A 144179-nucleotide genomic window follows, 5' to 3' on the forward strand; every position below is an offset into this window, starting at 1 on the left:
TGCAACCATATTCATAAAGATCACAATTAAATATCTTCTACATGCTATAACTTCACACAAGGGTCCTCTCAGGGGACCTGTAAATAATCAACTTTGTGTCGAAATGTGACATCCGATCCAAATATGTGTTGGAATATGACACCCAATACAAATATGTGTTAGAACGTTACACCCAATTCAGTTTATGTATCGGAATGTGACACCCGGTCCAAACATACCATAATCATAATTACATTCAATATTTACAACATTATATTCACCAAGAACATGTTCATCACAAAACATGCCAGCAAGTGATCATTTCACACATAATCTAGAATGTTTCCCTATTCATATACACATAGGCATGTCGTGAAGCAATTTAACAAATATATGAAACACATATGGCAAACAAGACCATCATCTACCTGAAATTCAAGCTTCAACCGCCTTACAGGGTAAGAGCTTTCCCTTTCTGGGTTCATTCCTCTCGTTCTTGGTCTAAGTGTGGAAATCTATAGGAAATCGATGGAAATTTCCCTAGGTCACTTCCTGAAGTCTTAGGAACTATTTTTGCAGAAATAGACCATTCTGGGGGGTTTTCTGACTGAAGCCTCGTGACTATTCCGCTCTGACGGGATAGATACCGCTCTAATGGGTTAAAAAAATAGATAACTCGGAGTTTGAGCTCCAAGCCCCCATTTCACATCACACCCCCTTCTCAAGACGCATTAAAATATATGATTCACGCTAAATTCGATTTATAGAGTTTTACTCGCCCGAATGTGATTCTGCGAAGTGGTAAATGCTCTGTATCTCTTTGGCTATCATATTATCCAAATAAATTAGAGATTCAGTATTCCACCATTCACTTGATCACCTTAGACCTCACCTGACTCAGAATTTGTCTAAGTCTAGCCTAGGGTAAATTTTTCTGAAGTTACTACCCGAAGTTTTTTGGCCCAAAATCCTTCCCCATAGGCCTATACCAAACGAAAAGTATAGGTCGTTAAAAAATATACCAATTTACCAATCACTCGTCCACGAGTGGCTAACTAGGAAAAACAGGGCTAAAGTGGAGATAGAGCAGTACCTGTTTTATCAAACAATTGAGGATACTTGTCTCGCATGTCCTTTTTAGTCTCCCAAGTAGATTTCTCCACCGAGTAATGTTTCCATTGCACCTTGATCATATTGATCTCTTTAATCCTCAACTTTCGGACATCATGATCGTTTTTCCTCATACTAAAGTTCTTAGTTTTATAGCACTGAGTCTCATTTAATGATGTAGTCCCCATCTCTATAGTACTTCTTCAGTATTGATACATAAAACACCGAGTGTACCCAAAAAAGCTAGGTGGTAAGGCCAATCTATATGCCACTGGCCCTACACATTCAAGAATCTCTAGAAAGCCAAATAGCGAGGACTTAGTTTGCCCTTCTTGCCGAATCTCATCACCCCTTTAATGGGTGACACTTTTAGAAGTACTTACTCACCAGCCTCGAATGTCATATCCCTTACCTTATAGTCAGCGTACTCTTTTTAATGACTTTGAGTTGCTAGAAGCTTAGTTTGGATGCTCCTTACCTTATCCTGAGCGTCCCTCACTAATCTATACCAATGGCTCTACTTCTTTAACTTCAAACCACCCTACGTGCGACCTATATCCCCTGCCATAAAGGGCTTCAAATGGTGTCAACTCAATGCTGGAGTGGTAGTTATTGTTGTATGAGAACCCACACAAGGGAAAAATTTATCCTAATGCCCTCAAAGTCAATCACGCATGCCCTCAACATATCTTCCAACACTTGTATAGTCCTTTCTGATTGCCCATCTGTCTGTGGATGGAAACAAATGCTGAAAGTAAGTTGAGTGCCTAACTCTTCATGCAACTTTCCCTAAAATTTGGAAGTGAACTGCATACCACGGTCTGAAATGATAGAAAAGGGAACCCTAGCAGCCTTACTATCTCTTTCACATAAATCCCAGCCAAGTGTTATGCATTGTAGTCTACTCTAACCGAGATAAAGTGTGCTGACTTTGTTAATCTGTCAACCACCACTCAAATGGATTTATACTTCCCCAAAGTCTTGGGAAGTCCCACCACGAAGTCCATGGTTATTCTCTCCCATATCTATTCAGGAATGGGCATTCTTTGAAGCAGCCCTTCAAGTCTTTGGTTTTCATACTTCATTTATGAGAAATCTGACACTTGGATACATATTCAACTATGTCTTTTTTCATATCCATCCACCAATATAACCGTTTCAAGTCTTCATACATCTTAGTCACCCTAGGGTGAATAGTGTATTGTGAACTATGAGATTCAGACAAGATTTTCTTAATTTGTCCATCTATCCGAGGAACAAAAATCGTTCCCCTAAAATGAAGCACCCCACTCGCATCAAGTGTTAAGTCTTGAGCCTTGCCCATCAATATTTTTCCTCTAATTTTATTTAAATTTACATCCTCAAACTGCTTGTTCTTGATCTCTTCTATAAATGTGGGTCTTAAATCAACTCCGGCCATTATCCCACCATGCTTTGAGATGCCTAGCTTCATGAACCTGGCTTCCAAGGCCTAAATTTCTCTAGATAGGGGTTTCTTAAGGGTCGCTAAATAGGCTAGACTGCCCATGCTCATCGGTTTCCATCTCAATGTGTTTGCTACCACATTAGCCTTACCTAGATGGTACTAGATGGTGACTTCATAGTCTTTAAGCAACTCCATCTATCTTCTCTGTCTCAAATTCAAGTCCTTCTAGGTGAACACATGTTGTATGCTATGTTGATCAGTAAACACCTCACACTTGATGCCATACAGATAATGTCTCTAGATTTTCATTGCAAACACTACCACCGCCAACTCCAAGTTATGAATTAGGTAGTTCCTCTCATGCACCTTTAAATTATCGCAAAGCATATGCTACCATATTCTTATCTTGCATCAACATAGTACCCAAACTAGAATACAAAGCATCACAATAAATAATGAAGTCTTTACCTTCGACCGACAAGGTCAAAATTGGTGATGTGGTCAGAAGAGTCTTGAGTGTTTGGAAGCTCTTTTCACACTTGTTAGTCTACTCGAATGGTATCACCTTTTTAGTCAGCCTGGTCAAGTGAGTATTAATAGAAGCAAAGTTCTTCCTAAACTGGCGCTAATAACTGCCCTGTCCTACAAAACTTCTAACCTTGATCACAAAAATAGGACAAGCCCAGTTCTTAACTGCTTCAATCTTCTGCGGATCTACCATTACCCCTTCCTTTGAAACAACAAAACCTAAAAAGGCCACTGAAGGAAACTGGAATTCACACTTAGACAATTTTGCATACAACTTTTTTCTTCCTAAAACACCTAACACAATTCGGAGATGGTCTGTATATTCCTGTTCACTCTTTGAATAGACTAATATATCATTTATAAACACTATCACAAATGAATCTGGGAATGGATTGAACACCTTATTCATCAAACTCATAAAAGTTGCAGGTGCATTGGTCATCCCAAAAGATATAACCAAAAATTCATAGTGCCCATAAAAGGTTTTAAAAGTTGTCTTAGGCATATCCTCAGGCCTAATTCTCAACTGATGATACCCAAACCTGAGATCAATCTTTGAAAAGGTTGATGTACCTTGCAACTGATCAAAAAGGTCATCAATACGAGGCAAATGGTATTTATTTTTTATGGTAACCTTATTCAGGTTTCGGTAGTCAATGCACATTCTCATACTACCATCTTTTTTCTTGAAAAACAACACTAGAGTACCCCAAGGGAAAGCACTGGGATGAATGAACCCCTTATCAAGAAGCTCTTGGATCTGAGCCTTAGGCTATCTCAAATCTGACATAGCCATAAGGTAGGGAGGAATGGAAATTAGATAAGTACCCAGTTCTAAGTCAAAACAGAAATCTATATCTCGATCAAGAGGCATGCTAGGAAAGTCTGAAGGGAAAACTTCTGAAAATTCACACACTACTAGAATAGACTCAATAGAAGGAGACTCTACACCCACATTTTGTATATGGGACAAATAGGCCAAAAACCCTTCCATACCATTTTTCTAGACTGGAGAAAAGATATGACCTTAGCTGGCTTAGGCTTGTACACCATTTTCCACTCTAACCTTTCCCTCTCTGGGATCTCTAGAGCCACAATTTTTGCATTGCAATTAAGTACACCAAAATAGAGGGAAATCAAGGCATGCCTAAGATCACATCAAAATTTGTCATGTCTAAAATCACTAACCCAAGTCTGGTATCTCATAAATACAACAGAACAAGCATGATACACATGGGTGACTATGACTGGCTCTCCAACAGGGATTAAAAACATGAACAGGGGCATCTAGTATATCACACAGTGCATCAAAATCCAAGGCATATTTTACAGACACATAATAATAAGTGGAACTCGGATCAAGAAAAACAATAGCCATTCAGTCACAGAAGAGAATAGTATTTGTGATCATTGTGCCAGATGCCTCTACCTTGATCTTGTCGAGAAAAGCATAAAATTGAGCCCGATCATCCTGACGGGATACCTCAATGCCTGGATGGGATGCTCTTCGACCTTCATTACCATTACCTCGGCCCCCACGGCCTCTCGAATTTCCTCTTTGCCTACTCTATAGACGTCTGCTGCCATTGCTCCCCCTAACTGCTAGTTCTACAGCTCTAGCCTATTGGGGTACTGAAACTGTCCCGCAAGGGTGAGGGCTAGGAAATGATTTGGGAAATCATGGGGACACTCCTTACGTATATGTCATTGCTCTTCACAATTAAAATAACCACGATCAAAATATGGTCGGCTACTTGGGAATGATGCTCGCTAACCCTCATGGGCCAGATACTGCTGTGAAGTACCTAAACAACTGGCAGTAGAAGCAAACAGCATTGACTGAATTGGCCGAGCTGCAATCACCGGCCTGCCTGACCCTATGGAATAAGATCCCTAAAAGTTACATGTACTCTTGGGCTTCTTAGCTAAAGCTTTGGCTTTCTCATCTCTTCTCATACCTTCAACCTTCTTAATAAAGTCCGTGACTTCATTAAAACTCCTTCCAGACGAAGTCATATGGACAGACATCACCTGCAACTTGGGGTTCAACCTCTTTATAAAAAACCTGATCCTCTACTCCTCTATGGTGACCATCTAAGTAGCATACCTAGACAATGCATGAAACTTGGCCTCATAAGCAGCCACTAATAACCCTCCCTGCTCCAGGGCCATAAACTCATCTTTCTTTTTGTCCATTAATGTACGGGACACATACTTTTCCAGGAACAGGGCATGAAACTGAACCCAAGTGAGTCAGGGCAACACTGATAAATGATATTCAACATAAGCCCTCTACCACTGCTTTAAATGTCACAAACTTCACTCCATGCTGATACATTATACATAGCTTGTGCAACCTCTAGTAGCAATCAAGAATAAACTCATGAGCATCTTTATTTTCAGTCTTATAAAAACCTGGATTGAGTTTTAGGAACTTGATGAATATGTCATTCTCTGTACCGATCATTACTGGACCATGAGTGGTATGAAAAAGGCATCGGTGCCTACCATATCATTTATTAGCTGAGCTACAGTAGAAATAGGACGAGAATTAAGAGTTGGTGCTACGAGCATGATATAAATGGCTCTAGTTCGGGCAACCCACTCAGGAAGGCCATGATCTGCTGAGCTAGTAAGGGGTCCATAGGGGGAATACCAGCAGCTCCAATCTAGGTGTCCTTCTCCTATTCAGCATGCTCTTTTTCCTCTAACTCATTTTGGGGAGCAGGTGGTGCCTCACCTACTCGCACCTCCTCAATAGAAACTTCCACCCTGGAAGGTGTTTCTCTCCTTCTGGCCCTACCTCATCTCCCTTGACTACCTCTTCCTCTACCACACCTTGAATGTCTTGCTCTTCCTCTAGCTCCACTAGATCTGCAAGGCCTTACACCATTATAAAAAGTATCAAACATATAAGGACAAGAGAGTGAAAGAGGTTAGATACCAATTTGGATCGCTAAATACCAATTGGAATAAGTTATAGCATGAAGGAAAAAGGACAATGAAACTTTCCCTAAAATTCTATAGCCTCTCAAAGAAAAGTACAGATGTCTCTGTACCATGCTGCAAGACTCTACGGACTCGTTTTGGTATGATAAGATCAACGAACCTAGGCTCTGATACCAACTTTATTATGACCCCGACCTACCGTGACTGACACCCATACTAACCCTCTGGTGGGAGAACCATCCTTACATCCCAAGCCATCACTCTTATGAGATTTAACAGTTAAAGATTTTGCAGAAGTAGGAATAAATCAAGAAATAATACTATGTCTCCATAAACCCAAAAATCAATCAAAACAACCAACTAAATATGTGAAAACATCCTAGGAACTGAAAGTCGTTAGAACCAAAATTCTAACCAAATATCAGTATAAGAAAGGGGAACACCCCCAAAATGAAGTCATAATACTAAAATAGTGTTTGAAATCTTAGTCCTGGAAAAAGGACTAGAACAAAGAAGAGTCACCGCATCTTGAAATAAACAGCTCACCTTTTAACTAGAACGAGTCTCACTCTTCTAAACGAGGTCTCTCTGGAGCCGGCTAAATTTGTCCTATTCTCAATAAAGGTAGAGCAAGTGTAGTATCAGTACACAAAAATAACAGTATACTGGTAGGATCACGCGGTTAGCCAGTAAGCGGATCATAGATAAGTAAATTCAACCTAACAAGCATACATATATACAGAATAAGTTAGCCAATCTCATCTTCAACCATATTCAGCAAGATCATAATTCAATAACTTCAACATGCTATAACTTTAAAACAAGGGTCCTGTAAGGGACCTGTAAATAATAAAATTTCTGTCGGAATATGACACTCAATCCAAATATGTGTTGAAATGTCACACCTGATCTAAATATATGTCAAAACATGACACCTAATCCATTTTAAGTGTCAGTATGTGACACTCGATCCAAACATACCACAATCATAATTACATTTAATATTTACAATATTATATTCACCAAGAACATGTTCACAAAAAACAGGCGAGCAAGTGATCATTTCACACATACTTTAGCATTTTTTCCTACTCAAATACACATAGTCATGTGATGAAGCAATTTAACAAGTATATGAAATACATACGGGAAACAAGACCATCACCTACCTCAAATTCAAGCTTCTACTACCTTACAGGGCAGGAGCTTTCCCTTTTCGGGTTTGTTCCTCTCGTTCTTGGTCTTAAGCATGGAAATCCATACGAAATTGATAGAAATCTCCCTAGGTCGCCTCATGAAGTCTTACAAACTATTTTTGCAAAAATAGACCATTTTGGGATTTTTCCAAACTTAAGTCTCGCGGTTGTCTCGCTTTGGCGAGACCATCTAGCTCTGACGGCCCCACTCTGGTGGGAAAGATCCCGCTATAACAAGTTGAACATAAATAGAGAGCTCAGAGTTTGAGCTCCAATCCTCCATTTCACAACACACACCCTTCCCAAGATGTATTAAAATATACCCTTCACATCAAATTCGATTCCAGGAGTTTTACTCGCTCGAATGTGATTCTGCGAAGCCGTAAATGTTTAATATCACCTTGGCTATCAGCTTATCAAAATAAATCAGAGATTCAATCTTCCTCTATTCACGTTATCACCCTAGACCTCACCTGATTCAGAATTTGTCGAAGTCTGGTATAGGCTAAATTTTTCCGAAGTTACTACCCGAAGTTTTCTGACTCAAAATCCTTCCCCATTGGCCCATACCTAACAATGGGGATAGGTCGTTACAAATAACAAACTTTCAAATTTCAAATATAATTAATGTTCAAGTATCTAAAGTTTAGAATTTCTACAAACCAAAAGAATTCCTAAGTACTTCAAAAATCCTAAAATTCAAGTTCTAAAATCTAAGTTCAAGTTAAAAAATCCTAAATTCCAAGTTCAAAATTTAAGTTGAAAGTTCACAACTTAAAGTTCATATATCCTCCAATAATTCAACTTTTCTAAAGTGTAAGCTTAAGTAATTCTTAAAGACTACATTTCATGAAACCAGAGTTAATACCTTCATGAACAATACAAATAATTCACAATTTCTAAAGTTCACAACCTAAGTTCAAATAAGTAAATATTACAGCAAAACAAATTCTAAGTTCAGCTTAAAAAATTCGGCCTAAAGTTAAAGTTCTAAATTCAACTTTAAAGTTCTAAGTTCAATACAAGTTATGATTAAGTTCTAAGTTGTAATTAGAAGCTCTAATTAGGTTCTAAATTCGTGATATTCAAGTTCAATTTTTCTAAGTTCAACATTTCTAACTTCTAAATTATATAATTACTTTTTAAATCTAACTTTTAACTTCAACAACACTTCAATTCAAACTAAAAATTACCCAAATTTACAATCTAATTCAAAAAATCCAATTCAAACTAAAACCCAAAAACCTCTGTTCACTAATTCACAATTAAATATACAAACTAACAATGTTAATAACATTATAACTTCAAAAATACTTCAATTCCAACTAAAAAAAACCATATCACAAACTAATTCAAAATACCCCAATTCAAAGTAAAACTCTAAAATCAAAACTATAACTTTTTATTCACTAATTCACAATCAATATTACAAATTAACTATGTTAACAACATATATTCAACAACATAAATAAAATAAACTAACAAATAATTCAAATTTTTCTCAATTTACAAAAGATAAAACCCTAACTAAGTTTAACAAGGAGAGAAAAAGAGAACAAAGAGAGGGTCAGACTACCTAATAGAGAGGGAGGGACGACGTTGGCAAGGAGATCTGTGCGGCGTGGGTGGGGTGGGCATCGTGGCCGGGGTTTGAGGGAGGGGATCGAAGAGGGAGAGAGAGGGAGAGAGAGAGAGTTAAGAGAGAGTACAAAAAAGGCAGAAGGTGGCTGATATTTAGAGAGGTGCGACGGACTGCGTCGCAAAGTCCATCCCTAACTTTAAAAATTTTGACCAAAAAAGCGACGAAATAAGCAACGCAGTCCGTCGCTATTTCAAAAAAAATAAAAATTTATAAGTAATCAAACAAAACTTTATAAAAAATAATATAAATTAAAATTAAAAAAAAAGCGACGAACTCCATCTATTAATTAAAACTTAAACTAATTATTTTTTATCGAAAGCGATGGACAGCATCGCAATGTATATTAAATAAATAATTACAAAATAAAAATATTTTTGGCGCAAAAATCCGCCCAAAATAATGATGAACATAGATTTTGCCTTTTAAAATTAAAAAAAAAAGCGACGGATGGTGTTCCTTTATCTGTCATTTTTAGCCAGTGCCACAATCCGTCGCTTTTATTTCTGTCATTTTTTCTTAATTTTTTAGTAGTGAAACTAATTGAAATAAAATCACAACCAAAATTGGCTTGCCACGAGGCAACCCGTGTCATTACTACGTCCCACGTGGTAAGGCAATTTTCTAGTGAATTGATTTCTTTGATGCTCCATCATGAAATGTAGCCAGGTTAGTGTAATGACGCTAGAGGTCATTTTTTGGAAATTTTTTATGAAATGACCATTTTACACCTCCTGATAGTTGCCCCGAATCACATTTGACCTGTTGGTGATATTGGTTTTGGAGTTTTGAGGAAACGTTGAGTAATATGTGAGTTTTTGAGTTTTAAAGGATTAAGTTATTCAATAAGTGATTTTTGTATCAATCAGAGTTACAAAATGAAATTTCGTCAGTTCCATCACCTCCGGAATGTGAAAATTGGTCTACGAGCATTGTCGTTTTCAGATTTGAGGCTATTTTGTAGAATTGAGGTCATTAGTTGGAAGTTTGAGTTAAAATGGGACAAGGTTTGACTTTGGTCAACATTTTGAGTTTAGATACTCGAAGTAGATTTCTAATGATTCTGTTCGATTCAGGATAAGATTTTAGGCATAGAAGAGGCTTCGTCATATTTTTGGGAGTTTCAAGAGCATTTTGGTCTTTTGAGCCTTAAGTTGGTTTAATTGTGACTAAACGAATTTCGAGTCAAGGAGACCTCAGATTTATCTTCTGACAATTTTATTGAGTCTGAAATGTTATCTCCAAGCTATAGCATATTTGGTTTGTGTTCGGCAAGTGCCGCATGAGATTTGAGTGAGTTTTTAATCTTTTTGGATGCTTTGACACTATTTGAGTAAATTACGGCAACTAAAGGGTTTATTATTAGTTTTAAAGATCAAAAATATATTTCAAATATTTTGAAATTTTGAGTATGCATTATCAGACTTATCTGCAAAGTTTAATGCATTTTCACAAAGTAGAGATTGAACTTTTATAGCAAAATATGAAATAATTATTTATCGAGCAGAAATGATATTTGACTGGGCAAATGAATACGAAATTGAGTTTCGATTAAAGGAGCGTGTTGTATTATTATTCAAGACATTTAGGAAAAAGAATCGGGTCATTTCACTATCATATGAGAAAGTTACGGCCATTTTACCAAAAAATTTCACTGTTGGTTTCTAGTGCAAAACAGCCTTGTACTGATATTTAAAATTTCAGACTGTGTTTATTTGGTATTTTGAGCATATTGGGAGTTGTAGAGGTCGAAATGGAGTGATTCTTGCAGGATTCTTCTTGAATTAGTATGGGGGTTAGTATCTGATCCTCCATTCGATATTTTCTCATGATTTCTTCATTTGGTTTTCTTTCTCTATCCGTAAACTTCTTAGGAATAATTGGAATTTTATCGATTTGGACTTAATTTTTGATGAAAAGGGTATATTTGGATCCTTTTGTTATGGATGAAATTATTTTGGCATAAATTTATTTATTTATCGATTATTTTTATCATATTAGTTGCGTATAATTTGGACTTTTCCGGTAAAGTTAAAATTGCTAAATTGAGGGTTTCAAGGTTGATTTTAACTCCATTTTTTATGAAATTTCATATTTGAACTTTCCTAAACAAAGATAAGATATTTTTCAAGAAATATTTCAAACTTGAGTCGGGATTTCGGATCCGGATATTGAGGGTTTCCTCAAGAACATGGATTTTAGTAAAATTGGTGTTTGAGGGCTGATTTCAATCCAAATTCAAATTTGTTTTCAACATTAGTTTCTAAATACATCAAGGATCATTTTCATGTAAAAATTTCTAGATTTTCTATTTGTTTACGAAATTGAGTTTTTCAGGTGTTTCGAGTCAGATTTGGATTGGTTTTCAAAAATATTAATTTGGGTATCGTTAGACTTTTTTCTTATTGGTATTGCATATTTGAATAGATTATCTTGATTCTAACCACCAACGTAATGGAAAGGCACAAGTTTTGGATTAATGGGATCGGATTCGAGGCAAGTGAATTTTTAAACATATTCTAAACCTTGTAGGACCATGTATTCGTGTCTTATGTGTTGAGGATTGATAGAAGGTGGTTTTAAGAACTATTGATATTTAAATGAACTTGATGATAAAGAGTGGGGTAATTATTGGAAAATTAATATGAGATAACATGTTGTGTTCGATATGATAAAACATTGGGCTTGTTGTGGATATTTAGATATATTTATATGTTATTATTATCATATTGACTAATTTAGTGATTGTGGACTATATGGTATTGTATATGAATATTCACTCATGACTTGTGCATATACTTATCTGTGATGGTTGAGAAAACTAATTTAATCGAGATGCTGGGTATTGGGGCTGAGGTTTCTATCGATCGAGGTGATTTACCGATGTCTTTTCCGATGATCGAGGTCTCTTCCGCAGATACATGGTCCATGTGAGGCCTCTATGGGTTCTGGTCTGAGGTGATCAGCGTATGTATATCATTTAGGGAAGACAAGCATCACGATATGTGATATTGCATTTCATTGCATCATACATCTCTTGCCAATGTGGATTGTTTTAGCCTTGATATTCCCCTGATCTTTATTACTGATTATACTGATTTGTTTGCGAATTGAATTATATTATCATTGAGGTATATGAATATTGTGTTGTTAGAACTGTTAGACTGGACTGATTTCTATGCAGGTTGTAGTCTGGAGATTGGATGGTGCAACAGGAATACATGTATTTTACTAGCTTTGCTTAGTCTTAGTTGTTTACTTGCTGGGTACTGCATTGTTGGTACTCACTCCTTGCTAACTACACTTCTGTAGGTTCTAAGCCTGGATAGTGACCCAACTTTTCTTATTTTTATCCTAGGCTTTCTGAGGCGATTCGAGAGGTAGCTATTAATGTCGTACATCTATCCTATTCCTCTTTATTTATTACTTTGTTCTATTCAAGAGACAAAGATTGACACTTGTATTTACTTTGTATCATGTAATTAGAAGACTTGTACATGTGACAACAAGTCAGCAGGGGATTTTTGTAGTTGACTAAGTTTTCATTTTATCAATATTTATCAATCTAAACTGCTTTTTGCTTTTATCTTTAGCATTTTATGAGTTTAGGCTGACTTGTCCGATGGAAAAGGATAAGTGACATCGCACTCGGTTTTGGATCGTGACAGTAAATGTTCTTTATTTGCAAGAATAAACCGATGGACAAGATCAATTTCTAATTTTTTCTTATATTATTTATTTAATGAAAAATGATTGCAAAAAATAAAATTGAAATTGTTTGTTGAATTTTTTTTATTGTTTATGTTAGGTGTAAAATAAAAATGTCAACCACGTAAAATTAAATAAACTGATAGGCGTCCCTCAATTAAAACCAATTTTGTTTGTCGGTTCTTTGAAATTGAGGGGGGGAAATAGGACGTTATTGAGTGTGTCAGTTTGTCAAAAATACTAGAAGGATTTTTTTCTAAATTTCCTTCGTCAAAGAATTACACTTATCATTCACTTTTTTATATTTTTCGCTCATCGAAAACAAGTGCACTGAAGCACTTTCAAGTAAATATTTTTCTGGTTTATAAAGGCATGATGTAGTCGAATAAAAGGTAGCAATTATTGTAGTCTCAAAATGTAATGACCTGAATGTCATTTTTGACATTTTTTGATAAAATTATCATGTCACCCCTCTCGTTAATTTCTCCGAGTCATTTTCGGTTGAGTCTAAAAGTTAGTTTCTGAAAATTTGTAAAAAGTTAAGGTTTTGCTTGAGAAATAGAATTTAAAGGCTTAATTTGTCAAATTTTAAGTTTCGGGGTCATTTGGAATTTCGAGTCTCAGAATGGAATTTCGTTGATTCCATCAGTTCCAAAATTGGAAATTGGTCTATGAGAGTTGTCAAAATCAGATTTAGAGTTAAAACGTGGAATTTAGATCCGAATTTGGAAATTAAGTTAAAGTTTAATCTAAGTTTGACTTTGGTCAACATCTAGGGTTCGGGTGCTCGAATTGGATTTTTGATGGTTCTAATGGTTTCGAGACGTGATTCTAACACTAGAAATGACTTTGTTATAATTTTTATAGGTCCCAAGGGTATTTTGGGTAATTCAAATGCCGAAGCTAGCTTAGTTGCGACTTATCGGATTTCGGGTCAAGGAGGCTTCAAATTTGAATTTCGATGATTCAATTGAGTCTAAAACATCAAATTTAGTAGGGTTGCATATATGGGATTCGAAATGAATTCTGAGGGTTGTTTCGGAGGTTTTGAGACTTAGAGAATTTGAATTGTTGATCTCTAGTGCAATCGCTTTAACGAGGGAGGGTCGCTTAAGTGATATCCTATCATCTTAGAGACACCCGCTTAAGCGAGATCCCATCACTTTAGTGATGCCCTCTTAAGCGACACCCTCATCGCTTTAGCGAGGCAGACCATTTAAGCAGGGTTCGCTTAAGCGACCCCCGAATTGCAAAAGTGATGGTCCGCTTTAGCGATGCCATGTCGCTTTAGAGACATCACAAAGGGGTTTAGACGAAGTTTAAGGTATTTTCACCATTTTTAAGATTTCCAAGCTCGATATAGGCGATTTATTTGAGGTTTATCACGACAAAACTATTGGGTAATGTATTTCTAACACTGTTCCTTAATTTCCAATGAATAATTTAGTATTTTAACTTCAAATTAGAGATTTTGGATTTTTTTGAACATGAACTTTTGAAAGAGAAATGGGGATTATGAACTCGTTTTAACATCATTTTTTTGAAATGGTTTTCACCTTTCAATTCCTAATTACTTGAGGAATATTTTTATCTAAAAATAATCAGATTCCGAGTTTAATTTCCGATATGAGATTTTTGAATACTTTACCCTATTTACCCGAATTGCTTGATTTTAGTGTCAATAGCTTCAAAATGTGATCATGATTTTATATTTGATTAGATTATGGTGATTTGGAGTATCTTCGGAGGGGAAAAGCTTTGCATTTGGATTGTTCATGACTTTTGGCTAAGGCAAGCTGAATTCTAACCTTTGTTAAATATGTTGAACCTTATATTTTTCTATGTGATGGAATTAGGGTGTGTTGGGTCATTAAATTGAATTGAATTATATGAGTTGAAGTGTGATAGTAGGAATTTGGATAGGGTTAATTGTCTAAGTGTTATGAACTACGGGACATTGATCTATTGTGATTGTGAATTATATGGCATCTTATGTAAATATTTATCCAGTTTCACTCATTATTTGTACATGTATTATATCTGTGATGGCGGAGAAATGAAATGAGTGAGGTGCTAGATATTGGGACCGAGTTTTCTACCTGGTTGAGGTAATTTGCCAAGGTTTCTTTCGGCAGTCGAGGTCTTTTCCAGCGGATATTATAGTTGAGGTCTCTTCCGGCATATATTGGTCAATGTCTTTTCTAGTGGATACATGGTCTATGTGAGACCCCTATGGGTTCCGGTCTGAGGTGATCAGCAGATGTGTATTGTAGGACAGACATGCATCATGATATTTGATATTGCATTTGCATTTATTTCATCTTGTGATTGATTATGATTTGAGATTTCTTGTATTTTCCTGAGTATGGTGGGGATGATGTATGTGTACTTTCTACTTGTGGACTATCTAATATTCTGGTATAATTGTGATATAAACTGTATAGATGGGGTTGTCTGAGTGCAGGTGTGTAGTTGTGTAGGATTGTGGTTGGGATATCAGGAGTACCTGTGTTCTGCATAGCTTTACTTAGGATTTAGTTTCTATTTTGCTGAGTACCGTATTGTTGGTGCTCACCCCTTGCTTCTAAATTTATGTAGGATCTGAGTCCGACACCTCCTGCTCTTAGTACCTCTTTGATCAAGAAGATCTTCTGAACGCGTGAGAGGTAGCAGCTTGTCTTCTTTGGCAGACTCTCTCGCCGCCCACTTACTTTATGTTTTGTTTTACTTGAGGACTGAGACATATAGGCGTGTACCTTTTTCATTTCTGTCAAAATAGTGGCTTGTACATGTGACACCAAGTCTTGTGTAGTTTAGAATCTATTATCCATATATTTTTATCTATATCATATTAGACTTTATATTTCCACATTCATTTTTATTTATTTTGAATTATTCAGACTTTTAGGCTACCTCGTCTTGATAGGTTAGGCGAGTGACATCACACCCTATTCCGAGTCATGACAAATTGGTATCAGAGCCTAGGTTCATAGGTCCCATATATGTACAAGCTCAGTTTAATAAAGCTTTGAGGATTGATGTAGAGATGTCCATTACTTATCTTCGAGGGCTATAGAGACTGTTAGGAAATCAACTTTTTACTTCTTTCAACTCTGTCATGAGTGGGTTCTCGTATAAGTGATGAGTTATCACGTGTTCTTTCGGCAGATGGCTAGGACTCGAGCATCTCTTCTATTGGACGAGGGGATCCAGCCCCTGAGACTACTACTGAGACCTCTGCTCGGGGTAGAGGTATAGGTAGAGCTAGAAATCGAGGTAGGGGTTGGGTCCGAGTAGCGGCACCATCCAGGGATCATGAGAGGGGCATTTCCCCTAATCCGACAATAGAGGCCAGAGGAGAGAAGGTTCCTCCTGAGTAATCAGCAACACCATTTCTACAAGACACCTTATTGAGGGTATTGGGCATGCTCGAGACTATGGCACAGACTGGAAGTGCCGCAGATACACCCGATACATAACAAACTCGAGTAAGCGTCTAGTTTCCTCTAGCACTAGTAGTTGAGGTTCAGGATGCACCAGTAGTTGCATTGAATATGGATGAGTAGCGTCGTTATAAGAAGTTTAGGAAGATGGACCCACCTTATTTATACGGTGCGAAAACCGAGGATGCATATGAGTTCTTGACCACTTGTAGAGAGTTACTTGAGATAGTTGGGTTGGCTGATACCCATGGTATTTGATATGTTACTCTTCAGCTTTGTGGGCCAGCTAGAGAGTGGTAGAGGACATATTCTGTATCTTTACCTGTTGGGTCTCCTCCAGCGACTTGGGAGGCGTTCACTAGTGTTTTTATGACCGTTTCATCCCTTCGAGTGTGAGGGAGGAGAGTCCCCTCAGATTTGAGAGCCTAAAGCAGGATGGGATGTCTGTTTCTGAGTATGAGGTTTGCTTTTGTCAACTAGTCAGATATGCCATCATTATCATCCCTGATGAGACCGAGAGGGTTCACCATTTTGTGAGGGGTTTGACTTATTTTATTAGGCAGCCAGTATTCTGGGTATCTAGAGATGGAGCCTTTTTTCAGTCGGTGGTTAGTGTCGCCAAGGAGGCGGGGTTGATAGAGATGGAGGAGTTCGGGGACCCCAAGAGGGTCTGTACTTCTGGCCAGTTTTTGAGTACCTTATCCGGAGTTTGAGGTTCTTACAGAGTTGGTGGTTCCTTTCAATGTAGAGGGCTGGTTCATGCCTTTATGTCAGCATTAAAAGGGGGATAGGGTTATCGTGGTTCATACAATTCGGGTCAAAGATCAGTCGGGTCACAGTAGAGGCCTATGGGCTGGGGTGGTTACAGTATCCCTCTTTTTTCTTTGCATCAGCAGTCTGTTCTGAGATTGTATTTTGAGTGTCGATCCTTGACTATATGATTCGACAGTACCCCATGCAGACTCATTTTAGTCCATACCATATGTCACACCCTAAGAGGGTACCCTAGACGTAACCGGCACTCAAAAAACCATTTCTGACTCCCAAGCAAACCACATAGCCTGATCAGACATCCGTTCATCCATTCAATCAGCGGAAGACTTAAAATAAAGAGGATAGTCAGTGCGCAACTCAAGACATCAATCTAACTCAAAGAATAAAGGCTATTGGCCAATAATCAACTCTAATATTTGTCATTTAAAAATAGTTTGACAAAAATAATTCAAGAAACGAAATACTCAATCGACCCATCACTATCTAGTCTATGAAGCCTCTATCACTACTATCTAAATAGTTCTAATGACATTTTCATGGCTACCTCAAATCAAAATGAAAGGGCTAACTTGATGCAAGAATAACATAAGCGGTGTCCTCCGAATGTAGGGGAGGACTCACCAAAACGCTGAGTGTGAATAGATCCTCAATGGTGCTCATATTGACGATCTCTTAAACCTGTCTCTAGATCATGAAATGATGCAGGTCCAAATGGATGTCAGTACGTGGAATGTACGAGTATGTAATATGGCAGAACAAAACATACCTCAAGGAAGAATAACATCGGTTCAAATATCTCAAAATCAGAAAGATAAAAGAGACAAAATCAAAGTTTCATAAGTCTAAAGTAAGAACATAGTTCAGATAGAGACCAATCATAAACCATCCAATCCAGTCTAATCATGCATGATACAATTCAATTAAATCATTCAATCCAATTCAATCATATATCATCCGATCCACTCCAATCATATACCGTTAACGCGAAGTTAATCACATATCATCTAGTCCAATCCTATCACATATCCAACTAAATCATGTACAATCCAATCACAATTCGTCTAACCCAATCCAATCATATACCATCAACTCAACAATCAACTCAAAGGACTCAACTCAATGAATATGCAAATTAAACTATGCAATGTTTTACGATTCAACTCAATTATCTACAATCACAATCAAGCCAATCATATCAAGCACAATCTATTCAATTGGGAGTTTCTCTAACCGACAACTATCGCCATATGAGCGAGCGATAGTACAACAATCTGATGTTGTTGCCACGTCCATCCATACTTTGTCAGGTTAGGAATGATCAACCAATCATGGATCCAATCCAACCAAGTCCTATAATGTCAGGACAGTAAAATGGGAAACATCCGACTTTAACGGTTCGATCCCATGGGAAGCATCCGACTTTAACGGTTCAATCCTCTCCTACGTTTTGGTGACGTAGTTTATTGGTTCGAGTATGGACTATACTCTTACCCAATTCGGTGTTCGATACTCCTCTCAAGACTCAATATGCTCATATCTATCAAGTGAGTAAAATACTCAAAATACTCATGTAGTCTCATCGTACTCTTTCAAATCAACTCATTTAGTCTCATTGGACTCTTTTCAAAACTCAATCAAATCTGGACTCATTGGACCTTCTTTCAAATTGACTCATCTCAAATCATCAAACTCTTCTCTTTAAAATGTATACAATATCAACTCAATCTCAAAATCGACATTTTTAGAGTAAAAATGCTCAACTCTTTTATACTCAAAATACTCATGTTCCAAAAATACTTAAAAGACTTCTCAAACTCAACTCATGCTTAAACTCTTTTAAAAATCATAGATGAAAATAATCATTCTTTAAACTCAAAATAGTGTACAAATAGTTTATGCAAGGATGCTCACAATCATTTATTTAAAGCTCCTTCTCAAAAGATCATTTATTTTCAAAATGCTCATAAGATTCCAATCAATCAAATTATGCAAATAACATATCACATAATCACATTAGACTCCAATCTACTTCATCACACAACATCCTTATCAACATAACTTCTTCATTCATATTATCATCAAATATCATCATTCACATCATCATCATACATCATCATTCACATCATTATCAAACATCGTCATTCACATCATTATCAACATCATCATCCATATCATCATCAAACATCTACTCTACAATCCTTATTTTAAATCCCATGTTCAATTTATAGAACCAAAAGGACATTTTTAACTATCCAATTCATTTTTTTCATTCCAATCAATACATATATACACAAAACCATCTACCTCAACCTCGAGATAATTATGACAAAAGAAATCTCATCTTGGGTTCATGTGAATGATACATGAATCCATACTCTCAACAAAACTCAACTCAAGAATATCGTCAATACCTATAAATCTATATACAAAGATACATTTATAGTCAATAATATCAAAGTTGACTATTTAATAATTCTAGTCATGAAATCATCCATCAATTTTTAGTATATAAAGATATTCTAGGGTTTAGGAAAAATTTCAAGAAAACCTTCCTAGAAGGTTCAAATCTTTCACAACTCCTATCCAACACATACATGGGCATATGGAAGAACTCAATCCATATTTTAGGTTAGCCTTACATACCTTAGTGAAGACTTGAAGAAAAACCTTGATGTTGGGTCTTCAATGGAAAGCTTGAATCTTGAAGCTCTTGGAGGCACTTCTTGTTGGAGAAGGATTTGGAGAAGAAGAGAGAGAAAATATTAGGGTTTTTAGAGAGAGAGAGAGAGGGACTGAAAAATGGTCCCAAAAACGTCCAAGGATAGGGTATATATAATTTAGGGAAATACCCAAATTACCCTTTCTCAAAAATCTGGAAAACAGGCTAAAAATGCTCCTGGCGTGATAGTGGCGCATCGCGTCACTGCGGCGCCAAGCCGAATTTAGGCTTAAAACCTGCACATCTAATAGTGGCGCATCACGCCAAGGACCAAACCACTGAGGCTGTTTTATGGCGCGATAGTGGCGCATCGCGCCCTTACAGTGCCAAGCCTAAGTTTTCTGGGTTCTGGAAAATAGGCTTGAAAACTCTACACATCTCCTAGTGGTGCGTCGTGCCAGGGACCAAACAACTAAGGCTTGTTCCTGGCGTGATAGTGGCGCGTTGCGCCACTGCTGCGCCAAGCCCAGTTTCTTGCAGTTACAACCCAGGCCTGAAATTCCTGTAGTACCCGTTCGTCTTAGGATCGTCATATATTTTGACTCCGAACTCCAAAAATTACACTCTTGGTGGCGTTGGAAAGAAGACTCGATGACCTTTAATTTAATAGGTTGTGGGCCACCCAAATCATCATATTTCAAATGATATGGTCGTTAAAAGTCGACCCCTTATACGAACTTCTTCGACAACTTACCTAAGATGAATTCTTTCGGACTTAGCTTGGTTCTAGGATCCCTTATGACCCCACACCACCTCTAACACTCTTTAATTACCTAGGAACTCATCCTAACTCATGCACATGCTTCATAATAATTGAGTTTGACCTTATACGAATACAAGAAAGGTCCGAATCTTAGGGAAAAGTTTTGGGGGTGTTACACCGTACTTATACAGCAACGCCAGTCAAGGGTCCAATGCCACCAGCCAAAGGTTTAGCCCTATCGATCTGGGGTCGTGGTTGAGGTCAGATCGATAGATGTAGTCATATTAGAGGTAGGGGAGTGGGTGATGCCCTAGCACAACAGGTGGTAGAGATGTTTCCCAGAAAGGTGCAAATGGGGAGCTCATTGCTATGCTTTTCTAGGTATACTCAAGGCTGAGGCCTCCAATGTAGTCATCACAGGTATTGTTTCGGTTTGTCATTGCCCTGCATCTATGTTGTTTGATCCTGGCTCCACTTATTCCTATGTGTCGGCATATTTCTCTTCTGAGTTTGATTTGCTATGTGATCATATGCCCATGCACGTGCATGTTTCTACCCTAGTAGGAGAGCCTTTAGTAGTGAATCGGGTGTACCAATACTATCTTGTGTCTTTGATGAGTTATGAGACGTGGGTGGATATGATTATCCTTGATATGGTAGATTTTAATATCATTTTGGGTATGGATTAGTTATCTCTGTATAGTTCCATTCTTGATTATTATGCCAAGATGGTGACATAAGCTATGCTTGGTAGGCCTCGGATAGAGTGGAAGGGTTCGAGTGGTTCCTCTCCTAGTAGGGTTATTTCTTGTATTTGGGCCCAATAATTGATCGATAGGGTTGTTTGGTGTATTTGGAATTTATTTGTGATTCTGATGTTGACCCGCCTTCTATGGAGTCTATTCCTATGGTTTGAGAGTTTGTGGATGTATTTCCTACCGATCTTCCAGGGGTTCCACCTGACAGGGATATTGACTTTGCTATTGACCTCAAGCTAGGCACTAAGCCTATTTCTATTTCTCCATATCTTATGGCTCTAGCTTAGTTGAAGGAGCTAAAGAAGAAGCTTCAGGATCTGTAGAGCAAGGGGTGTATTCGCCCTAGTATTTCTCCTTGGGGTGCCCCAGTGTTATTTGTGAAGAAGAAGACGAGTCTATGAGGATGTATATCGACTATAGACAGTTGAATAAGGTGACTGTCAAGAATAAGTACCCGCTTCCCCATATCGATAATTTGTTTGATCATCTCCAAGGAGTGGCCTTATTCTCTAAGATCGATTTAAGATTCGGGTATCATTAGTTGAGGATTTGACCTTCAGATATTCCTAAGACAGCCTTACGTACCAGATATAGCCACTATGAGTTTCTTCTATTGTCTTTTAGTCTAACTAATGCTCCAGCAATATTTATGGAGTTGATGAATGGGGTGTTTCATCTGTATCTGAATTTATTTATGATTGTTTTCATTGATGATATCTTCATTTACTCCAAGACTGAAGCAGATCATGTGCAACACTTGAGGTTTGTGTTCCAGAGGCTTAGCGAGGAGAAACTTTATGTCAAGTTCTCCAAGTGTGAGTTTTGGTTGAGTCCGGTGGCGTTCTTAGGGAATGTGGTATCCAAGGAGGGCATTAGAGTCAATACAGCTAAGATCGAGGCAGTCTGAGGATGGACTAGGCCCACCTCAGCTATAGGGATTCGTAGTTTTGTGGGTTTTGCAATGTATTATCGCCATTTTGTTTAGGGCTTCTCTACGATAGAAGCTCTATTGACCAGGCTTACTTACAAGAATGTAGTATTTCATTGGTCGGATAAGTGTGAGGAGAGATTCTAAAAGCTTAAGGTATTATTGACTACTACGCCTGTGTTGACCTTGCCTAAAGAGGGTGTTGACTTTACTTTGTATTGTGGTGCATTGGGAGTGGGCTTAAGTGGAGTGTTGATGCAAAAGGGGAAGGTGATTGCCTATGCTTTGAGGTAATTGAAGGCTCATGAAAAGAACTATCCCACCCATGATTTAGAGTTGGCGGTGGTTATCTTTGTTTTGAAGTTATGGCAACATTATATGTATGGAGTTCATTGTGAGATATTCAACGATCAACGGAGTCTGCAACACATCTTCGGTCAGAGGGACTTGAATTTGAGGCAAAGGAGGTGGGTTGAGATTTTAAAAGATTATGATTTGACTATTCTATATCACCCCGGAAGGCCAATGTGGTGGTTGATGCATGGAGTAAGAAGACTTCTAGTAAAACGATAATTCTAAATTTTATTAAAAATAATAAATACATAAATTAATAAATATATAGAGATGTATTTTATTGGAAAAATGACAAAATTGTCTTGAAAACGATCTCAAAAGTATTTTTAATTTTTAAAAATAATTATTTCAAATTGTTGGAAATTAAAAATGCTTAAAAATTAATTAAATTGTGGAGGACCAAAATTGGGTGTCAACAATCACTCCTGATTTGGACGATTGGGATGCCAAAAACTCAACTAGTACTCTCTTCGTTTCATTTTACTTGTCTTTTATAATTAAAAAAATACTTTCATTTTACTTGTTAAATTTAGTAAATCAAGAGAGTTTCATTATTTTTTTTCACTATACACTTAATATTAAATAACTATATAAAATAATATTAAATAAATTTAAAATTCAAAAACGTTACTAATAAGGTTAATTTAATATGACATTTTTCTAATTAATTTTTTTTCTTAAAAAATGTATCAGATCAACCGGAATCAAATACTATGAAACAACGGTAGTGTATGCAAAGCTTTTGCCTTGAGATGAGAAGATCTTGACCAGATTAGCATTGATACTAAATTGGAGTTAATATGACCAGAATGTCATTGATTACATGCCTAGTAAAGCATTTATTCCTAATTTTCTATTCTTTTTTTTTTGGTCATAAAAGGTATTTTATTTATAACTAAAAACTATTACATACGAGGGTGCTCATCAAGAGTAGCATTTAGAGGGAATATGTTTTGATTCCCGTTAGAGGCCATACTATGGACTAATACATTAGAGTTCAAAACACTTAGGTTACCCAGATTTGCTAGATTACTATATACTATAGTACTAGATTTCCTAGTTATATATCCTCCAAGAAATTCATTCTGCAAATTTTCTTTAGCCCACAGTGGAGGTTCCATCAAAAACTTAACTTCATTTGTTGTGGCTCTTCTAGATCCTTCTGTTGCAAGTATATGAGCCACCTTGTTGCCATCCCTGTAATTATGTCGGATCTGGTGATTCCCCAGCGTCCTAATTTTTTATTTAATTTCAAAATAAGTGATTTTTTAATTTTATTTCAAAATAAATAGTGTTTCATAATCAAGATAATGCTAATGATTATTTTCAACTTGCATAGTACTCGCTCCATTTCAAAATAAGTGATTTTTTAATTTTATTTCAAAATAAATAGTGTTTCATAATCAAGGTAATGCTAATGATTACTTTCAACTTGCGTAGTACTCTCTCCATTTTAAAATAAATGATGCTTTTACTTTTTCATTTTGTTTCAAAAAAACGTATGTTTCACATAATAAAAAAATATTAGTAATGTTCTTTCAATTTTATCCTTATTTTTATTAAGAGAGTTTTACGTAAGAATTAAATAAATTATTTTTCTGTAGTCCATATTAAGTGAATTGTTGAAATTTATTATTTATGTGAACTAGAGGGAGTACATCTTTTCCAATATATTTACTAAGGCCAGTTAGTAAAAATATATTAATGTCTTATTGATATAAGAAATATATAAATTTTAATTAAATCAATGTAGTTTTATTCAATTGAGCTAAAAGGTTGATTAAATTATTAATATCAAGGACAACTGTAGCAACACTCAAAATTTGTAGCCCCTATGTTGTACTCTACTCTTCCTTGGGATTTTGAACAACTTCGTTCTAAGCCCTCCGTTGCCTTCACGTTTCATAGCACCGCTCCATTTTTCATTAATCATTACGGAGGTTTTCAAATTTTTTTATATTTAATTAATTAAAATATATTTTTTATTGAAAATAGAAAAAATAAATTTTACAGTGACATTTGATATTGTTTGTGTCTTTCCCACCCTTCAATATACCTCATCTTTATCCCAATCTCCACCACTACACACCTATACCCTCTATCCATACCTCTCACAGTATTTGCCTAGATTATATAGAAATACTTTTAGAAAAATATTTTTCACTTAAGTACCAAACACATAAACTAAATTCATTAAAAATATTTTCCTTCCTACCAAACACACCCAAATTCCTCTTGTTTTAAACTACATTTGAGGGACTCCTACCAAAATAATTCATTATCCACCTTAATATATTATATAGTTAAATCAAATATTTATACTAAAACTAGTAGCATTGCATGATAAAAGAAATTAATTTAAAATATGTTGAGCTTACGATAAGAACTTAAAGATTGAACCTATCAAATATAAATTTTAGATTTATCTCTTCGTAATTAAAGCAATTGCAATGAAAGCTAATGCTTGTTCATTGCATTGATAAAAGTTATACATACATATATACATGATAGTATTGATAAAAGTTATATATCTTAATCAATTAAAATCAATATAATTATCTACCCCTACCATCTTTAAAACTAACATACAATCAATTTACTATATTTGGTAGAGAAAAATCAAGGCATGATATTCTTCTAAGATTAATATTATGTCCATCTTTTGGAAATTTTGAATTAATGTAAAGATTTTTCTACACTATCAGTGACTTCTTACATGTGATAGTAGGTTATTTATCATTTTTTTCAAATTTTCAATTAATACTTATCAAGAGATCTTTATGTAATTTCTTAATTAATAAGCAAGCTGATTGTAAAAATTAAAAAATTAAAAAAAAAAATACTATGAGGGCATACAACTTAAACCCCCTTTTTAGCTTTTGCTCTAGACAGATTACAGAGGTTGAAAGATTACCACAAGCTCTCCATGATGGCAATGCTGGAACCTTTCTCCAACAAAGCTCAGCTTCACTTCCACCGAATTCAGTTAGGTATGGATAATGCTATGAACAACTCCAACAACAAAATATGGTTATTCTGGAATCAAGACATTGTGTGCAACCTGGTGGATCAGGATGAACAGCAGATCACTTGCAAGTTCAAGCATTCAGCTTGGCCTAATCAATATCTTATTACCTTTGTATATGCCAAATGCAAAGACTATATGAGAAGAGAGTTATGGGAAAAGATGCTTCAATTCTCTAGTATGGAGGAACCTTGGTGTACCATTGGAGACTTCAATGTAATCACAGATGTTGAAGAAAAGATAGGGGGCAGATTTATAACATGAACAAGAGCTTTGAGTTCATTAGTGTCATTGAAGCTTGTGGACTCACTGATCTTGGTTTTCATGGACAGCAATTCACATGGTGCAACAAAAGAGATGCAGAGGCTAGAATATGGAAGAGACTTGCCCTGGCCATGGTCAATGATGCTTGGTTGGAGGTCATGCCTGTGACCACTCTTAATCACCTGGCATCTACAGGTTCTGATCACTGTCCTCTTCTGCTGGAATGCACTGAAAGACAAAGTAATATTATCAAATATTTCAAGTTCTTACACTGTTGGGTTGAAAATGAAAACTTTCTTGCTACTGTGAGATCTTATTGGGAAAGACCTGTGGATGGAAATCCAATGAGGATCTTTCATCAAAAACTGAAAAGAGTTTCTAATACTCTTAGCCATTGATCCAGAAATCAGTATGGGGATATATTTGCCTCAGTCAAACAATTTGAGGAACAAGTGAGACAAGCTGAAGAAGATATCATCAGTGACAAAATGAAGATAATAGGGCCAAGCTAAATCAGATCAATGCCCAGTATATTAGGTACTTGAAGATGGAGCAGTCTATTTTGAAACAAAAAACTCAGTTGCATTGGTTCAAAGATGGAGATGCCAATACCAATTATTTCCATGCCATCATCAGAGGGAGAAGAAGAAGGTTGTTCATCCATCAGATCAGTGATGAACATGGTAATTCCATCCAGGGTGATGACAATATTACAAGTGCAGCATATGCACACTTTGAGAAAATATTTACTGCTGAGGAGAAAAAAATCAATGAAAATGTGCTTAAATGCATCCCAAGGCTAGTTAATGATCAACAGAATGAATTACTACATTCCCTACCTACCAAGGATGAGTTAAAGGAAGTAGTATTTTCTATGAGTCCTACTTCAGCTGCAGGGCCAGATGGCATGAGTGGCAAGTTCTTTCACTCATGCTGGGATATCATTTGTGATGACCTACGTAAGTTAGTGCAATACTTCTTCAATGGTCACTATATTCCCAGGTATATATCACATGCTTGTTTGGTTCTACTTCCTAAGGTTGGACAGCTCAACAAACTTTCAGATTACAGGCCCATCTCCCTCAGTAACTTCACTAACAAGGTTATATCCAAACTCCTTTGCCTCAGACTTACTCTTATTCTACCTCAACTCATCTGTGATAATCAATCAGGATTTGTTAAAGGCAGGAGTATATCTGAAAACATAATGTTGGCCCAGGAAATTATTCACAATATTAAGAGGCCCAAGGTTGGGGACAATGTAGTGATCAAGCTGGATATGGCCAAGGCCTATGATAGGGTCTCTTGGTCATTCGTTTGTATGGTCATGAGGAGTATGGGATTTGGGGAAGTCTTTATTGATATGATTTGGAGGATCATGTCAAACAACTGGTATTCAGTGATCATTAATGGTGCAAGACATGGTTTTTTCCATTCTACAAGAGGTCTCAAGCAAGGAGACCCCCTATCACCTGCCTTATTCATTATAGGAGCTGAAGTTCTTTTCAGGATGCTGAATAATCTTCACCAACACTACCTATATACTGGTTTCCAAATGGAAAGAAAGGGTCCTCAAGTGAATCACTTGAGCTTTGCAGATGATGTGATTATATTCACATCTACCAACAACTTCTCTCTAACACTTATCACCAAGACTCTACAAGTGTATGAAAATAATTCAGGCCAGCTTATTAACAAGGATAAAAGTCAGTTCCTGATTCCTATGAACACTCCTGCAGAAGTTATTGATAGAATCAGCAGTATCACGGGTTTTAAGTGTACACATGGTCCCATTACTTACCTGGGATATCCTCTTTACATTGGAAGACAGAGAATCATATACTATACAAGTATGGTGTCCAAAGTTCTAAGCAAAATCAGAAGATGGCAGACTAAAGTGTTAAGCTATGGAGGTAGAGCAACATTGGTAAAGTCAGTGTTGCAATCACTACCAATCCATTTGTTGTCTGCAATCAAACCTACTACTACCTCTATGAAGCAGATCAAGGCCCTTATTGCAGACTTCTTCTGGGGATGGGACAAAGAGAAGAGAAAATACCATTGGGCATCCTGGGAGACTCTCAGCTATCCTGTTGAGGAAGGGGGAATTGGCATGAAAAATATACAAGAGGTGTGCTTAGCTTTGCAATACAAACAGTGGTGGACCTTCAGGTCCAAGAAGACTTTATGGGGAGAATTTCTGAAGGCTAAGTACTGCCAAAGGGCACACCCAGTGATCAAAAAATGGGACACAAGTCAGTCTATTATGTGAAAACATATGATGGCAAATAAAATTTATATTGAGCCACATATACATTGGCACATCAACTCAGGTACCTGCAGTTTTTAGTGGGATGATTGGCTGGGTATTGGCCCACTAGCTAATCACAATAACTATCTTCCAAGACTCAATAATAGTACAGTCTTTGAATTCCTTGAGAATGGGGAGTGGAATGTGCAGAAAATCAGACAACAAGCCCCTCCCCAGCTGGTGCAGCAGATCCTTAACACAGACATTATGTACAAACCTCACATACCTGATCAAGCTTGCTGGAAATTGAATTCTCATGGTGGTTTTACTTGTAAATCTGCATGGGAACTAATTAGAAAAAAGAAGCCTAAGACCTTAACTGGTGGCAACACTTAGCACATCAATATTCCCTTCAAAGTTTCTTTTCTACTATGGAGAGCCCTCAGATACAAGCTTCCAACCAATGATAAAATTATCCAATTTGGAGCAGCACCAACAGCATGTTCTTGTTGTTACAGGCCTGGATTGGACAATGTAGATCATATATTTGCTTCTGGAAATTTTGCCAAGCATATTTGGCAACAATTCTCCAGTTCCTGGGGGATCTTGCAAGGGACCTGCCCATTGAGATGCATCCTAATGAAGTGGTGGACTGCCAAGTCCAATAATGATGCTCATAAACTCATGTTGCAGGCCACTCCTATCTTTGTTTGTTGGCATATATGGAAGAATAGATGTGCAAGTAAATATGGAGGAAAGAAATCTAGTGTTACCAGAGTTAAGTTCTCCATAGTCAAAGATCTTTACATGCTGATAAGTAATGCTTACCCTTACATTAAATGGCCACAGAGCTGGAAAGAGCTGATTACTATGGTAGAGAACTGCCAACATGACATGAGAGTGACCAAAGTTATGTGGATCAGACCTCCACCTTCCACAGTGAAGTTGAATACTGATGGGAGTGCATTAGATAACCCTGGGAAAATTGGAGCAGGAGGAATATTAAGAGACCACAATGGTAACTTAATATATGCCTTTGCAACTCTATTGGGACTGGGTACTAACAACCAAGCAGAAGTGCAGGCATCAACTATTGGCATCACTTGGTGTCTCCAACATGGCTATAGTAGAGTGATTTTGGAGGTTGATTCAGAATTATTGACTAAGTGGTTGAAACAAGACCTCAAACCACCTTGGAGCATTCACAAATATGTTGCAAAATTGCAGTCTTTGGTCCAGCATTTGGAACTATTTCATTGCAAACATATATTCAGAGAAGCAAACCATTCTGCAGATACCTTATCTAAATACAACCACATGTTCAATTATACACAACACTTCCACAACTTCCAGCAGCTACCACAGAAAACAAAGGGCTACATCAAGATGGACAAGCTAGGAATAGCAAGTTTTAGAAGAAAAAGCCTAAAAAGAATTAAACAACCTCCGTGACTGATCTCCCTTGCATTGTGTAATAGACTATCTATGTATAATTTAGTTTATTCTTTCGTATTCAACCTAGTTATTTCTTATTGTAAGGGGAGAGTCTCCCTTGTTTATTGCTTTCATAGAACAACCAACTTACATTTAGATGTAAGAGCTAGAGTAGTGGTGTCTGCTTTGCTTTTTCTCTGTAGGTACAAGGTTGCATTGCTGTTAGCTGAGATCAGCAATTCATTGTGCCCTTGGAGCAGCAGTAGCGTGGTGCATCAGTTGACAACTTGGAGCAGGCCTTGGAGATGCAAGATTGATGCAGAGCTACAACACTTGAACCAGCAATTGGAATTATCCTCTTGTTTGTTTAATTGTGCAGGTACTCTACACAGCAGCAGCTTCCAAGAATAGGATCTTCAATATCAATACCCTACAACAACCTGCAGAATGCAACAACAAGCCAAACATGCACCACACCATCCATAATTGCTTCTTCGTATAGCAGTGGCATGGTGCAACTTTTGACAGCTTGGAGTTTGCCTTGGAGGTGCAAGAATGAGTACAACACTCATTATACAACATCCAAGAACCAACAACAACAAGAAGAGTGGTTGCAACAAGTTCAAAACTACAACAATTTCATATACACTGCAGAAATGCAACACCAAACAACAACTCAACCCACAGCTGAACCTGAAGTTACAGACTTTGAAGATGAAGCTGCAGGTAGATGGGCTACAACACAAGAAGATACAGGCAACACCAACAGGCTGCAACACCAACAACATCCATAGCTGCTTAGCTACATTGGGACAGGAACTGAAGCTGCAGGTAGGCCATCTTTTGGTCATCAACTTCTTCAGCATTCACTCTTCAACAAGAGGAGCACTCACAGACCCTTGACATAGCAGCTGCAAGTCTGCAGGGACAATGTTCTTCCACAACTTGACAACCTCGGTATTACAAGATTAAGAAAGACAAAGATGAAAATAACTTTCCCGACCCATGCGAAATAGAAGTTTCGTATACTTGCCCTTCTTCATTTTAGCTATGTATGATATGTAGCTTACTTGAATAGGACTAGTGTAGGTTACTTTATTGTATTCACATGGAAGGGGAGAGTCTCCCTCATTTACGTTTTTCTTAGTGGAAGTGTATCGAGAGGAGTCCTCTCATAGGTTTATTGCTTTTCTAGTTATTAGATAGCACCTTTTGTATTGGGGATGAGTTAGCCGACCTTAGTAGGTTAGCTGACTTATGAACCAACATAGGATCGGAGGTAAGGTTTATGTCCCCCTCCTTGTATTTTCTGTTTTGTTATATATGTTAAGGTTTGGGGGTGATGCTCAACCCCTGACTATGCACGAGAGGTGGGAGCCTCGTGTAGGGTCTGTTCCCAAAAAAAAATTAAAAAAAAAAACATGTTTGCCTAATGATAACTTTAAGCCATAAAGTTTTTAAAGTCAGTCAAAAATGAAAAGTTAGGATTCCTAACTTTTTTTTTCTAAGTGCTTAAAATCATTTTCTTTGACCATGAAAATTACTTTTATATCCCTTATATTTTAACTAAATTCTCAAATTACCCTTTTTATTCTTTTAACCCTAAAATTCACATAATTTTCCTCATTTAAGCACTTTTATCCAAACACTCAACTGCTTATTTATAAAAATAACTTTCAGCACTTTAAAGTTCTAAAAGCATTTCATACATAAAAGTCACTTTTTTTAAGCTCATCCAAACGGCTCTTAATTATAAACATATAAGTTAAACCCAATTAGTGCTAGCTAGCCCCTAGCTGTTATATGAGTAGAACCATCTTATACAAAATACTAAAACTTGTCCTATTGGATTTCTTATTCTTATAATAATACATTTTATATATAGTGTCACTTTAGGACAAAAATGCAGAAGCAGATCTGCCAAAAACTTACATAAAATTTAAAAAGAATATCTCACTTTACCTAATCTATGATCAATGGGGCCGGATGAGTCAAACACTTCTAAACCTCCCTAAAGGCATTGCCAATGTTTTAATAGAAAAACAACATTTTTAATCCTTTTGTTATTTCATTATTTCTATTTTAATTCTTGTAATATTCAACTAAGTACATTTGATCTTAGCAGTTTTATCGAAAATTTCTCATCTTAATAATAAGTGTTCTTCAAAGAAAATATGTTACTACGTTTAAGATGGAAAAGCTCTTTCTTTTCATTTCATTATTTAACCAAGCAATGTGTGTTTTTCACTAACGGACGCTAAACATAATAACAAATTGTTTACTCTGCAAAGGGTAATTTGATATTTTCAATAACACTTTCAATGCAAAAAAAAAATTAAGACAAAAGAGAAAGAAAACTCCATTTCTGTCATTTAGACTATCCGCCAGATCAAGGAAATCACTAAACTCCCTTTGTTGTAGAAATCTCCAATCTTCCATTAATCTCCAATTTTTAGATTGTCGGCCTTTTCTAAATCATCACAAATTACTAGATCAACATAATTGCATTACAACTTGCTGTGATTATTCTGGGATCTAACACAATTTATATTTGAGGATGAATGAAGAATAACGTTTTTCTTAAAACAATACTAATAAAAAATAACATTTTTTAAAAATAAATAAAAAATAAAATGACAGAATATAAAAGAAAGTATTGTTGTTTTGCTACTTTTTCCGGATATTATCAAATAACAAATAATTTAAGAATACCTTTAAAATCTTATCATATATTTTAGGATTTCTTAATTTTTAAAATATATTTTTTTTTACCACATATTTTAGAACTCCTTAATTTTAAATATCATAAATAATTGACTAATAATTTTTAAAAAATAATAAATGACATTTTCTTAATCTATTATACGATCTTTTAATGTAAGACAAGAAGTTCATTCAATATTTTTAAGAATTTTCTTTCTTTCAAAGTAATACATATTTTTAGGTTATATCAGCATAGCCAACATTATTTTATCGCAACCTTATTTATACACATGATATACAACATTATATAGTATTAAATATTTTCTCGTATAATAATATACATCCTTCGTTCCTTTTTAGTTGTTATGTTGTGTTTTTTGAGAGTTAATTTGACCAATTTTTTTAAAGCTAAATTAGATTACATCAACTCGATATTTTAGAGTAAAAAAATTAGATATTCAAAAATGATATGAAAAGTACTATAAGTTATAATTTTTTTCATATCAATATGATAAAAAATATATATTTTAAATTATTAGCCAAAGTTCATATAATTTGACTCTCAAAAAGAAAATCAAAACAACTAAAAAAAGAACGGAGAAAGTATTAATCTTGTATATAAATATATAAAAATTGTATACACGTTTTTACATGATTATACAGAATTATATAAACTTTTATATAAATATTAGATTTCGTTTACGATAAACTTCTATCACAAAATTTCATTGGGAATTAGTCAAATCTTCATAGTTTATATTCAACTTTTAACCACAACTACTTCATAAAGATATTCCCAAGAAATCCCAATCATCAAGTATAAAACTCTCTTACATATAATTGTGTAAATATTCGAAAATACATTTGTAACTCTTCCTTTTCCTTTCGTCTTCCTTTTCTCGTTCTTATTTCCCACTTAGAAATAAACGAAAACAAAATGATTTCTATACATATTACTTGCCAAATTAACAAATATAATACGGTAATAATAGTAATATTCTTCTAAATTTGCACATTGTAAAATCTAGCACGGTAGCACCTTCTCACATGTCCAACTAATAGTTAATTACTACCCCATTAATTTAAACTAATAGTAATCTACTAACCACGCACATCGTAAACTAACTAATAGTAATCTACTAACCACGCACATCGTAAACTACTCCTATCACATCCCCCAAAACACAACTTGTTAGCTCACCTATTTTTCATCCAACCCATCTCAAATCTCTAATCCTCCCCCAAATTAGGTATCTTAATAGTTTATTGACGGTATAAACTTTCATTTTATTGGCAAGAAAAAAAAATATTTCCCACCCCCCTCACTAAAGGCGGAGCCAGTTTTTGGTCAATGGTTAATATTCTACCATTTATACTTTTCCCGTTTTAATTTATGTGTCATCTTTAAGATTTTAAGATTGAAATAAGTCTATTTTTTATCATAAATTTTTCGTATATCTTTTAAATATTTTAAATTATCAATTATTATGATTTATAGTACTTTTTACGAAGTTTATAAATATATAAATTTCATTTTTAAAAAATTAAAAATTTCATGCGTAAATTCCCGATTTAAGTCTAGTTGTTTAACTCTCGAAAAATAAAAAATTCCACATAAATTGAAACAAAGGAAGTATATAGTTAAAAATTATTTTTTATGTGCATACGTAGATGTCGAACATCTTTGGACTAGTTTATATTTTAACGTTTTGAGAGTTTAAAAATTGTTTTTGTGAAAATTCTAATTTCTCACCTTCCTACCACCACCCCTGTTCTGGCTTTCTTCTATAAACACCTCCACAAAGCAATAACTCACCCTTGAAAGAGAAGGAAACATAACTCCTTCTCTATTCATGGCGGGTTCTAACCCAACCCCTTACTATACTCCAACCTCCAAATCCATCCCAACTTCCAACCACTCTTCTTTACCTTTGAAAAAACCCAATCTTTTCTCATTAATTGCCATCACTTTTCTCTGCTCTGCTTTTTACTTCACTGGTTTATGGCAAAGCAGCAGCACCGGCGCCGGCGCCGGAAGCAGTGTCGTCATCACCACCAATTCCCTCCCCTGTTTCCCTTCTAAAAACACCTCCACAACTGCTTCACCTTCAAGAACCACCACCAAGAAACTAGACTTCACCACCCATCACTCGGCCGCCACCGACGGCGGAGCAGCTGTTACTGCACCTGATGACGCAATCAAGATTTACCCACTTTGCGACACCAAGTACAGTGAGTACACCCCATGTGAAGACCCTGAAAGATCATTGAAATTCAATAGAAAAAGATTAATATACAGAGAAAGGCATTGCCCTGCAAAGAGTGAACTTTTGAAATGCCGTATACCTGCACCGTACGGTTACAAGAATCCATTTAAATGGCCTGCTAGTAGAGATATTGCATGGTATGATAATGTTCCACATAAAGAATTGACAGTAGAAAAAGCTGTTCAAAATTGGATTAGATATGAAGGTGATAAATTCAGATTTCCTGGTGGTGGGACTATGTTCCCTAATGGTGCTGATGCTTACATTGATGACATTGCAAAATTGATCAATCTTAAAGATGGTTCCATTAGAACCGCCATTGATACTGGTTGTGGGGTAAATATTCTCTCTTTTACTTATTCGTTCCATTTTCTTCTTGAATCTTGATAGTCCCTTTCACAAATCACAATGTTGCATTTCTTGATTTTTCTTAACCCCACTCCCCCTTCCCCTCCCCCCCCCCCCCAAAAAAAAGAAAAAATAATAATTTTGGTTTGGGGTTTCCATGTGTACTAACTGGGTTGGACAAATTTGCACCTACGACGTGGTGTAGTGGTCAAAGGTGCGAGGTTCAAATCTTAAAGTTATTTGGACTCTCTTCTTTTGTTTTTAATTGTTACGTCTAATTTAATTAATTTTTAAAGTTAAATTACATTATGTTAATTTGATATTTTAAAATAAATTTTAGATATTATAAAATTATATGAAAAGTATTGCATTTTTTTTCATATTAACTAGTATAAGTAGATAATATTAAACTAATATTTTTAATTATTTTATATTAAAATATTTTGTTTGAGCATGTTAAAATCATATAATCTTAAAATAAAAGTTCAAACATTATTGTATTTCTCAATAAACCCTCAATTTTTTTTAAAAAAATATTCTACTCTCCCCACACCTCCACCCCATGACCCCTCCACCATCCACGACTCTAATACCCCGACCTCTAATCCAATTTATACGAAAAAAATATTCATGTAATCATAAAAAAAAGACTTTTATTCTTCGTATTTTTTAATTATTTTATTCAAAATCTAAAGATATAAGATTGTTAATATCTCCCCCATCACCCCACACCTCCACCCCCCACGACCCCTCCACCCCGAGCTCTAATTTAATTTATATGAAAAAACATATTCATGTAATCGTAAAAAGAAAAGACTTTTATTCTTCATATTTTTTAATTATATTATTCAAAATCTAAAGATATTAGATGGTTAAGATCCCTCCTCTACCTCTAATCAAAATCTATATGAGTGAAAATAATTATGTAATTAACAATAAAGCTTTTACGTTTAATATTTTTTCTTATTATATTATTTACAATATAAAGACTTTATGTAATCAAGTGTATTTATTGTTATAAAAAACTAAACGAACAAAAATTAGAATAAGAAATATGACTTACTTGATTTCAGGCTTGGACATAGTAGGAAAATAATTTAGCATATAATATGACCATCACTCATCTACATACAACAATAACAACCCAGTGAAATACCACAACGTGGGGTTTGGGAAGAATAGAGTATACGCAGACCTTACTCCTACCAAGGTAGAACGACTGTTTCCTGAAGACCCTCGGCCATATGAAAATAAAAATATTAAAATAAAAAAAAAATTAAGAAAATGAGAAATGAAGTAATAAATTCATCAGTATAGCTAATGATCATCTATATATAAGAAGAGAAGAAATTTAATATTAAATATAATTGTATGAGCATATATAAAAAGAAATTAAGAAGGTAGAACTTAATTCCAAATCAAATTTCATTTAAGCTTAAATTCAAATATCACATTTATTTGTTAAAATAAAATCAATTTATTACTCTTCCTTTTTCTAAATTTTTTAAATACAATTCAAATATAGTCAAAATTCATATGGTTTGATTGTCAAAACGAAACTGTGACAGCTATAAAAAAAAACTGAGGGAGTACATGTTACTGATGTGAGGTATTTGGTATCATATGAAATTGGTCAAGAAGCGTGAAAGTTGATCCGGACACCATGTTCGTTAAAAAAGAAACTGGGTGGGACAAATTTTGATTAAGCATTGATGATGAATGGAAGTTATTAATGCAAGAAGTTGAATTGTCTGAAGGAATAATTAGGAAAGTGGTATTCCTTTGCTTAGATTGGATTAGAAATAGGCCAGTGAGGTGTACTCAGAATCAAGACAAAAGCTCTTTTGTCCGCGAGGAATCAAAACAGGCTTCTTTTTTTTCTGAACTGAACTCCTTCATTCTACACCTGGCACTCCATGCATGATATCTCGTTTTCTTCTGTGAATCTTTCAGCATCTCTTTTACTACAATTGAATCTTATTTGTATATTTGAAATAAGCAGAGGGAAGGATGTTGAACAAGATAATATGTTCTGAATTGAGTCTGCTAGAAAGTTATTAAGAATTCGTATTAGGAAAGCAAAATATTGATAGGAATGTATTTGAAACATTAAAAATATATGCAGGTTGCGAGTTGGGGAGCTTATCTTTTGTCAAGAAATATCATAGCCATGTCATTTGCACCTAGGGATTCACATGAAGCACAAGTTCAATTCGCTCTCGAGCGAGGAGTACCTGCTCTAATTGGAGTTATTGCCTCCAAGAGGCTTCCATATCCATCTAGAGCTTTTGACATGGCGCATTGCTCTCGTTGTCTCATTCCATGGGGCGAGTATGATGGCACGTATTTGATTGAAGTTGATAGAGTCCTTAGACCTGGTGGATTTTGGATCCTCTCTGGCCCCCCCATCCACTGGAGAAGACATTGGAAAGGCTGGGAAAGAACTAGGGAAGACCTAAATGCTGAACAAAATAAAATTGAGCAAGTAGCTAAGAGACTCTGCTGGAAAAAGTTTGTTGAGAAGGATGATATTGCAATATGGCAGAAGCCATATAATCATATGAAGTGTACATCATTTCGAAAGAGAATAAAAAATCCACCAATATGCCCTGCCCAAGATCCTGATAAAGCCTGGTTCATGCTCCTTTTGATTTATCGTCACATTTGGTATTTATCCTACAATCCGAATTCTCTTAGCATTGATTACTTCGTGTCGATTTGAATGTTTGCAGGTATACAAAGATTGAGACTTGCTTAACTCCCTTGCCAGAAGTTGCAATTGAAGAAGAGGTGGCTGGTGGACGATTGGAAAAGTGGCCTAAAAGATTACACGCAATACCACCAAGGATAAGCAGGGGAACTGTAGATGGTGTCACAGAAGAAGTTTTCCAGAAGGATTCAGAGCTATGGAAAAGAAGAGTTTCTTATTACAAGTCAGTGAATAACCAGCTCGGCCAGCCAGGGCGATACAGAAATATCTTAGATATGAATGCATTCCTAGGTGGCTTTGCTGCAAATTTGGTCAATGATCCTGTTTGGGTGATGAATATAGTTCCCGTTGAGGCTAAGGTCAATACACTTGGCGTCATTTATGAACGAGGGCTAATTGGAACATACCAGAGCTGGTAACTACTATGATTTTGGGTCGATTATATCTATGTGTGCGAAAAACTAGTATTGACAGAGTTAGATGTACATTTCAGCACACACACGCTCTCAATTCAGAACTCATATTGTCTAAATTCTTGATCTACCCCTAGTAGTTTTGCTTTTGTGATTAATATTAACTTTTCTATAGGTGCGAGGCGATGTCAACATACCCAAGAACATATGATCTCATTCATGCTGATTCCGTATTTACCCTCTATGAAAACAGGTAAAATTATGATCTCCAAAAGATCATGTTATTATTTTGCTTGGAGATGGAAGTCTCGAATATGTTTCTGATTATATATGTTCTGGTGATTGTTTAACAGATGTGAAATGGAAGATATTATGCTAGAATTGGATAGGATATTAAGGCCAGAGGGAAGTGTAATATTCCGAGACGACGTAGATATATTGATCAGAGTGAAAAGGATAGCGGATGGATTGAACTGGGATAGTCAAATTGTTGATCATGAAGATGGACCATTTGAAAGGGAGAAGCTTTTCTTTGCAGTAAAGACATACTTGACAGCTCCAGCTACTCAAGGATCTCAAACTACTTAAACTATCATTTTTGTAATCTTTTTTTTTCTTTTTCTGTTCTTCAAAGTCCCCTTCTCTGTTTTGTTCATCCTCTCTTTCTTGTATTCTTTTACTTGTTAAATTGTAGTAGTAGTAGTACTATAACTTGAAAATTGTAAACTCTAGGATTTTAGTGATTCTTCAGCAATTCCAATAAAATCGTGAGTTCTGTGCAAACTTTATCTGAATCTTAGAGATGCACGTTTTCATTCCTAGAGAAGCCTATTTTAAACTTCAAATCTAAATATTCAGTAAGTCAGTTACTGAGAAATACGTTTGTACTAGTTAAGTTAATTTGTTTTACTTTTGTATTATTTAGGTCAAAACTTTAGGGAAAATGAGTTCCCTGCATAATAACCATATTGGACCAATTGATACTATGTCATGGTCCAACTATAAATTGCAGGCCAAATTAAAACACAATAAAGATGAGTGCCACAAAACATTGAATTAGGTCCTTCATGCGGATAGGTTGTTCTTCATATACTCCACATTTCTGCTTAAATATACAGAATCCTAATTAACAAGAACAAACAACTCAAAGTCTATACCATATTATTATGGCAGCCCTGAAATCTGTTCTTTCCACAGTGCTCTTGAGTATCCTTATGACTGTAGTGCTGCAAAGCCAAGTGATTGAATCTCAGGGACAGACATGCTCGGCATCACTTGGGAACCTGAATGTGGGCGCCCCATTTGTATTACCAGGAACATCGAATACGACTCCTAGCACAGAATGCTGTGCTGCCCTCCAATCGCTGGATCATGACTGCATCTGCAACACTCTTCGTGTCGCTGCCCGCCTTTCCTCTCACTGCAACCTTTCACCCATCTCTTGTGCTCGTCGAATTTGTTCTTCTTTTCAATTAGTGGAGTGTTCGTTTCAACAAATAATCTTATGTTTAACACGATTTATCCATAGGAAAGTTAGGATTTTTCGGTGGTGTGATTTTTCTGTTAGTATACTGGCAACACCACAACGCGTTTTGTTCCTATGCCTCTCAGGACTAAGAGGTACTTGGTATGTAAGTTCATAAAAAAGAAAAGGAAGCCGCGAGATAGAAGAAGCATTATATATTTCTAATAAAGGGGAACAAATCTAACTGCCTAGTAGTAAAAGGAACAAAAAATAAGTGTTTTTACATGCCAAACTGGGAAATTCTGCAATCACCTCTAAGTTCCATCACACTTGCATACAAAGGTGGGAATACAGCTGAGGTAGTGACACTTTTATCTTCTTGGGAAGAAAAATATTGCATTCAACCTTTTAATTTTTTTTTAAAACCAGTGCTAGCTTGCCACATTTTTATTTCTTGAAAAGTATTATATGCGTGCCACTTTTTTTTTAAAATATAATATATTCATGTGTCAAGAATGCTCCTTTTGGGAGAAGAGAAGGGACAATGGACTATGAAAAAAAAAAGGAATTAATTTAGGTAGAATTGTAATATTTTTTTAATAAAAGGTATAATTAATTGATTTAGAAGTGTCCCATAAACTTAGAAATTCAAGTATTAGTATAAAACTTTTATCTATATTTTTAAATTTTTTTTGGCTTTATATTTTTTGATCTTTTTTTAAGAAAATATTTTTTTGACTATTTTTGGGATATTTTAAAAAGCTTTTTTTGTCTATTATATTAAACATTTTTTGAAATATTTTTGTCCATTATATTGAATTTTTTTGATTATTTTTTAATGCCTATTATATTGGAGTTTTTGACTTTTTTTGGATTAAGTAAAATAATGATATAACAATTTTATTTAACCATAATAAGAAAAAATAATGATAGAGAAATTGGAGTTTTTTTTGGGAAAACTAAGCACGTGCCCAATAAAAGCAAAACAAAATAATTACAGATAAATATTCATTTACAATTCATACTGACATGGTATCATTGAGGTTTGCTTCAGCCCGCAATGATACCACTACAGTATATTTGCTTCAGCCCGCAATGATACCACTACAATATATTTATATACTGTCATGATATCATTGATGTCTACTTCAATCTTTCAGCGACATCTCCATGATACCATCATATACAAGCATAGTATCATTAAGGATTGTTTCGTATAATTAGTAACACTCCTCAAATCATGTATGATACCATCACAGTACGTAAATAACTATTGTGGTAGCATTAAGATTTCCTTTATTCATTCATTCACAAAACTACGTATTCATTAATGATACCATAACAATATATTCATATACTACTATGGTATTATTAAGATTTTCTATATTCATTCATGTACAACTAAGTCAATCCTCAATAATACAAATATATTATATATATAATAACATTACCATTGACTAATGAGCAGTCCTTCAAGTGAGGAATTCATAATTTCTCAATGATGCTATCACATAATATCAGATATAATAACTTGATATCATTCACCAATGAGCTGCCGTTCAAGTGTATATCACTAACATGATACCATCACAAAAGTTGAATGACACCATCGTATTGTGTATATATTGTGATGGTATCATAAAGATTTTTCTAAGTTATTCGATATTACATGAATAATACTACTACGGTATATTCGTATATTATCAAGATATTGAAAATTCTTAATGAAGCACTTTTAAAATCCTCAACAAACAACAACAGCAATATACCCAGTGAAACATCACAAGTGGGGTCTGGGAGGATAGGATGTACGTAGACCTTACCACTATCTCATGAAAATAGAGAGGCCCTCGGCTTAAAATCCTCAATGATACCATAACAATATATTACATATGTTATGGTATCATTCAGGTATCATAAACGCGAATTGGGCCTAGACTAAAAAGGGTACAAGGGGTAATTAGTTTGGACGAACGGATACAAAACGGAATTATTTAGGGGTGGGGTATGGGACGGCAAATAATTTGTTTAAAGAGTCTATTTTATGTATTTATCCTTTTTTTATCAAGTATCTGTTTGATTTAATTTATCTAAAATAGCTTATAAGTTGAAAGCAACTTATAAGCCCAAAAGAAATAAAGTTGGGAGAAAACTGAAAACAACTTATAAGCCAAAGAAAAAAAGAGTTGGGTATCCCAACTCTTTTTTTTTGGCTTATAAGCTGTTTTCAGCTAATCAGCTGTTTTAGATAAGCTAAGTCAAATAGGCCAAATTATTTTTTGAGCTTATTTTAAACACAAATTGATTTTAAATTAGCCAGTCAAACATTCAAAAAAACTGAAAACAACTTATAAATTATTTTCAACAACTTGTAAGCCAATCCAAATCCAAGCAGGCTCTTAGTCTAATCATATTTGTTACTATTTTATGTGGGTATGTAAGATAGATATACTATATATATAAAAATAAAATAAAAATACTATGTGATTTAATTTATGGAAAGAAACTAAAAAGAATTGGAAAATGTAAAGGGGGAAGTTGGGGTCAACTGGGTGCGCATGAAATGGGTGAATTGGGAAGCCACATCACCTAGCAAAGCGCAAGTGTTAGTGTGCCTTGGCACTTAACACCATGCACCTTCAATAATTTGCTTGTTCTTTTGAAATTTTTAGTCAATGTTATGCCCTTTTGGCTCCAGACTCATAAATAAATCATAATAAATTGTTTTATTTAGAAATAAAACTGAAAACTCAATAGTACCTAGTAATTTAACATTTCATAACCCATTATTAATACTTTTTTTAAAATGATCTTAAATCAGTGAGCAAGAAAGTCCAAACCTAGAGGGGAATCTATAGTAAACACTCAGAAATCCCAATCAAGTTGCTAGGGAACTGGAATGCCTTTGCAAACAGTTGTTTCAACACCATTGGGATATCAAGTAAAAAACTGTATTTGCCAATACTCAAGAGGTGAGTACTCATGCAGCGTCTGGACTGATGGACATGAATTTGGATTTAACAGTTCATGAAGTTGTAACTCCACATAAAAGCAAAATGTTTGAGTGGAACACTTATCTTTTTTTTGCTTAGCCACAATACTAAAGAGCACTGCAAGTCCGCAACCCCTGATCTCATCTTAATCAGAATATTATAATCAAAGGATGATATTGAAACGAGTCATTGAAGTTCAGTATATATATCAAATTACTGTCACTGTGTAAGAGTTCCAGGTCACGTACAATTTCAGCCAATCAAGGAAATTACAGGGTGATATACAATGCAGTCATTTCGCAACACTAGCAATCAACCCTTCACTTGGAAGAATAGAGGAATCAAAGCCTCCATCTTTGAAATATCAACAAAATTGCATGAACAGTACGATTCAATTGTACATAGAGGACACTGCAGCACTGACTTTTCCCTTCTCTGTAGGTTGAGGTTCTGGATATACACGAAAAGATGAAGAGTTAAGATAGTGAAAAAGGGAAAACGGAATCATGATCTGATCTTCATTAGACATGCAATAGCTAGGCAGCAAACAATGAATATCTGCTGCAAATATTAGTAACAGCATAAAACAGCTAGTGGTCACATGACTAACATATATGAAATACTGACAGGTGATCTTTCTTTTCTTTATGGATATGAGTGCATTCTATATTTATTTATTCAAAGAAAAGACATGTACGTAAAACATGCACACAATTTCTCAGTATATGTCTCTTGTCAGCATTACACTCCACAATGATTAGGGGAAGAGTGTAGGATATAGGTTATGCTATGATGCAATTTATGGGATAAGAGTTGAGTTGTATTTGCCCAAACCAAAGGTGGTAGTTTCACGTCTTCCCGCCTAAGTGAGGCAAAGTCATGAAAGTACATTGTGGTAATGTTTCCACAATGCACTGATTGCTTGAGCTCTCTCAAAAAGCCAAAGGGTGCACGTCAACAGAGACATGGTAAGAGTTAAGGTTGGAAAAATATGAATGAAAACCACAAAAGATTAAGGCTGGCAACACGTTGGAAAAGCTTCTCCAATAACGATGTTCACTCTCTTTACTTTGTGGGATTGCGATGGCATTGAATGCAACTTAGCTTTAGTGGATATGCCAAGGAATTTTTGACTTTCTACACTAACGGAGAAATTCTTGTTAGGAAAGCATCAAATAGCAACAAGATCTTTTAAGTCTAGAAGTATCAAGTTGCTATTTCTTGCTTTCCTGACCAGAATAAAACGGCTTGTCATATCCAATAAAGCTATTTTCATTCATATCTCATATCAATTTCGCAAAAGATAGGGAGAAAATATAGATAATAGAGAAGCGTTTTAAATGTGTTTCATGACATCTTTTGTCTTCCAACAATCTAAAAGCTATATATTTGTACCTATCCAATGAAAGATGGTGGCTAGAATGGGAAATAAGGACGACCTTGAAGTGATAGGAAAACGAAGATCAATTGCCTGTTTCGTCACCCCAGTACAAGCCCCCACCTTTGTTTTCTGGATCATTGTTGTTGAAGACAACAAGATTAAATGCAAAGAGACTGGAAGATTCATCAGGTCATGCATGCCACTAAACCAGAATAGAGGCATGCCGCTTCATAGATACACCCCTCAGGAACTCCACCATAGTTGTTTGGAGATCTTTTCTGGACGATCCACTTCACGGCTTTGGCCTTTGGTTCAGAGCAGAGGCACCTCCAACCATGAGATTGAAGGGCCCAAGTAACAAATGGAGAGGTGAGGAAAGCTACTGGTGGCCCCTGCGGAGGGTTAATTTGAGCAGGAAGAGGAGTTTACCATATCCAAGAAACAAAAAGGAAGGAATCCTTGTAAATTCATGTAGAAAAAAAGAGCTTGCCAGAGAATCAGAAAACCTTAAATTTGATGGATCAATCCTACACAATCTTTGGAAACAATAAAAGGGGGAGAAATTTCAAAGTCTTCCACTATGCCTAGAAAACATATAGAGGATTTTACTCGTGTTGATGAAACCCCTGTGATCCAAACCGCCGGTTTTGATCTTCACTCTAGTGAACCACTACATAACGTATTAATGGAAACACAATTTGGTGATCAAAGAAATATGAATGAGGAAAGAAAAAGATGAATAAGATAAAACACCCACTAGTCCAGTTACAGAAGCTCCACCTCAGAATCAATCTCAGGCTGGAGCTCTTCTTGTAGCTACAAGTAGAGGAAGAACAGAATATGTAAAAATCACTTGTATGGAATTTTTTTAAACACAAAAAGGAAATAAATGTAGCTATTTTTAACACTTGTCAACTCCGTTCAAACATGAATCTGGCGGAGGCGCGGGCAGGATGGGGACACATGAACAACCATAACAAACAGGTGTGGATAGAAACTAGGGTGGTGACCATCCTAGGCAGTGATACTGTTAATCCTAATGCATCTAGCGGTTCTAATTTTATCCAACAACAAATAAACCTTAAGATGGGAGGTTTACATTTGTTTGATAGGGTCAGAGATCATAATGAATCACTTCTTCTGGAATAATTTTCAATGAATAAAGGATGCTCAAACATCAGAATCGCCTTTCTTTTTTACTTATTCTGTTTGGCTATTGTTTTCATTAAAAAGAGAAGTTCAGTTTCTGTTTGGCAGAATTAGAAGGATATTTTTTTCCAAAACTTCGTTTCAAACTTTTCATACATAAACAGAAGATATTTTCAATTAACAAAGAATGAATCTTACTTTATTTTTTCCAGAAAACTATTTCAAGGATCTCTACCACACAAAAGTAGGGATAAGGTCTGCGTACATCTTGCCCTCTCCAGACCCCACTTGTGAGATTACATCGAGTATGTTGTCGTTGTTATTGTTGTGTTTCAAGAAGAATTTTGGGGCTCAAGATCAACAATCAAAAAATCAGTTTTTTCAAAGGATCCAAAACCTTAAGACTCACTAAAATAGTTTAAGGACTAATCCATGTCATGATAGTTATAAAGTAAAGTCTATCGACCTATAAGTTTGGAAGTTGAATTAATATGTTTAATTCAAAGTCAAATTTACAAGTCATTTTAGTAATAACCAAATTACAAAAGTTAGTTCATATATGAAATTAATAGAGTAATTAAGTGCTAAATAAATTGTTTTACAAAATCACTTTTAACAATCATTTTACAAACAAGTTTTACTTTAGCCACAAAATTTGTCTTAAACTTTGTTGGTAAACGTGTTTGCGAATTTCTCGAGATGCCAATCACCAGTTGAATCCTTACCTTTCTCTAGTTTGCAAACACATTTAAGGTTTAAACACCTTTCTTTCATGGGCTTCCTAATTCCTGAATTAAAATTAGGTGAGTCTCTCTGTTATTTCACAAATAGCCACGTTATTGAACGTTATTCAACGAGTTTGAAATCAGGTTGTAACATCTATCAAGTGCTTATAAGCAACAGGAAATTACTTTTAGCAGCAAGAACAAAATTTCACCATCACGAGTATCATCTAAAGGTACCCTCAAAAGTCTTCTAATAAACAAGCTAGTGGTAGTAAATACTTCAAATGTCAAGATTACACGAAGCAAACTTAAGCACAAAGCTTTATATAAAAAGTTTATAATCCAACACAAGATAATTTACATTAATGGGTATTTTGGTAGAAGGTATTAGAGAAAATACTACATGTATTGATATTACTAATTCCTTGTTTGGTACAAGTTTTTAACCCATGTCAAACTAATACACATGCCCTATTTGATATTATCCTCAATATAATAATACATAGCAAACCATGGTATTAGCAATACAAAAGTTTTTAATACATGCATAAGCATGGTTAAAGACACAATTGTCCAATAAAAGTGTAGGAAGCCAAAGAATGTGGAGGGTATTTTTGTAAACAAATAATTTTTAAAAAAATTATGCAATACCCTTATTTGATATTATCCTCAATATAATAATACATAGCAAACCATGGTATTAGAAATACAAAAGTTTTTAATACATGCATAAGCATGGTTAAAGACATAATTGTCCAATAAAAGTGTAGGAAGCCAAAGAATGTGGAGGGTATTTTTGTAAACAAACAGCTTTTTTAAAATTATGCAATACATGTTATTTTTAATACACCAAACCAAATAGTGGCTAAGAAATGATCCCAGCATAACAAATCTCTAGATTACTAATACACCCTATTCAACACTAATTTTTTGCACCATACCAAACGACACCTAAGGCTCTTTAGACCTTTAAGTAGGCTCACATCGTAAGTGGTTTTACTTCAAGGATCAACGTGGGACAAACCTCACTAAAGATAAGGATGAAAATTACACCATACAAAGATAAGAATGACAAAACATAAGGATGACAAGCTACTAAAACATCATATGACAAGTTGCATCATCGCATGATAAGTCTGCATTAGCAAGTGACAAGCTCTTGCGTCGGACTTTCAGGGTTGAAAGCGGTCCGCTGTCAATCTTTGAGTCTCCATTATGTTCTTTATAATATGGAGACAAATCAGCACCTACAGAGTAGTTCAATTTTATAGGCATTGCCATTTATATGCTCCAAGATTCGAAGATGGTCATCTGCTCAAGATGATAACTTCTGAGGTAGAGGTAAGGCTTGCGTACACTCTACCCTCCCAAACCCCATTGTGTAGGACTACACTGGGTATGTTGTTGTTGTTAATCCATATTAAAGCTTCTTTGAAAATAGTTTTTTCAGGTGCTTGTTGCTAGATTTTCAACGGTTTATTGAACAATATCATCGCAAACTTCCTTGTGAAGCTTCTTGATCTCCTTGGTATGTTCTTCGGCATTGGCATTGAACTCACAAATAGTTGGCAATGAGAGAAGATCCAAGGGACTGATTGGCTATTTGCGAAAAACAACCTCAAATGGAAATTTTGAGTTGTTTGTCTCAAAGAGTTATTGTAAGAAAACTCTACTTGTGGCAGCACAGGATCCCATTGACAAATATGCTTTCCAAGAAAACTGGCAATAAATTTTACAAGATTTTGTTAACTACTTCCCTTTTGACCATCGATCGAGGATGACTTGCTAAGCTAAACAACAAATGACTTCAAATCCTCCTCCACAAAGCATGTCAAAAATGACTCATGAACTTGTTATCTCAGTCTGAAGTGGTAGTTTTCAAAAAACTCCATAAAGACACACGCTCTCCTTGAAATATAAATCAACCATATGAGAAGCATCATCACACTTCTAATATGGAACAAAATCAGCCATTTTCGAGAATCTATCAAATCCTTGTTTAATGTCACAGACATGCCTATTACAGAGTCATACCTTCATTGAGTCTTTGGCAATCCTAAAATAAAATCCATGCCCACATCTTCCAAAGGAGCTTCAAGACTAGGCAATGACTTATACATACCCATGTTTTAATTTCACCTCATTGCTAATGGAAAATACAACCCTTCTGAATATGCCAAATGGCATCTCGTTCCATCTTGGGGTAATTAAAGTTTTCTTTTATAAGAGCTAAAGTGTGATCCCTTCCAAAGTGTCCAACTAATCCTTCTTTATGAGCTAGTGTGAAGCATCACAACTCATAAAATATGCCTAATCATCGTCATGCAGCTTGGAGTGAGTTTCTTCAAGCTTTTGTGTCCCTTCTCAAGCATAAATTTGGTGTGCAAAATAAGGTAATTGGTGCCTTAAGTCTTCGCTCTGCTTTGCTAATGGCCCAAAATCTTGTCACTTATTAATGCAACAGCTAACCAAATGATGAATCAAAAGTTTGTCATTTTTTCATATAATGATTCAGCAGGTTGTCATCCTTATTTTTTTTCGTTCTTACACTCCGATTATTGCATTATTTCGTTTTCGTTATAGTTCTTTCTCTTGTTTGTTGTGTAACACTCCATTTCGCATTAATTTGTTGTAGTTATTGCTCTCATATATGTATCCTTTTTCAAACTATTTGGCAGGCATTATTTAAGTTGAGGGCAGACAGCCTCTGTCTCTACGAGGTACGGGTAAGGTTTGCATACACTCTACCCTCCCTAGACCCTACTTGTAGGATTACATTGAATATATTATTTATCTTGGTGAGATTAATCGTCACCCTTATCTCTATTACTATGTATCACATATTTTTCTTAAACTAAAATCACTTGAGATATAAGCCTATATAAAGGCCTTAGAAGCCTTAATGTAAATAACATTGTATTAAATTATAAGCTTTTATATAAAGCTTTGTGCTTTAGAAGCATGCTTCTTTTATGAGAGAGTGTTTCCTCTAAAATAAGTAACTTATCCGTGGAAATAGTCAACCAAGGTCGCCTCTTTTTTGTCTATCCTATCATAATGGGATTCCTAACCTCGCCAAAACTGACACACCCCCAACGTTCTGGCGTCATGTTCATTTCCATGTACATAAGACAACAATTAAAGAACAACAAATATTAAAACATTGTTGAACACGAAGGTTGAACCTTTCCATTTTCATACACTTTAATAACGTCTATAACCGAGGATTTAAGTATAACAAGTAAGTTAATTCCGGATTTACCAAAAAGACTGAAAAAAAGGGAGAAATATGATGTCTTACTTGATATGAGCGCCTTAGGTCTAGTTTTAAAAAGAATCCTTTGACGAATTACTCCAATAACGTCCAATTCCACCCTTGATGAATTGACGTCACCCTTCTCTTCTTCAGTGGAAAATTTGATTTTCTTCAATACTAACATTGGTTTTTTCAAGGGCACCTTGGTTCCAGTCAACTCATGATATCCAACCGTAAATGTATAAGTTTCCTTTTTAGGAAAAAAAAGAACAGGCAAAAATAAAAAAAATGAGATTCCTAACATTTCATGCATCCTTCAAGCAACAAAAAATGTAGATATTTAAGAATCCCATGAACAAAAAAAGGATGGCGAAAAGATAGAACATAGAGTTGTAAGTGAAAAACCTGATAAGTGGGGCGGCAGAGGGTGCCAATTCGAAGATTTTGGAGTCGATCTTTGAAGGAGGGTTGGGCTTCAACAACACCTTGAAGCTCTAGAATTGCCCATTCCGCGCATTTCTCCTCTCCGCAGCTGCATTTTACCTGAATCTGCATTTAAATTTCTATCAAACAATTGGGATTATTCAAGTTCGAGCGAAAGCAGATGAGATGTTGCTCTCTCTTTTAGATCACTCAGTAACCTCAACAATTGGGTCCAAGGATTTTGGCGGGAAAGTGAGATTGGCTTTGGCGGCAAAGTTTGTGACAGACATAAAGAAAAATATAAATTCTTTCATCCTAGTGCTTCTTTTTCTCTCTCTCACTTGGGCTCATTTGTTGGGTCTTTGAGCCACAGCCCACGCCCCACAGGCATAAACTAGGAAGGTAAAATTACTTAATTGACTGTGTTTTAAAAAACATTTACCATTTTTAAATATACTTTTATTTTATTATCATTTTAACAATTAACAGCAATATTTTAATTAAAGAAACATTATGTTCCATTTTTATTTAAGGAAGAGGAAAGGGTTTTCTCTCTTTCTCTAAGGTTTGTGCGTCTCTCTCTTCTTCCTTCATCTCTTCTTCATTCTTCCATTATTTCTTCATCTTCTTGTTTATTTCAGACGGAATTTATAGGTTTTAGGTGCACAATTGTAATGAAAGGTCAGAAATCTCCTAGAAGAAGCCCAAGAATTCGAATTGTTGATTCAACCGGCAGTGATGAAGTGAATGTCGGTCCAAATTTTGGTTTGGGAATTTCTGCAAATCAATCTCCAGAAGAAGCTGGTGGTGAGGTTAATCAAAATTTCCAAGCATTGCATGTGAAGAAAAAGGGCGGTAGAAGTAAGAAAAAAACCAATGAATTGAGTTCTAAATCGAAAAGAAAACGAGTTGATGTTGGATCGGCATCTAAGAAATTTGTTGACAGTGATGATGATTTTGAGGATTTACCTTCTCAATTTCAGTCAAAGAAAGTGAAACCTACAGTTGCTCAGGAGAAGAATCCAAAAATTCGAAATCCATTGTGCAAAAATATGATTCTACCGGAGAGTTTATATCCGGTATGTCATTCTACCAACACATTATTTAATTGATAGCATTTTCAATCTATTTATGTGTATTTTCTTAGTTTGTTGTTGTTTTGAACTTGTGTGCTAGATGTTGAAGAAAAATTTGTGTATTTAATACTTTTATTATAGTCTAAATTTATTTGCTCAAGTTTATTATATCAGTGATTGTTGGGAGTTTTGTCATGAATTGTTAGATCTTTTGTGTTGCAATTTGTTTATTTTTTTAAAATAAATAAATATAAATGAATTAAACTTTGAATTAAAATGTATTACACATACATTAAAGTTGAATTAGAAGAGAATAAGAGATGAATGAAATCTATAGTTAATTGAAAAAAGTTTTTAGTTATCTGTACACCACAAAAATGAATTAAACTTGAATGAAATTGTGTATTACACACATTAAAGTTGAATTAGAAGGGAATTAGATACGAATGAAACCTATAGCTAATGAAAAAAGTTTTCAGTTTCTCTATTTTGAAATCACTTCTTACGTTAGATTCATAATCCCTTAATCTTTTGTATTTATCTTATTGTTGAGCTTAAGACCAAAGGAAGATTTGATAGCAATAAATAGATCTTCTAAGATCATTGCTATGTATTATCAATTATTGTCATATAAAAGACATTCCAATATAAAAACAGTCATGGGTAGAATTTGCAATCTTATGTTTTCTCTTGTAGTTTTCATTATGCTTCATTACCATTCTTCTTCACTAGCTAATATTAGCACTGATAAAGCTACTCTTCTTTTCTTGAAATTCCACATATCTTTTAAGTCCTATTTGAGGGTTCATGTTAAGATATAATTATCTATAGTGATAGATTGAAATTATTTATATGCAGGATCGTAAATTTAATTGTTTATCAAATAAATACTATCTTTTGTATTGGTCTTATTAAACTCAATAGTATTTTTATAATGATTTTATATTTTAAATTTTATAGGGACTGTGGAGTTTTTGTGGCTGCATTTGCGGAGTTAGTGAGCAATGGCCAGGATATTGCAAATCAACAACTAAGTGCAGACAGTCTCTGAAAGAGGTTTTGGGGCTCTACTATGAGAATATGCAGTGAAGAAGCAAAAGAGTAACCTTCAAAGTGAAGATGAAAGACCACATAAATAAATAAATTTAGTTATAGTAGTTAAAATGTATATGAAAACTATGTTGTCTAAAAATAGTTTATAGCTGATGTATTACTTAGGTTTTGAAGATTGTTTTGTGCTATCCTTTTTAAGATAATTTGTGTACACGTAAAATACAATTTTAATATAGTTTTTTGTTCATGTAAAATATATCTTCTTTTTTATAATGCAATACATAGCTACGTTAATGTTAAAGTGTTTCAGTAGTGTTATCAAACTGAAACCTGCATTATGAATTAAACTTGAATGAAAAATGAATTAAACTTGAATAAAACATAAATTACATACATATTAAAGTTGAATTAAAATAGAATTAGACACTAATGAAAAGTGTGGCTAATGAAAAAGCCTTCAGTGATTTATAGAAACACAAAAATGAATTACATATACACTAAAGTTGAATTAGAAGAGAATTAGACACGAATGAAAATTGTAGCTAATGAAAAAACCTTCAGTGATGTGTTTCAGTAGTTTTATCAAACTGAAACCTGCATTATGAATTAAACTTGAATAAAAACTGAATTAAACTTGAATAAAAAATAAATTACATACATATTAAAGTTGAATTAGAATAGAATTAGACACGAATAAAAGTGTGGCTAATGAAAAAGCATTCAGTGATCTATAAAAACACAAAAATGAATTACATACAAACTAAAGTTGATTGGACCACCAAGAAACTTTCAAAATTGCAACATATCTTGCAATCTGGAAAGAAAAACATGCACAATGCAATGGCTTTCCAATGTTGCTGTTGTGCAACAGTCTTGGAGGTACAGGTACAGGATTTTGCAGGTACACTCAACAAGCAAGCCTGAGGTTGCAACAAATGCAACATGCAGCACCCCTGGAAACTGCAACACCATAATTGCAGCAAGTAGCATAGCTCCAAGAGTGAACAACATACATGTTCAACCATTTCTGGGACTTCTTCTGGAGTTCTTTTCTTTCCTCTGCCTTTCTTCTTTTCTTATTATGCAGGCACACTCTGAACTGCAGCACATGAAAGCACTATCAGCTTGCAAGCAGCAACTAACATTTAGTATGGTTTTGAGTTTGGCTGTGCAGCAACAGTTCCAATACATGGAGCACAAAAAGGAATGGTGGATCACAATGCAGGGATCCTTGCTAAGAGTAACCTGCTACACCAAACAATCCAACCATAACAATCAAATACATCATCCAATACAGATTTGTACCAGTAGTCCATCACCCTCTTTTGCTTGTGGTTGCTTACTTGTTTGTGTAGGTTTCACAGAGCTAAACCAATTGCAGCAACTATGGAGCATTGCAACATTCAACAATACCAAACAATCTTGGGGATTCCTTGGGTTTAGTTGTTTGTGCAGGTACAAAGGCAGAAATGCAGCACCTATAACTTACAGGGCTGCAACAACATCACAGCCAGAAGCAACATACAAACTGAACAACAACCAACAGCCCTCAACAAATTGCATCACCCATCACCAAAAATGCTCCAAATTTTGCAGGATTACAGCAACTCCAAAAATTGCAGAGCCCAAGAAGTTTCAGCTCGAATGGATAATCGGAAACGTTAGTCGAGCAACCTCGAAAAAGGCAGTCGATCACCACTATGAAGGCAGTTACGAATTGACTAGTGCATTCCCTAGCAAAGTGTCCTGCCTCTCCACAATATATTAATTAAAGTTGAACAACAAAGGAATTACACACACATTAAACTTGAATTAAAAGAGAATTAGAGACGACTGAAACCTGTAGCTAATGAAACCAACCTTCTCTGTAAGCCACAAAAATAAATTAAACTTGAATTAGAAGAGAATTAGACACGAATAAAACATGTAGCTAACAAAACCAACCTTCAGTGATCTGTGAGGCCACAAAATTGAATTAAAGTTGAACAACAAAGGAATTAAACTCACATTAAACTTGAATTAAAAGAGAATTAGAGACGATTGAAACCTGTAGCTAATGAAACCAGCATTCTCTGTAAACCACAAAAATGAATTAAACTTGAATTAGAAGAGTATTAGACACGAATGAAACATGTATCTAACAAAACCAGCCTTCAGTGATCTGTAGGCCACAAAAATGAATTAAAATTGAATAACAAATGAATTAAACTCACATTAAACTTGAATTAAAAGAGAATTAGAGACAACTGAAACCTGTAGCTAATGAAACCAGCCTTCTCTGTAAGCCACAAAAATGAATTAAACTTGAATTAAGAGAGTATTAGTTATGAATGAAACATGTAGCTAACAAAACCAACTTTCAGTGATCTGTGAGGCCACAAAAATGAATTAAAGTTGAACAACAAAGGAATTTACACACACATTAAACTTGAATTAAACTGTAAACATAGGAGATCAAAGTTAAATAGATGAACATACGGCGAATCTGAGAAGAAGACAGGATTTGCCGACAGAAAAATCGCCGATTAACAATAGTTTGAACAAGTAATCGCTGCAATCAAAAAAATGAAAATCGGTAATAAAAATAAAAAATTTTGGAGAAAATTTCGCATGAATATTGTTGAATATCATACTATTTGTTGCTCATGTTTGCTTCTTCCTCTTTTTGGCTATGGAGAACAAAAAGTTTTCTTCTGAGAAGTGAGATTCCATCGAATACACGTCACTTAATTCCAAAATTGGAGTACAAATATTGTAGAAAGTTGTGGTTGAGAAGCTATGAAGCTATGTATTGCCCTAATTTTGGAGAAAATTATGGGTGAGAAGATTGGAGAGAATATTGGTGTAGGAAAGTTGGAGAAACAGGGGAAGAGAAAATAGGAGGTGAGAGTTAATTTAATTCAAACAATTTGCTATATATGGTTAAAATAATTATGTTGCTCTATATGGTAAATATTTTTTGAATACTGTACATTTAGGTAATTTTCCCAACTAGGAAGTAGGTAAATAGCCTGTTTTAACATTTGCTACACTCTCCGTTTCAAAAAGAATAATCTACTTTTTTTTAATCAGTTTCAAAAAGAATAATTCTTTTCTTTAAAATATTTTAATTTCAACTTTTCATGTGACATGTTTAAGACTACAAGATTAAACATTATTTTGATACATTTGACATAACTTTAATTTAAGACCACAAGATTAAAAAGTCTTTATTATTTTCTTAAACTCTGTCTCAAGTCAAACTATGTAATTCTTTTTTGGGAAAACTACACAAAATGGATCATTTAAACAAAATATTTACCACCTCATACCTCACCCAAAATAATTCCTTCCAATACCCATTTGGCCCAAACTAATTACCCATGTATCCTCTTTAATTATTTTTAAACTCGCTTGTTGACGTCAGTGCATACCCTGCATGATATCAATAGGGTAGCAATATACCGATAGAGTATCACAGAGGATTAAGCTCAGTCCTATATGATACTGATATGGTATCAACATACCGACAAAGTATCACAAAGAATATGGCAAAATCCATCGGTGGCCCCCTAAAGTTGACACCAACTTTCACTTAGACACCTAAACCAGGAGATGTTCATTTTAGACACCTTATGTAAGGGTCGAATGTGTCATTTTACGACTTTTTTGACAATCACCAAAACATATTAAGTATGTGTAATGCATTCGACTGACGTGTTAAAAACAGCAAATTAAATAAAGACACGTGGCATATATATATATATCAAAAATAATTATCAAATAATGACTTTTGAATAAAAAAAATGATCAATAATTTGATGACACGTGACATTTTTTTATTCAAATAATATTTTTTAAAATAAAAATTAACAACTATTAACCCCCACCTACCCCGTCGTCATCTTCTCCAACCCCACTCACCCCAACCCCAACCCCTCCCCCACGCCGTCGTTGTCTTCTCCAACCCCACCCACCCACCCCAACCCTAACCCCTCCCCTACCTCCACTAGATCTTTTTCTCCTCCAACACCCACTCAATGCTATCTATATCATCTAAAGAGGAAAAAAACAAGTTCAGCTTCAAACATATGTTCAAATTGATCCTAAAGATCTGACAGACCGTGTTAATGAAAAATAAAATTCTCCACCTATTCCCGATCCTACTTCATCTGCTTATCCCCAATTCCATTTTTTTTTAAAAAAAATAATATTTTCAATACATTTTTGTGAAATTCTTCATTCTTTGATGCAGTCAAGTAAACAAATTAAGCTATAAATCAAATTAACATCCAAAAGAAAATAGAATAGATAGTTCGCCTTCGTCTTCTTCCTCATCCCCATCACTATCAACAGCAGCTTCTAGGTCAAAGAATTTCGAACCAGTCCAAAACAATGCTAAAAAATGAAGAACAACAACAAAAAAAATATTATTTTTTAAGAAAAATGCTCTTCACGAGCTTAAAATGGCACGCACACGCAATGTGCCAAGTCAGCACAAAATGTCAAAATGACACATCGGAGCCTTACTTGAGGTGTCTAAAATGAACAAAGCCTAGTTGAGGTGTCTAAGTGAAAGTTGGTGCCAACTTTAGGGGGCCACCGATGGGTTTCGCCCAAAGAATATATTTACTAATTAGTTTAATAAATACGATTGTGATTTTAATAATTTTTTTAATTGTTTTATTTTTATTTCTTAAAAAAGAGTCAAATCCTATATGATACCGATAAGTATCAATATATTGTTATGATATCATTAAAGATTTCAAAAGTGTCTCATTAATTTTCAATATCATGATAATATACGAATATATTGTGTTAGTATCATTCATATAATATCTAATGACTTAGAAAAACCTTTAATATATATACTATGATGGTATCATACAATATTTGTATGAAACGATCTTTAATGATATCATACCCGTATATGATGGTTTCATTGAGATGTAGCTGAAGGATTGAAATAGAAATCACTGATATATTGACAGTATATAGATATATTATAGTGGTATCATTAAGGACTGAATCAGCCTCAATGATACCATGTCAGTATATTGATACTGTGACGGTATCTTAGTTTCGAATCTCATACTTTGGGGGAGGGGGGTATGAATTGTAAAGTGGTATTTGTCTGTGATTATTTTGCTTTTATAGGACATGAACTTAGTTTTTAATCACGAATGAATCTAGGAATGACTTGAATACCCCATTTATTAAACTCATGAAGGTTGCAGGTGCATTGGTCAGCCCAGACAATATCACCAAAAACTCATAATGCCCATATCTGGTTCTAAAAGCTGACTTGGGCACATCCTCTGGTCTAATATTCAATTGATGGTACCCAGACCCAATATCTATTTTTGAAAAAACCGATGCACCTCACAACTAATAAAAGAGGTCATCAATGCGCGGCAACGGATACTTATTTTGAATGATGACCCTATTCTTTTGCTGGTAATCTATAGATATTCTCATGTTACCATTTTTTTCTTAATAAATATGATCGGGGCACCCCACAGAGAAGCACTAGGATGGATAAATCCCTTATCAAGGAGTTCTTGGATTTGAGCCTTAAGCTCTTTCAATTCTGCGAGAGCTATGCAGTAAGGAGTAATTGAAATCGGGCAAGTGTCCGGCTTCCGGTCAATACAAAAATCTATGTCTCTATCAGGAGGCATACCAGAAAAGTCTGTAGGAAACACTTTTGGAAATTCACACACTACCAGAATAGACTTAATTGAGGGAGACTCCACATCAACATTCTAAATATGGTCCAAATAATCCAAATAACCCCGCCCCACCATTTTTCTAGCCTAGAGAAAGGATATGACCTTAGCTGACTTAGGCTTGTACACCCCTTTCCACTCTAACTTTTCTATCCCTGGGATCTCTAAAGTCACAATCTTAGCATTACATTTAAGCACAACATAATAGGAGGACAACCAAGTCATTCCTAAGATCACATCAAAATCATACATGTCTAAAATCACTAAGTCATTCCAAGTCTGAAACCCAACAAACATAACATGAAAAATGTGATACATATGCGTGACTATAATAGACTCTCCAAAAGAGGTAGAAACATGGATGGGGGAATCAATCACATCACAAATCTCATCAAAGACCAAGTCATATCGCACTAACACATATAAATAAGTAGAACTCAGATCAAATAAAATAAAATTCATCATGTCATAGATAAAAATAGTACCTGTGGTCACTACATCAGACGTTTTGACCTCGATCTTGCCCCAAAAAACATAAAACTGAGCTCTGTCATTCTGTTGGGCCACCTCCATGCCTGGTTGCATTGCTTCTCGACCTGCACTACTATTACCTTGGCCTTCATGATCTCTCAAATTTCCTCCCCGCCTACCTTATGGATGTCTTCTACCATTTTTTCCTCTGCCCGTGGGTATTATTGTCGTGGCCTGCTGTGGTGCTAAATCTGTCTTGCGAGGGTGGGGACACTCCCTCCTTATATGTCCCGGCTCTCCACAGTAAACAATCGCACTCAAAGAATGGCTTGCTACCTGGCACAAAAGAAGCTCCTTGGCCTTCTTGAGCCGAATGCTGCTGTGGAGTACCTGAAAATTACTCGTAGAAATAAGTGTCGCTGACTGAATTGGCCAAATAAAATCCCTGAAAGTTACATGTATTTTAGGCTTCTTCGCCAAAGCTTTAGCCCACCCATCCCATCGCACACCCTCTACTTTCTTCACAAAATTTGTGACTTCATTGAAATTCTTGCTTGCTGAAGTCATATGAAAAGACAAAATCTGTAACTTGGGGTTCAACCCCTTCACAAATAATCAAATTCTCTCATCCTCTATGATTACCAGTTGAGTAGAATATCTGGACAATGCATGAAATTTTGCCTTATTGGCAACCACTATCATACTCCCTTGCTTCAATGTCATGAACTCATCCTTTTTATGATTCCTCAAGGTATGTGACACATATTTTTCCAAAAATAAGGCGTGAAACTGGACCTAGGTAAGTTGGGGCAACACTGACATTCCACATAAGTCCTCCACCACTTGTAATGACCCATTAGATTATTTTGAGTACTACAATTTTTTGTTTCATAAAAGACTCATTTCATAAATTTTTAATGGATATTTTGGACTAGTCGATAACTATGGTTATATAGTTGGAGGTAACTTTAGATAACTAATTTAATTGGTGAGCTAAAGTGATATTTTATTTAATATCCTATACCACTTGTTTTATATTTATTAAAATAAGATTTTTAATAGGGTTGATGTTTGTTAACCACTGCAAAACAATTGTGGCATCTTACGAAGAAGACGTGAGTACTCGTGAAAAATTGTCTTAGGCGACAATTTAAGAACTTTTATCTTCTTTTCTTTATTGTGCAATCATTACTTTCCCTTGAGGCAACTATGATTGATGGTAAAGAAATTAACACCAAAGTTAGGTTAACATGTCTGTAGCGTGTTGGATTTGGGGAATAAGGCCTTGGTGACCAATGATTAACTAATGATAAAGGAATGATGAGAAAAGAGTTTAGATAAATAGATATGATTGAATTGGTAGCGGGAGTAAGGTTATCCAATTCATATTCTTAGTGCGCATTTGTTCGTAACAGTAGTCTCTATTATAAAACTTTGTTCTTTTAATTATCATATTATGATTTAAGTTATGATATAATAGTATATGTTATTAAATATTAGGTGTATTGTATTATATAAATACCATTAAAGTTATGTTATTTGGAGGAATTAAGACTTAACCCTAGGCTTGCGATTTAAGAAATTAATTATAAAATTGGGTGAGTTGTTGGGTCTAGGTTGAACATATATAATATGGGTGTCTACAGATTCGTTTGCTTATGTATGTTGTATACTTTTTATATTGAAAATGTTCTGAGGCATTGAGGAAAGAAAAAGCATTGGTGAATTAGCCTTCTTGACTTCGGTTCTTCGGTGAGGTAGGTTATGGTTTATTCTACATCATATATAGACTCTTAATAGTGATTGATAATCATTGAGTAATGTGTGAAATTTACTATGCATTTAATTGTTGTGATTGCGTGATTGATATGTTGTTGTGATTAGTCTGCAATCCCAAGACTGTGAAATTCATAATCTTTAACTTGCCCTATCAAAAGTGATGCCTTGAATAAAGAAGGCTTGATGAAATATTATTAATGAAGTGGAATGTAATAATAAAAAATAATAAATTAATTATATTTGGATCGGGTGTTACAAGCCGCTATGGTATATTTGGATCGGGTGTCACGAGCTGACATGATATATTTGGATCGGGTGTCACGTTCCGATATGGTACATTTGGATCGAGTATCACGTTCCGACATGGTATATTTAAATCGGGTGTCATATTCTGATACAGTATAATTAGATCGGGTGTCACATACCGATATGGTATATTTGAATTGGGTGTCACATTTTGACACAGTATATTTGGATCAGATGTCATGTTTCGATATGGTGTGTTTGGATCGGATGTCACATTCTGACACGATAATATTAAAGGAAATATAAATTAAAATGACCTACTACGACCCAATCTCAACTCATTTTTGAAAAGACCGTGGTGTGGAGACCTGAGTCCTCATGTATATGCTTGATATAGTGACTGATTACGTAATTATTTTGTTATGTTGTCACTTGATCTTGATCTTGTTGTTTGTCACCTGTTAAGTGCTATAGTTGATTTCCTGTATTACTTTATGCATATTAGTTTCTATTTTGAGTCGGCCGATGATACCTACTCAGTACATGTTGCCCTTTACGGACCCCTACTTCTATTTTTCTTAATTTTATTTTTGGAGTGCAGCGAGTGTACTATCGACTTCGACTCGCTCTCAGCTCTAGCCAGTGTTCGGCACGTCATATTTCAGGGTGAGCTATGTCCTCTAACTCCTGTTGGATTTCTTTAGTCATGGCATGATGTTCTTAGTTTGGACACAAACTATTCTATTTATCTATTCTGATATTTGATACTCTCAGATTTGATAGTTGAGATTAGATGTTTTTGATGTGATGACTTTTAGATTTTGGGGATTGTATGTAATAAACTTTAGTGGATTTTGTTATTTGTTACTTGAATAAGATTTGAGCTTCCGCATTATTATCGTACTTCCGCACTAGCACTTAGTTTCAAAAATCCCAAGTCTCTGTTGGTCCTTCGAAATTACCTCGGGGTCCCACCAACGCAAAGCAAATATGCTACTCAATCAGAAACGATATTTTGGACTCAATGAAACCGTCAAGACATCTAACAGAAGTTGTTTCAACAAAATGTGGGTCCCATACCCAAGCTCAGTTTTAACCATAAGCCACAAAGTTGCTCAAAATGAGTTCGGAAGCGTCGAAATCTAAACCAAAGGTCCTCCTAGACCAAACTCCATGTTTGGAAATTAATAGAACCGTCAGAATTGTATTTTGAGTCCATTTACCTGATGTTTTGATCGAAATCAACCATTTCAATTTTAGAATTCCAAAACACAAAAACTTGCATAAAAATCAAACAAACGACCAGGTGACCGAACTGTCAGTCTCACCAAGTCATAAATGACTTAGGGTCACTATGGAAAAGCTCTAAATGACAAGAAAGATAATAAAAAGGAAGTGATCTAGAGGGTCATTACACTTTACAAGAAGAATTCAATTTATATAATTAAAAAGAATTTCTACAATACATAACATAAAGAATGAAAAGTAAAATTAATAGAATATATTCATAAAATTCCTAACAAAAATAAAAGAAAGAAAATATCTTTTCTAGGAAAGGCTAGAAACTAATTTTAGTTGCAGGATCATTGATCTCAAGACTCTAGTATCAAAATTATGAACTAAATTATAGGAATTTGGAAGATTTTCTACTTTGAATATCGAGTTTCTGGTATCGATCCAATAAAATTATCTACATCATTTGTATTTTGAAATATTAAATCATAATCATATATAAATGTTAGCTAAAAATTATTTGGTTACTAGTATCACAAGTAATATTAAATCACGAGACATTAATTATGTTCGAATCATAATAAGAATGTTAGCAAAAATTGGGAATGATATTATCATTGATAATTTTGGTAATGAGAAGATTTAACACAAGATTCAGCCACTCAAACTTGCCAATACAGTGAAAGGTATTTCTTTTTCATCATGAAATTCATCAGTGTGTAATCATTTTATATTACCAGAATATATTTGCACCAAAAGCTACTTAATGTACTTTTTTTGGGTGAGCATAAGTTATTTTCTTTTAAAACAATTTCCATTCCTTAAAAACTATTATAATTCTCAAGACATCACTCTCAAATGGTAGTACTTACCACTTAATATGAGATTCATACTTGTGCTGATTTCACTCATTTTATTATCAAGTTAGCTTGAGATTAAGGCTATTCATAGTAAAGCAAAATCAAACTAGCAACAAACCATAGATTAAGGCTATTCATAGTAAAGCAAAATCAAACTAGCAACAAACCATCAAAAAAGATAGTTTCTAGGTAAACTCAAAATAGCATGATACAATAATATCATATTATCATTGACATTAAAAACATTATATGTTATTCAGGACTCTAGACAAAAAGAAAGAACAATTCAAGTAGTGTCTCATTATTATAAAATAAAAAAAACATAGTATATAACAATTCATCTTGAAGAATCACTTGCATTTGAGAGCAGTTTTGATCTTTTGAATTGTACGAGAGATGATGTCATTTGCTTCTCTGATTGACTTTTCTGGAAGGTCTGTTGCAGAAAGATTGCTCACCAACATTTGAAACCTGATAGTCACCAATGATCCACTGCAAAATCCATTATTATTCTTCTCAGATAAATCAGGGACTATTGAAATTCCATTGGGCAAGAGATCCACACAAGAAGAGCCCCCCCCCCCCCCCCTCACTACATTCATTTATGAAGAATCAACTAATGAATATACTAAAAGAGAACCAGTTGCATCCGTGCAAGTATCTTGAAAGATCAACATGTTATTGTCATCCAACTACATGTTCAAATCAAAAGAAAAGCTTGGTAATTAAATCAATGATAAGATATAAGAACCAATCATGTCATGTTTCTAAAATAAGCAACAATTAATCACTCACATTAGTACAGAAAAGAGAGATGGTATCGTCACGATTTTGACCCTTAGAAATGTGGACGATATTTTGCATGGGACCACTATAGGACAAGATATCCCATTGGCTCCTCTTATTTTTATTAGTGAAGAATTCAAACAAACTTTGTTGTTTTATCGGTAGTCGAATCGTCTTTGTAGCACTTGATAGGTTCACTAGGGTCACCATTGTTCTTCCTCATCATCATATTTGCATCTTCTTAATTCATTTTCTAATTGAATTGTTTTCCACAAATCCCCGCACAAAAGTTACTGACCTTCGAAACTCTCTTCTCATACCCCTCGTTCGTTGTTCCAAGCGTACTTCAAAGCTAATATTTCTATATCTATCTCACCCTTTGATTCAACTGCCGCAAATAAAACTTTATCAAAATTACCTGTGGAATTTACAAATGATGTCATCACTCTCAATAACTCAGATTGCCTTTGCAAAGAGGACATCCACCTTTGTGCGCCAAATCCTAGACCACTCCTGATCAAAGGGCGATACAAAGGGTGGACAAAAATTTCATCATATTCCATATGCTCGATCCAAGTAACCAGAAAATATTAAGCCACTAAGGAAAAAAATATGAACAATTGCATGAAATATTAACCTAATTACCAACTAAAGTAAAATGATCATTGTTGGAGATCACAATTAGGACAACTCGACAACCAACTTAAGGCCTGCATGGGACTCAAAATGGAAAGACAATTTAAGTTGAATTACCTTGGTGTGACCATTAGACATATCTTGAATAATACAACCTGAAGGGAGCCTTCGACAATTTCCAATTTTATATTGTTGTGAACCTTCTTCAATTGTGTCAACAGACATATCTACGATAACCCAAGTTCCTTCATCACGTTTTTGACAGAAACGTAGAAATTACATTTCACGGACAGGAACCATATTAGAAATAATCTGAAATTCAGTTTTAATCTGCAAATCAATACTTTCAAGCTATTAGTGCATGTTAGTGTGATCATTTTAACATTTTATTAAATTGCAATTTTAGCAATTGTCCATTGATGATATTTAATGTCATATTTATTATTCTTTCTTTAGTGTATAAAAATGTCTTTCATTATCATCTTTATTTAGTGTAAGACTAAATCATTCCATTATGTATTTTTAATCTAATTATCACTAATAAGTGGTGCACTAAATCATAATGGTGCACTAAATCATAATGGTACACTAAATGATGATAATGATGGCATTTTATTATTTTTTCATCTTTGTATGATTTTCTCTCCTATAAATAGAGAGGTCTTCTTTGTTTTGAAAGTAGGATAAGAGAAGAAAAAATTGAGAGAGTTAAGTTTATATAAAAAAGAGAGTTCTTATTAGTTGAATGGAGGTGTTCTTTGTGTAGAGCTTGAAACTCAACTTTTGTCCAGAGTTTGTTGAGTTACATTTTTGTGATAAGGCTGTTGTATCTTGGAGGGGACAAGTCAAGAGGACTACTGCTGGATCAGTGAAATAATTTACTGTTGTGGGCTTGAATCTCCTTAAAGAGAGCGAGATATCCGCGCCTCAGCCAAGAAGTGAAGTTAATTTCTTCATTTTATTTTTCAATTGTAATTTGTAATCTTATAATTTCACCAACAATTTTAAGGAGATTCAATATGGCTATAATTGAAAAATCCACGGATATCAAGATGGGAGATCTAAACAAGCCATTTCGGTTCAATGGTAATCATTTCAAGAGATGGAAGGGTAAAGTACTTTTCTACTTAAGTCTTCTCAATGTTTCATATGTGTTAACTCAAAAAAATCCTAATAAAGTTGACATTCTCTCCATGGATAATGATGAACTTATTTCTCATCAAGAGAAAGTGGAAAAGTACAATAATGATTCCTATAAGTGTCGGTATTATATTCTTAATTGTCTATCTGATAATTGTTATGATTATTATGATAGAACTTACTCTAGTGCAAAGAAAATATGGAAAACATTGCAGAGTAAATATGATACCGAAGAAGCTGGAGCAAAAAAATATGCTGCTAGTCGATTTTTTCGTTTCCAAATGGTGAATGACAAATCAGTGATAGACCAAGCTCATGATTTTATAATGATCGTTGGAGAGCTCAGGTCCGAGGAAGTCAAAATTGGAGACAACCTTATTGTTTGTGGCATAATAGACAAACTTCCACCTTCATGGAAGGAGTTTTTAAAAACTATGCACACAAACAAAAGAAAACCTCTCTTGAGACTTTGATCATGAAAATACGCATGGAAGAGGAGGCAAGGGGCCAAGATGTACTTTTACAAAATGAAGAGAGCAACACCACAACGAAAGTAAATTTAGTTACTTCAAAATATGCTACTCCTGAATCTAACAAAAATACCTCTTTGAAGCCTAAGAAGAAAAAGTTCAAGAAAAATAATGGTAGACTTCCCAAGAAAAATAATGGTGAAAATAGCCAAGCACAAAATCAACAAGTTTATGATAAAGGATTGTGCTTTGTCTGTGGCAAGAGTGAGCATATTGCTCGATTTTGCAGATACCGGAAACGTGGTCCTATACCTCAGGCAAACGTTACCGAAGAACCTTTTGTAGCAATGATTACAGACATAAACATGGTTGAGAATGTTGATGGATGATGGGCTAATTCTGGTGCAAACCGTCATGTCTGTTATGACAAAGATTGGTTTAAAAAATATACTCCTTTTGGAGAGCCCAAAACCATCATGCTCGGTGATTCTCATACTACTCAAGTGCTTGGAACGGGAGATGTCGAATTGTGTTTTACCTCTGGAAGGATATTAACTTTGAAAGATGTACTTTATACTCCTTCCATGAGAAAAAACTTGATGTCTAGTTTTCTTCTTAATAAAGCAGGCTTTAAACAAATTATTGAATCTGATCAATATGTAATTGTGAAAAAAGGTATTTTTGTGGGAAAGGGGTATGCTTGTGATGGAATGTTTAAACTGAATGTTGAAATGAATAAAATTTCTACTTCTATTTACATGCTTTCTTCTACTAATTTTTGGCATGCTCGTTTGTGTCATATTAATGATCGTTATGTTGGAATCATGAGTAATTTAGGATTAATCCCAGTGATTAAAAAGAATTTTGAGAAGTGTGAAGCTTGTAGTAAAGCAAAAATCACTAAAAAACCTCATTTTAAAGTTGAAAGAAACACTGATTTATTAGAATTAGTTCACACTGATATTTGTGAACTTGGAGGAATTTTAACTCGTGGAGAAAATAGATATTTTATCACTTTCATTGATGATTTTTCTAAGTTTACATATGTTTACTTAATGAAAAATAAAAGTGATGCTTTTGAAAATTTTAATTTTTTTCTCCATGAGGTTGAAAATCAGTTTGGAAAGAAAATAAAAGGAATTAGAAGTGATAGAGGCCGTGAATATGACTCAAATGAGTTTAATTCTTTTGTTAGATCATTGAGAATAATTCATGAAACTACTCCTCCTTATTCTCCTTCATCTAATGGTGTAGCGGAAAGGAAAAATAGAACTTTGGTTGAATTGACTAATGCCATGCTTATTGAGTCAAATGCACCTTTGAATTTTTGGGGTGAAGCAATTTTGACTGCGTGTTATGTGTTAAATCGAGTGCCTCATAAAAAGACTAAACTAACACCTTTTGAGTTGTGGAAAGATCACAAGCCAAATTTGGGATATCTAAGAGTTTGGGGTTGTCTAGCCTTTGTGAGGCTAATGGATCCCAAAATTACAAAATTGGGTAAGAAAGTTACTACTTGTGCTTTTCTTGGTTATGCTTCAAATAGTACAACCTATAGATTTTTTAATCTTGAAGATAATATTGTAATAGAATCAGGTGATGCTATTTTTCATGAAAATAAATTTCCTTTTGATTCTAAAAATAGTGGGGGTCAAAAAATTGAACAAAATATTTTATCACTACCTAGTTCTTCTTCTTCCATTTTAAAAAATAAAGAAATTGATGATTTTGAGTTAAGAAAAAGTAAAAGAGCTAGAGTAGAAAAAGATTTTGGGCCTGATTTTTATGTTTTTAATGTTGGAGATGACCCTTTCACTTTACAAGAAGCTTTATCTTCGCATGATTCTATTTTTTGGAAAGAGGCTATAAATGATGAAATGGAATCACTAATTTCTAATAAAAATTGGAAGTTAGTTGATTTACCACCAGGTTGTAAAACAATTGGTTGCAAATGGGTCTTACGAAAAAAGTTAAAGCCAGATGGATCAATCGATAAATATAAGGCTAGACTAGTTGCTAAAGGATTTAAGCAACTAGAAGGCTTAGATTTTTTTGATACTTTTTCTCCGGTTACAAGAATTACATCCATTAGACTTTTAATTGCTATGGATGTAATTTTTGATTTGCATATTCATCAAATGGATGTAAAAACTGTTTTTTTAAATGGAGAACTTAATGAAGAAATTTATATGGAACAACCTGAAGGTTTTGTTGAAGCAGGCCAAGAAAGCAAAGTATGTAAACTTACTAAATCCCTATATGGCTTGAAACAGGCACCAAAGCAATGGCATGAAAAGTTTGATTCTTGCATGATTGAAAATGATTTTAAAACAAATGAGTGTGATAAGTGTATATATCATAAGTCTTGGAATAATACACATGTTATTATTTGTCTATATGTTGATGATTTATTGATCTTTGGCTCGAATATGAATGTTATTAATGATACTAAGAACATTCTTAAAAGCCATTTTGATACGAAAGATCTTGGTGAGGCAAATTTTATTCTGGGAATAAAAATTACTAGAACATGTGATGGAATTTTCCTTGACCAGTCACATTATGTTGAGAAATTTTTTTAAAAAATATAACTTTCTTGATTGCAAGCATGTTTTAACTCCTTTTGATTCAAGTGTACACTTGTTTCCTGTTCAAAGTGAAAATGATGTGATAAATCAAAAGGAATATGCTAGCGTAATTGGAAGTTTGAGATATGTGACTGATTGCACTAGGCCTGATATTGCATATGCAGTAGGAGTACTTAGCAGGTTTACTAGCAAGCCAGGTAATGAACATTGGCATGCTATAACAAGAGTTATGAGATATTTAATTGGAACAAAAACTTGTGGTTTGTTCTATAAAAAATATCCTGATGTACTTGAAGGCTTTTCTGATACAGATTGGAACACTCTAGCAGGTGATTCTTGTTCTACCACTGGTTACATTTTTACATTGGGTGGTGATGCTGTTTGTTGGAAATAAAAAAAACAAACTATAATTGCTAACTCTACCATGGAGGCTGAACTAATTGCTTTAGCTTCAGCTAGTGAGGAAGCGAATTGGTTAAGAGATTTATTATTTCAAATACCTTATTTTGAAAAATCAATTCCTCCAATTTTAATTCATTGTGATAGCACTGCAGCAATTGGTAGAGTTTAAAATCGTTATTACAACGGTAAATCCAGACCTATAAGGAGGAAACACAGTAATGTAAGATCATATTTGACAAGTGGTACCATTAATGTTGATTATGTCAAATCTTGTGAAAATCTTACAGATCCTCTTACTAAGGCCTTAACAAGAGAAAAGGTCTGGAGCACATCGAGGGGAATGGGATTGAAGCCTATAAATCCATGAGTCATATATGAGGAAACCCAACCTGGAGACTAGAGATCCTATAACCAGGTTCAATGGGAAAAACGAATCATATGATGACTTGTTGTGGAAAAAAAAATGCACTATTTTTTATTCCCTCCCTATGATGTGAGTGCATTGTTTCCTGTAGTGAATTGTGGAGGTTGAGTTTAAAAAACTCTTAATGAAAATCTGTAGCCCGTATGGGTGGAGTGTTAAATTTATAGGAGCACTCTCGACAGATTTCACTTATGTGAGTATGGAAGTAGGCCGCTTCCTATGAGAATTAGGCTTATTCTCAAAAGCACTCATAAAACCGGGATAGCACAAGGCCGTAATGTGTTGGCTTATAAAGCTCGTGATAATACCTTGATTACTATGTGTGAGCAGTAATATTTTATGTCCCTTAAGCAGTCATAGTTCAAGTCTGAGACCACTACGACTCTGGAGTAAAAGTTATTGTTTCACTAAGTGGAGGTTCAATGTAGAACACACCTTCATTATGTATAGTAATCTTCCTTCAGCTGATAAACTCTCTTATACAATATTAAAATGAGTGGGGGATTGTTAGTGTGATCATTTTAACATTTTATTAAATTGCAATTTTAGCAATTGTCCATTGATGACATTTAATGTCATATTTATTATTCTTTCTTTAGTGTATAAAAATGTCTTTCATTATCATCTTTATTTAGTGCACCACTTATTAGTGATAATTAGATTAAAAATACATAATAATATGATTTAGTGCACCACTTATTAGTGATAATTAGATTACAACAACAACAACAACAACAACAACCCAGTGAAATCCCACATCGTGGTTCTGGGGAGGGTAGAGTGTACGCAGACCTGACTCCTACCAATGTAGGACGGCTGTTTTCGAAAGACCCTCGGCTCAATAAAAGCATAGTAAAAGGTCAGACAAGATTATTAGAGTAAATAAGTAGATGACGAAAACGGTCCAAACAATAGTATAATCAAAGCACAAAAAACAGTAGATATTATTATTAGATAATAACATAAATACCATAAATAATATACATCAGAGTACAAGGAATCATAGTGCGTTAATACGCCTACGAATAAGGGTGAATAAAACCACTATGTACTAGCCTTCTACCCTAATGTGTGTCCTCCACACCCTCCTATCTAGGGTCATGTCCTCGGTAAGTCGTAAATGCGCCATGTCCTGTCTGATCACCTCTCCCCAATATTTCTTCGGCCTACCCCTACCTCTTCTGAAACCATCCATGGCCAACCTCTCACATCTCCGCACTGGTGCATCTGGGACTCTCCTCTTCACATGTCCAAACCATCTCAGTCGCGTTTCCCGCATCTTGTCTTCCACCGCGGCCACTCCTACCTTTTCTCGAATAGCCTCATTTCTAATCCTGTCACTCCTGGTATGCCCACACATCCATCTCAACATTCTCATCTCGGCAACCTTCATCTTTTGCACGTGGGAGACCTTAACTGGCCAACACTCCGCCCCATATAACATAGCTGGTCTAACGACCACTTTGTAGAACTTGCCCTTAAGTTGTGGTGGCACCTTCTTGTCACATAACACCCCGGAGGCGAGCCTCCATTTCATCCATCCTGCCCCAATACGGTGTGTGACATCCTCGTCGATCTCTCCGCTGTCTTGCATGATAGAACCAAGGTACTTAAAACTACTTCTCTTTTGGATGGCTTGGTCCCCGAGCCTAACTTCCGCGCCAACCTCTTGAAGTGTCTCACTGAACTTGCACTCTAGGTACTCTGTCTTGGTCCTACTCAGCTTAAACCCCTTAGACTCCAAGGTGCATCTCCAATCTTCCAGCTTAGCGTTAACTCCGCTATGAGTCTCATCGATGAGGACTATGTCGTCCGCAAAAAGCATACACCATGGCACCTCACCTTGAATTTGTCGCGTCAATCCATCCATCACCAAGGCAAATAGGAACGGGCTAAGAGCTGATCCTTGATGCAACCCCATCATAACTGGGAAGCGTTCTGAGTCCCCTCCTACTGTCCTTACCCTGGTTTTGGCACCCTCGTACATGTCCTTGATCACCCTTATGTACGCTATAGGTACACCTTTAGCCTCCAAACATCTCCATAGTATCTCTCGTGGGACTTTATCGTAAGCCTTTTCCAAGTCGATGAATACCATATGCAAGTCTCTCTTCCTCTCCCTATATTGCTCCATTAGTCTCCTCATAAGGTGGATGGCTTCTGTAGTTGAGCGTCCCGGCATAAATCCGAACTGGTTCTCTGAAATAGACACGCCTCTCCTCACCCTCATCTCTACCACTCTTTCCCACACTTTCATAGTATGGCTTAGAAGCTTAATACCTCTATAGTTGTCACAGCTCTGGCTATCCCCTTTGTTTTTGTAAAGCGGGATCATGATGCTCGATCTCCATTCTACGGGCATCGTTGCCGTCGTAAAGATGACATTAAATAACCTAGTCAGCCATTCCAAACCTACCGAGCCCGCACTCTTCCAAAATTCTCCAGGGATCTCGTCAGGTCCGGTCGCTCTTCCCCAGCGCATTCTGCGAACATCATTCTTAACCTCATCGACCGTAATACTCCTACAACCCCCAAAATCGTGACTCCTTCCTGTATGTTCCAAATCTCCCAACACAATTTCTCTGTCCCCTTTGTCATTCAAAAGTTTATGGAAGTATGACTGCCATCTTTGTTTGATAAGGGTCTCCTCTACCAATACTTTTCCATCTTCGTCTTTAATGCACTTCACTTGATCCACATCGCGTGCCCTTCTCTCCCGGGCCCTGGCTAGCCTGAATAATTTTCTGTCCCCACATTTCTCTTCCAGTTCAGCGTAAAGACGTTCAAAAGCTGCCATTTTTGCCGTTGCAACCGCCGACTTCGCCTCCTTCCTCGCTATCTTATACAGTTCTCCATTCGTCCACTTCTCCACCTCATCCTTGCTCTCCATCAGCTTAGCATATGCCACCTTCTTTGCTTCCACTTTCCCTTGCACTTCTCCATTCCACCACCAGTCCCCTCGATGCCGACTACGACTACCTGTCGAGACTCCTAGCAATTCCCTTGCTACAGCCCTAATATAACTAGCTGTCCTATCCCACATATCGTTCGCATCCCCACTACTATCCCAGGCTCCCATATCCTTCAATTTCTCTCCCATCTCAAGGGCACTAACCGTTGTCAAACTCCCCCATCTGATCCTAGGTCGTTCTTCCCCGACCCTCCTCGTCTTCGTCATCTTTATCCCTAAATCCATCACTAAGAGTTTATGTCAGGTTGTAAGGTTGTCGATCGGGATGACCTTACAGTCTTTGCACAAACCTTTATCATCCTTCCTAAGGAGTAAAAAATCTATCTGAGTTTTAGCCACTGAACTACGGAAGGTTACCAAGTGGTCCTCCTTCTTTGGGAAACTCGAGTTGGCTATCACCAATCCGAAAGCTCTTGCGAAATCCAACAGTGTGGTTCCTCCTCTATTTCTGTCCCCGAAGCCAAAGCCCCCATGCAAATCATCATACCCTCCCGAAATAGATCCGATGTGCCCATTGAAATCTCCTCCCATGACAAGCTTCTCAGTAGGTGGTATGCCTCCCACTAACTCGTCTAACTCCTCCCAAAAGCGCCTCTTATCCTCCTCGCATAAGCCCGCTTGCGGCGCATAAGCACTAATAACGTTCAACGTGATCCCTTCAACGACCATTTTAATCGACATCATCCTATCATTGACTCTCCTAACCTCCACCACCTGATCCCTTAAATCACTGTCTATTAAAAGGCCTACCCCATTTCTATACTTCGATTTACCAGAAAACCAAAGCTTATACCCGTCTACCTCCTTAGCTTTAGAGCCGACCCATTTTGTCTCCTGGACACAGGCTATATTAATCTTCCTCTTCTTTAGAATCTTAACCAGTTCTATGGATTTACCCGTTAACGTCCCAATGTTTCAAGAACCTATTCTCAGTCTAGACGCTCCCTTAACCCACTTACCTCTCCTTACCCTCGTCCCCGTCAATGAGCGAGAACATGACCCTAGTCTACCATCACTATCCAAAGCCACGAAAATGCGTATGAACTAATAAATTATTCGGGGGTTTAAAATCGGCAAAATGTAACTACAAGTATATGAACAAAGGATAGAATATAAAGATATAAAAACCGGAGGTACCAACTCCGGTAGAAATGAACCTGGTTGCCGCCGGAAAATACTGCTCACGTCGGAGTACTGTTCACGTCGGTGTACTTAGTTGTGTTGCAGCGGTTGTTCGTCACCGGAAATACAGATCTGTACACCTGAAAAAAAAAAAAAAAAACTTTGCCGGAAAAACTAGAGCTTCGCCGGAAAAACTGGAGCTTCGCCGGAAAAACTTGAGATGTATTTCAGCAGTACCATTTCCACCGATCCACAATGGTCCTCTCACAAGAGCTCGGCAGCAGCCAAACAACGCTGCAGCTGCAGCTGCTCCAACGCTGCGCGTCGCCGGAGTTGTTGCAGCTCGTGTCGTTGATGTTCGCTGGACAGCAGGTGCTGCTGCTGTTGCCGTGCGTGGAGGTCGCCGCTGCTTGGTTACTGTTCGCTGGACAGCAGCTCGGAGGACGAAAGGTGCTCGTCGGTGGCTATGGTTTCTCGCCGGTGAAGGAGGGAGAAGGGGGGTGGCGTCGGAATTTGGATTAAAAATTAGATTTAAAATACATAATGGAATGATTTAGTCTTGCACTAAATAAAAATGATAATGAAAGACATTTTTATACATTAAAGAAAGAATAATAAAGATGACATTAAATGTCATTAATGGACAATTGCTAAAATTACAATTTAATAAAATGTTAAAATGATCACACTAACAGTGCAGAAAATAATATAAAAATTAGATATGTCACTTCCATCAAAATAATGAGTTAGAAAAAATACCAATAATAGAGAACCAAGAAAAAATACCAATAATAGAGTACCACTCTTGCTTTCACCTATGCCAGTAGAAATTACATCAAAAGTATTGACTTTACCAATAAAGCATGGAAACATCTCCACCCGTCGACTCTACAGATAGAAAATAATAGGTCAACATATTCTTGTGTTTATGACTTCAAAGTTAAACTTAATTGATAAAAAAAAAATACGTAACAATTAATTGAAACACCATTAATTAAATAAATATGTTAAATATAGTAAAAGTAAGAGTAGAACTAAACATAAAAGGAAAAAATGAAGCAATAATTTTAATTTCACACCAAATGAGGGTATAAGTGGTTAACAAATGAAAGTTCTTAATTACTCCCTCCCTCCCATTTTAGTTGTCATTGTTTCCTTTTTCAGAGTTAAACTATAGGAACTTCGACTAACATTTTAAGATATATATTTTTTATCATATTGATATGAAAAAAATTTGTAACTTATACTACTTTTCGTATAGTTTTTTAATATATAGTTAAAGTAATATAATTTAACTTTGAAAATTAGTCAATTAACTTTCAAAACGCGCAATATGACAACTAAAATGAGACTCAGGAGTAATAAATTAGGATGAAGAACGAACGTACCTCATTCATCAATGTTTCTAGTCTCTACCAAAGTCAGATTGTTGTCAACCACTATAACGGATGCCCTTGTGGCTTCTGTTGTGAAATGGTTAGGTTTTATGCCAATAATTTGGTTGCCAGTTCTAGTCTTGTTTTTGGTCAGGATGTGAATTTTCTTTGAATACACTGATACCAAAAGGACAATAAAATGAACCAAAAAAATGTTAATTAGCATAAACATATTAATAATGATTATATATTTGCAGAAAGTTTATGAGAGGGCTGTCAATGGCATGTGACAGCTCTCAAATGGGGTCCTTTACAACAAAGTACAAATCATAATCCAGCTAAGCTTATACAAATGGGTGTCCACTCTCTCTCTAGCCTCTTCTCTTCTTTTTTTTTCTAAAGGCGACAGTTATTTCAACTATCAATTATACATATCTACTCTTCAAACTCACTCCCTGATAGAAATTTTCAATTCTGCTATTCGATTTAACTATGGGTGAAGAAGAAGCCAAGAAAGTGGAAACTGCTGGAGATGTTGCGGAGGAGAAAGCCATCGTGTTATCAACTCTACCTCCTTCTGAAGAATTGGAAGACAAACCTGATGATTCCAAAGCTCTTGCCATCGTCGAACCCGAAACTAGTACTTAATCTCTTCTTACTTTGTATCTGTGTTTTCTGTTTAGCTGTTTTATCTGACTGAATTTCCTGTTTGCTTTGAATTTTGAGAGAAGTGATGTCCTCTAATTAAGTAGAATATGGGAAATGAATAGACTGTCTGTTTCTCTGTTTGTTTGGAAAATCGAACTCTCATCAACAAGTTGAAAGTTTAGATATTCCAACAACTAAACTTTTAAGATTCCTTTTGTCTTGAATCATATCTACTCTTCGTTTTAAGGGAAAAAAGAATGTCCAGAAAGTACTCTAGAATTCACCAATTCCCTTTTGTGATTCTGTAGAATATTTGTATATTTCGGTAAGGGGTTCTGTAGAAATATATGTTTGATTGAATTCACACAGTTTCTGATTCTGAAAGGGGTTTTATCAGATGTCAGGAGTTATCTTTGTATGTCCGAACATGACTGGATAATAACTAGTAGTGTTATAGGCGGTTCAAAACTGAACCAAAACCAATGATTCGAATAAAAAAAAAGTTACCGACGGTTCCCGACTTTCTCCGCTTTCCGCAACCGTAACCACTTGTCATTCCGATTATGCACTGGTAGTGAATTGATAGCGGTAATAAGTCCGGATCGAGTGATTTGTCGATAAAGGATTATTGATTATTTGTTTTGGTAAAAGTTTTATTTTTTTAATATCGAGGTTATCGGTTTTTAAATGTTTGAGGTTTTTTCTTAACGGTTTAACCGATGTACGCCATTTTCAAGCGTCCTTGTGAAGCGTGCGTCATCTCTTGTCTGAATTGAAGGCATCTCAATTACTACCTAAGGGCTCTCCGACCTTGGTTTATGTCTGATTCAATTCTCCCCGGCTTCCTTCCACCACAGAGCAAGCCAGTTTGGTCAACACCTTTCTTTTCCACCTGTTTCAGAGCCCTCTTTTCATCTAACTAAAAATATCGTATAAAGAAGAGGGTGCTTCTCAGCATCAGTTGGGGGTGGGGTCGCTATAGTGGCTAGGGTGAGTTTTCCTACACGGCTGGATCGGGAGCGTAGAAAAAGCACCTATTTCTGTACCAGTTCCGGAAGAGCGAAGAAAAAGGGGATGTTTTGTTAATAGGAACAAATAGGTGTTTATAGCCGGCTTTCTATGGAAAACTCGAGACTCTTTAGAATTGTGAATTTCTAGTTATCACACGCACTTGGTGCGCTTGGCAGAGAGAGAAAGGAAAAGAAGTAGTTTCAAAAGGAGACTCCACCTAGCTAGCGCGCTCCTTACCTCAATGCTACACTTCGGCAGCTACGAACTAAGACGCTTCAGAAGAAAAGCTACATCCACTACCTGCATTCACCCTGACCTCTTCGTTCGGACAGGGTAAGAGAGGAGTCTCTTTTTGCAAAGAGGCAACCTATAACTTGATGTTAGAACTTGACCTGAACTTGTTGGTCAAAAATTCCTAATCCATTTTCTGAAATGGCTCGTCCAAATTCGAGTCCAGCCACAATCATTATTAATTCGCCTGGGAGGAGTTCAACCGTTCGAACAAAGCAATTCCTGCCAAGATGACGGATCTTGCTTTTTCTACGCTCTTTACCTTAGTTACTGGAGGGTTTCGGGGAAAACCAATGTGAGGTTTGGCTAGGTAACATAATGGAAATGTATCGGACTGCAAATCCTAGAATGACGGTTCGACCCCGTCCTTGGCCTCGAGGAGTGGTGAGCAGCACGGAACTTGTTTCAATCAAATGGCATAGTATTAGGGTAGGAGGCTTTCCTTTGTTATAGAAATCCACAGTCTATCGTGCAGTTGATGGTATCATTTTGGACTAGTTTCCAGGCATACGCCAACGGAATTTCCTCCTGCGGGCTACGTTCGAACGAAACGAGAGTAAGGCTTTCTCCACGAAAGAACAAACTGACTACTTGGAGAGGGGTGCCTCGTGAACCGAATGTCTCACCTGGCGACTCCAGACTTGAGTCCCGGAACCACAGCCATTCAACGGGATTCGAAGGAAGCCAATGCTGGAGGAAGTGAATCAATCATAAGAGGTTGTTAAAAAAGGTCTGTTGCTTGCCCATCGAATGATCAAAGCTAAAAGCTTTAGGCGCCTGTTAGAGCTCTCTTCAACCTGTTCATGGCTAGATCATCGGTTTCGGATCAAATAGGAAGAACTAGAAGATTCCACCTCTGGAAAGCGCCTACACCTAACCTCTGATCTATCAATGGAAAGATCTCAACCTTGACTTTCACTAATTGAATAGTGATCTCTGTTTGCGCACATTGGAGAAAGTGCTCTGCTAGTGAAATCGGTCCATTAACACCTATAATTGTTTCAACCAAGGCCGAGCACTCTTCTCGAATTTTTGAATGAATAGAGGGTTCAGGTGAAGCAGAGGAGTCGGGGGAACCCGTAGGAAGGGGGACGACCCACCGAATTCACATCAGAAATCGCCTCTCTGCGCAAGCGTAGAGACTTCGGTCGACGGAGGAGTCGGTGGTGGTGGAGAACATATTACGGCGAGAAGCGGCTCTTTCACGCTTTGCCTTCAACCAAGCCTTTCCATTCCAAAATCGAGTCTTCAAATTGTTCATTTGAAAAAATTGAAACCCTTCTTATTGGACGATCATGATACTTCCCAAAAATCGAAATTCTTGATCAATGGAGGAACAATATCACCATTTTTGTTAAATAAGATACCAAAGTGGATGATTGACTCATTCCGTGGATTTGTTGTGCGAAGAGTGCGTTATGACCCGCGGCCGCTTGCTTGGTGGGGGCGGCTCCTCCGTTGTGGGTAAACGGGAAACCCGACTCTACGAACTCGAGGAAAGGCTACACAGCAGTAGTAGGGACGTTAAGACCGGAGCTTTTTGTAGTGCTAGCAGGAATGCATGGTTCTAAAGATGAAATCTCAAAATGGTACTAAAGATTAGGCAGAAGAAGAACTATAACTAGAATTTTGTGCCCCTCACCTTGTACCAAGAAGCAAGTTCAGAACATAAGGATAATGGGCTCGTCTATTATAAGTTATTAGTTTACAGAGCTATCTCAGATATCTCGAGTAAGGAGACGGGACGAGTTTGATAGTTAAATGGGAATCCGATAGTTCTACCAGCTTGGGAGGAGGAGTCGAAACTTTCTGCGGTTGCCATGTCTAACCCTTCGATGATAACTTAATAAATTATATTTATATCATTCAGTATATAGTGTCCTTGACATAAGTTTAGTTTCGTACTTTCATTTCTGACTATCTCAAACTTTTGGTTATTCCACAAGGTGTTAGTGTTTGCTTTTAAGAAAGATACATCTGTCAACTTATGTGCATGGTTCATTTGGTTTGTCACCTTATTTCCAAGTGATTTTCAATGATTTTGTTGTGTAAAATCTTAACGGTTAAATTAATAACTAATTCAATAATGATCAAAAACCGATAAATCGATATCTTAATGGTTTTATAACGATTTAATTAGCATGTCTTCAAACCGATAATTGATAACTCGAATCGATAAACTGAAACAACCGATATGCAGGTCTAGTACTAATATATTGAAAATTTTAGTTATCAAAACCTTTTACTTGTGGTACTCCTCTAATTTTACCAATCTATGGTGTTTGTGGTAATCTGTTGGCTATTTTAATGATCATCATAACTTTATTTCGGATGACTCAATTTTTTTGCTTCCTCCCTTTCTTTAACTTACAATTTTTCCATGTTAAAGCAATATCCTAGTAGATCTTCTCCAGCAGTCTATACCCTATACTGCCTTAAGAGTTCAGTATAGTCTTTCTCTAACATCTTTATGCCAATTTTATGTCCTTGGCAGAAGCGCTGATACCTGTTGAGAAAAAGGGATCTATAGGCAGAGGTACTTAGGATTGTTTTACCGTGTTATACATTTTTTTCTTCTTAATCACTCCACAGCTCAATGAAAACTAATTTGCATATATAATCTTCAGATGCAACTCTTGCCCGATTAACGGCCGAGAAGAGATTGTCACTGATTAAAGCATGGGAAGAAAGTGAGAAATCAAAAGCTGAAAACAAGTATGTTCTGAAATTGTGCATTCTCATATACATGCTGAGGTGCTAGAACTACAAAGTGATTGAATATTGAATTTAGCATACCTCAATTACTTGTCTTGAAGCCATTTTATCAGTTATTACTTGGAGTGATATTATCAACTGTATGGCAGTTGTTTCACTTGGTTATGGCATTTGGACCGTCAAACATTGATGATTTTCTAGGCTTTGCTATTTAGTTCTTGATGGATAAGAAGGGATTGAAGGTAGAATTCAATCATTTATGTGTAAATGATTTAATGGAGTATGAATTGCCGTTAAGATGATCTTGGCAGTTTATATATTTCATTACCTATGTTGCTCAACTATTTTGCTATATATAAATTTTGTGAAACGTGAACTGAAATCAGTTAAATTGTCTGTAACCTATTTATACGTTGCAATAGTTGCACAACCATGGAGTATGAGGTGCAGATTGTTGGTAAGTTTTTTTTTGCAAAACACTGTTAATTTCTTGGAATCTGAGAAGCCCCTGCTTTGCTATCGTAGTTTTTATATTCAGTAATGAGTACAATTTGAGACCAAAGATTTAAGGTTTTTTAGCCGGATTACAGGATATAAATTTCACTACAGTTGGTAATTTGAATCTGTTTTTTCCCACTTTGTTGACAGAGCTCAGAAAAAGATGTCTGAAATTCTTGCATGGGAGAACAGCAAGAAAGCAAGCTTGGAGGCTGAGCTAAAAAGGTCTGAGGTGAGAAGTCATTCTTCTATTTTGCTACGTGCCATAATCTATCGAGTTATTATGGTTGCATTCTCTGGTGATTTTGTTATTATAAGTCCAAGAGGGATCTCATAATACCACAAAGGTTCTGTTTGGTTGTCTTTAGCTCAATAATATTCTAACATCCCCCTATATCCTGTTCTTCAGTGAAAAGAAATGCTACATGCTTGATTTACAGGATATAATTTTCAGGGCAGTCAACGAATAATGCTCTTGGACTAATCATGTGTAGTTGTTCACTTTACATTTTATTTGACGGTTCTGTTTGATATTAACTAATACAAGCCATATGTGTTGATGCTTCAAAATCCATATCCTTGTCTTGTGAACTCATCTTAGAGCTCCTTCAATAACCATATTTGTGGTTGTATTTTAGCTTCCGAAATTCATAATTACAGTTGTTTTAACCTTACACATCGCAGGAGAAATTGTTGAAAAAGAAGGCTGAGTACATTGAGAAACTGAAAAACAAGATTGCTCTAGCCCACAAGTCAGCAGAAGAAAAAAGAGCGATAACTGAAGCTAAACGTGGAGAAGATCTTCTTATCGCAGAGGAGATGGCAGCAAAATGTCGGGCTACTGGAACTTCTCCAAAGAAACCGCTCCTTGGATGTTTTTGAAGTGGAAAATGCCTGCCAGATCTGCATCACTGGTTATAAAAGTCATATAGTGAAGTTTGTGGATTGGAAATTTCTTTGCATTAGAAACATTGTGTGTTTATACCTTGTGGAATTTATTGCTTTCGTTATTACGAGTGCATAACAATGTATTCGAGTGTACATAAAACGCTGGAGAAATTAACTCTGGAATTGTATGGAAAGAGCTTAAAGGAAACCTACTATATTAGCAATGTGGCCAACTCCAAAAGAAGCCTCTTTTATTCAAAAGATTTGAAATCAGACACTATATATGAATCCCTTGTTACGAAGGTTGTCGTGTGCTCATCGCGATTGTCAATTACTGCAGAAAGTTACAGGCTTACAGCTACAGTATCACGTTTAAGGGGAAATTTATTCGGCCTTGAACGCTTCAAAGCAGCTTCATGCTTCAATTATGTGCTGGTCAACCAAAATGGAGGGTTTAACGGCATCTCCAATCCTAACACCAAATGCTAGCATCAAATTTGGTATAAATCAATTTCAACCTATTGCACTAAATTTTACATCAAAAAAAAAAACCTTTTTTTCTTTTTTTATTATTATATTATTATTTCTTATTTCATAAAACAAATTTTTTTCTAAAATACATTCACTATATATAATTTTTATATTGTTTCAAATTATAGTCATTTAATATAAAATTATTTTATATCATAAGTTTTTAAATAATATAAATTGCTACAAAATATTACATATTATACATAATAATGGATAACACAAATAAAAGTAAAATTATTAACTAAATATAATTTAAATAAACATTACAAAATTGAAAAAATTATTTTAAGTTCTACATGAATATTCAATTTTCAAGATCACTACGGTGCTCCCATAAATGCTCTATTAATGCATTACGTAGTTCAAAATGAGCTTCTTTGTCCTTGATTTTTTGATGTCGAGATTTTTTATTTTTGCATATTTAATTTTTATCAAGGTTAATTGTACTTACATCCAATTCAAATTTATAGTATAATTAACATAAATTTAATTTCAAAAAAATTCAAGTAAAGGAAAATAATATATAAAAAAATTAAAATTTTTAATCTAAAATTAATATTATAAAAATATTTCATAAAATTAATAAAACGTTTTAATTAAAACATACCAATTTATATAATATTTAATTAAAAGTATTGTATAATAAAATAATAATAAAGGACAATTGGTGCTACACTATTCACACACCAAATTTGGTGCAAAATTTGGCATGGATTGGAGAAACTTTGCACCAAATTTTACACCAAATATAGCATTTGGTGTAAAATTTGGCATGAGTTGTTTGGATGAAATTATTTTAAATAACTTATAAATTGAAAACTGATTATAAGTTAAAAAAAAATAAGTAGGTACATTCCAACTTAATTTTTTTGACCTATAAGTTCTTTTCAATTTATAAGTTGCTTAAAATAAATCCATCCAAACAAACCCAGATATTTATTGGGGCCTATTTTAAGCACAAAATGTCTATAAGTTGACCAGTCAAACACTCAAAAAGCTGAAAACAACTTATAAGTAACTTATAAGTCAATCCAAACAGCTCTAATTCTGCGACTTTCAATTCAGTTCATTGTGTTGAATAGAGATGTCAAAATGGGTTTGGCCGGTTCAACCCAACCCTTGTATTAAGTGGGGTTGGGCTAAAAAAATTTAGTCCATTTAGGAACGAGGCTTTTTAGCTGAGCCTCATTTGGTCCGACAGCCTCATAGGCTCAATCCATGAGCCTCATAGGCCAGCCCGTGGATCGTGAATTTTAAAAATATTTATTATATATGCTTTAAGTAGTGTTTTATTTTAACAAATCTTCATCAACTAGGCAATTGAAGTTATTATAACTATGAATCTTTGACTTTTTTTACTTTTGTGTTTATGCCTAATTTTTTGTTTCTTCTTTCTTTTCTAGTTTACGAAAAAGTGATCTGGTAATGTATATTGTTATGATGAATTTTATGATTGTTAACTGTTGACTGTTGTATATTGCTTATTTTATTTTTTTGTAAGTATTCCATTAAAGTATGTGAAACTCATGAACATGTGAATTTTTGACGTATTGGTGTTGTATTGATCAATGTTCGATAGTGTTTCTAAGAGGCCAATGTTATTCATCCGGTCAACCCATCCCAATCTGTAGCCCGCTTAAAGCTTGGTTGGGATGCTATTTTATATGTCCTTTAGTTAAAATGGTCAGTCCGTCCTAATCCATTTAACTCGCTAGCCCTTTAGGATTGGATTGGGCCAGCCCATTTTGACAACTCTAATGTTGAATATGTCAGTTATTAAAGGACTTAAAATTAGATTGGACTTAACTGCCCCTAATTCAATGTTCTTATTCTTTCTCAATTTGTCCAACCAAGAATTATAGCTAATGTTTGGCTCTAAATTCCCAAATATTTTTGGCCACAATTTTTTTCAAATTTTGATGAAATTTCAAAAAATATTATTTTATACCTGTAAGTTCTAAAAATTATTTTAAATAATCATAAGTTTGTATTATCATTTTATAATGAACATGTTTCATTAAAAAAAATTATAACATAATTGATAACAATCAACAACAATAAAACAACAATATAGGCAAGAACAATACATTAATCGAATTAAAAACAAATTATTCTTTTTTTTCAATCTTGTCACTCAAACTATTCTTTTCTGGATGACGTAATAACAAACTATTCTTTTATAAAATATTCCCACATTCTAAGAACAATCACTTCCGGCAAGCTTTCATTTCTAGATCAGATGACCGAGAAGACGAAATAATATTATTACTCTGAGTCGATGATTCATCATTTTCATCAACGATCATATCACTTTCATATTCATTGAATATTTCATCACTGCTTTGATATTCACGCAAAACATTATGTAATACGACACAAGCAATTACTATTTTCACCTGCATTTCTAAGTCATAGTTATTCATGCCTTATCGTAATATTCTGAATCTACTTTTCTACACACCAAATATTCTTTCAATTACACTACGCAAAGAGGCATGTCTATAGTTAAATAGTTCTTTGCCATTCTTAGGCTCTCTTTCACTTCCCATGTAGTCTTGCAAATAATATCGCACTCCTTTAATAGAAATATGGTTGTTGGCTCATTGAGAGAAGTTTCATTAAAGAGAGTCGGTGGATATTTTTATAGATAAATTTTATTTAAGAGGGATTAATGGTATGTGTTGATCATATTAATGGAGTAAGTTGGTGGAAAAATATTAGTTGGAATTAACAAATAATTGGTGATTTTATAAAATATAAAAGTCTCAAGTTCCCAAGTCTAATTTTTTTAGAACTTGAAAACTTGGGGATTTTTCCAAATATATTCGCCAAGTAATGACAAATCGTATGGACAAACACAAGTTCTCAAATATTTTTTAAGGTTTTCCTAAAAGCTACTTGGGGTCAAAAGCTTACTTAGTTTTTTCTAGAATTTGGGAGCTTGAAATGTTTGCCAAATATATTTGTCAAGTAATGACAAATTATATAGTCAAACACATCCCAATTTTTTTTCAATTTTTTCCCAAAAATTACTTGGGGCCAAATGTCACCATAAGATCATATGTTAGTGAAATGTCACCATTGATGAACCTTTTAACGTAACATCCTAAACATCATATCATTTCGAAAGGTTAAATCACACGCATTGTAATATGCTCCTATCAAAATTGTCGTAAACATAGAGGCCTGCTAAGATACTCTTTAAAGTTGGATCTGACGTTTTATATTTGCTAATAGTACTAATCCTTCTTTCTGCCTTCTATGCAAGGGCTACCAATTCTCATCTCTCATTTTAATACACTATTAAAGATACAATGATTCTAGACTTTTTTATAAACAAGAAAAGAAATGGCGTGGATGCTAATACATAATGGTAAAATAGTGACTAACTCAAGCATCTATCATTCTGAAGAAAACAGTGATAGAGCTATGACAGTGGAAGCGTACACAAGATCCCAAAATCTACATTATGCATTTAGATAACATAAACTAAATTCATAAAATCAAATTATGCTTCAGTGGCGCAGTATATTTTTTTGTGATATCAAAAACGAGTGAATCATTTGTGAGCGGTTGCTCCTTTTTATTCACGTTTTTCAACATATAGTTGGAGACGTGAGGGAGTATTTTTCTCAACTGAAAAATTCCCCACGTTTCAAGGACAGAAACATGTCCAGAAGCTCAGTAGAAAAAACTTTTTACTGCTTCTTGAATACTCCTTTTATTTTCCAAAATATATAATTAATTTGGTATAGTAGGGACCACATATTTAATAGTAGAGGCTTCCAATTATGACATTAATTCGTAAATGAGTGAATTAATTCTACCATAATAAATTACAGATTATTCTACAAAAAAATTCGTAATTGCACTCCTCGGTTTAATTTCAAAATTCAACATTAAATCTTATTTAACTCCCCATATTAGAATTACCGTTACCAATCAATTAAATTAAATCTCTAATAATCTAATACGTTGATTAATTTAATCCTTTATTACTTTATTTAATTTATTTCATGTGATAGATATATATAATCCACCTGCAGGATTTTCACATGAAAACTTATTAGCATTCATTAAGGGGTATCATGAATCTCAGGATCGAGATATGAATTCTATCAACTAATTATTATTTCACAAATATGATTTGTTATCGTCCAATCTATCAGGAATATATTGACCCACAATAGGGTCTCACCTTTTGACATATCAAGATGATAAACAAATTGTGTTGATCATAGTAACTATCTCAAGATTAAGAGTATAAGTACATTTAATAATTTTGAGAAGATGTTATATAAATATTCAGAACATAAACAAGCTTCTATAATTGATCCGTTCAATTCACACAGAAAGCATACTAGCACAAGAAATTTGAATGGAACTATTCCCATAATCAAGATCAAATTATATCTAATCTCATGCTACAACCATCAATATGTTTATCCAACTTTATGTTGATTGTGAACATATATTTATAACATTTAAGGACCGACAATTTTAATATTTCGTGTATGAGACAAAAGACTCAACACACTAAATCGTCTACTACATATGTAAATAATACACATGTTGGCACAATGATCTATTCAATAGGAATTTTATTGAATCAAATAAATAAAATAACCAGTCTTTACATAATAATAAAAACATAATACTATAGGTAAACCACATGGTTAATGGTATATCCTAACAATCTCCCACTTAGACTTATAGCTATGTGTTCACAACTCTAACGCCCATTCCTTCCACATGCTTATTAAAAGCCTTCTGTGTCAAACTCTTTGTAAACAGATCCGCCAAATTGTTCTTCGACTCAATTTTCAAAACTCTCACATCAATCCTTTGAGTTATGTCTCGAATTAAGTGATTTTTTCTCTCAATGCATTTGCTTCTTTTATGACTTCGTGGTTTTTTCAAGTTTGGAACCGCACCACTATTATCACAATAAAGCGTGAGTGGTGCTTGAGCTGAAGGAACCACTCCAAGCTCTTTCAGAAAGTTTTCGAGCCAAATAACCTCCTTAGTTGTCTCTGATGCACCTACATATTCGGCTTTCATAGTTGAATCAACAACACATGTTTGTTTGATGCTTCTCCAACTTATGGCTCCACCTCCTAAAGTAAACACATATCCTGAGGTTGATTTTCTAGAGTCTCTATCTGATTGAAAATCTGAATCTGTATACCCAATAGGCAAAAGATTAGTTGAGTGGAAAAATAACATGTAATTCTTAGTCCTTTTCAGGTACTTGATTATATTTTTTTACTGCAATCCAATGTTCTTGCCTAGAGTTAGATTGGAATCTGCTAACCATATCAACATCAAAGCAGATATCAGACCTAGTTCATAACATTGCATACACGAGATTCTCCTACTGTAGAAGCATAAGAGATCATCTTCATTCTCTCTATCTCATCAGGCGTTTTAGGAGACTGATCCTTTGATAGAGAAATCTCATGTATAAAAGGAAGAGATCCCTTTTTGAAATTTTGCATGATATATAAAGGCATTACTAACAATTGAAAGCATTGGATAACGACGACTCTCGCCAAAAGATGTCTGAGTTGTACTTAATTAGTATTATTGAGGTAATTTATTTGCAGTTTGAGACTTGATTAGAAATACAATATATGTTTTCTTATAGATATTTATGTTTGCATTTTCAGATTAGAATTTAGATAAAAAAATTATGAAAAATATATATTTAAAATAAGTAGACCGACCTACAACCCGCATAAAATTGAGTTGTGCTGACCATTTAATACCCCTTATCATGGTGAGTTGGTCCAGTCCAGCCCATCAAATTCCAACGTTTATATGGGCTAGGCCCGAGTGTGCTTGGATTGGACAATATTGATAGCTCTAGTGTTAACTAGTTCAATCTCCTTATTTTATGTAGAATGTTGATTAAACACAAAATATAAGAATTTTTATTTTTAAAAACTTTTGATATGAAATATATCATAAATATTCATGGATAAAAATTTAAAAGAATTAAAAGTAAATTATTTATCAAATATCGAAAATGTGATTATTTTTAGTATATTTTTTTTTTTAAAAAAGGGTCTGTTAGTCCATTTGCCACTAGATAAACAAACCCTATCGCCCGTTTCATCAGTCAACACACACACACCGCTTTGTTTGTGTCGCCCATTTTCAAGATACTTTCCCAGTCAAAATCCCTTCTGAGTCGGAGAAAATATGGCCCTACAACTATGGGATGCCTTGAAAGATTCAATCACCGCATACACGGGTCTATCTCCTGCAACTTTTTTCACAGTTGTTGCTTTGGCTCTTGCTTTCTACTATGTTGTCTCGGGGTTTTTCGGCTCATCTGATCATGGTCATCATCAAAGGTCCAGAGACTTTGAGGAACAGACACAGGCTTTGCCCCCTCCTGTTCAACTTGGAGAAGTCACTGAAGAGGAGTTGAAGAACTATGATGGGTCTGATCCCAGCAAACCTTTGTTGATGGCTATTAAGGGTCAGATCTATGATGTTTCTCAGAGCAGGTATTCTTCTTAATCTGCAAGTATTTTAAAGCTATTTTCCCTTCTGGGTGTGTGGTATTTTGGCATTATCTTCAGTTTCTGTTTTATGCTTTTGGATTTTTGGAATGATTTGCTTTTGGGTGTGGGTTTTCCCTTTCTTGATTGTGAATTTATGTGATGGAAAAGTTCAAAACCTTATATTCACCTTTAAGCTCTTATGGAAAAGCATAAGAATTTTTTGGTGATTTGTTGGAAAGTTTCAACCTTTACTTTATGACTATTTCAAGTACTATGAATTGCTTTTTGTTTGTACTTAGCTGAAAAAAGAGTGATATTTTCTCAAGTTCTCTGGATTTGAAGTCTTGCATGTTACACGCCATTACCTAATATTCTTGATTTGGTATGAAAATTTGTGTAATTTGGACTGATGTGTATCTACTCTCACTTCTTACTTTTGGTGCATGACTAGATGGGGAAGTCTTTGGATGAAATGTTTCTTTTTCCCGATGTTACCGAATGTCCATTAAGTGTGCAACTTTGCTGGTTAGGTGGCGGTTCTAGTCGAAGGGCGAGACTGATTCAAAGGGCTTATAGATTTCTTAGGTTTAATTCCTCAAGATAGCAAAGGTGACCTGTGTGTGATTCTTAGACAAGTGACTTGAGTTCTACATGTTTAATTCAAACAGCTTTGCGATCATCACCTTTTGGATAGTAATCAACTAGTCTTCTTAATCAATGTATTCATTCTTATTTTGTTGCGGTTTTGGGGAGACAGAAGACATATTACGTTTGTTGTTTATCTAGTTTTATGTACGTCCAGTAAAGTCCGGTTGGAGTGGATAAATTGCTTAAGTTGAATTTTTAACTCTTGGATTTGGAAATGTTAAATTCATCCTTGTGCTTCTTTAAGCAGACAAATTGTTAAATGAAGATCCCATATAGAATTATGAGGTCAAATTGCTTTGTAAGTGGTTCTGTTCAGTCTCATGTACATTAAACTCATCCACAGCTATATCGCCTGATAGATCAAATATCTTGATACGAGTCTGAATAAGATCCTTCCTCAAATGTAAACCTAACATATCACGATCAACCATTAAGCTTTATGCAATGCTGAGGACTTGTCATTTTTCTGTAGTTTTTCTACAGTAGGTGCTGACACAACATCTTTGTGTTCAAATGTGTGTTCCTGCAGAATGTTCTATGGACCTGGGGGACCTTATGCATTGTTTGCTGGAAAGGATGCTAGTAGAGCTCTTGCCAAGCTGTCCTTTGAGGAAAAAGATCTCACAGGGGATATCTCTGGCCTTGGTGCATTTGAGCTTGATGCCTTGCAAGATTGGGAGTTCAAATTCATGAGCAAATATGTCAAAGTTGGGACTGTGAAGAAGGACTAATTGGGACAATTTTAGTTCAAGTGACAAGCTGAGAAGTGAGAACCAAAGGGAGAACTGCTTTGTGGAGATCTGAAATGCATAGCGCATCTGGTGCATTTGTTGATTATCTTGTGTCAGATGAGGCTCCTTAATTAGCAGTCAAGTTATAGTCTATATTTCTAAGTTGTTGAATGAAATAATGAACAAAGCTTTTCACTTCCTGTGTTTTATAGGTTTCTTACTGAGGTAATGCTTGATTTAGCTGAAAGGCATACCTTAATCTTGTCTAAACCAGTGCATCTCATGTTGCAGTTGCAGTCTCCATATTACGTCTAATTCTTACGCCTGACATTTGGTGTTTCCGGAGAATTTCCATGGCTTCGCGCTAATAGAGAGGTATACAAGTTCTGTTCTGGTATAAGATCTACGATAGCTGGCATAATATATTTTTCAAGGGTCATTTGGTACGTCGTAAGATAAGGAATAAAATATGAAGTTAACTTCATCCTACCTTTGGCAAAAGGAATAAAATATGAAGCTACTCTTCGAATTATTATATTCCATTTTTTATACTGAATTGTAAAAGGTTTCAAGCACTCTAATGATGACCTGATCTTTACGAGTAACTGGCAACCAGTTTGGTGGATATACTGGAATACACACCAAACGTAAAATCTGAGCAGTTTGGCCAGACCAATCTTTTCCCTTTCCTAGCACCAAAGGAGTCCAGAGCCTACCAAGCACGTTTTTTTTTAGGCCAATAAATCAAAAGAGCACCTACTTTTAAAGCTTGTTTAATGTCTTTATAAATAACCCTTTTTAGCATTTAACCCATTCTTGAATCTTATAAAAGGTAATCAAATTTTGAATTAAAATTAACTACTATTTATTATTTATCTGTTAATATTTTTTAAAAATTAATTATAAAAAAAAAAATTATAAGCAAAGAGTATAAGGCAATAAAATTCACAATCTAATTAGTCGCAGACTAATTTACTAAAAAATTATAAAAAATGATAATTCGTATTTGAAATTGAATTATACTAAAATATCTTTTAATTTTGTATCTTAAATATGTCATGTGAAAAATTAAAATTAAAAAGTTGCTTTAAAAAAAAGAGATTTTTTATATGGACTAAAAAATTTATGATAAATAATTTGAAACAAATAAAGTATTTGATTTTTATCCGAGGTAAAATAATCAACAAGAAAAATTTATCTTGATAATAATTCAACGAATGACATTGTAAAATTAAAAGTATAGCTTATTATAATTTATAGTTATATATATAGAAATAATATTTGATATCATAACCAAAAAGTTGTGTACTAAAAGAGGAGTATATTTTGAGAAAATAAGAATAGTTAGGTCACTATTTGAGGAATTTATTCGCCAAATTGTGAAATGCCCTTCGATATTCTGCCTACCGTCAGACTGTGGGCCCCATTAAAAAAAATTGAAATAATTTTTGATACTGTTCTTTGTTTGTTCCCTATGCTAACTATTTATTTATTTTTTCGCTAATTAACCGTGAGCTCCTTTTAAATATTTTGTGTTTTTTTTCCCTTTTTGCTATTAAGTCGGCGAACTGTTCCCCCCCCCCCCCCCCCGTTTTTTAGTTAGAAAAAAGATATGTTGCGCCTTATTTGTTTATATTAAAATTTAAATATTTAAATTTGAATGCAAATTTAAATAATTGAAATATGGTTTTTTAGAAGTGGATTTAAAATTTTAAATATTAGAGTGCCACGCTACTTTAAATAGTAATCTATGGCAAAAATTCTAGCGCAGAACACGATAATACTTAATATTTATTAGCAAATTGCATACAAAATTTAGACTTGTTATGTTGGTTTATTCTAATCTACTTATTCACAATTCTTTTTACGAAAATTTTTACGAATAGCAAACTTTAAACCTTAAATAGGACTCCATAGCTATATTTTCAATATTTGCAAACCACAGCTATACTTTTATTTGCTATGCCTCCAAATTTTGTATTTTTTTTTGGTGATGCATAAAAAAAAAATATACAACATAACTGAATGTATTAAATTTTGGATTATTTTTGGTAACCTCTCTTAAATTACTCCATCATTAATCCTGTTACATACATGTTTCTTTATTCTTCATTATTACTTATCTTTCTGAAATTCAAAAACTCATCATTTCCCTTTTTTTGGTTTTTCTAAAAAAATCAAAAATGCTGATATTTCTTGCAAGGAGATTTGGAGCAGTTCATAATCGTTCTTCCAACATTGCATTTCCTAATCGTTTGTTCACAAAAGAAGGCTTGTTTGGAGACATCGCAGTTAAATGACTTTCTATTTCGATCCAAATATAATTTAATTTAGATTCAAAATCATGGTTGAATATGTTTTTTATACATCATTTTTTTTGCTATTTGTAATAATTTGGAATACATATAATTGTGAGATTTAGTCGAATAATTTGTGAATACAATTTTAATATATTTTTTGAATTGTATAAAGAATCTTCAAAGATTTAAATACAAATGTGTACATTATATAAATTTGAATTTGGATACAATTTTGATGCTTTGATGGTGAATTATGTTTTGGAATACAAAAAGAAAAGTATTTTTATGTATTTGAATTTAAATACAACTTTGATGCTATTGATGATGAATACACTAATGTAGTTTAACCATAAAAGTAACAATAAAAGTAAAAAGTGAGTCTGAACTAAAAAAAATATAATTATAATACAAATAAATAGTGGTACAAATAATTTTAGACTACAAGTAAATTTATGATACAAATAAATCTTGGATACAAAGAAGCTATTTATAATATAAATAAACTTAGAATACAAGTAAGTTGAGGATACAAATTATTTTTTAAATTCAAAATGCATATGGATTGGAACATAATACAACCCCCACCCTAAAAAATGGTGAAATTATCTCAAAAAAAAGATACTTCGGCTCAAATTGATAAATAATTTGAAAAATAAAGATACTTAAGAAACTGAAAAAATACAAAATATCACTAGAACTGGCAAAAAAAATCTGAAAAAAATAATACTTACCTGTTTCAATGAGATTCTGTTGAAAAATATTTTGGAGGATTTGTCGTTTTGAGGTGGAATATGGATAGACATTGAAGAATGAGAATAGAGAGAGAGTGAGGTTGTGGTGAGAGCATGTAGGAATATGGAAAGGCATGATTAAAACAGGAGAGAGAGAGAAAGTGGGTTTGAGGAGAGAGAGTGAGTTTGATTGGAAGTGAAAAATGATGTATTTTAGAATTTTAATTAAAATAAAATATTTTGCTATAAAAACAATATGTAGTCTTTTTTACAATATTTTTAAACTATAGCTATTATAAATAAATAAGTTGATAATTTTGTCTAGTTAATTTTCTCTTCTTTTTACGATAAATTCTTTAGTGATGTCTTGGATGATAAATTTTTTTAAAAAAAAATACACTCCACAGCAAGGCTCGAACTTGCATTTCTGTGATAGTAAATTTAAGTTTTAACCACTGACACTACAATGGTCATTATTTCTAAGGTGCCACGTTTAATATTTATACTTTTCTTATAAATATATATATATATATATATATATACATGTATATACACATTTTCAATCAAGATCAAGGATTCGTGTGGCATCCCCTCCAATCAACGTAGATCCGCTTCTGTGGTCTCTAGATCTAAATACTGAATGATTAAGATTGTTTGTTTATTAACATTTTGAATGTATATAATTTATTTATATGTACATAATAAATATAAAATTCAAATAAAAATTAATCAAACATAAAAAAAGAATTAATAAAATAAAATTATTATTTGATTTAAAAAATGAAACACTTATACTTGTTAGTGATAGTGGAGATTGTTTGTAGTGGTGGTAGTGATAGTAACAATTGTTGTAGTAGCTAGTGATATTGGTGGTGATAATTGCCTTTCGATACACGATAGGGCCGTTCACATGAAAGAAAAAAAATGAATCCTTTCTTATCTTCTTTCTCGAGAGGGAAAGAGAATATAGTGGAGGTGGTTGGTGTTGTGGTGACTATCATAATGGTAGCGATTGGTAGTGGTGTTGGTGGTTGTAATGATGAAGGTTGTTGATGTTAGTAGTTGGCAGCGTTGATGACAGTGGCTGAAGAATGTGTGGTGGTTAGTGATGTGTTTGTGGTGGTTGGCGGCAATGCTAGTTATGATAGAGGTGGTTGGTAGTAGAGATTGACCGTAGTGATGGTAGTGGTGGAGGTGACATTGGTGATGATGACTGAAGAATGTATGATGGTAATTGATGACGGTGCTAGTTGTGATGGCGGAGTTTGTCGGTAATAGGAATTGACTATAGTGATGGTAATGATTGATAGTGGTGGTACTGCAGGTGACGACGACTATAAAGACGGCTTGGTAGTGGCAATGGACATAATAATAATGATGGATGAGGTAAGTGTGGTAACAACTGACAATAGTAGTTATAAAACTAGTGATGGTTGTGATGACAGAGGTGGTAGGTGGTACAAGACAATAATGGTGGTGGTATTGATGATTGTGATGACATATGTGGTTAGTGGTGGTGGCTGGTGATTGTGGTTAGAGTGATGGTATATATTATCCATATATGAATACCTCTTAATGATATTAATTTATTTTCTTTCTTTGTGAAATATTTATTTCACTCCTCACTTTTAACTTTTTATTTTTTTCTCTTTCATTAATTTCTTATCGAAAAAATTATGTGTATTGCTTTTAAAAAAAATAATGACAAATATTTTTTAAAAGTGTCCTTTATTTTTAACTTTTAATTTTTTTTATGTTTTATTTGATTTCTTTTATTTTTTTTGGCATCTGTCTGAAATTAAATTATTTTAAAAATAAGACATTTGAAATCAAATCCAAAGGAAGGGCAAAGAAAGTAAAAAAGAAGAAAAAATTATCAAATCACACACCTTATATTCCTATATTTTCAATTATTCCCTACCATTTGTAAAAATTTTAAAAATTCCTCTTCTAATACATAGGAATGATGCTGATATATCGCGATTTGATACATAAGTTCTTTTCATGATATATCGCTAGTTGATACAAACCAAACACAAAATGTATTTGTAAAACATAAGTTTTACTGCTATTTTTGTTGTGTTCATGATATATTAGGTGTTATAAGCTGATTCATAAGTTTTATTGATATTACAATGTTTGGTTTGTATCAACTAGCGATATATCATGAAAAGGACTTATGTTTCAAATCGCGATGTATCAGCATCATTCGTATGTATCAGAAATCTGGAAAAAAGAGGAAATTCGGGTAATTACCAAAAAAGTCGGGATAAACTGTAATTCAACTTTTTCACTATGGAATTTAAGTAAAATACCCAAAAAAGAATAAATAAAATCAATAGAAAAAAAATGAAAGAAGGTAAGAAATGAAAAAAAATAAAAAATAAAAAAGTTACATGTGTTTGGGAAAATTTTAAATGCAAGGCAAAGAAAATTTAAAAGATTATATGTATTTGAGAAAATTTTAAATACAAGAAAAATAAAAAAAAAATAATTATGTGTATTAATTTATTTTAAATACAAGGTTGAGGAAATAAGAAGATTTTTTTTTTTAAATAAGCTTTTCTTAAAGAAAACATATATGTGGCTGTGCGTGTATATCACCGCAACTAATTAAATTGAGTTGTGGCTCCACATCAGTGCATAAGGTGTAAAAAGAAATTAAAAAAAATAGAGGGGTAATACCTCCCGTAAAGAGAGTGGCTATTTGATTACTGATTAAGATACATCTTATTCATGTATAAAAAGTTGTATTAGTTTTGCCATCTTTGATAGAAGTTTTGTATCAGGTATAAAAGTCAACATAACTTATACTTTGCTTGATAGATTTTCAAATATTGTATAAAAGTTATTTATGTATTATTTTTATACGGTGTTTGGTTGTATTTTTTTGTAATCCTACATAATTAATACCTACATAACTTATTAAGGAATTTATGTATAAGTTATACGGGAACAAAAGTGAAATAAGTTATTTGAATAATAATTATACATGTATTAAAATAGTAAGTTACACATTTACCTCTATAAATTTCTTTTAAATCTTTTTTTTTTAGTTGAGAACTTTACATAACTATTTTGTTTGCCTAACTGATTTTATTTCTTATTTCTTTTTATATGGACAGTCTTTTATTTGTTTTCATTGGAAATTCAAATGTAAATATTAAAAGAAAAGAACTATACGATTTTATCCAAAAATAAACAGCCACGTTAATGAAACAATTTGTGCAAGTCTTATTGAAATTTGAAGGTATATACCCCTAATTCTAATAAATTTGAATGAAGAAAAAAAAATAGCTCATCCTTTGTGACAATCCTAATTAAAGCCTTTAATTAGGATTATGCACTGTGTTTACATCAAATTTAAATGATTTGGGATTTAATTAGGACATACATTTCCTTCCTTAATGGGTTAATCCTACTCCTAAAATGTTTCTAAATTTAAAACCCACACATATTAGGATTAAAAGTATATGCATTTCGATTTATAATTTAGTCCTATTCCTACAAGGTTTCTAAAATCAACAACTTATGTTATATTACAAATATACATAAATCATGATCATCACTAGCAATAATTAAAAACTGTCAGATCCTTCAGTATTCTTTATTTCAGCAACCGGTCTGCTTGTTATATTTATAATTAATCCTATTCCTAAAAGGACTTAATTATGATATGTACTTCAACTCCAAATCATAATAGGTTTATAAATCAAGAATTATAAAACCTTGCGTTGCCTTCTAAGTGTTCCATCTTAAAATTTAAAGCCTTTGTCTTTTAATACTTTGAGACTTGTCACTATTCTTATCATTTAATACATTACACTTTTGAAATTTCCGTGCATACTTATAATTCGTGTCGAAAATAATAGATGTCAAATTTACCTGGATTCTTCATCTTCTTCTTGATTTTCTTTTTATTTTTCATTTTGCCAGTGGCAATTTTTTTTTATCATACAAATCATATTGAAGTTATGTTTTTATGAAGAGTCATCACTACCAGAGACGAATTATGTCTCAGAAATTTCACAAGATTATGACGTGGCAGTAGAAAGAACTCGTGATGTGACAAGAGAAAGAGCTCGGGCTATGGAAGTGGTGATAGATATTCCTGATGATTCAAAAATTAAAGGCATGAACAATGACTGTTGTATCTGTTTGGAAGAACTTGAACAAGAAGACAATACATGTGAACTGATATTTTTTGCTTCTTGTCATAGGTTTCATGCGGTTTGTATTATTCCTTGGTTATTAGCAAAAAAAAAGACTTGCCCCTTATGTCGCACATGCATTAGTACTATCACGACATATGCTCAAGTTGAAGATTTAATTAAGTCTTTACTTAATGTGTTACACAATTGGTACTAATTTCTATGTAGAACACAACTTTCTTTTCTTTTCTTTTTTCCTGTAATATTGAGAAAGAAAATCGTAATATGTTTATTGTACTATTGTCAATTTTTTTTTTATCTCGTATTTTACTCTAATATCGGATTGACAGCTCAAAGATAGAAATATAGTAGTCTGAAGTTATGCTCTGGCAGAACCTAACTTCAGACTTCCGTTTGGGATTTGTACTTCGTTCAAACTTGATTGCTGTCTCTATTTTCTTTAGTCTTATGAGTTAATATAAGCAAATCTCTCAAACATTATGGTTTCCTTTTGGACGTATTTTAGGAAAACCAAATATATTAATTGATCAATAAATATTTACAGAAAATGATAATGTTATATAGCTATTAGTTCAATTTTTTTATATGCAGCTAGCCTTTGCAGTTCACTAATTTAGGAACTCATCCACCAACAATGATAGCATCCTGTACATACACTTTTTGAAGAAAAAAAAATTAGCTGCAAAAATGCCCTTAACAAAATAACAAATTGATTCATCTTTCTCCCATAATTGATTGCATAATCTTAGACAATTTTGTGTTATTGGATTATTTCAACATGTTCGTTTGAGAGTGTAAAGTTCCCTAAACTCGCGGCATGGTTCTTGAAGATTTTGAGTAATTTTTCATTTACTCTGTATATTTTGAAACTTCAGCGCGGCGTTTAGCTTGTTAAGAATCTCTTTCAATTCCCTGTAGCTCTTATCATGAAATAATCCATTGCCTTCTGCAGTCTTGGAGACTGTGAAGTGTACATTGAGCCCCAGCTAGCCCATTGTGCTTCTCTTTCACCTTTTCCATAATCCTTCTTCGTTGTGAAGGTGGTCTGAAATTTTTTCCAAGAAACAAAGTATAAGCATCATTCAAGAATTGAACTTAAAAGAAATATTCTAAAGATTACAAAAGGTGATGACGATATAGCTCTGTTTGTTTACCTTATTCTGGATCATTGAGTCCCAGGCGTCATCACTCAACGCGTAACAACTAATGAATTTAAGAACAACAAGAGGGAGATAAGTAATAATTGTGTATATCCATATGATTGCTGCCCATCCCCATACAATTCCATGGATCCTAGCAAAGTCCCATTCCGCGTAGACAGTGATTAGATTATCCGCTTGTGTAAGAAAACAACTGGATCTTGATTAATAAGAATATATGTATATACAGAGTTGTGAAGATTGAATGTTCATTCAGGTTTTGATTGTTTTTCAGGACTTACAAATTGGGCTAAAAAGAAAGCAATGACAAGCCATTCACCAGGGCGTTCCACAAACGACCAGCTTCTTGATCTCGTCAAAAAGATGAGACTGGCTGATAATACTCACTTGAAGGTATATAGCAGCTATAAGTTCGTAGTGGTTACCCCTGATTGATTTAACACCGAACTTCTCCTGCAGATACACGAGATAAATTTGTTTATCGTGTTCCAATAGTACATTTTATTTTGGTAAGTGAGGAAGTGTTGGGAGACACCAACATCCCGCCTATGGCGAGGAACAGTTGATGGACCTAGATGGCTCGGGTCGGAGTATGGTTTAACATGTGCACTTGCTTGATGAGATTAGTTAAGAAATAAAGTTGCATCCTTGATATCAGTTATAACTTTTGGCATGGCAGTAAACGTTTGTTTGTAAGAAGGAAAGATTGGAAAGGAAAGAACTTACTGTAAGTTAATCAGTAGAAGCTGCAAGATAGAAGAATGGAACAGTCATGAGAGTTTGATAGGTTCCGAGGATGATCCCAGTGGCAAAGATCTTGTTGAGCTTCCACGAGTCAGGCAAAGGAGATGGCTTGACCCTGTCCTTGGAGATTGTCATGATGGTTCCATAATTGAGGATGGCAAAGATTGGACCACGAAGGGAGGGAAGTGAAGTTGAATTCCCAGATGAGAGTAATAAGCGTGAATCCCATCACAACACGGATCGTGATTGACACTGCATAGATAGTATGGTTCTTAATCCTCTGGAAAATGGCTCTGCTTGTCAGCACAGCACTTATAATGATACCGAGACCTAGTTCGGTGAAAAAGATATCAGATGCACCCCGAGCTGCATCTGTTGCATCAGCAACTGCAATACCAAAAGTCTGCCTTCTTCAGTGCTGGTGATCATTCACACTATCTCCAGTCATACCACAAATGTGCTTTCTTTCTTGCAGCTTCTTCACAATGTCATACTTTTGTTCTTCAAAACAATCAAATATATCCTTGTGTTAGTTCTGTTGACTATACCTTATTTATTAGCCCCAAATCAGGAATCTCCCCAAAATCAGGGATCTCCCATTATGCTAACGGTCATTAGCTTGAAATCAGCAGATAATTAGGACTCCTATTCTTTGTATAAACCCCTTGTAAATCCTACAGGTTTTCAATAAGAAAGATGGACTATAATTCTTTTATATCGAACTGTTTTGGGTTTCTATCCTCATTCAATTTGGTTATCAAGAGCCTCATTTTTTTCCAGATCCTCACTACCCAGTTTTTTTTCTTTCTTTCCCAGTACATTCGTTTGATTCATCTTTGGTTCAGATTCTCAATCCATATCCATCATCCTGCAGTCATCACCGAATCTGTTCTTGACTCCCTTCGATTTTTATTTTTCCTCTTTGAATCAGGATGGATTCACGAGATACCTTGTCAACAAAATTCAATGGGCGTAACTTTCTGATTTGGAAGTTCCATTTCAAAGCCTTCATTAGAGGCAAAGACCTCCTTGGAATTCTGGATGGCTCAAAGGTTGTACCCATTCCAAGGATGGCTCAAAGGTTGTACCCATAGAAGACAAAGAAAAAGAAGCTTGGGAAGCTGACAATGACAAAATTATCACATGGCTTGTTAATTCCGTCTCTGTTGATATAACTATGGAATTGACATCTTTTGAGAAAGAATCAGAAATGTGGAGTCATTTACATACCCTTGGTAACCAACAGAATCAGGCCAGAGAATTTAAATTGGAAAGACTACTTGCGGAATCTACACAAGGTGAGAAAGTTGTTCGTTGTTTCTATTCTGTATTACTCACATTATGGGCAGAGTAAGATCAGGTTTTTGCTGCCTCTATTCCTGCGGTTGGATTGAAGAATTTCATGACTACGATGAAGAGGACAAGGACAGTCCAATTTCTAATGAAACTCAAGCCTGAGTTCAAGCATTTGCGTGCCAGCATTCTTAACAGGGAAAAGCTATCAGCTTTGGATGTGGTAGTTACTGAAGTTTGTTGAGAAGAAACTCGATTGAGTTCTTAAGCTTCTATGGAGAATTTCCTTACCACGGACATGACCATGGCTGCATACAACAGTTCTTCCTCAGGCAACTCTAACGAGCGTGTTCAATGCTATCATTGCAAGGAAACAGGGTATGTTATTTCTCATTAGAAGCAGAATTATTGCAACTATTGTAAGAAGGATGGTCATATTATTCTAGAATGTCGTAAGAAATCTGGGCCAGGCAAGCGCTCAACTCCTCATAAAACCTTCTAGGCAATGACAGGGGAACACAAGAAACACCAAGCACAAAGACACATCAAGCACCGACATTGCTTGTTCACAATGATACCTACAACATGATACAAGAATCATTGGTGGCTGCTCTTCCCAATGCAATCTCTTCAGCTTTGACTGCTATGTACCCTGGTAAGACTAAAATTTCAGATTCAATGGTATGACATATTGATTCCGCTGCAGCTATCATATGATAGGAAATCAAAAACTTTTTTCTGAAATTGGTACAGCAAATGGTCATGTTCTAACTGCATCAGCCATTGGCTCCATTAAACCATTTTGAAAAGTTCTCTGTGTACCAAAACTTACTGTGAATCTTTTATCTGTTGGACAACTTTTAGAACATAATTCTTTTGTTATTTTTTCTCCTAATGGTTGTATTATTCAGAACATATTGACGGGAAAACGATGGCCAGGGGACGTAAGGTTGGAAGGCTATTTCTTCTTCAATCTCAAGATACCAAACTTCATCAATGTTTTCTTCCAGCTTCTAATAAAGATATCCAATTTTCAAATAAAATGTGAAACTTGTGGAATCTCCGTTTAGGCCATTCACATACTTCTCGTTTAAATTTTATGTTGAAATCTTGTAATTTGTTGGGTAAACACTCACTGATTTTGCCCTCTAAATTACCTTGTGAAAGTTGTGCAAAATCAGAGTCATAAACTTCCTTTTCAGTTAAGCAATACTACTTATTCTAATCCTTTTGATTTAATTCATAGCGATGTTTGGGGACCTTCTCCAATTATATCTCGTTTGGGATACAGGTATTTCATCTTATTCATTGATCAAGCATCTCGTTATACATGGGTTTTCTTTTTGAAACACAAATCTGAGGTACCAAACATTGTCAAAATTTTTTATAACCTTATAGAAGCCCAATTTGAGGAAAAGATCAAGATTTTTCATTCAGATTCAGGAGGGGAGTATGTCAATACAAACCTCACTAATTTTTTCGAGAAAAAGGCATTATTCATCAGTGTTCTTGCCCCTGTACACTGGAACAAAATGGTGAGGTGGAACGTAAGAATAGACATGTTGTTGAAACTGCCTTAGCTCTTCTTGATACTTCAAATGTTCAAAAATATTTTCAGTTGAAGCAATTCAAACATCTATTTATCTTATAAATAGACAATCATCCTCGGTCATGAAACAAAATTGTCCATTTTTTTATCATTTTCAAAACAATTGCCCGACTATTCACATCTTAAAGTATTTGGTTGTGTATGCTTTGTTCTTTTTCTGGATTATGAACATCATAAATTATCTTCAAAAGCTGTTAAATGTATGTTTTTGGGATACAATGATATTCAAAAGGGGTATTTGTGTTATGATTCCACACGTCGTTTATTGAGAATTTCACGACATGTTATCTTCTTTGAGAATTCTTTTTATTCATGCTAACAAAGACTCAAAATTTTCTACTATGTCTTTCTTGAAAAAAAAATTCTTCTAATGATTCTGCTTTCCATAGCCACCTCGGCGCTGGTCCTTCGTCAACCATGTCCTCTACCACAACAGGTACTACTTATGACTTTGATCATTTTTTTGATAATGATACTACTTTCGTAAATACTAATCTTTTAACTCACCCACAAAATTCTTCATTAAATCTTAATAACCAACCTACTCCTACCTGTCAAAATATAGTTGACCCCATTAGACGATCATCTCGTCATGCTCCTCCTCCGGAGCGATATGGATACTCAATAGGTGAATATGGTTGATCTTATGCCTTACTAACAACCTTGAATTCTATAGTTGTGCCAAATTCTTATATGCAGGCTCGTGGTCAGAAATGTTGGGAGGATGCAATGCATGAAGAATTAGTTGCCCTTGAGGAGAATGATACATTGGATATGGTGGATAAACTAACAAATGAAACAATTATTGGAAGTAGATGGGTGTACTCAATCAAGATGAAAGCTGATGGATCCCTAAACCGATACAAGACAAAATTAGTAGCTCAAGGATAAAAACAGGAATATGGAATCGACTACGATGAAACATTTGCTCCAGTATCTAAGATGATCACTGATACACTTACCGCTCATTCTGAGATTACAGACGGCTTTCGGGACTGAGTTTAGTGAAGGACATCTTCTGCATTTCTTGCGTTTCTCTCATCTCCGGTGACTGAATTTTTTTGATTACAAAAGAAAGATTGCTGCTCACTAAACAATCCAAATCGCCGGCCTCTATATTGCTTCTGAATCAAGACGACACAGTTACTAGTAAACCCAAAGAAAGCAGATCCAGATCCCATCCTCAAGATCTCGATCTCTATCTCGCTTCACATTCAACGCAGGTAGCTCAGTCATCCAAGCTTTGATTTGTCCTGAATCAGAACAAGACTGGTCGCTGCTACCTCTTGATCTATTTCAGTATCAACCGAAGAGCAAGTCTAAGAGGCGACATCTTCAGCAGCGGCGGCGAACCGGCGAACTCCATCTCCAATCGGGGCGAACCATCAGCAACGGCGGCGAACTCCAGTGGTAAACGACAATAACCATCAGCGAACCAACGACAGCTAGCAGCCGCGATTAAGTCTCTCTATCTACTACAGAAGTAGGTAGCAGCAGCTCCGAAGAAGACGAGAATTAAGCGCTCTGGTCAGTTCTATCTCCGATGTAACTCCAGGGCTACATTTTTTGGTAGATTTACTATGTTGCTACTTTTATCTGTTATCCTCCAAAGTTTCTTTGTTCCATCTGTTTGCTGGGTTTTGGCTTGAACCGTCATGGCCGCAGCCATTGCCTGTGGGACTACCCCATCAGATGAATTTCCACCCTCAGCTCTGGAAAAACAATCCAGGTCCATTAAATACTAAATCTCAACAATCAAATAATGCCCAGTTTGTCAATATTCTTAAATCAAAATTAATCACCACACCACAGACTAGTATTTCCCCAAGCCTGTGGTAATAATTCATGGAGAACCGAATATCACTTGAAAAGTATCGGAAATTAGATCTCTTATCATTTAGGAAAACCTACAATTCGCCATTACTGACAAATTCTCGTATGGTAAACCTGACGTAATGGAGTTGAGGCAAACAATATCGAGTCAATGTGGAATTAAAAGTGAGTGCATGATTGGCGTTTTGGACACAAAACATATCTTAATCAGACTCACAAGTTTGGAGGACTATGTGCATCCGCTTTCAACATCAACCTTCTATGTGAAAGAGAGAGAGAATTATTGGAAGATGAGAATACCAAAATTGGACCCTTGGTTTCAACCAGATGTTGAAACAACGATAGGAGTAGCATGGATATCCTTTCTAGATCTTCCGCCTAACTTTTTTGCTAAGGAGGCAATTTTCTCTATAGCTATAGCAATAGGTAAGCCACTAACGGTAGACATGGCAACGAGGAATCAGACGAGACCTAGTTGTGCTAAAGTCAAAATAGAGATAGATCTGATTGCGAAATTGCCACAAAGAGTTAGAATAACGAAGAAAGATGATATGACAGGGGTCATAAAGTTTAATTGGATCAAAGTGCAATATGACTACATGCCCAAATACTATAAGGAATGTTTCTTACAAGGACATGACGAACACAGTTGTTGGGAAATTCATCCAGAACTGTATCTTTCAAGGATTGAAGAAAAGCAGAATTAGGAAGAAAAAGAACTCAAAAATAAGCAAGGAGCGAAAGGGGAAGAAAGAAGAACGTTGACAACTGGAAAGGTAGTGGGACCAAAACACAACAAACAAGAGTAGATGGTTCAGACGAGGAACAAATATACGAGGGATAAATATGGTCATATAGAATGGAGGAAGGACGTACAAGATGAAAATTCATTTGCTTCATTGAGAGAAGAGGAAGAACAGCATGAGGAAACTGATAATACAAATAAGTTTGACGGAAGCATGAAAGAATGGGTGACAAGAAATTTTGGGAGACAAGAAGAGAGGCAAGAGGTGATAATTGTAAAGGAGCAAGAGGAAGGGGAATCTGATACAAGACAAACTAAGAAACAACCAGAAAACCAAAATAACAATGAGATAATTGCAGAGGAACAAGGGGAAGGGAAAGTTGATGCAAAACAAAATAAAGAAGAACAAGATGTAAAAGAGGGACAAAACAATGAAGAAGAGGAAAAGGCTGGAACCATGGTGATTTATGAACCAAGTAATGCCCCTAGCAATCCAGAAGGATAATCAGGAGGGACGTATTGAATCAACATAGTTGAGTAATAAAAAGAAAGATATGGCACAAAACATAGAGAAGGTAGCCATAGAAGGAAATTTATTCCCTAAATAGATAAACAGGCTAAAAGGATCACATACCAAGCCAAAGAAGCAAGGGGGAGGAGAATCCAATGCGGCACAAGCTTCTTCAAGGTCTAAGAGAACGATTATCAAAAATACAAAATATCAATGAGAGCTTTAATCTGGAATATTAGATCAGTAAACACTCAAAAGATGTTTACTAGACTTATTAATCTTCATAAAAGAAATAAATTTGACTTTGTGGGTCTTTCAAAATCATTTGAGGAGAAGCAAGAACTAGAGGTTTTCAGAAGAAAGCTAGGGATGAAATATGCAGTGGCAAATGTAAATGGTAAAATTTGGACATTCATTGATGAAGCACTGGAATGCTTTATAGAAAGAGATGAAGAGTAGATTCTAACACTTAAACTTCAAAACCAAGAGGTGGGCACAAAAATGGTGGTATCAATTGTATATGTTAAATGTACGCAAGGTGAAAGACAAAGGCTATGGGAATGCATGGAGGAGTTGGTAGGTAGTATCAATGCCCCTTAGCTGATAGAGGGAAATTTCAATGTACTAAGCAATGAAGAGGAGAATCTAGGGGGTCTACTAGTATTCGAAAGAGAAGTCAAGGACTTCAATCATTGTATTAATGCGTGTAATCTGGAGGATAAGAAATTTAAAGAAGGTAAATACACTTGGTGGAATGGTAGAACAGATGAAGAGTGCATTTTTAAAAGGCTAGATAGGGTGATGCACAATGACAATTTACAAGATCTCTTTCCAGTACTGGAGATGGAGCACTTATTGAGAAGCGGATCTGATCATAAACCTCTTCTAATTACCTTCAAAACCATTGAGGAGATAATAGTGAGACCATTTAAATTTCTTAATTTCTGGTTAAGGAAAAATTCTTTTAAGAACGTGGTAAAGCAACACTGAAAAGAAGATTTTGAAGGGGATCCTTTTATCTTATTCCATCATAAGCTAAAAATATTAAAGAAAGCTTCGGTCAAATAGAGTAAAGATACTTTTGAGAATATATTTCAGGAGATAACCACTTTGGAGGAAGTCATTAAAGTTTAGAAAAATCAATTTGAGATAGACCTACCAGAAGCCAATGGGGAAAAGCTTCACAAAACTCAAGCGGAGCTTAAAAATAACTTTCTAGGGAGGAGAAATTCTGGAAACAGAAAGTAGGGATAGAATGGTTCAAGGACGGGGAGAGAAACACAAAGTTCTTCCATACAATAGTCAAAGAGAGAAGGGACAGACTTAGAGTGAACAAAATCTAGAATGATGATGGGGAATGGTTAGAGGATCAAGAAGACATTGCAAAAGCGGATGAAGAGTTCTACATAAAACAGTTTACAAAAAAAGCAGATAGGGATGAATTTGAAATGCTAAATGAACTATCAGTCATGATTAGTGAGGAAGAAAAAGAGCTACTTCAGGGAATGCCTTCAGTAGATGAAGTCAAAGAGGCAGTCATGAAACTAAATAAGGATAGTGCAGGAGGCCGGATGGAATGACAGGAGCTTTCTATTAGCAAACATAGGACATCACTGGCGAAGAAATTTACAATATAGTCAGGACTTTCTTTGGAGTGGAAGAGCTGCCAAGGTTTATAACCCATATGAATTTAGTCCTCATTCCTAAGAAATTTATTGTAAATACTTTCTCAGATTTTAGACCTATCTCTTTAAGTAATTTCGTGAATAAAATCTTTTCAAGAATTATTCATCAACGACTTAAGGTTGTGTTACCTAAGATTATTTCTATGGAATAAGCAGGATTTGTGCAAGAAAGGAGTATAGCAGAGAATGTGCTATTAGTCCAAGAAATCATTGGTGAAATCATATTGAGAGGAAAGCGTCGAAGTAGGCTGTGGCTTATAAGAGAATGACTAAGGCCACCAAATTTAGTTATAAAACTGGATATGATGAAAGCTTATGACAGGGTAGAATGGATATTCATGACTAAGGTATTAAGAAGAATAAGCTTTGGGGAAATGATTATTTATATGGTGTTCAAACTAATCAGTAACAACTGGTACTCGATTCTACTAAATGGAAAATCAAAGGAATTCTTTAAATCTTCTAGAGGACTTAAACAGGGTGATCCTCTCTCACCTATCCTGTTTATATTGGCAGCTGAAGTTATGTCTAGATGCCTAAATACTCTTATGGAGAGAAAGACTTTAAGAGGTTTGGAATGCCAAGAGGTAGTCTCAAAGTGAATCATTTAGCATTAGAAGATGATATGATTATAATGTGCAAGGCAGAAGTGATAATAATGCAGATGATTACAGATACTTTGAAGAGATATAAAGATACTTCTGGACAGAAAATAAATAAGGAAAAGAGTGCTATTTATATGCATTATTCGATAGTAGTAGGAAAAGCAGTGATAACTGATGTAGCAACAGGAATCCTAAGAAAGGGATTCCTTTTCACTTACTTGGGATGCCCTATATTCTATAAAGGAAAGCAAAAAGCATATTATCAACAGATTTTACAAAGAATTGGTTCAAAAATTCAAGTATGGAAAGGAAATTACTTTCCTATGGAGGAAGAGCTATTTTAATAAAACATGTGCTCCAAAACACTCTCATTCATTGCCTGTCAGTCATGAATCCTCCCATGAATGTACTGAATCAAGCTCAAAAAATGATGGCATAATTTTTTTGAAGCAACTGCATTGGAGGAAGAGGAAGACATTGGACAAACTGGAGCAATTTATGCTTGCCAGAGAAGGAAGGGGGACTAGGATTCAGACTAATGGAAGATGTATCAATGCCCCTATTTTGCAAACTATGGTGGAATTTTCAAACAAAGCCATCACTATGGAGTGAGTATATGAGGAATAAGTAATGTCAAATAGAGCATGCAAATGTAGTGGTATGGAGAATAGGAAATGGAAAATCACAGGTATAGAAGAAAATGTTACAGGCCAGAGATCTTATTGAGCATCAAATCTTTTGGCTACTAAGAAATGGATTAGCATCAGTGTGGCATGATAACTGGATAGGAATGGAGAACTTGTACACCATTACAAGAGAAGACTATGAATGGGAAGATAATTACAAAAGAGTTGATGAATTAGTAAAGAGAGAAAAATAGGACAGAGAAGTTTTGAATGATATACGGCCACATGATCTAATAGAGCATATCAGTCATAACATTCAACCTCCTTGAAAAATGATTGAGTCAGATAAGCCAATATGGATGATGGACAATAAAGGAACCTTTTCTGTGAAATCAGCTTGACAGTATATAAAGCATAAAAAAAGAGAAAATAAAATTTACAAGTGGATCTGGACAAAAGGCATTCCTTTTAAAGTGGCATTCACAATGTGGAGATTATGGAAATTCAAATTACCTGTACATGACAGAGTGAGAAGATGGGGACTGGAAGGTCCATTTAGGTGCTGGTGTTGTGAAAGACCTACTCAAGAGACACTTGCTCATGTGTTCCTGGGATCTTTTTTTAGCTAGCAGGACTTGGTCCTATTTTTTTTTGCAGGTTTTAATATTGAAGGACTGCACCTGAGGAAAGTGATAATGCTAAGGTGGGAGAGAAATGTTAAAAAAAGCAATGTGACCATATTATCGAGCTATCCCTAGCTTTATAATATGGAAACTTTGGAAAATGAGGAATATAATAAAGCATGAGGGAAAGAAGACATCAATTCAGAGAGTCATTCATAATATTACCAAGAATATTTTCATGATGCTACAAATGGGGAAGCCTAATATGAAATGTCCTAGTAATTGGCCAGATATAATTAAAGAATTGGAACGTTACAGTCCCAAGATGAAGGTAACAAGAGTATTGTGGGATTTCTCACCAGTAGGTTGGCTAAAATATAATACAGATGGGGCTTCGAGGGAAAATCCAGGTATAAGCTCATATACCTTTTGTTTGAGGAATGAAACAGGAGATTTATTGTATGCAGAGGGAGCTACTATTGAAAACACCACTAACTCTGTAGTAGAGGTGAAAGCGATTCTAGAAGCATATAAACATAGCAGGAGCACAATAATATAATCATTCAAACAAATTCTATGCTATTGTACAAGATTCTAGAAGAAAAATGGTCATGCCCTTGAATAATCACAGAGATGGTGACAGAAATCAAAACATGCTTAGAGGACAAACAACATACATTCTAGCACATTTTCAGGGAAGAAAATCAACTAGTAGACTACTTGGCAAATATTGCAATTGATAAATGAGGGTGCAACTACCAAGATTTCAGCAGTTTGGAAGTAGCAGGAAGAAAGATCATTAACAGTGATAAACTAAAATATTTCTATTTGAGAGTAACTCCAGCAAAGGAATAGAGGGGACAGGGAGGTTCAAAGTGTTAGGTGTTTTATTTTTGATTGTTTGTTTATTTCTTTCCTAGTCGATTGGGCTATGTAGGGAATGAGCTTTGTCCGAGGTGGTGGAAGGTGGTGTTTTATACACATTACTTTATTAATAAAATACCAAAGTTTAATTGGAAAAAAATAAGATGACGACAATACGTATATTGCTTGCTTTAGCATCAATAAAAGGTTGCAAGTTACATCACCTGGACGTTAAGAATGCTTTCCTGCATGGAGACTTGCAATAAGTGGTCTACATGAATACACCACCAAGTTATAAATATTTTAATCTAAATCGGGTGTGTCGTCTTAAGAAATATCTCTATGGATAAAATGAGGCTCCTCGCTCTTAGTTTGAAAAGTTTCGCACTACAATTGTAGATGCTGGTTTTACTCAGAGCATCTCAGATTATTCGTTATTCTTACGTCGAACTGCCTCAAGTATTACTATTCTCCTTCTTTATGTGGATGACATGATTATCACAAGAAACGATGAAGTTGTAATCTCTCATTTTAAAGATCTGCTACACTTCTCATTAATTCAAGATGAAGGACCTAGGAAGGCTAACATATTTTTTGGGTTATTAGAGCTTGTTACCAAGCCTTACAAGTTCCACTACACAGCTTTGCTCAAGGTTATTAGATACATAAGATGTACTGTGAATCGGAGTCTCTTATTCCCATCATCTTCATCGTTGGACATGGTGGGATACACTGACGCGGATTGGGTAGGATGCCTTGATTCAAGATGATCTACTACATGTTGGTGCATGATGCTTGGCTTGTACATGATTTCATGGAAGCGCAAGAAGCAATCAAACATCAAAGTCATCCACAGAGGCAAAGTATAGAAGTATGTCTGCTGCATGCTTTGAAATCATGTGGTTGCGAAGGTTGTTATCAGAACTTGGCATCGAAATGAAAGGATCAACTACATTATATGGAGACAACACTAGTGCGATCAGAATAGCCACAAACCCCGTTCATCATGAAAATACCAAGCACATAGATGTAGATTGTTACTACATCAGAGAATTGGTTGAAGATCGGAGTATCAACTTGAAGTATATATCCTCTAAAGATCAACTTGCTGATTTATTTACAAAGGCCATCTCAAGAAGTACACACAATTATCTTTTGTCCAAACTCATCCTTTCTAATACACAACATCAGTTTGAGGGAGGGTGTTGACTATACCTTATTTATCAACCCCAAATGAGGGATCTCCCCAAAATCAGGGATCTCCCATTATGGCTAACGATCATTAGCTTGAATTCAGCAGATAATTAGGACTCCTATTCTTTGTATAAGTCCCTTGTAAATCCTACAGTTTTTCAATAAGAAATATAGACTATAATTCTTTTATATCGAATTGTTCTGGGTTTCTATCGTTATTCAACTAGTTCAACTACTAATAGTTTCTCCATTGTAATTGAATAGTAGTACTACTCCCTCTGAAGAAAGTTTTACGAAGGAAAGAAATTTCTGATCTTAAACATAGTCATGACATTTCATGAATATAAAATCATAATTGAGGGAGTTTTACATAAAATGAAATAGAAGGTACTATAGTCGGACCTCTTTATAACAATCATCATACAATATTTCACTATAACGGTCAATTTTTATACTTTCGAAACTAATTATTCATGTTGTGTTATATTATATGTTATCTATAACAACATTTCGATATTACAGCTAAAAAATATGAATAGCGCCGTTATAAGGGGTTTGACTGTATTTTATTACTACATATTAGCTGGGAAGACTCCTGCAAACCCATGAGCTTGCTCAATAAGATCCTCAACAGGAATTTAAGCAATGGACTGATCCTTGTGGTCACCAAGAAGAGCTGAAGATGGATACATGTTGGTTCCCATACCGAGCCTACAACCAGTTTCCCTACCGATAGCAAGCTGGTCACTGGTGATCAACTTAACACTAACACCAAGCTCGAGAGCTTTGAGCATTGTCTCTGCACTGTTGTGCCTAGGTGGATCAAAGAGAGGTAAAAGCCCGACGAATTCCCAAGGCAAACCAGCACTTTCCTTATCTTTCTGTAGCAGTTTGCACAAAAATTATCATGATACTGCATTGCACTAACTCAAACAAAGTTATCAAACATTATGTTTGCTTTACCTGTCTAACACCCAAAGAACGAAGACAGCGGTTAGCAAATTTGACGATGATTTCATGAGATTTGTTTAAGACAGATCCAGTGAGCCCAGAAAGTTCAATAATCAAGCAAACATAATTTTACAGAACATAATTTGCAATTGTCTCGCGTGTCTGAAGTAGACATTTCAAAACTGTTATATTACAGCGACTCAATTTGAAATTTGCAGGTCCATGATTGGATTCTAAAGAGTCGTTATTTTATGTTTGTCTAATCCGTCAGACAATTGTCTTTTCGCTATTTTATTTTTTTTTGAATAAAATAATACTTAAAATGTTACTGCCAAATACGTTTATTCTATTTTTGTAAAATTTCAAAAATAAATGTATTATTTTGATGAATTGGTTTAAATACTGGCTTACTTCGGTCAAAAATCCATATTTATCCAAGTACATATAGGAATCTAGGTAAAATATTTAGCCCGGATCCACTCTCACCATTGTCCTCTGTTGATATCCCTTTTTCGGAATACTAATGTAAACCAAAAAAAGATGTTCCGATTTGAATATATGCGGACATCACATCCAGACCTTCAGAATATAATATCGAACAGTTGGAACAACTATATAAACATTTTAGTTGCCATGACTCCACAAAAAAGATTACACTATGGAATAAAAACACTTTTGGTAATATCTTTTATAAAAACAGAAAGAAAGGAAACTCATAAAATGAATTGAAGGCATACAAAAATTCCTTAACTATATATACTTCTAGTACCTTCCTATCAATTCTTGAGACTGAACTAATCAAAGAATACAACATTGTCCTAAGATTGGAGGAAGACTTCTGGAAGCTGAAATCTAGAGTTAACTGGCTAAACGAAGGAGACTCCAATACAAGATTCTTCCACACTACAACACTCAATAGACATAGGAGAAATAGAATATTGCACTCCAAGATGCTGAAGGTAATTGGTTGTACACGTTTTGTGGGGAACATATTCGAGACCACATCTATCAAAGAAGAAGGTATTGAGGTTGTTTCCGATAGACCCTCGGCTCAAGTTAAGCATCTCAAAAACAAGTAAGTGAAACAAACAAAGTAGCGAAGAAACTATGTTAAAAAACAATTAAGAAAGAACAAGTAGAACGAACAAAATGTACGACAAACTGAAGCTAGTAAAGGAACAACATGTAACACTAAAATCAAAGAATAAGATAGTAGGAGAGTAATAATAACCGTATTGATAAGAGAACTAGACAATATTCGATTGCCGACTAATCTGCAACCATAATCATTGATGTCAATATCTTTCAATATTTTCCTATCTAGGGTTATATCTTTGATATGTCATGTCTTGTCTAATCACCTTACTTCAAGACTTCTTCTGCCCACCTCTACCACTCTTAATACACACTATAGTTAACCTCACACAACTCCTCATTAGGGCATCTGTGCATTTCTTCATGTACCTGAACCATCTCAGACTATAGAGCATCAAGAGGGAACACAACTTTGTATCAATTAATGAAACAGAAGGTATAACTTCCAACCTTTAGGAATTAGGAGAGGACAAAGTTTCCACATAGGTTACAGCTTTTCTGAAATAAAGTCCTGCTCGAATCCCAGCAACATTAACTTGTTTCAATTTATGTGTTGTTGAATTGTAAGCCACGAATCCAGAGTTGACATAGTACTGAAACAATATGTCTCCATTCTTCATAAAGCTTAGAGGTGTCAACCAAAAATAGTGATTAGGAATTGTCAACATCTTATTCCATGAATTTGTTTTCATCGTATACAACCAAAATTCATGATTACTGCTCATTGAGTAGTCATGATAATCTACCAACTTCCTACTCAAACAAAGTTTTTCTCCTAGATCACACAAAACAGAAGTTGTCCTTTCCGTCATATGGGGAAACAATAATTCCTCCTGAAACTGTTCCTTCTCCAAACAAAAACGTACTATAGTACTAGCGCGATCACCATTTTCACTCCTCTTCGCCATCATATAAACAACCCCATCTACCATAACAATGCTACTTCCAAAGAAATAATAATTTGGAGGAAAAGGACCAATGGATTTCCAGGTGTTACCTTTCGTTGAAAATATATCAATCTCCATCTCCATGTAACCATTAACAACTTTAGGTCCTAGTCTAAATATTTTGTAGTCGTTAATGCGCGGAAAGTAGCAAAAATTATAAAGACAACAGGGCAGCGTCCTGTCCCAGTTGCTCCGAATTGGACAAGCTATTCTTCTTGATTCTCTAGTGGCCGGATTCCACAGAATGATTATGTCATCAGTGTATGATATAAGAATAATTCCATTACATGAGAAATATTGTATATCAGAGACCATTTGTAATTGATTGATTGGAACCGGAGACTTGACAAGAGAGGCGGTACTACTGGAATCAAGTTGTGGGACGTCCATACTGTAGTGGTAGAAATCGATTTGGTTCTTCATATTGAGTCTGCTAGAAACCATAAAGTACCTTTGACAATTTTTGTTAGTATGATGATCATAATGTTGCTTGATGAATTTGTCATCTTTAATTAAGGAATACCATGATTTGCAAACGCATTTGAACCTTACAAGTGATTTCACAGCAAGTTTTGTGAGTATATCAATTATGATATCACGGGGAAGGTTTTGGATGGAATCATTGTTGCTAGGGTTAGGGTTTGATACAAACGCTGAAGCCATCGGCTTATTTTGTACAAATAAGCAGTAGTAACTCAATTTATAATAGTGCAAAACCAACTTTAATGAAAATTAGAAAACCTATTATGTACAATATTATTTTGACTACAAATACTATTTAGACATAAATACAATTTTGGTTTCCTACTTCATATATGAATATACTAAACAATGCACCAAAATCAACATTTAACGACAATTATTTAACAGGAATCACTTTATTGCCTATGATTTTTATTTTTAGAGTCAATTATTAAGTGACAATTTAATTTAACCGCTAAAAGGATCCAATTAATAAAAATTAGCCCAATAAAAGATGAGTTGAAAATCAGTTATGGATGTCCCCTTTCTCTTAAAGGCTCCTACTCGTGTAGAGTATGGAATCATTTTCCTTGCCTTAGCATTAAAGTAATATGCTCATAGTAAATGTGGAGGGTATAGGAGGAAATCATCTTAATTGACCTTGGACACGCTACATTGTCAAATTCTACGAGGAAGAAAACTTACAAAGAACACTACAACAAGGGCCTTAGTTTATCAATGGGTATTTCTTATCTGTAAAACGATGGCATCCAAACTTTGTTGCATCCGAAGCTCAAGAAAACTGCTCTGCAATTTGGAGTTGCCAAGGGAATTTTATGACCATGCTATATTAGCAAGGGTAGGGAAAAATTGAGCTACAAACAGCACACATAGATACAGAGGAAGCAGAGGAGCCCTGGCAAATAGTGTGCGTTTCCAAAACACAAAAAACAGAGTAAGCACGAAGCCCAGGACAACATTGATGGCGATACAGGTATTAGCGTCAATTTATTTTGATGCAACTACATGTAAGTATCTGGACTCAAAAATATTCAAATACAAACAAACTTAGAATCCCATAATTCAGATGAACAACCAAAACCCAATCTTTCTGGCGAGTAGTGTCGGAGAGGATGAGGATGTCTATTCAATTCCAAATTTGCAGGTCCGTGATTTGATTCTAAAGAGTTGTTATTGTCACTAATGTTTTAGCCTTAAAACATGTCTTTGAGTAACGAATTAATATAAAGTTTTTGGCAATAACATTTTATGTTTGTTTACTTCGTTAGACATTTATCTTTTTGTCATTGATTTTTTTTAAAAATAAAATAACACCTAAAACGTTACTGCCAAATATGTTTATTCTAATTTTATAAAATTTTAAAAAAATATATTATTTTGATGAATTAACTTGAATAATGACTTATTTCGATCAAATATTCATTATTTGGTGACTGGTAAGGACCCATCGGTGAGTGCAGCCTGATCAATCTTGAGGGGATCACCCTCAAGAACACAAGTTGTTGGGGAACAATGAAAAATTACTATAATAATATAATTTGTTATTTAGCAAAATAATAATACAAAAAATTAGATAGATATTACTACAATAATATATATCAGTAATATATATAAATAATATCTGAGTCATGCTGAACACTGTCCTAAAAATCTATTTCAGCAATATGAAATATTTTTCAAGGATTAAATAAGTTTCTCTATTTAAATAGAGTATACATGAATCAACAAAAATATTTTCCTAAAATTAAACAAGTCTTCTCTATTTAAATAAAGATACACGAATCATCAAATTAATTAACATCAGCAAGTTATTAAGAAAAATTAAAATAAATATTAGACAAATTAAGTAAAGAAAAACAGATGGGGACGTGAGAAAGAGAGTTGGAAGAAAGACTTGGAGCTTATTTTTTGTTACTGTCAATTCTAAATTGAGAATAGGCTTTTTATAAGCCAATGAAAAGACTATAAAGATGCCAATCAATTTCATGCAAGACTTGTTTCTATGAACATGCCAAGTGTTATGGACACTGGTGAAATGTAATATCTCTATGAATCAATAATTTTTATTGTAAATCAGAGACTATCAATCACATTTTGACCTGAATAATTTTGCTGTTTCACGCGGTTTTGTGTCACTAGACAATGCGCGTGTCTGATTATTCATGACAGTTCTAGAGACTAGGCCAAAGTTTCATAGGAGCGGTCTCACTCCACTTCTCATAGATGTGAATTCATCAAGTGTATATTACTTTAAATACATCATTCTTAACTAAGGACTATGAATTCATTAAGAGTTAATAATTCATCCCTTATAATTAGTAGGGTTCAAGCAACCTCAGTTAGTGTGAAGTGTCAATATTAACTTGTTATTACCCATATTACTTCATGGAATCTCCAATCACATAAGTTGGGTTACCATCTCTATTGACAAATTTTATTTTCTTGTCCACGAATAATACATCCCTCAAGTTGAACCATATAGATTTCTTCTTCTAAATCACCATTTTAGAAAGTGTTTTTACATCTATTTGATGAGTAAAAAGCTTGAGAATTGATGCTATGGCAAATAAAATCCGAACGGAAGAAATTCTAGTCATTTGTACAAATGTATCAAAATAATCAATATTTTATTTTGAGAAAATACTTTTACTACTAACGAGCTTTATATTTACCTATAGATTCATCAGGATTAAGTTTATTTTTTGAAAATTCATTTACAATATTTTGCACATGGAGGTAAATTAATTAAAGTCCATATAATATTTTTCATAATTGAATCAATTTTCATTTTTACGGTCTCTTTCCAAAATTTAGCATCAGAAGAAGATTCAAAATCATTTAATGGTTTATTGTCAACAAGAAAAGTTTGAAAATTATTTCCATAAGAAAAGTATTCTTTTCTAGGCCTTTTATTCCTTCTCAGCTCCTCATTAGAGATATTTCCATTATTTCTTTCAACAGGTGCATTAGAAACTATATCACATAGTGAAAGATATGTTCGAAAAATTAAGCATACTTTATCTCAATAATAGTATTGCAATCAAGCACATCACTCTTCAAGACAAGAAATATATATGCACCACTATGCGCAGTATATCCAATAGGCTTGTAATCAACAGTTTTAGGATCTATTCCTCTTTTTAGGTTCAAGCAAAAAAAACTTTTGTAAGACACCCCCACACTTTTAAATATTTCAAATTAGATTGATAACATTTCTAAAATTTATAAGGAGTTTTGCCAATTCTTTTATGAGGAATTTTATTTTGCAAATAACATGCAAATTATATAGTTTCACCCCACAAAGTAACAGGAGCATTAGAACTAATTAACATGGAATTCACCATTTCCTTAAAAGTTCTATATTTTCTTTCAGCTACTCCATTAGACTCGGGTGAATAAGGTAGAGTTATTTCATAAACGATTAAATTTAAAGATACATATTCTCCACTTCTATCGGATCAAATTATCTTAATTTTTATACTAAATTGATTTTCAACCTCAGTCATATAAGATATAAAAGCATTAAATGCATCATCTTTATTTCTAAGCAAATACAACTTAGTAAATATAGAAAAATCATTAATAAAAGTCAAATAATATTTTTTACCACCTCTAGTCATAGTTTGTTTCAAGTCACCCAAATCAGTGTGAATAAAAGATAATAATTCAGTTTCTCTATGTAACACCCCAAAATGTTTTGCCAAGACTCGAACCATTCTTCATATGCGTATAGACTCGAACTCGATGAATTTTAATTATATATATGAGTTAGGATCAATTCCTAAGTATTTGAAGTGTATTAGAGGTGAATTATGGTCATAAGAAAATTCTAGTACTAAGTCGAGTTGAAAAATCCTTTACCGATTAAGTTTTCATATAAGATCTTATAAGGGTCAAATTTAAATGACCATATCTCTTAGAATATTAAAAGTTAGGTAGCATATGACCTATCAAATTAAATATCTATATGTCTTCTTTCCAACGCCACTAAATTTGCCTCATTTGAATTTTAGAGTAAAAAGTTATAATCATTTTACTGTAGACGCTCCATCTTAGCAGAAGTCCGCGACGCGGAGAGGACACAAACTCCACTGCCTAAGCCAAATGACACTCGTTTTAATTTTTTTAGGGTATTTTTGTCCTATAACACTTTGGAGAGTTATTTTAATGTCCCTAAACGTATAGAAATCAATTTTCCTCATTAAAAACCCTCTCATTCACTCTTAAACTTTAACGCTCAAGAATTTTCAAGAAAAACATCAAGTTAGGGTTCTCTTTCAAGGTTCTTCATCAAGGTAAGTTCTTCTTCATAGATTTTAAGATTTCCAACCCAAATTTTTTCATACATACATGAATTACTATGAGAAATCTGAAATCTTAACCATAGGATTTCCAAGAAAAAAAATCCAAGAATTTCAAGAAAGAGTATCTTGATTGTTCTTCTTCAAGTTAAGATTTTTCATCAAGAGTTGTGAAGCTTTTAAGTTATGTAAGTATAAACTAAAGCATGGACATTGCAAGGTAAGGCTGCGTACAATAGACCCTTGTGGTCGGGCCCTTCTCCGGACCCTGCGCATAGCGGGAGTTTAAGTGCACCGGGCTGTCCTTTTGCCCTATTGCGAAATTTATGGTTTTCTATGAACTTGTTTCTTGAAAAAATAATTTAAACTACTTATTTTATAATCCCTAATAGTATTTTGACTAATATTGATTGTATATGCCTAAAGATTGAGTCTAGAGCCTTGAACTCGTAAATGCATGATTGTGATTGGCTTTGAGCATGATGCTAGTCTTGAGGAAACTTGATAGTCCTTCATATCTTCATAATTGAAACCAATTAAATAGTTTTAACTGAATGTTGTCATAAATAATTATCCCAACTACTCCTAAATGATTGGATGATTGATTGGTTGAAAGAATTTATTGGATAGAACTGATGAACTGATAAAAGTCCATGTGAGACTTGTTGATTGGGTTGATTGAGATTGACTGTCTTATGAGCATTGAGTCACGGGAAGAGTATCAAGCACCGAATTGGGTAAGAGTAAGTAATAACTCAAACTCAAACTACGTTGCCAAATATATGAGACGATTGAATCATTAAAGGCAAATGTTTTCCTATTTTATTATCTTGAAAAGATATAACTTGATTGATTGTTGGATTCAAATTGATAGATTTGTCCTTTACCCTGAAAAGGTATTAGACGGTTGTGGCAACAACAACGAACTTGTTGTACGATCACTGACTCAAAAGTAATTATTGTAAGATAAGAAAAACTCCCACATAGGTCTTGATAGTACTCTGATATGATTGGATTTGATTGGATTATATATGATTGGTTTCTATCTAAACCTTACTCTTCCTGTAGACTTTTGACATCTTGATCGAGTTTCTTACTTCTTGATTTGAGTTATCTGAGTTGACAGTATTCTACCTTATGTATGTTTTATTCTGCCATATTACATACTTGTACATTCCACATACTGATGTCCATTTAGACCTGCATCATTTTATGATTCAAAGACAGGTTTTAGAGATCATCAATAGGTGTACCGTTGAGGATCTATTCATATTCCAGCTTATTGGTGAGTCCTCCCTACTTTCGAAGGATGCCATTCTTTTATCATCTAGCTTTAAAGTTTAGAATTTTACTTTAATTTGATTTGAGGTAGTAATGAACGTGTCATTGGCACCACTCAGATAGTTGATAGAGGCTTCATAGACTAGATTATTAACTTATTGATTTCAAATTGTCTTTTGGCTAGTTTCATTCATACTAGTCTTGTTGATTGGATTAGACAGATTATTGTCCTTTGGCCTTATTTTATAAGTATCTATTTGATCATCTTGATGAGTTAAGTCTTTCCTTGATAGAGAGTTGAATGAATGATTATGTGAATAGGATAAATGATTCTCTTGGGGACTAGCAATAGTCTCTGAGTGCCGGCCACGCGTAGGGTTCTTTTCTGGGATATGACAAATTTAGTATCAGAACACAGAGTTCAAGAGTCTTAAGGATTCTATGAAACCATGTCTAGTAGAGTCTTGCTTATGGGTGTGTCGTACACCACATTTATATTTAGAAGGCTATAGGATATTAGGAATTGTTCCACTTTTTTGATATTCTATTCATGCGATAGAGTTTAACTCTATAAAAGTTCCCTTTTGATTCGTACGTTGCTCAAATCCATTCGACTTCTACTCATACTTAAGATGGTTGGAACAGTAAAGCTCAAATCCTTATTGATGAGTTACTTTCGGATAACGTATTCAGAGGTTAAAGACACTACACCAGGATTGAGAGGAGCCAATTAGTGTGCACAAGTCTATTGATTTGAAAGAATGCACCCTTATTCATATGAATCATGCATTGAGCCAAAGCAAGATATATTTTCATACTTTCTTCTCTAAAACCTTATTTTAGATTTTATCCTCATAAAGGAAGGTTATGTCTCTAAATGATTAGTGTCACCATCCGATGGAATATGATTTGAGGCATGGTAAGCTATGATTCATAGAAGGATCCTAGAGCTAGAAAGATGGAGTTAGAGGAGTAGAAACCGAATAGTGATAATAGTGGTTTATTGAGGCATGTACCTAGAGTTAGGTATCCATAAGGTAATCAATGGGGTTAGAAGTTAAGTACCTTTGACTTTGACTAAAGATGTAGTAATTATCATCTAGATTTCATGATATGAGGTAGAGGAAGATTTGTTAGTTAAGATGAGTTAGCGTACACTCAAACCATGAGAGGAGTTTTATGTTGAGGTATTTTTGTGTTAGTAAAAGACCTAGTATAGGTGTTGAACGGAAGGGAGGAGTAGTCATTAGATGATAGATCTAAGCTAGGTTTATGATTTTGAAGAGAGAGACTCATATTATTTAGAGGGATATGAATATAACTAGGCAATGAGGTATAATGAATGGATAAATAGTACTTGGGTTAAGAAAGGAGATGAGGTGATAAATTATAAATAGGCAGACAATGAGATGAGGACCGATTACTTGTCATGAGGTCTTAGTAGGAGAGTATTTCTTAATTTTGCCTATTAGTTTTAAGTTGGTATAGTATGCAAGCAGTGTGTGATGTGTGTGTTAGTACTAGACCCTAAGCTTTAATTTGAGATAAGTAGTGTGAAGATAGCATTATAAGTGTGATAGTGCTAGTTTTAAGATTTGATTTAGTAGGCTTGATATGACGTATGTGAGAGATTAAGATATTAACTTGCGAGGAGTGTGTATTACGAATGAGGGGTATGTGACCCTTAAATATAAATAGTGAATTGAGGCTAAGTCATTTGGTAAGAAGAGGCTTAAGATATATATCTGAGATAGTATAAAGTTGTATGAGGCTCTAATTTTATGAGTTGCCTTGGCGACTAGTTAGTAACCTTTAACTGCTAATGTGGAGAAGGCTGAATGTGAGTTTTTCTTTTTATTTAGTATCTAGAAGAAATGGGTCAAAGGGAGTTGTATATAGATAATGATGAGTCTCGTGTTATAGTTCAAATTTCCTTCAACTAAGTTACGAATATATGAACTAGAAGCTAAGTGTTAGCAGGCTAAAGAGAAGAGGTTAGATCATAAGAGTTAGAGAAAGTGGATGTGTATATCAATAAGAACAACAAGTATAGAAGGATTCTTAAAGGATAGAAAGTTAAGGAAAGTATCTTAGAGTAAGGCCCTAGTAGCAGTTTGGTATCTTCGAGTATATTATAACCAGAGAGTTTAAGTATTCTTATGAATAGTGATACTCTGTCGTGTGGAGCAGTGTGCTTATAGCTAAGTGGAGAGAATCAGTCCGCAGGCTCAGAGTAGTAACCTTCGAGCTAAGGGGGAGATGATAAGGCAATGAACCAAAGTAAGTCCTAAGCTTTTGATAGTGATGAGTTGATCAGGACGAGATATCGATGTTTATTCATCACACATATTCCTAACACTTCAGTTGAGGTGATACCCTATTCCTTCCATGTGTATAATCACTATGCCCATGGCCTAGACCCATGTATCCCCATGTTGATGCATACCCATGATGAGTTCAAGGATGAGAATTAATAATTTCATTCAGTAATCCTAATTTTGTCTCATGAATCTAAGAGTTTTCATCCCTATGTTAATGAGACATGACTTGAGTTTCACAATATGTACAGTTCCATAACATTATGATAGGTCATGAAAGAATAGAGAGATCATATTAGTTATGGATGTTCCCATATCAGACTTTCTTGAATGAATCGTTCTTATGACTTTTGCTCTACACTTTTTCAGTGATAGCGATATTGGTGATAGTAGACTGAGTTAAGTAAGAGTAGATGAGAGAGAGTGAGTGTTTCCTAATTGTGATAGTTGTGTTGTACCTATTTAGTTAAGGATAGAGGTATGGAAGAGGAGCAAGATGAGACCATGTGTTGTGCAATAGATAGGTAAGAGTATGTTATTGTGTCTCTAGGTAAGAGCTCATGAAATAATGAAGTTAAAGTGTTAAAGTAGGCTTGACAATTCTTAGATGTGGTGAGGTGTTAGAGTGATAGGCTTGAGTGTGTGGTTATCTGTATGAGAGTGATGGTAGTAGGCTATTGATGACTTTTGAGTGATGATTGTGAGTGTTTATATGAAGTGGTGAGGAGGAGTAGTATTCTATAAGTAAAGATAAGTATGATAATCTTAGGACTAGCACCTTGGGACTTAGAGCTAGGATTGAACTTGGTAAGATGAATATTGAGGGGAGCATGCAAGGTTCTAGATCTTTTCTCATCCCTGGTATGATGTCTTCTAGCAAGTGAGCTCCCTATCTTTGAGTGGGTTGGACCAGACTTAGTTCACCAAGTTATAGAGGAAGTGAAAACTATTTCAGGGAGTGTGAAAAATAGAGGTGAGAGGGAAAAGACTTGAAGTTTGAGGTAAATGATTGGGTGTACATAAAGGGTATTATGAGGCTTGTAAAAAGGAGGAAGCTTGGGCACCGATATATTGGTCTTACCAAATTATGTAGAAGATTGGAGATGTCACTCATGAATTGGAGTTATCTTCTGATTTAGCCGTCATTTGTTCGGTGCTTCATGTCTCAATGATCGAAGGAGTGCTTGGGATATCCTTTAATAGTAGTTCCCATTGAAAGTGCTAAAATCAAGGATAGTCTGTCCTATGAGGATGACATGAAGACCAAATAGCCACTTCTATTCGTGCCATCAACGATGATGTTGAAAGTAATATCCTATTCTTGATTCGAGTTGATGTCTTCTTTCTTAAGTTCGACGGTTGATGATCTAGATGTTTGAATGATTCGATTGATGGATTTTTGATGTTCTATCCGTGCCTAGTGATAAGAATGTTGAAGATAATGTCTCTACTCTTGACTTGAACTGATTTGTCTATTCTTGAGTCTGAATAATTGATTGTCTAGATTGCTTGATTTGGTTGATTTGATTGAGTCTCAATTGTTATTCATGCCTTGATTCCATCTTTGGTTGATCTTCCTTCGAGGAAGAATGATCCCAATAGGGAGATAATATAATACCCCAATTTTTTTTGCCAAGACTCAAATCATTCTTCATATGCGTATAGACTCGAACTCGATAAATTTTAATTCTATATATGAGTTAGGATCAATTTCTAAGTATTTGAAGTATATTAGAGGTAAATTATGCTCATAAGGAACCTCTAATACTAAGTCGAGTTGAACGATCCTTTGCCGATTAAGTTTTCATATACTATTTTATAAGGGTCTACTTTAAACGATCAAATCTCTCAGAATATTAAGATTTAGGTGGCCTATGACTATCAAATTAAAGATCTACGTGTTTTTTTCCAACTCTACCACGTTTTCCTCATTTGGAGTTCGAAGTAAAAAGTTATAACTATTTTACTAGCGACGCTCCATCCTTACAAAAGTCTGTGATGGCTCTACGATGCAGAGAGGACGCAGACTCCACTGCCCAAGCCAAAAGACGCCCCCTTTATTTTTAGGCCTATTTTTGTCCTATAACACTTTGGGGAGTTATTTTAATGTCCCTAAACATGTAGAAATCAGCTTTTCCTCATTAAAAACTCTCTCATTCACTCCTAAACTTTAACGCTCAAGAATTTTCAAGAAAAACATCAAGTTAGGGTTCTCTTTCAAAGAAAATAAATCCAAGAATTTCAAGAAAGGGTATCTTGATTGTTCCTCTTCAAGTTAAAATTTTTCATCAAGATTTGTGGAACTTTTAAGGTATGTAAGGAGAAACTAAATCACGGACATTGTTCTTACATGTGCCCCTTGATTGTGATATGTTGATTTGTGAATGATTTGAGTCCCCATGATTATGTTTCAAGAGATTTTCCTTAAATTTACATATTTTACCTACTATTGCGAAATTGATTTTTTTCTATGAACTTGTTTCTTGAACAAATAATTTAAACTACTTATTTCGTAAACCCTAATAGTATTTTGACTAATATTTATTATATATGCCTAAAGATTGAGTCTAGAGCCTTGAACTCGTGAATGCATGATTGTGATTGGTTGTGAGCATAATGATAGTCTTGATGAAACTTGATAGTCCTTCATAACTTCATAATTGAACCCAATTGAATGGTCTCAACTGAATGTTGTCATAAATTATTGTCCCAACTACTTTTAAATGATTGGATGATTGATTGGTTGAAAGAATTAATTGGATAGAACTGATGAACTGATAAAGGTCCATATGAGACGACTTGATTGGTGTGATTGGGATTGACTGTCTTATAAGCATTGAGTAATGGGAGGAGTATCGAGCACCGAATTGGGTAAGAGTAAGAAATAACTCTAACTCAATAACTACATCGGCAAATGTAAGAGAGGATTAAACTATTAAAGTCGGATATTTCCCTATTTTATTATCCTAAAAAGATAGAACTTGATTGATTATTGGTTCCAGATTGGTAGATTTATCCTTTACCCTGACAAGGTATTGGACGATTGTGGAAAAAGCAACGAGCTTATTGTACGATCGCTAGCTCATAAGTGATTATTGTCGGATAATAGAAACTCCCGTATAGGTCTTAATTGTACTTTGATATGATTGGATTGGATTGGATTGGATTGTATATGATTGGTTTCTTTCTAAAACTTAATCTTGCTTTAGACTTTTGAAAATCTTGAATAAGTTTCTTATTTCTTGATTTGAGTTATCTGAGTTGATAGTATTTTGCCTTATTCATGTTTCATGCTGCCATATTACATATTCGTACATTCCACATACTAACGTCCATTTGGACCTGTATCATTTCATGATTCAAAGACAGCTACCAGAGATCATCAACAGGTGCACCGTTAAGGATCCATTCATATTCCAGCTGATTGGTGAGTCCTCTCTTCTTTCGGAGGATGCCATTATTTTATCATCTATATTTAGAGTTTAGACTTTTACTTTTATTTGATTTGAGGTAGCCATGAGCCTGTCATTAGCACCACTCAGATAGTTGATAGAGGCTTCATAGACTAGATTGTTGACTTGTTGATTTGAGATTGTCTCTTGGCTAGTTTCATTCGTACTAATCTTGTTGATTGGATTAGAGAGATTATTGGCCTTTGAACTTATTCTATAAGTATTTATTTGATCATCTTGATGAGTTAAGTCTTCCCCTGATAGAGAGTTGATTGAATGATTGTGTGAATAGGCCAAGTGGTTCTCTTGGGGACTAGCAATAGTCTCTAAGTGCCAGCCACGCCTAGGGTACCCTCTTAGGGCGTGACACTCTATTTATTGAAAATATCACTTTTTAGTAATCTTAGATTCAACACATATTTCACATTTATCAAAATTAATTGAATCTAAATTAGATATTAAACCAAGAGACTGCATATTATTTATATATGAGACATTAACTTTTACTAAAATTATCACAAATATTAAGCACAAGTAAGCCATATTTACAAAATCCTTCGCCCAAAAAATTATTATTTTTGATCAATATGACTTCATTATCCTCAAAATCCATTGGATCATTAAACCATTGAACCTAGATCTGATGCCATTATTAGGATAAAAAATAATTAGGTGTAATGCGGAAGCTAGGAAAACAAACCTCCAAAGACCATGAGTGCGAAGAAAAATGATAAATATACCAAAAGACACAAATATTTAATGTAGTTCGATCAGTTAACCTACATCCACAAGAGAAGATAAAAAATCCTTTATAAATATGAGAGTACAAAATATCGAGAAAAATAATTTTACACAATTCACTTAGAATATAAAGAGGTTCACACAAGGATTAACGTAACACTTGTGTCTCACAAATTTCCCCTCTACACAAATCTCTCAAAGCCCCTAGGACTATATTGTGAATACTATCATGTTAGAAGGAATGTTCCTCTATTTGTAGAATCATAAACATTTTCCTACAAGAAAAAAGATTAGCCAAATATGGAGACTTTGTGTTTTCCTTTTAGGAAAACAAAAACTTAATTATATTAGGAAAGTCAGAGAAAACACCCAACATGACTCAATGTTAAGGTATGCGACTATCTAATGTAAAAGCTTCAAGTATTAGAAAAGAGAACATTATTAGCCATTAAGGGGAGAAACATCATTTGCAACATTGTTCTCTTCAATGAAGTAGAGTTGATAACAGTTTGCCCTGGTCAAAGGCATGTATTCGAAGGCAAAAACTTCCATAACTGATGCTTCTAACTTGAGTTATCATATTTATGTTGAAAGGTAAGTGGCAGAAGAATAGACAATTAGAACGATTATAGATCCCAATCTTCTGGGAAAAATAAGACCAGATTCCCTCAGGAAGTTTGGAGATGCTTAGCTGAGTATGGTATAAATAGGCCATCTATGAGTGAGGTGTTGTTGAACTTGGATTATGCACTTTGTCATTCAAGATGATCCTAATGAAAACAATATCATTCCTATTCACAGACAAATCAATGATTTCAGTCATGATGATGCCAATTCTTTTGCTGCTCAGATCAAAACATCGAATTAAGATAATCTCTAGTGATGAGGTTATAAGTCTGAGATAACTAATGAAAGAGTTGGTTTGGTCTTTGTGGGGTCAAACCCAATGGAAGATTGAGGTTGAAGACATAATGAAAAGTTATTGTTGAGAGAAAGTTAAAAATAAAGAATCTTTCCAAGGTGAAAATTTGTTAAATTTGAAAAAAATCTAGATAAATTAATGTGAAGATTTGGTTGGAAGATAATTTTTCATTGGTACAAAAAGTCTAGGTAAGTTTGTAGGTGAAAGTTTGGTAAATCATAAAATAGTTTCACAAGTTAAACCTTGACATTTCGATACATAGTGATGTCATGGATGACATCAAGAAAAAGAATTCATCTTTATAAATAGATAGTTCTTGATTCATTTGAAATACACCTCTCACTTGCCTTCTTATATTCTAAGGCATTTGATCTTCTTTCTCTCTCAGATGTATTTAAGATCTCTCCCATTTTTTTGTTAATATAAAGACAATTGTTCTCTGGTGGACATAGGATCATTCTGATCCGAACCACATTAAATATTGTTGTTATTTCTTATTCTTTATAGTTTCACATTTTCGCTAAAAAATGGTAGGTTCTGTCTAAATATGCTTTGTAGTTACAGCACAATCTGAACTTTCATATCAGAAAAGAATTACTTTGATTTCCTCTATTTCCAAATATTTCGTAGTAGAAGAGGAAAAATAAGTAATAATAAGTTCCATAAAGTTTGAAATTAATAAATTTAGTGTGTGCAACAACTTCAATATCTAAAAATTCCAGATAATGGCATTACTATAAAGGGAAAGTTCAATCCATGCAATTGACAGATAGTACCTCGATGACATATCAGATTCTGACAAGGAGAAAATTGAAGAAGATGCATTAAGTTTAATCCAATTGTCCATTGCACTTAACATGCTTTGTGAAATGAGTACAAATACCGAGGAGATGGCCAAATAGTTATGGGTAAGGCTGGAAGGGCTTTACAAGGACCGGTCGGTGACAACAAAGATGTTGTTACAACGACATCTTAACATATTTAAGATGGAGTCAGTAACTTTGTTGCAAGACTATCTTGATGGGTTTAATAAAATTCTATAGATTTACAGACTGTCGAAATTAAGAAAAGATCAAGAGACACTTGCATGTGCTTTGCTATTTTAATTGAATTCAAAATATCATGATTTTGAGAATTCAATGATGTATAGCAAGGAGTCTATCACTCTTGAACAAGTGCAACAAGCACTTAACTCTTGTGATGTATGGAGGCATTTTAAAGAAGACAAAGATAACGAAACTAGTAGGCTCTTTATGAGAGGATGTACTAGCCAACAGGAAAGGAGCAAATCAAAGAATATATCAAAGTTTCATGTGAACAAGAAAAATATGGAATGTTAGGGTTGTCACAAGAAGGGGCACTTTGAATGAGATTGTCTTATGTTAAAGTCCAAAGAAAAAGTGAGTGCATACATTGTTGAGCAGATATATGATTATGATGATGAACATGTACTAATAACATCATGCAAATATAAGAAAAGTGGAGGAATCGTAGTAATGGGCAAAATGCAACTTGTAAAGTAGTTGGCATTAGTTCAGTTCGAGTTTGCTGCCATGATGGAATTGTGAGGACTATTACATAAGTACGTCATGCTCTTGATCTAAGAAAGAATTTAATCTCCCTGGATACTCAGGATAAATAAGGCTACAAGTGCATGAGCGAAAGAGGTACTATAAATGTAAATAAAGGGTATTTAGTCATGCTAAAGGCCAAGCTAGAGTATGGCCTCTTCACACTAGCAAAAAGCATCATTGTTCGCTCTATTAATGCATCTATAGTGTAGTTATCTGATGCTGACAAGGCAAGATTATGGAACATGAGATTGGGCCACATGAGCATATGAGGACTAGAGATGTTGAGAAAACACAATCTTTTGAACAGTGAGAAGTTCAACACACTTGAGTTTTTTGAGCATTGCATCCTAGGAAATCAGAAGAAGGTCAACTTCAGCATTTGCAAGCAAAAGATGGGAGGGGTGCTAGACTACATCTATTCAGATTTATGGTGTCCCTCTAAGCTTCCATCAAAGGGACTAAAGAGGTATCTTCTCACATTTATTGATGATTTTTCCCGAAAGGTTTGACTGCATTTCTTGAAGGTAAAAAGTGATGCTTTTGAAGTATTTAAAGATTGAAAGATTTTGGTTGAGAATCAATGGAGAGAAAAATCAATTATTTTTGCATAAACACTAGCTTAGAATTTTGCAGTAAAGAGTGTAATGATTTTTGCAAGGTTTATGGTATCACAAGACATAAGATGATATTGCATACACCACAACAAAATGGAGTTGCGGATAAACAAAAGTCTTCTTGAAAAGGCTTGTTGTATGCTCTTTCAAGCCAAAATGTCCAAAGTGTTTTGGGCTGAAGCAGCTCATACTACTCCCTCATATTGTCAATCAATCTCCAACATCAACGATTAACTTTAAGACTCCAAATAAGGTATGGTCAGGTGAACCATTTAACTATTCATACTTGCAAATATTTGGGTGACCAGCTTATTATCATGTTAATAAAGGAAAGCTCGAACCAAGGGATAAAAAGAATATATTCGTAGGGTATTTATATGGAGTAAAAGGGTACAAGCTTTAGTATTTGTCTTTACTCAAATTTGTAGTTAGTAGAGATGTTACCTTTAATGAATTCTCTATACTTGATCCTTGTAAAGTTTCTATAGAGTTATCAGAAAATGAGAACAACGATCAAGTGAAGCTACCGGTAGAGCTTACTAAGGAAAATAATCTAGAGATTTAAGTAGATGAGTCAAATATACATATATTGAAGAACTTGCCATCAATGAACCATACATAAATGTAAAGGGAAGGGACAAAAGGCATATACGGAAATCGGAACATCTTATAGAGCAAGCAAATATAATTGCATATGCGTTCATAGCTACAAAATAAGAGATTAAATATCTTGAGCCCTTCTCATATATTGAAGAAAATTTTTGCAAGGATTCTGCAAAATGGCGGTTAGATATGATGGAAGAAATGGAGTCTCTTCTCAAAAATGAGACATGGGTCTTAGTTGAAAGGCCAAAGGGGAATTGGATAGTTGGATGAAAATGGGTCTACAGAAAGAAAGAAGGTATTCTAGAAGTGGAAGATGCTAGGTTCAAGGAGAGATTGGTTGCAAAGAGTTTCAGTTAGAAGGAGGAAATTGATCACAATAAGATTTACTCTCCAGTCGCGAAACGTAGCTCAATTTTCGTGCTACTAGCACTGGTTGCACAATTTGATTTGGAGCTTCAATAAATTGATGTCAAAACTACTTTATTACATGGTGATCTAGATGAGATAATCTATATGGATCGTCCTGAAGCTTTTCTAGCTGACGGAAAAGAAGATCATGTATTACAATTGAAGAAGTCTTTGTATGATTTGAAGCAATCTTCTATACAATGGTACAAGAGGTTTGATACATTCATGACTATACATGGAATCTCGAGGAGTGCATTTGATAGCTGTATGTATCACAAGAAGATGTCTCGTAACTCTATGATTTATTTATTATTGTATGTTTATGATATATTTATTGCTTCTAACAACATCACAAAATAAATATTTTAAAGAAATTGCTGATCAAGGAATTTGACATGAAAGATTTGGGAGCTGTAAAGAAAATTCTTGGAATAGAGATTTTAAGAGAAGACGGTGTTATACATCTTTCTCAAAAAAGGTACATAGAAAAGTTTCTTGAGAGATTCAATATGCATATGAGCAAGCCTATAAGTACACAATTAGCTTCTTATTTTAAGCTTTGAAAATTACAAATGTCTCAGTCTGAAGATGGGTTGGCGCATATGTCAAAGATTCCTTATGCTAGTATACTTGGTAGTATTATGTATGCTATGGTATACACACATCCAGATATTGCTCAATCTGTAAGTGTGGTAAGCAGGTACGTGGCCAATCCAAGAAAAAGGCATTGAGAAGCTGTCAAGTGGATATTGAGATATCTCAAATAAGCTTATGATATTAGCCTAACCTTTCAGAAAAGTGAAGGTATTTTAGTTCTCTGTTATGTGGATTCTGACTATACAACGGTTCTTGATAGAATGAGGTCTACAATTGGATACATCTTTACTCTCATTGGAAGTGTCGTTAGTTTGAAATTGACTTTACAGTCGATTGTCGCTTTGTCTACAGCATAGACAATGAAAGAAGCTATCTGCTTAAAAGGTTTGGTAGCAGAATTGAGTTTGGTTCAGCTGGAATCAACTTTAAGATGTGTAGTCAAAGTGTTATTTATTTGATTAAAAATTAAAGATTTCATGAGTGCACCAAATACATTGATGTCAGGTTCCATTTTATCCGAGATATTGTTGAAGAGAGAGCTATCAAGGTCAAAAAGGTTATCACAAATGATAACTGTCATGATCTAAAATCGGGTGTGATGACACTCATCTTAACTTACCAAGACAAGTCATCCTAAAACCTAACATAAAGTAAATGTTGAAGAAAATAAGATAATACGGTACACAATTTAAGAGAAAATGGATAAATAATCTCAAAATCCCATAAGACTGGTTGTCACGTGTACAATCCACTAACGTAATACAGATATAAGAAAAGAATTATAATAGCACTGTATTTGTTTTTAGAATAGAACTAAAATATAATGAAAAGAGTAAGAGGTGTTCGCTGGATAGATGCAACAACTACCTCAACAACTCAAACTAGTAGCCTCAGATAAGTAGAAAAGTTAGAAGTCACACAGGTCTAAGCTCACAACCTACACAAGTGTAAAAGCAAGGAGTGAGTACCAAACAACACGGTACTCAACAAGCGAACAACTAAAAAACTAAGCAAAGCTAAATAGAATACAAGTACTCCTTTCATCCCAACCAAACCTCCTCTGACTACAACCTGCATCAAAATCAACCCATTCTAGCAGTAACAATTCACAAGTCTCAGTCAAATCACATTAAATCAATCACGGGAACATCAATGGGTAAACACAGTCCACAAATGACAAATAATGTGCAGTGCAATGCAATCCAATGAAATGCCATATATAATGATGCATGTCTATCCTAATGATATACAACTGCTGATTAGCAGGCCGGAACCCATGGGAGACTAACATGGTCCATATATCTGTCAGAACTATTTTTCTTAGACATAAACATCAATCGCAGGAAACATTTCTCTTCGTCATTGCTGGAACCATTTCCCTTCAGCATAATCATCAATCGCCAGAATTATTTCCCTTCGGCATCATTATTATTTAAATTCCATCATAGTATATCATAGCCATTGCAAATAAGAAATGTTCAAAGAAGTCACAATAATAGGATGATATCAATAATAATTCATATTTCATATCAATATAGTCATTTCACATATCCACGATATATCAAAGTCATCAACACATCGATCACAATAATATAAATTATCAAATTGACATTTCACTATCCCTCTTTTTTATTATTAAGATCAATCACAATAATCAAGTAAGCCGAACTACTTTTCATTACTCCCAAAATACATAACAAGAAATTTGAGATTCTACAAGCTTAAATGAAAGTTTAGAAGCTCACTTGCCTCAATTTCAACCACAACTACACCACAACTTGGGCCTTTCCTTTACACTGACTCTCCAAATCAACAAAATCTAATCAAATATGAATTCCCAATAATAATACGAGCACAATAACACCCAAGTCATTAATTTGGAAACTGGCCAAAATACCCCAAAACTCAATTCTAGAAATAAAGGGGTAAATCTAAAAACTTTTGGATGAAAATATTCCTCGGGATATATGTAATGACCCTTAATGTTATTTTTAAATTTTTTGTAAAATGACCATTTTTACCCCACCCTTTAGATGTCCCGGGTTGTTTCTGATTGGTACCGGGTGTTGATTTTTAGAAAATCCTATGAAAAGTTAAGTCTTTGAAAATTTTGATTTTTCATAAGTTTTAAGTATTAAAAAGTGATATTTTGAGTCACTCGGAGATACAGGTCTCGGAATGGAATTCCGTCAATTCCAGCAGCTCTAAAATATTAAAGTTGGCTTAGAAGACTCTACAGAATCAATTTTGAAGTTGTAACGAAGTTTTGAGGCCTTGAGTTGAGAAATTGAGGAATTTTAAGCCAAGGTTTGACTTTGGTCAACTTTTGAAGTTTTGATGCTTGGAATGGAATTCTGATGACTCTGTTGGATTTGAGAGATAGTTTTTCGTCTATAAGAAGTGTTGCTTGAATTCTTAGAGATTCCGAGTCCATTTTGGTATTTTAAAGGCCTAAGTTGGTTTAGTTGCGACTTTTTGAGTTTTGGGTCAACAAGATCTCAAATTCAAATTCCGATAGTTCCATCAGTTCCAGAATGACCAAATTAGTCTAGTTGCACTGTTGGAATGTGTTACATTCCGTATTTTTGCATTTTGGATTATTCATAAGCTAACGATTATAAATTCAAGGGCTTTTAATTTTGAATTTTAAAAGGACATGATTTGTTGTAGATGCCAAGTTATATGAATAAATTATGTGTAGTAAAATACATCTCAAGAAGGACCCTTAAGCCGAATCAAAATAGAAGCCATCAAATATGTTTTTCTTAAAGTTACGTTTCGGGTAAGCTGACTTCGGGAGGCCATAACCTCTTTATAATTTGAGAATTTGGGAAAACTCTCAACATGAAAGTTGTAGATAATTGAATTATCTTTCCAACCATAGGTCGTGGGACGAAATGTGATATCGGAGTAATAAGATATAGACGTTTTAAATCTGACAGGCCAAACTAAATAGTGAATTCGGCCCAACCCAATTCTAATTCGGGTCAGGCCCAATACCCACAAAATTAAATCTGATTTTTGTAACTATTCCTTCATACAAAGATCAACATAATTCTGGAAATTTCCAAAGAGAGAGAGAAAGGGAGTTCTTGAGAAAAATCCCAAATCCGACCAAAATTAAGTCCCGAAATCCGAAGCTCATGAAGAGAAAATTGTTGTACGTCGCGTTGGCTTCAATTTGAGCTAGAAATCAACCAATAAGGAGAAGATTTTATGTGGTGCTGCAAATTTAAGGTAATATTAAAGTCTCCTTTTCATTGTTAACAAGTTTAGTTAGAGTTTTAACGGATTAGAACGGAGAAAATAGTGTTATAAACTAGTTTGGTGATTTGTTGAGATTTATGGGTTAAAGGGTTGTTTTAGGTAGATTAAATGGATGAAATTAGGTTAGTGATGATGTATAATAATGGTTGATATTGTTTTGATGTTGTTGATGAGTTGTTGTTCTTGAATTTGGAGGAAAAAGGTGTATGAAGATTTTGAATGTTCAAACCCGTTTTTGGAATTGAGTAGCTGGTAGTAATTCTGGAATATCTCATTGTGTAGACCTTCGAATTTAGATATTAAACATGTTTTGGAAAGCTAATACACGTACCTACAACTCTTATGTTTATGTCTTAGTCTATATCTGCTGTTATGATGTCGAAAACTGAGCATGAATCTTAAGACAAATTCTGTCCAGATTCTGGATTGAAAATTCCTTCATGTATAGCTGTTCGTATTTGGATGATATCTCTTTGTAGAAAATGAATTTTGAGTTGATTTCTTTTGCATTGGAAACTTAAGACATAGATCTAAATGTTTCATGAAGGTTATAAAGTCCAGTTTTGCTGTTTTCATTTTCAAATTTTAGATACAACGTGAGGTACTTGACTTTCCGAATTTACTGCTTTGGTAACATGAATAATAAATCTTATTTTGTGTCAATATTTTGGATTGTTGATGTTGGTTGATGATTATATGGCTGGTTTGAAAGTGGGAAAAGTGAGTGGTATAGGGGAGGTGCTGTCCAATTTTTTTTAGAAATAACCTACTAACGATAGACTACGTTTTATTCTTGTCCATAGCTTAATCATAGTGCTTAACGTTTTAATATAGGTTGAGACAATATTGGACAACATATACGTATAAACGCTAAAGGTATGTAAAGTTAACATTTTCTTCTTTTGGCATGATCCATATGAAACGAACGAATGACGTATGCTTAAATTCCAAAGAAACTCTTATTCGTAGATATACTCGGATGGCTACCGTTCTTGATTTTCAAAATTTATATTGTTATGTCTTGACTCATGTGTACAATTCCAGCCATCCTAGTTGGTATAACTCATGTTGTGGTATAATTCATATTTTAGTATAATCCATAATTAGTGTGATTTATAATGACTATTGTCTTGGTTTTCAAACGATGGTCTGTTTTGCTTATTCTATTAAGTCTCCGATAATGATTAAATTTCACAAGGTTGCTAATGATATCTTATTCGTGCATGCTGTTATGGTATTATTCACCGAGTCCTACGATAGGCCGGGTATGTTATCATGTATGAATTCCACTACATTATTCACCGAGTCCCTTACTAGAGGGCCGGGTACGTGATATGATAATATGATATTATAATGATATGACGATATGATTATGGCACCGAGTCCCATAATGGGCCGGGTACGGTATCAGTGTACACTACTCTATTCACCGAGTTCCTTGCTAGAGGGCCGGGTATGGTATATATATACATATGACGATATATTGATATAATTGTGATACCGAGTCCCATAACGGGCCAGGTACGATATATGATGATGATATGCATGTCTTTATTTTATAACACAGGTACAGTGATTTATTGATTATGACACTTGACTCCTGAATCTTTATTTCAGATGTGATCTCCTTTACGATATTTTATGCTTTATATACTCGGTACATATTTCGTACTGACCCCCTTCTTCGGGGGGCTGCGTTTCGTGCCCGCAGGTACAGATACTTATTTTGGAGAGCCGCCACCTTAGGATTCTACTCAACGGGTTGAAGTGCTCCATTGTCTCGGAGCCTAAACTTTTGGTACTAATCCTTATAATGTATATATTTGTGTATTTTGGGGGTACGGCGGGGCCCTGTCTCGTCATATGCTATTGTTAATCCTCTTAGAGGTCTGTAGACACATGAGTGGGTTGTATGTAGATATTGTCTGATGTACTAGTATGGCAGATGTTTTTGGACATTTACATTCGGAGTGAAAGCCTTGTCGGCTTACGTATTATGTTATCTTATTTTTGACAATTAAGACTCCCCAAGAAATAGCTAATTTTGGTATATATATAAGTGACAGTTTGAGACAACGTGCTACCCATATAAATTCTATATCGTGTTTAATTGTCGATTGACAAAAGATAATATGTGTGTATACGAGTGTCCAATTCGGACACTAGTCACGGCCTACGGGGCTAGGTCGTGACAAAAGTGGTATCAGAGCAGTTCATCCTTGGAATGTCTACAGACCGTGTCTAGTAGAGTCTTGTTTATCGGTGTGTTGTGCACCACATCTATAAACAGGAGGCTACAGGACATTTAGGATGTTATCATTTCTTTTACTTTAAATCGTGCGATAGAGCTGTATTATCAGGATAATTTCTCCCTAACATACTATTATATTTACAGCGATGCCTCCAAGAAAAGCGACAGCTGCCCAAAAGGGAAAGTCAGTAGTAGGAGAGACTAGTCGGACCCCGAGGATTACTAGGGCCCGTGCCCAGTCTATGCCTGAGGTTGTGCTCCAGTCGGCGAGCTCTACTACACCGCCATATGAGGAGAGAGAAGCAGCAACTGACACTATGGATCGGGGGGTTGCTTCACCGCCAGCTCCAGAGGCTCCAGTACCTGAGCCTCCAGCTCTTCAGCCAGGGGCAGAGGACAGGGCTATGAGAGATGCAGTTCAGTTGCTGACCAGAATAGCGACAGGGCAGGCTCGCAGGCATGGGTTAGGGGTTGACTATGCTGATAGACATGATAGTTTAAGGGCTCGTGATTTCTTGACTTGTAATCCTCCAGAGTTCTATGGGTCAAGGTCCGGGGATGACCCGCAGGAGTTTATCCGACAGGTGCAGCGTACGTTGAGAATAATTAAGGCTTCTGAGACAGAGTCTGTTGAGTTAGCTTCCTATCGGCTGCGTGATGTAGCTGTTAATTGGTATGAGTCATGGGAGTTATCTAGGGGCGAGGGTGCTCCTCCAGCGGTGTGGGGTGAATTTGTGGAGGCCTTCCTTGGCCACTTTCTACCTCCAGAGATGAGACGAGCCAGAGTAGACAGGTTTTTACAATTGAGGCAGAATGGCAGGAGCATCAGAGATTATAGCCTTGAGTTTGACTCGTTGGCGAGACATGCACCAGCTATTGTAGCTGACATGGCTGATAGAGTGCATCGGTATGTGATGGGGCTGGATCGTTATTTGATTGATAGCTGTATGGCAATGGCTTCTCAGCCAGGTATGGACATTGCTCGGGTACAGGCATATGCACAAGGGGTAGAAGATCGGCACAGAGGGCGTCAGCCCGATAGAGATCATGATAGAGGCCAGCGTAAAAGAGCTAGATCGGCTAGTTATTCTGGGGAATTTCAAGGCGGGCAGCCTCAGCAGTACAGTAGATATCCTTCTCAGCCATCCCGGAGTGCACCCCCACAATTCAAAGGTAGTAGATTCGATAGCACAGGGTATTCAGGATCCGGTCAAAGCTCCAGGGTTTCAAGTTCACAGATAAACAGGGGTTCGCGTCAGTCGAGACCACCTTTGCCTCGGTGTCCTCGTTGTGGTAGGTCACATTTTGGAGAATGTCGTTTTTCTACAGGTGCATGCTATACTTGCGGCCGTCAAGGCCATATTATGAGGGAGTGTCCATTTAGGGGTAATTTAAGTGGTGCAACTCAGCCTACTGGGTCAGTTGTTGGCTCATCTTCTTCTGTAGCTATGCGCCCTGAGGGGCAGGGTATTCAGATAACAGCAGGCCGTGGTAGAGGCCGTGGTGGATCTTTCAGTTCTAGCGGTCCTTCGAACCGCATATATGCCTTGGCTAGTAGACAGGACCAGGAGGCGTCGCCAAATGTAGTTACAGGTATATTATCGATTTTCTCGCAGGATGTATATGCATTGATAGATCCAGGTTCCACCTTATCATATATATCTCCCTTTGTTGCTAGTAGAATCGGAATAAAATCTGAATCAATAGAACCATTTGAGGTAGCTACACCGGTAGGAGATTCTGTTATAGCCAACAAAGTATATAGAGATTGTTCGGTGATTATATATAGTCGACACACCAAGGCAGATTTGGTAGAGTTAGCTATGACAGAATTTGATGTTATTATGGGCATGGATTGGCTAGCTTCTTGTTATGCTAATGTTGATTGTAGAGAAAAAGTAGTTCAATTCCAATTCCCAGGAGAACCAGTCATAGAATGGATGGGCAATACAGCATCACCGAGGGGTAAGTTTATTTCATACCTCAAGGCAAGGAAAATGGTTAGAAAGGGTTATATTTATCATCTGGTTCGTGTCCATAACTTGGAAGCAGAGGAATCGACTCTTCAGTCAGTTCCGGTAGTTAACGAATTTACAGATGTATTCCCAGATGAACTTCCAGGTCTTCCTCCTGAGCGGGAGATAGATTTCAATATAGATATATTGCCAGATACCCAGCCTATATCTATTCCTCCCTACAGAATGGCACCCGCAGAACTGAAGGAGTTGAAGGAGCAACTGCGAGACCTATTAGAAAAAGGCTTCATTAGGCCCAGTATATCACCTTGGGGAGCACCGGTATTATTCGTGAGAAAGAAAGATGGGTCACTACGAATGTGTATTGATTATAGGCAGTTGAACAAGGTGACAATAAAGAATAGATATCCTCTCCCCAGGATTGATGATTTATTTGACCAATTGCAAGGTGCTAAGTGTTTTTCAAAAATAGACTTGCGGTCAGGCTATCACCAGGTACGGGTAAAGGAGGCAGATATTCCAAAGACTGCGTTTAGGACCCGATACGGGCATTATGAGTTTCGGGTGATGTCTTTTGGGCTGACCAATGCCCCAGCAGTGTTTATGGATCTTATGAACCGAGTGTTCAAGCCATTCCTAGACCTGTTTGTGATTGTATTTATTGATGATATTCTGGTCTACTCACGATCGGAAGGGGAGCACGTAGATCATTTGAGGAAGGTACTTGGGGTGCTCCAGCACCAGAAGTTGTATGCTAAATTTTCTAAATGTGAATTCTGGTTGACTTCAGTAGCATTCTTGGGGCACATTATTGGAGCTGATGGTATTCGAGTAGATACACAGAAAATCGAGGCCGTAAAGACTTGGCCTAGACCTACGACACCTACTGAGGTACGTAGTTTTCTTGGGCTAGCAGGATATTACAGGAGATTCGTTGAGAAATTTGCTTCAATTTCAGCACCTTTAACAAGGCTAACTCAAAAGGCCGTTAAGTTCCAGTGGACCGATGCCTGTGAACAAAGCTTTCAGTTGCTGAAAGACAAGTTGACTACGGCCCCAGTTCTAACCCTTCCTGAAGGACCAGATGGCTATGTTATTTATTGTGATGCTTCTGGTGTTGGGTTAGGATGTGTATTGATGCAACATGGTAGAGTCATAGCTTATGCCTCCCGACAGTTAAGGAAGCACGAAAGAAATTATCCAACTCATGATCTGGAATTAGCAGCAGTAATTCATGCTTTGAAACTATGGAGGCATTATTTATATGGTGTACATATTGATATCTATACGGACCACAAAAGTCTCCAATATATCTTTAAGCAGAAGGACCTGAATTTGCGACAGAGAAGGTGGCTAGAGTTGCTGAAAGATTATGATGTTAATATTCTATACCACCCAGGGAAAGCAAATGTTGTAGCAGATGCACTTAGCCGTAAATCCATGGGTAGCCTGGCAGATGTACAACCAGAACGAGAAAAGATAATCCGTGATATTTGCCAGTTAGCTAACCTTGGAGTTCGTTTGGCTGATTCTAGTGATGGTAGAGTTTTTATTCGAGGAGTTGCTGAATCCTCTATCATAGAAGCAGTAAAGCAACACCAGTATGAAGACCCTATTCTGGTACAGTACCGAGATGAAACCCTTCAAAAGGAAAGGACCCCATTCGAGGTCACACCTGATGGAGTGCTAAGATATAGAGGCAGATTATGCGTACCTGAGATTATAGGGCTACGACAACAGGTTTTGGGAGAGGCACACTATGCCCGGTATTCTGTGCATCCAGGGTCGACAAAGATGTATCATGACCTTAGATGTTTATACTGGTGGAATGGAATGAAGAAGGATATAGCAAAGTTTGTAGCCCAGTGCCCAAACTGCCAACAAGTTAAAATTGAGCATCAGAAGCCTGGCGGACTATTACAAGAGATAGAAATCCCGACTTGGAAGTGGGAAGCAATTAATATGGATTTTATTACAGGCTTACCTCGCACTCCACGGAAGTATGATTCCATATGGGTGATTGTAGATAGGCTGACAAAATCAGCCCACTTTCTTCCGGTTAGAACTACATATTCAGCGGAGGACTATGCAAGGTTATATATCAAAGAGATAGTAAGACTTCATGGGATTCCCATATCTATTATCTCAGACAGAGGGGCTCAGTTTACAGCTAGCTTCTGGAGATCATTTCAGAAGGGATTGGGAACACAAATAAATCTTAGTACAGCATTTCACCCTCAGACTGATGGGCAGGCTGAACGCACTATTCAGACGCTAGAAGATATGTTACGGGCCTGTATTATTGACTTTAGAGGTAGTTGGGATGACCATCTGCCACTTATTGAGTTTGCCTATAATAACAGCTACCATTCTAGCATTCAGATGGCACCGTATGAGGCTTTATATGGCAGGAAGTGTAGGTCACCTATTGGCTGGTTTGATGTTGGTGAGGCTAAGTTAATCGGACCCGATATGATTCAACAAGCTGTTGATAAAGTGAAGCTTATTCGGGAAAGGTTATTAGCAGCCCAGAGTCGACAGAAATCATATGCAGATAATCGACGTCGACCCTTAGAGTTTCAGGTTAGTGATTGGGTGTTTTTGAAGGTGTCACCCATGAAGGGGGTAATGAGATTCGGTAAGAAAGGAAAGCTTAGCCCGCGCTACATTGGCCCTTATCAGGTTACTCGTAGAATAGGCAAGGTTGCATATGAGTTGGACCTACCATCTGATTTGGAAGCAGTGCACCCTGTTTTTCACGTGTCGATGCTTCGCAAATGCATTGGGGATCCTTCTAAAGTATTTCCCATGGATGATATCCAGGTGACGGAGGAGCTTTCTTACGAGGAAAACCCTATAGCTATACTTGATCGCCAAGTCAGAAGGTTACGTACTAAGGATGTGGCTTCCGTCAAAGTATTGTGGCGAAATAACAATAGAGAAGAGATGACCTGGGAAGCCGAGGAAGAGATGAAGGATAAGTATCATCACTTGTTTTCTACGCCTACAGGTAATCTAAACCTCTCGATTAATTATATTGATTGACATATGAAACTATTTGTTGTTGCAAAAAAAAAAGACTATTCCCCCAAATTTCTTATAAGACTTTATGAGGCGGGTTTAACATTCGAGGACGAATGTTCTAAAGGGGGGAAGAATGTTACATTCCGTATTTTTGCATTTTGGATTATTCATAAGCTAACGATTATAAATTCAAGGGCTTTTAATTTTGAATTTTAAAAGGACATGATTTGTTGTAGATGCCAAGTTATATGAATAAATTATGTGTAGTAAAATACATCTCAAGAAGGACCCTTAAGCCGAATCAAAATAGAAGCCATCAAATATGTTTTTCTTAAAGTTACGTTTCGGGTAAGCTGACTTCGGGAGGCCATAACCTCTTTATAATTTGAGAATTTGGGAAAACTCTCAACATGAAAGTTGTAGATAATTGAATTATCTTTCCAACCATAGGTCGTGGGACGAAATGTGATATCGGAGTAATAAGATATAGACGTTTTAAATCTGACAGGCCAAACTAAATAGTGAATTCGGCCCAACCCAATTCTAATTCGGGTCAGGCCCAATACCCACAAAATTAAATCTGATTTTTGTAACTATTCCTTCATACAAAGATCAACATAATTCTGGAAATTTCCAAAGAGAGAGAGAAAGGGAGTTCTTGAGAAAAATCCCAAATCCGACCAAAATTAAGTCCCGAAATCCGAAGCTCATGAAGAGAAAATTGTTGTACGTCGCGTTGGCTTCAATTTGAGCTAGAAATCAACCAATAAGGAGAAGATTTTATGTGGTGCTGCAAATTTAAGGTAATATTAAAGTCTCCTTTTCATTGTTAACAAGTTTAGTTAGAGTTTTAACGGATTAGAACGGAGAAAATAGTGTTATAAACTAGTTTGGTGATTTGTTGAGATTTATGGGTTAAAGGGTTGTTTTAGGTAGATTAAATGGATGAAATTAGGTTAGTGATGATGTATAATAATGGTTGATATTGTTTTGATGTTGTTGATGAGTTGTTGTTCTTGAATTTGGAGGAAAAAGGTGTATGAAGATTTTGAATGTTCAAACCCGTTTTTGGAATTGAGTAGCTGGTAGTAATTCTGGAATATCTCATTGTGTAGACCTTCGAATTTAGATATTAAACATGTTTTGGAAAGCTAATACACGTACCTACAACTCTTATGTTTATGTCTTAGTCTATATCTGCTGTTATGATGTCGAAAACTGAGCATGAATCTTAAGACAAATTCTGTCCAGATTCTGGATTGAAAATTCCTTCATGTATAGCTGTTCGTATTTGGATGATATCTCTTTGTAGAAAATGAATTTTGAGTTGATTTCTTTTGCATTGGAAACTTAAGACATAGATCTAAATGTTTCATGAAGGTTATAAAGTCCAGTTTTGCTGTTTTCATTTTCAAATTTTAGATACAACGTGAGGTACTTGACTTTCCGAATTTACTGCTTTGGTAACATGAATAATAAATCTTATTTTGTGTCAATATTTTGGATTGTTGATGTTGGTTGATGATTATATGGCTGGTTTGAAAGTGGGAAAAGTGAGTGGTATAGGGGAGGTGCTGTCCAATTTTTTTTAGAAATAACCTACTAACGATAGACTACGTTTTATTCTTGTCCATAGCTTAATCATAGTGCTTAACGTTTTAATATAGGTTGAGACAATATTGGACAACATATACGTATAAACGCTAAAGGTATGTAAAGTTAACATTTTCTTCTTTTGGCATGATCCATATGAAACGAACGAATGACGTATGCTTAAATTCCAAAGAAACTCTTATTCGTAGATATACTCGGATGGCTACCGTTCTTGATTTTCAAAATTTATATTGTTATGTCTTGACTCATGTGTACAATTCCAGCCATCCTAGTTGGTATAACTCATGTTGTGGTATAATTCATATTTTAGTATAATCCATAATTAGTGTGATTTATAATGACTATTGTCTTGGTTTTCAAACGATGGTCTGTTTTGCTTATTCTATTAAGTCTCCGATAATGATTAAATTTCACAAGGTTGCTAATGATATCTTATTCGTGCATGCTGTTATGGTATTATTCACCGAGTCCTACGATAGGCCGGGTATGTTATCATGTATGAATTCCACTACATTATTCACCGAGTCCCTTACTAGAGGGCCGGGTACGTGATATGATAATATGATATTATAATGATATGACGATATGATTATGGCACCGAGTCCCATAATGGGCCGGGTACGGTATCAGTGTACACTACTCTATTCACCGAGTTCCTTGCTAGAGGGCCGGGTATGGTATATATATACATATGACGATATATTGATATAATTGTGATACCGAGTCCCATAACGGGCCAGGTACGATATATGATGATGATATGCATGTCTTTATTTTATAACACAGGTACAGTGATTTATTGATTATGACACTTGACTCCTGAATCTTTATTTCAGATGTGATCTCCTTTACGATATTTTATGCTTTATATACTCGGTACATATTTCGTACTGACCCCCTTCTTCGGGGGGCTGCGTTTCGTGCCCGCAGGTACAGATACTTATTTTGGAGAGCCGCCACCTTAGGATTCTACTCAACGGGTTGAAGTGCTCCATTGTCTCGAAGCCTAAACTTTTGGTACTAATCCTTATAATGTATATATTTGTGTATTTTGGGGGTACGGCGGGGCCCTGTCTCGTCATATGCTATTGTTAATCCTCTTAGAGGTCTGTAGACACATGAGTGGGTTGTATGTAGATATTGTCTGATGTACTAGTATGGCAGATGTTTTTGGACATTTACATTCGGAGTGAAAGCCTTGTCGGCTTACGTATTATGTTATCTTATTTTTGACAATTAAGACTCCCCAAGAAATAGCTAATTTTGGTATATATATAAGTGACAGTTTGAGACAACGTGCTACCCATATAAATTCTATATCGTGTTTAATTGTCGATTGACAAAAGATAATATGTGTGTATACGAGTGTCCAATTCGGACACTAGTCACGGCCTACGGGGCTAGGTCGTGACAGAATGACTATCGAGGCAATTGATATGAGTTTGGGGCCATTTAACGCTTTTGACTTCGAAAGTTAGCCTATGGTTGACTTTGGTCAACATTCTTTGAAACGCGCTCAAATGAAAATTCTGGCAACCCGGTTAGTTCTGTAATGTCGATTTTGGTCTAGAACGACTCTTCGTTCGCTTTTTGAGGTTTCCAATCTAATCTCGAGGCTTGTTGTGGAATGTGGTTTAAAAGGGCTCTTGGGTGTGGATCTACTTTTTATTAAAATGATCTCGTATGGTAATTATGAATGCGCTATTGAGTCTGTAACATCAAATTTAGTGGGGTAGCATATTTGTTTATTTTTATCGGTTTCCAAACGAATTCCGAGCACCCCATCAGAGATTTTCGGATTTTCCAAAATCAGATTCTGCAGCTGATGCAGTTTTTCTTGTTTTTGGATAGTTTCTCCAAATTTAAAACCCCATAACTTGAGTTATATAGCTACAAATTGGGTGATTCAAAAGCAAACTACTGATATTTTTTGTGAGAACGCATTAGAGAGATTGAAAACTGATTTGGAGCATTCGATTCAGGCAAAAAATCGTGATTTTATTTGCAGTAGTGTCCATTTTTAGATTGAGTTTTTGAAGAACTTTGAGAAATTATTTTTTGACCTATATAAACCCAATTTTGGTGATTCATGGGTCTAAATTCAAGAAAATTTTGTGAGAAATCTCATGGTGATTCATAAACGCGAGGGTAAGCTTCGTTTGAGGTAAAAATACATTTTTAGTAACTGATTTTGTCTTTTTCAGAATGAATGCTTCAAATTACTGTGCTGGAGCTTTTTCCTTTGAATGGCCTCAGAACGCTGCCACACTATCAAAAATAGAACCACAACGTCGATACGGTCGTTTAAGCACTAATTTTATAATTTTTGGAGACAGACTAATTTTGGGGTCTAAAATAGGAATTATGGGACCCGCATATGGAATTCCGGATTTGACCCCCTAAAATAGGTTCCAAATGTCACCCCAAGGTCACAAATTAGATTAATAACATAATTCGGGGTGGAAAACTACACGGGACAAGCATGCAACCAAAACTCACAAATTTCGACTAAAGGATCAAAAATGGTAGCATCAAAATCAGCAAATTCTAAAAAAACGAGACTCTTTCAACCCAAACAAATTGTACTAGGACAATCCTTACAAAAAACCCCACAATCTAGCCTCAAGAATTACTCAAAACGGAGTTATATTGATCAAGATACACTCATCCAAAATTCAACAAAAGGTAGGTTGTGGTTTTACCTTTCTTTCGATTGAGATGGAATATGTGAAAACATGTTAAAATAGTTTGAATTTGGGTTGGGTAGTTTGATTGTATATTTTAGGTGTTAGAAATCATATTTTAGGCTTACTATCAGTTTTTTTTGGATATTTAGAAATATGTGTATCTTGTCGTTATTTGTTAGTATTATAAGGAGAGTTGAATGAGCATGTTGTTGATACTGTGGAGTATGTTGGCCTTAGTATAGGATGTAAACTTGCTTTAGATGCCCCGGTGTCGCTCCGATGGACTTAGATCCTTGTAGAATGGTGTAGCAGACTAGTGCCTGATAGTTTGGTTTTAGTTAGGCGTTACCCTTGCTCTTAAAAATATCCTCATCCATAAATCAATATAATCGTTCCTTTCGTGCGTCGGCCATACTAGATTTAGTGATCATTGACTTTGGCTTCGGTTCCAATTTTGGCGGCATATCAGTTGACTTATTTGGGAAAAGATTTTTGGTACTGTTGAATTCTAGTTTGGAATTAGAATGTTTGGCATCATGG

At 35.2% G+C, this 144179-nt stretch overlaps 8 protein-coding genes, 1 long non-coding RNA gene and 1 pseudogene across 17 annotated transcripts; 6 read left to right on the plus strand and 4 right to left on the minus strand.

The window, feature by feature from the left end:
* Positions 1-33581: 33581 nt before the first annotated feature.
* Positions 33582-38429, plus strand: LOC129900916 (probable methyltransferase PMT15). Its single transcript, XM_055976000.1, has 5 exons — positions 33582-34494; positions 36632-37140; positions 37239-37631; positions 37805-37882; positions 37983-38429. Exons 1-5 carry the CDS (start codon positions 33745-33747, stop codon positions 38215-38217), a joined length of 1965 nt encoding a protein of 654 aa, XP_055831975.1. The 5' UTR covers positions 33582-33744; the 3' UTR covers positions 38218-38429.
* A 3834-nt stretch (positions 38430-42263) lies between these two features.
* Positions 42264-49395, minus strand: LOC129900917 (uncharacterized). The gene is made up of 3 exons (XM_055976001.1): positions 49004-49395; positions 48644-48848; positions 42264-42537 (listed from the first exon to the last, which is right to left on the minus strand). The coding sequence occupies exons 1-3, from the start codon at positions 49151-49153 to the stop codon at positions 42479-42481; spliced, it is 414 nt and encodes a 137-aa protein (XP_055831976.1). The 5' UTR covers positions 49154-49395; the 3' UTR covers positions 42264-42478.
* A 212-nt stretch (positions 49396-49607) lies between these two features.
* Positions 49608-51343, plus strand: LOC129901602 (uncharacterized). Its single transcript, XM_055976842.1, has 2 exons — positions 49608-50100; positions 51058-51343. Exons 1-2 carry the CDS (start codon positions 49696-49698, stop codon positions 51184-51186), a joined length of 534 nt encoding a protein of 177 aa, XP_055832817.1. The 5' UTR covers positions 49608-49695; the 3' UTR covers positions 51187-51343.
* A 10454-nt stretch (positions 51344-61797) lies between these two features.
* Positions 61798-73609, minus strand: LOC129899969 (homeobox-leucine zipper protein ROC5-like; annotated as a pseudogene).
* A 107-nt stretch (positions 73610-73716) lies between these two features.
* Positions 73717-79628, plus strand: LOC129899096 (remorin-like). Its single transcript, XM_055973903.1, has 5 exons — positions 73717-74002; positions 77807-77848; positions 77940-78027; positions 78676-78757; positions 79210-79628. Exons 1-5 carry the CDS (start codon positions 73855-73857, stop codon positions 79405-79407), a joined length of 558 nt encoding a protein of 185 aa, XP_055829878.1. The 5' UTR covers positions 73717-73854; the 3' UTR covers positions 79408-79628.
* A 6409-nt stretch (positions 79629-86037) lies between these two features.
* LOC129900947 (membrane steroid-binding protein 2-like) lies at positions 86038-88125 on the plus strand. Its single transcript, XM_055976035.1, has 2 exons — positions 86038-86459; positions 87634-88125. The coding sequence occupies exons 1-2, from the start codon at positions 86149-86151 to the stop codon at positions 87833-87835; spliced, it is 513 nt and encodes a 170-aa protein (XP_055832010.1). The 5' UTR covers positions 86038-86148; the 3' UTR covers positions 87836-88125.
* A 7606-nt stretch (positions 88126-95731) lies between these two features.
* On the minus strand, positions 95732-101685 carry LOC129898651 (ATPase 9, plasma membrane-type-like). Of its 9 annotated transcripts, none has more exons than XR_008769426.1 (5): positions 100807-101685; positions 99702-99757; positions 96925-98887; positions 96193-96651; positions 95732-96083 (listed from the first exon to the last, which is right to left on the minus strand). XR_008769426.1 is itself a non-coding variant. In XM_055973273.1 (4 exons), exons 2-4 carry the CDS (start codon positions 96511-96513, stop codon positions 95943-95945), a joined length of 357 nt encoding a protein of 118 aa, XP_055829248.1. In that variant the 5' UTR covers positions 96514-96651; positions 100807-101669; the 3' UTR covers positions 95732-95942. The 9 variants fall into 9 exon arrangements, 1 of the variants encoding a protein (XP_055829248.1); XR_008769425.1 differs by having other exon boundaries at positions 96925-98896; XR_008769421.1 differs by lacking the exon at positions 99702-99757 and having other exon boundaries at positions 100807-101684.
* Positions 101686-110663: 8978 nt separating this feature from the next.
* On the minus strand, positions 110664-112182 carry LOC129898650 (F-box protein At5g10340-like). The gene has a single exon (XM_055973272.1). It carries the CDS (start codon positions 111965-111967, stop codon positions 111029-111031), a length of 939 nt encoding a protein of 312 aa, XP_055829247.1. The 5' UTR covers positions 111968-112182; the 3' UTR covers positions 110664-111028.
* A 19534-nt stretch (positions 112183-131716) lies between these two features.
* LOC129899970 (uncharacterized) lies at positions 131717-135833 on the plus strand. Its single transcript, XM_055974964.1, has 5 exons — positions 131717-132057; positions 132922-132963; positions 133799-133885; positions 134483-135667; positions 135805-135833. Exons 4-5 carry the CDS (start codon positions 134485-134487, stop codon positions 135831-135833), a joined length of 1212 nt encoding a protein of 403 aa, XP_055830939.1. The 5' UTR covers positions 131717-132057; positions 132922-132963; positions 133799-133885; positions 134483-134484.
* Positions 135834-139800: 3967 nt separating this feature from the next.
* On the plus strand, positions 139801-142247 carry LOC129901711 (uncharacterized). Its single transcript, XR_008769925.1, has 3 exons — positions 139801-140141; positions 141006-141047; positions 141883-142247. It is a non-coding gene; the product is annotated as an uncharacterized LOC129901711 (long non-coding RNA).
* Positions 142248-144179: the final 1932 nt, after the last annotated feature.

The sequence above is a fragment of the Solanum dulcamara genome, chromosome 8 (genome assembly GCF_947179165.1).
Source record: "Solanum dulcamara chromosome 8, daSolDulc1.2, whole genome shotgun sequence".
NCBI classification, from domain to species: domain Eukaryota; kingdom Viridiplantae; phylum Streptophyta; class Magnoliopsida; order Solanales; family Solanaceae; genus Solanum; species Solanum dulcamara.

Coding starts and splice junctions, on each gene's coding strand:
- LOC129899096 (XM_055973903.1), top strand. CDS start 73,855: ATGGGTGAAGAAGAAGCCAAGAAAGTGGAAACTGCTGGAGATGTTGCG. Junction 74,003..77,806: donor CATCGTCGAACCCGAAACTA/GTACTTAATCTC, acceptor TGTCCTTGGCAG/AAGCGCTGATACCTGTTGAG. Junction 78,758..79,209: donor CTGAGCTAAAAAGGTCTGAG/GTGAGAAGTCAT, acceptor TACACATCGCAG/GAGAAATTGTTGAAAAAGAA.
- LOC129901602 (XM_055976842.1), top strand. CDS start 49,696: ATGAAAGGTCAGAAATCTCCTAGAAGAAGCCCAAGAATTCGAATTGTT. Junction 50,101..51,057: donor TACCGGAGAGTTTATATCCG/GTATGTCATTCT, acceptor TAAATTTTATAG/GGACTGTGGAGTTTTTGTGG.
- LOC129900947 (XM_055976035.1), top strand. CDS start 86,149: ATGGCCCTACAACTATGGGATGCCTTGAAAGATTCAATCACCGCATAC. Junction 86,460..87,633: donor TATGATGTTTCTCAGAGCAG/GTATTCTTCTTA, acceptor GTGTTCCTGCAG/AATGTTCTATGGACCTGGGG.
- LOC129900917 (XM_055976001.1), bottom strand. CDS start 49,153: ATGCAGATTCAGGTAAAATGCAGCTGCGGAGAGGAGAAATGCGCGGAA. Junction 48,849..49,003: donor TCTGCCGCCCCACTTATCAG/GTTTTTCACTTA, acceptor TTTCCTAAAAAG/GAAACTTATACATTTACGGT. Junction 42,538..48,643: donor ACCTAAGGCGCTCATATCAA/GTAAGACATCAT, acceptor GTGTATATCCAG/AACCTCAACCTACAGAGAAG.
- LOC129898651 (XM_055973273.1), bottom strand. CDS start 96,513: ATGGCTTGTCATTGCTTTCTTTTTAGCCCAATTT. Junction 96,375..96,479: donor CTTTCTTTTTAGCCCAATTT/GTAAGTCCTGAA, acceptor TTCTTACACAAG/CGGATAATCTAATCACTGTC. Junction 96,084..96,192: donor ACTCAATGATCCAGAATAAG/GTAAACAAACAG, acceptor AAAAAATTTCAG/ACCACCTTCACAACGAAGAA.
- LOC129900916 (XM_055976000.1), top strand. CDS start 33,745: ATGGCGGGTTCTAACCCAACCCCTTACTATACTCCAACCTCCAAATCC. Junction 37,141..37,238: donor CAAGATCCTGATAAAGCCTG/GTTCATGCTCCT, acceptor GAATGTTTGCAG/GTATACAAAGATTGAGACTT. Junction 37,883..37,982: donor TTTACCCTCTATGAAAACAG/GTAAAATTATGA, acceptor ATTGTTTAACAG/ATGTGAAATGGAAGATATTA.
- LOC129898650 (XM_055973272.1), bottom strand. CDS start 111,967: ATGGTTTCTAGCAGACTCAATATGAAGAACCAAATCGATTTCTACCAC.
- LOC129899970 (XM_055974964.1), top strand. CDS start 134,485: ATGCCTCCAAGAAAAGCGACAGCTGCCCAAAAGGGAAAGTCAGTAGTA. Junction 135,668..135,804: donor AGAATGTCGTTTTTCTACAG/GTGCATGCTATA, acceptor CCTGAGGGGCAG/GGTATTCAGATAACAGCAGG.